The 144,179-nt window shown below is 40.6% G+C and overlaps 1 protein-coding gene and 1 long non-coding RNA gene across 10 annotated transcripts; both read left to right on the plus strand.

Annotated features, from left to right (window-relative positions):
* The first annotated feature begins 5,498 nt into the window (after positions 1-5,498).
* FAM110B (family with sequence similarity 110 member B) lies at positions 5,499-107,595 on the plus strand. 8 transcript variants are annotated; one of them, XM_042870256.1, is made up of 4 exons: positions 5,499-5,581; positions 32,028-32,157; positions 94,095-94,161; positions 105,782-107,595. In XM_042870256.1, the coding sequence occupies exon 4, from the start codon at positions 106,069-106,071 to the stop codon at positions 107,179-107,181; it is 1,113 nt and encodes a 370-aa protein (XP_042726190.1). In that variant the 5' UTR covers positions 5,499-5,581; positions 32,028-32,157; positions 94,095-94,161; positions 105,782-106,068; the 3' UTR covers positions 107,182-107,595. The 8 variants fall into 8 exon arrangements, with proteins under 8 accessions (XP_042726190.1, XP_042726197.1, XP_042726196.1 ...); XM_042870263.1 differs by lacking the exon at positions 94,095-94,161; XM_042870262.1 differs by lacking the exon at positions 32,028-32,157 and having other exon boundaries at positions 5,559-5,581.
* Positions 107,596-123,425: 15,830 nt separating this feature from the next.
* LOC122179181 lies at positions 123,426-136,054 on the plus strand. Of its 2 annotated transcripts, XR_006178563.1 has the most exons (5): positions 123,426-123,585; positions 127,080-127,594; positions 130,999-131,090; positions 134,763-135,260; positions 135,478-136,054. It is a non-coding gene; the product is annotated as an uncharacterized LOC122179181 (long non-coding RNA). The 2 variants fall into 2 exon arrangements; XR_006178564.1 differs by lacking the exon at positions 130,999-131,090.
* The last annotated feature ends 8,125 nt before the right edge of the window (positions 136,055-144,179 follow it).

Consider the following 144,179-nt stretch of genomic DNA (forward strand, 5'->3'; position numbering starts at 1 on the left):
CAGTGTAGCAAAATACCCTTTGACAGTGCAAAGCAGTGACAGGCACACATATAGAAATCCTTCAGGAATGATGTTCAGAGATGTTGATTAGAGTTTCATACTTTCCATAATAGGTTTACCTTAGGTTTTACCTTATTACTAAAATAAGTATATAATCACTTCCTCTGAGGTTATGTGATCCTTGTTTAATGGAGTAATCAAAGCAAACACTCTTGGAGTGCTAGGTTGGAATGTTTGTAAACCAGATAATGAGCAGGCTTCTCAGCAAGGGTCTATATGAGGCATGGGTGGATTCAAGCCATAGCTCCCAAGGTGCCTGCTTCTTGGCAATGACAGGGATATGTGGGTAACATTCCTCTGCCAGCATATTAAATAAGCCACAAGACACATAGCGAATGGATGTAATTTGCAAATGTGTATGGAGAATGGGTCCTGACAGTTTTATTTACAAAGGCAAGCAGCTATTTGCTGAGTACAGATATGACATGCTATTCATCTTGCTGCTGCTATGCCAGAAGGATTGTGCTTATGATAACAAACTGTTAGATTTGATTGTTAGAATACTTATGCAATGTTAGTAATAAAGGGTGTTTAAAATCATATCTCATTTGTTCTTGGGCAATCGTATGGTATTTCTTATAACATTTTTCCTGGGGCATTGCAAGGGACAAGCCTAATTAAAGAACTGATATCTGTCTGGCTCAGCTTTAATGGCCCTGTATATGCAGGGAAAAGGAGCAGCCACGTCTTTATTTCCCTGCTTGCATGGGTTGAGGCAATGTGTCAAGTGATGTAGTCATGTCCTCACACCTTCTGGCTCCTCCATTTTGGCTGGGTTTACCTCCACACACCTCTCGAAACTGAAGAGTAAACACAGCTGTAACAGCATTGTAGGTAATGCCCAAGGTGAGTGCAGAGAAAATTGAGAACAGAATGAATGCCTTGTAGTGGATCCTAAATATAGCTATGTTCAAGTTGATGGGGAGAATGCAGTGGCTGAGACAAGACAACAGTGTGTTGTCCTGTGTAGTGCTGGGCTTCAGGGAGCTGGGAAGGGCTTTTGGCCTTGCTTACTGCTTGGCACAATGGCTGTTGAGCACCAAGAGAATGGGTAAATGTGACACATATCTCTTCTTTACCATTTCTTCCATTTCAAATAAGGCCCCAGTAGCATGGTGATCATGGAACGTAAAATTTTTCTACAGTTTATTGAAGGAAAAAACTATTCCCCACTGCTCAAATACAGGACTACAGGGTCTTATGCCACCTTGTTAGTGTGAGCAGTTGTGTGTTTTGGGGATCAGACATAGGGAATTCAGTCTTGTTTTATGAAACACTGGTCAGTGGGATTTAAAATCATAGAATCATTTGAGTTGGAAGGGACCTTTAAAGGCCGTCTAGTCCAACTCTCCTGCAGTGAACAGGGACATCTGCAGCTACATCAGGTTGCTCAGAGCCTGGTTCAATCTGATCTTGAATGTCTCCAGGGACAGTGTATCCACACTTGTCTGTGCAACCCATTCCAGTGCCTCAATACCTTTATTGTAAAAATAACTTTTTCCTTATTACCAATTTGAATCTCTTCTCATTTTAGTTTGAAACCGTTTCTCTTTGTCCTATCACAATGGACCCTGCTAAGGATTCTGTCCCCCTCCTTCTTGCAGTCCCCTGCTAGCAAAAGAAAGGCTGGTATCAGGTCTCCAGAATCTTCTCTTCTCCAGGCTGAACAGCCCCAGCTCTCTCAGCCTCTCCTCATAGGAGAGGTGTTCCATCCCTTGGATCATTTTTGTGACTCTCCTCTGGATGTGCTCCAACAAGTCCATGCCCCTCCTGTATTGAAGATTCTGCATTTGGATCTAGTACTCCAAGTAAGGTCTCATCAGCGCAGAGTAGAGGGGCAGGATCACCTCCATCATTCTGCTGGCCACGCTTGTTTGGATGCAGCCGAAGACACAGTTGTTGAATGTGCATGTACAGCTCAGGGATGTGCAAGCTGTGATTTTCTCAGCCATCCAGACTCCACCTCAGCAGGTGTAGCTGAGGGAACTGCATGGACAGAGGAGGTGGACCAGGCTGGGATCAGACAGCATGTACGTGCTTCACTCATGGATTTAACCCAGGAGAAGTACACTAAAAAACATGTTGGTGCAGCTGCTGTAGGATGCTTCTGATTTCAGATCGCCCCTCCTTGTCTGTGGTCTGAAGTAATACAGAGTGAATGCATCCTACAGGCACAAGTGGCAGAGAGGAGAGCTGCGTTGTGCAGTACTTAAACTGCCAGGGCTAATTGCGGCAGTAATCCAGGCAGCAATCTGCATGTTCAAATGTATTTTGATCATTATGCTTGTGTTAACACAAGCAGACCAGATCCAAAATCCAAACATGCCGCAGTCAGACCCAGAGAACTAACCAGAGGGAAATGAGCTCATTTAACCCTGGCTGCCCCTACAGCAGGTGACTGCTTCCTCCCTCTGCTCGCTGCTTTGCAGACAGCATATGTAAGCCAAAGTGCAACCAAAATTCCTTTTGAACACAAGCAGGCTGAAAGTTCAGAAGCAGCAGTGAAATGCAGACTTGCTGTTGATGGCAGGTTGAAGGAACACGAATAAAAGCAACCCATTGTTTGGGTGGACAGAGCTTGTCTGCACTGTGGGTTGCGCTGTTACAACATGACCTTGAGAACCTGTGTTAATTAACACAATTTTATTTTAAGCAGTGTCAGCTGCTTCCAAGTAAACCTGCTGATCAGACTGACAAATGCTTTATTCTTGGTCTTATAAGAATTTGGGCCTAGGTAGACAGTTATAATCAGTAGCTGGATTTTTAAAACCCTGTATCTCAAAACCTTTTGTAAGTTATGAAGCGTTTTAATGGACCAACAAGATGAATTCATTTTGTAATCATCTGTTCTTACGTATGTGTGAAGAAATAAGTCTGGAACTGGATAATTTTCTGTCCACCTCCAAAGATTCCCAACTTAGTTCCAGACAACTCAGTCTCTTATGCATGTTTTATTTTAGCCTTACGGAATTAGATGAGTTTAATCAGGTACATGCACACTCATAGAATTAGTCTTTGCCTCGGATACCACTTGTACACGGAGGCTATGGCATCCTGAAATACAAATCTCTGTGTGCAAGGATAATCATTTATGGTGCCCTCAAATGTCATCCTGGGTTCAGAGTGCTGGTTTCATTAAAATGACTTGGAACGTGACGATGTCCCTGGGTGCTCATGATTAACTTGAGTCTACGGCTTGCCTTGCAGGTGGGGAACTTCAGGCAGTGCTTTTATGGGATGGTCATCTGTCTGAGACAGAGGCTGTTACCAATCTTGATGGTGAGAATGAATATTTTAATAGCTATATTAAAATTAAAGGGTGAGATATTAATTGTATTATTCCATACTTCTTCCCAGAGGCATCAGCTGCAGTGTGGCATAATTTAATAAGGCTATCCATCATGTGATGAATTGGTGTGAAAACGTTACTGGTCAGTACTGTAAGAAAGAGCTCTGTAGCTTTTGTTTCATCAGGAAGGGTGCACACAACAGAAGTGCTGTTTGACAAATGTTTGTGTGTTGTCCTGAAAATAAAGTACTGGTAGGCCTCTTTTTTGACTAGGAATTGCATGTCAAAGTGGCTGGTCGGTGCTAAACAACCTGAACAGCTTAGAATCAAAAACCTTGTGCTCCATGATCTTTGCACTGAGCTGAAGCAGAGGCCACTGTGCTCTGAGTGTCTGCACTCATCAAGAGCTTCCAGGTGAAAACGTGGAACTGCTGGAGCTCTAGGGGGTTACTAATGAACACTGGGGAAAGCAGGTTTTAAGGAAGGCTGCCAAAGGTTCCCCCGGGTCCTAACAACTTGGTATAGTTCTAGTTTGTCAGCAGTTCACTGAAAGGTCACTTTATAGGTGGTCCTGTGTAGGTTGAACCACTTCAGTCCAACTGACTGAAGTCTAAGTGCTCTTTGGAGAAGACTTCATGCAAGAGTTCCTAAGCCCCTTCTAAGTGAGACACAGGAAGATCCCCTTCTAAGTGAGACACAGGAAGATCCTTCCCTTTCAACTATTTTAACTGATGTGAAGGGACAGCCTGTGTTGTCCTGAGAACTCAAACTGATGACCTGAAATCAGGAGTGGTGTTACAGAACAAGAAATGGACAGGTGTGAAAGGTTTGCTTTCACAAGGTGCTCAGAATTCAGTCAGCAACTAGACATGTGCATCAATGTGCAAATCACAGAACCATGGAACATCCCAACTGGGAAGGGCCCCCAAAGATCATTGATTACAAATCCTGCCTCCACACAAGATCACCATTAATACAAATCCTATGTCTGAGAATGTTGTCCAAACTTACCTCGAGCTCCAGCAGCTTGTGGCCAGGACCACTGCCCTGGGCAGCCTGTTCCACACCGACCACCCTCTGGTGAAAAACCTTTTCCTGATATCCAACCTGCCCCTCCCCTGACACAGCTCCATGCCTTTCCTTTGGGCCCTGTCGCTGTCACAGAAAGCAGAGCTCAGCGCTGCCTCTCTGCTCCCCTTTAGGAGCTACAGCCACCATGAGGCCTCCCCTCAGCTCCTCTGCTCTGGGCTGAGGGACCTCAGCCACTCCTCACACATACTGCCCTTCAGGTCCTCCTTTGGATGCTTTCCTTGTCCTCTCTTCAGCCCAAACTTGCACCCAGTGCTCAAAGTGAGGCCACAGCAAAGAGCAGAATAATCCCTTCCTGGTGACTGTTCGAGTGTCAATTTTTGAAAGAAAAGCAATGCACACAGACAACGGGATAAAGGTGCAACTGAAATCTGTTTTGTAGTTCTTGATAGCTACCAGGAACAGAATACTAAGAAAACAGTCTTTATGGCTTCTTTTATCCTTTGCAATTATTAAAGAAAAAAAAAAAAAAAAGGGAAAAAAAAAAAAAAAAAAAAAAAAAAGAAAGAAAGAGAGAAAGAGAGAGAGTGAGAAAGACAGAAGGGAAAAACCCCACAAGTTAATTTAACAGAGCAGTCGCCAGTCAGCTCCCCAGGCATAAACAGGCAGCCGAGGCGCTGTGCGTGGGCTGACTTCAACGCTGGATGCCGAGCAGCGCTTGGCACAGGTGAGCGGGGCTTTCATCGCAGTCCCAAATTAACATCGCTAATGCCGTGCCGTCCGCGGCCGAAGGAGCAGCCCCGGGCGGGGCTCAGGGCTCGGCGCCCGGCCCGCCGCCCCCACGCCCGGCCACGCCCCGACCGAACAAAGGCGGCGGTGGCGGCGGGGCCGCTCCGCGCAGCGCGACCACTGCGAGGGCGAGCCCGCACCGACCCGGGCCCGGCCGCGTTGGGAGGGCCCCGCACCCCGGCCCCCACGCTCGGCCTGGCCCCGCTCGGCGGCGTGTCGGGAGGAAGCGCCGGCTGCGCGGCCGCCGGCCCCTCGGCTCGCCCGCCCCCCGTCTCCTCCCCTTCACGGCCGATCCTCCGCCCCCTCCTCCTCCTGCTGGCGGCGGCGGCGGCTTTCTCGGCCCGGCTCTCCGCTCTTCCCCGCGGCTTCGCCTCGCTCTTCAGCGGGAGGCTCCGCGCCGCGCCGGCGAAGACGGTAAGGGCGGCGGGGCGCGGCGCCGGGCCGAGCCGCGATTCGGGGTTCGGCGGGCGCGGTGGGGCCCTGGACTGAACGCCGCGCCGCCGCTCCGCAACCGCTCCCCCTCTCGCTGCGGACCCCCCGCGGCGGAGGGAGGGCGGGCGGGGAGCGGGCGGGGGTTCATCCCACCGGGCGCTGCGGTGCGTTGCGAGCCGCCCTGCCCGGTGGGGAGGGGGCGGACGGACCCGTCGGGTGGGCGCCTAGAGGAAGCGGAGCCGGTTCTGTGCCCGCTCCCTCGGGATCCGGCGGCGGAGCGGGCGAAGCGGTTTGAAATTCCTCGCTAATATCAAGGGACAACATATGGCTCGGGAGAAAGCAGCTGGGAGGACTGGCCGGTTAGCTGCTCCGAGTTATTTTTCCCGGGTCGGTGCGGAGCGTGAACTTCCTCCCCTGGACTCCCTTGCGCGGGGATGGGGCCGAGCACATGGTGTTGCTCTGCCTCTGACACCGCGCTGCCCGAGCGGGACGGCTGGCGGCTCCCGGTGCTGAGCTGAGCCGCGGGGAAGGCTTGTCCGGAGGTAACTGGCTTGTACGGCCCGTACTCCTCCTGCGCTTACCCAGTGGTGCATCTTTCCCAGGGCAAGGAGCGAAGCTGTTTCCTATGGTCCAACGCGTATGACAACGTATATAATAGAGGAGGTTAAAACTTTCAAAAATCTTGCGTGGGCACATCTACGTCTTCCGTGCCATCACGGTGTTAATTCACTTAGACCCGAGTTGGGGGGATTTGTATGCTGATCCGTGCTTGTGTTTCAAATCTACAGTTATTGTGTTCAGATACTTACGGGTGGAACATCCTTTATGCTTAAAATGACAATGCTATTGTGTTTTTAAGCAGGAGGATGACTTTTATCTGTAGGGTGGAACTTTTATCTTTAGTGTATACCTCTTATCACATGGCTGTAGTGCTCTGTTTTTTAAATCTACTGATCTGCTGAGTGGCTTTGCAGAGGTCACTTTGCAATTTGACTTCACTCCCCTGTGAAATGTGTCTCTTGATTAAATATGGTTCTGGGTTAGAGCTAGTGCTTTCATTTCACATCCATATTTATGTACCATAGGAGCCATACTTTATAGGGCAGCTTGTTGTTGGCTCTGCCCATAGAGCCTGCTGGTTCTTTGGTGCATGGCATGCTGTGGGCGTACAGTGTGCCTTGTGTCTCACGTTGTGTCCTACTTGTTTTAAAAAGTTTGGAGCTCTGAAAAGGTCAGTGTAATCCATACCACCCCAGCACGCAACTGGCTTAGAATTAACAAAACCTTTCTGAGCACTTCTGGAGCAAAAAAACGGCACCCTATTCACTGGGGTGGGATGAAGAGGTTTTTGAAAACTGTGCTTCTCTGTTGTGAGAGTGGGCAAGTGCTCGGGTTTTGCAAAGCTTCAGTGTGAGCTGGTGAGACCATTTCTGGTGATGCAGGCTGAGAGAGATGAAGGATCGCTGGTAGTCTCTGTGGGGATGATGGCAGTTGTTTGCCATGGTGTGCTTTGGTCAGAGCTGTATGCTGGCTTCGACAGGCATCCCATTGTAAAGGATCGTAATCATTTGATATTTCATGATGCAGTATTGAATCTGTGGGTACAACCTCTGTGGGCAGGAAGTAACAAGCAGGTGTCCGTGCTCTCTTTACAGCTCTGTAGTGTAAGTATACCAGGAATGTACTTTTTGGGTGATTTATTGCCTTGATGGAGCTGATAGCCCTGAGCTGCCCTTGTGCCAGGACATTTCTGCAGATAATGAGAGAAATCGTGTCATGAGTCAAAGCTAAGAGGGGAATGGTGTTTTCCAGGCACATACAGAACTCATCTGCTGTCACTTTGCTGGAGTGGCTCTTACCATATCCTGCTGCAGCTCATCTGAGCGCTCTCTCCCTGCACCTTGGGGCTGATGGCATTTCAGGTAGTTCCTGGAGGGGCTCTGTACAAGTGTGGTTTTACAGTGGGCGTGATGTTGCTTTCTACTTTACTTTATAGTTTACATTATACTCCAAAACCAGGAGGAGTGAATTTCATTTAATGAGGCAAAAGTGCGTGAAGTTATGAAACATGGCTCTATAATTATGTTTTGGTTGCTCAGAGCTACAGAACCTATTTGAGATATGGTGCTAACATGAAAAAGCGTAGTGTACAAAAGTCTTCCTTTTTGAAGTATGCTTCTAAAAGTGGTCATGTATTTCAGCATACTGATTGATATTCAGTCTAATTACCATGGGATATCTTTTGCCCATTAACTGTAGAGGAATGGGCAGTGAACTTATATATATACCCTTATATATACACCCTGTCCAGAGCTGGATGTCATGTCTTTGAGCTTTTGTTCTGGAATGTTTCTGGTCTACCCATGGCTGACACTGGATCTGGCTTTCCATCACTAGATTATAGCTCTGTTCCACAAGGTGCATGTGTTGATTAGCCACAAATTAATCATTGTGAATTAAAATGAGGGATTAATGTGTCAGCTGCAAACTGCTTTTATTTCAGAAGGTCAAGTTCTGAGAAGTTAGAGAAACTAGTTTGTGAAGTCCACTAAGCTAAAGACCTACAGGTCTACAGATTTGGAGGGGAAAAAAATATGTTGGATTGCATTAAATGAAGGGTACAACATCTGCTCAGAACCTGCATTTTAAGCAGAAGGAAAAGTTTTCCAAGGAGTCTGCGGACCTTGCTGCAAGACTAAGTGTCCTGAAAAAGATACCACAGGCTACCAGAAAACTTCTAAGAACTGAAGTGAAAGAGGAGACTTACTGTCAGTGGGCTGAAACTGCAGGAGTAACATGTATTTCTGAATGCCAGATTGTGAAGAAATTTAACATGAACAGAGATTTTTTTTTTTTTTTTTTAAAGGTGGGGGGAAGAGAAGTTGGGTTTGATACTGTGAGGACCAGTTTGTAGTTAAGGATGTGACTTTAACAACTCCAAAATTAGGCATTTATGGTCAGTTTCTATAGAAATGAGGATTTGAATATGGGAGAAAGACAGCATGACAAATAAATAAAAATAAATGCTGTCAAGCAAAGGAAAGCAAAGAGTCTTTGCTGTAGGACTCTGAAAGGGTTGGCATAGAATGTTGGAGCCAGGTAAAAAAAGCTTGTTGTCTGTCAAATTGGATGTAGTGATTGTGATAGCAGTAAAGCAAAATAATTACACTTGTGTTAATTTTCTAAGGAAAGAAGAATGAGATCTATTCACACTTCTTGCTCTGGTCTTGATAATATTCAGGGATTTAGAACAAATTTAGAATGGAAAAAGTAATTAAATACACAAAGATAAGTGGAAAACAGGATAAGATGCATCGTGGATTTGCTACAATTAGGTCATGGGAGACTAAAGATGTATTATTACTGGATGAATACTGAATGTTGTAGACAAAAGGAGCAGAAGACTTCAGTGGTGCTACAGTGAAAATAGCTAGATTGAAAATACGAGGACTGGTTAAAAAAGTGGTTAAGTTTAAGGAGACACCAAAAAAGAAATTGTGACTCTGGCTGCATGAATGGAGTTGCTGGTTTGGGGTAGGTATTGCTGGGGAGCTGGTCGTCTTTCCTTCATATCAGCTAAGATTAATCTGTGCAAAGGGTGATTGCTGATGAGGTGAAGTCAGGGAGCACAGTCAGCATTGAGGAAGGTTGGATTGTTGCACAGGGAGTCTTGAATGTCCATGATGACCGAAGTGGTATGGATGAGAGAAGTTAAATAGCTCTGAAAGTGAGATTATCTGCTGAGTGATTATTAGCAGCGCATCTGCTATCAGCTGGGAGGTCATCCTTTAAAATAGGTCTGCAGGGGAAGGCCTACATGCTGTACTCAAACAGGGATGACTGATGCTGGACACAAAAGGAAATGCAGTGGTCACCAAGATCTCTTCAGCAGAGATAGGCAAGTTATTATACAAGGCATTGGGAGATTTCATGTCAAATGTTGCACACAGTTCTGGTTACTTGTGTACAGAGAATATAAAATTCCAGTAGAACGTCTAGAGGATCATCCAGGCTACAAAGATGGTGGGTGCAAACAGTCTGGATTTAGATGGAGACTAAAACTGAAGCTGTGTTGGCTTTTATCTCTTAGTTAGGGCAGACAGGAAGGTAGCAGCTGCTAAGAAATTCCCTGGGGCAGATTCTTAGGGAAGAGGAAAGGTCATAAACTGAAGTTCATCTGTAATTGTTGATTAAAAGCTTGTTGTACAGGAGGATGACTGGATGTCTTGTTGAATGAATGTTAGAAAATATGTATGTTGAAAATTGAAATGAGTATCCAGACTCTGATGGCTGGGAAAATCTCCCGCCTGTTGGTCTATTAAATCAGTTTATGTTTGAAGTTTGCGTGTGACTGCTGAGGAACCTGCTTGAGTAACTCAAGATACCTTAAGTTTGTTGCTTCAATCCTTGATGTAAATCAACAGAAATAGAAAATGCTTCCATGAAGGAACATCATGAGCAGATAATTTTTTTTTTTTAATTTTTTGAGGATGACTGTAGTCCAGTCACATGATGGCGAATGGAATTTTTAGCAAGTAAAATTCTTGTCAATGCCATTAGTAGCTGCTGCTTTTTTTTTTTTTTTAGTGCATAATGGAATCAAGTATAAATCATAAAATATTAAAGATGACCACAAATTAATATGCATGGGATAGAAAACAGAAGAGCAGTCTGGAGGTCAGGATGGCTGATGAACACATAAGTAAGGACCACGCTGTCCTGTTGAGTGGGTGTTTACATCCATCCTCTGTGCTGAGCCACACAGAGCCCAAGGAGGCCCGGTCACTTCACTTCACCCTGAAGCATGAGGCATGGCAGCTCACACACTTTGTTCAGGGTTTCCCTTCAGCTGAAGGCTTGTCTGGTAAGAACAGAGGGCGTGTGCCTCATGGAAAGCTTAATGATGGCGTATGTGATTTGATGGCCCCACTGTGTTGACTTTGATCTCCTCTATAGCATTGGGGCCTGCCCATTTGTATGCTCTTCTCTGGCTGGGCTTTGTAGACACAATCTGGCTTCTGGAAGCTTCAAGAGGACTCTTTATACAGGAGGAAGAATGTATGTCATTGGTGCGGATGCATCTTTAGAAGAAGCATTTTAAAAAAGCAAGATGCTTTGAGAATGTTTGTACATCAAAGCAAGATCAGTGTCTTGATACTGTTTTATGTCTGTTTGTTTTGAATTTATAAGGCAGGTGTCTAGCTTCCTTAGAAATAATACAGCTGCAAACTCCTTTCCACTGTAGTTGTGGAAAATTTAATAGTTCAAATTTTCAATGTTTGCTTTAAATACATGTGTTTTTTCCTTTTTTTTTTTTCCCCCCTCTTCTCAAGTGGAGCTGTGTAATGAGCTCAATGTGTTGGCATCCCCCATAGGAAATAAACGTGAAAAGATTGTACTGAGCCATCAAAAGAATAATTTAACAATCCCAGGGAAAATTGAATTTATTGTCTTGGTAGCTTTTAGCATGTATTATGCTATTCACTTATTGTGATTTTTTTTTTTTTTTTTTCCACTTGCTGCTGTTGCTTTTATATGAGTGATGAGTATATCATTAAAAAAGATGAGACCAGGTCTATGCTTTGCGTTTGTGTGGCATCTTTTATTTGACAACTTTCAAGTTCCAAATGCTAATGCGTGAGGTGGATAAGTTATTTCAGGTTTATAAAGGAGAGATTCAACCTGAACTTGAACAGCCTCCAGCAAATCAGCTGAGCACACATCTTCTGGTGCTTTGTTGAGTTCTTTAAAACACCAATAATTTTTTGTTACAAATTTGAGGTCTTGGAAAAGTCTGCATTAAGAAATGGGAGGAAATGTTTGAAGACTTTATTGGTCAGGGAAGCTAACAGCCACATCCAGTATCATCTGCAACTCTAGCAAGTGAAAGGAGCATCCTTGTTGCTACTGTGTTGATGGCAAGCATGGTCAGTCTGGGAAGCAGAGAAATGGATTGGAGCAAGAGGGGAGTGGTTTAAAGAGATGGAGGTAAAACCTGGAGTATGCACAAGTGGGAGAATACGAGAGAGATGTGATTGACAAAATAAGAGTTAGGGAAAGACTCTGAATGAGCAAACCAGTGAAAAGGGAGATGACAGAATTGCTTGTGATACACTTCAACTCGGCATGCGTATTAATGCGTGTTCGAATTAAATTGGAAAGCTCATGTTTTATTCATCACTGTGATGTGACTGTGGGAGAGCTATTAGCTGGCTGGGGTTGCGCTATTTAGAGGAACATGTCTGAATGAAGGGAGGGTACAGTGGGGAAGGAACAAAGCAGAACCTTGCAGCAAACTGCTGGGAGAACCTCTTAGGTGTGAGCATCTGCCAATTACGTGGCGTTTTGTGTACTTCACAAACAAAGCAAAGGAAAGGAGAAGAATTGTGGGAGGAAGAAAGGGGGAAGAATGGTTGTTCTGCAGCCTTCCAGTGCTCACTGGCAACTTTCTTTCAGATTTCCACCTGGTGTTTTTCTTATCCTTGTGCAAGTAGGAGCTGAAGAAGCATCCTTTCATTGTGAAAGGTAGCAGCACTGGTAGCAGCATTGTTCTTTCTCCAGTACCTCTACATAGCATTAGGCAAGTCAGTCATAAATAACTACACAAATTCATGAATGGACTTAGACCTTTGGATTCAGAATGACCTTTGTATGTTGTTGTCCTTTTCTGTTTGACAGCTTAAACAGTGTGTGCTACCCAGGGAGGTCAGTGGGCCATTGGAAGTGAAACTGTTTCTCTTGTGTGTACTGGTGCGTGTATGTAGATATGAGTAGTTAAAATGTGATGGATTTCACTTCTATGTTCAATTTAATTGCAAGATTCCTATTATCTATGTTGTTTTGCCATTCCGAGCTGTGATATTGCTGAAGTGTATTGCTGAGCTCTTCCAGTGAATTACTTTTCTGTGTTAAGCGACAACTGCAGTGAGTGACAATGCCAAATTAATTTAAGTGGTAGGCAGTGTGAATGGGAGTTTATGGAATGCTTTCACTCAATTTGGACACGTGTTATTTTTAACTAATATCTACTAGTAAGAAACTGGAGTCCCAGTTCTGTAACACATGACATTTGTGCAGTGTGTTTGTGTAAATGCATGGGGAACATCTGCAGATGTGAAGGTCTTGCTTAGATTTTTTTTCTTGCAAGACCACAACACAAGCTTTGCTGAAGGCTTTTCTGATACTTTCATTAGTTCTTCTTTTATTTATTGTTACTGTTGTCCTGATCTTGTAATGTTTGCTGTGCAAGTTCAGGGGATTATTCCCACTATAGTATTGAGCCCTAATTGAGCAAATGAAATAATGTATATTAGGTTAAGCTTCAGCAGTTGTAGCTGAAGTGAATCCCACAAATCTTTGTATATTTAAAACCACACATTTCAGCCTTTTTTTTTTTCCTCCTTTCTTCCTATTTGGTAGACTGTAAGGGAAAGAAACTGACTCTAATGAAGCAGAGCAAATAGGAATGCGTAGTGTAAGCAGTTGAATTTGGAGAGAAAATGTTTTCCTCTGATCTTTGCCATAGTGGTTTGAGGTATTCACTGGTGATTGTGTTAAGCAAGATGTGTATATTTAGAAACAAATCTTAATTTGATTTTTTTTAATAAACTCCTTATTATAGAAAGCTTGTGCTATCAAAGTTTCTATTTTTGGAATGAGGTCTGCTTTTTTCTGTTTAATTGGAAGATGATCAGTGTCATTTCTCTCTTCCTTCCCTCTCTGTCCTTTCCCCTTAAAACAAAACTTGCAGTCTTTAGACAAAAGTGTCTTTGTTTTTACATTTGTTTTATGAAATCACTTAAATCCTTTGGGAAAATCTTTCCTCTCACAGGAAGAGGGGGGGAAGAATTCTCTTATAGCCAAAAACAGCAAGCCTGCTACCAGACATAACAGTGTTTTGCTATCTGAGTAGTAACAGATTGCATACAATAATCTATTTTTTGTCTTAAAATGAATGAATAAGTGCAATTGCAGAAATGCACACAAATAGGCATGTATCTTTTACTCAGCAATTGTAAAATTAGGAGGACGTGGGGTGAAAATTGCTGTGGGACTTTCTTGGAGCTTCTTTGGTCTGTTGCTAGTGGTGGAGGGGGGGAGATGAGGCTGAGGGATTGATGACTTTAAAAGTGATATTTCAAAGCTCCACAAGATTTAAAAAAAAGAAAAGCTCTCTTCTGGACTTTTTGATGTTTGGAACTCACTTTATCCTAAAATCCTCCTGGTTCGACATCTTCAGGCTGTTCTGATGCTTGGCTGGGGTTGTGAAGCCATCCATCCTAATTTTCAAAAGACAGCTGCTACAGTAGGCAGATGTGCAAATTACCCTTTACTGATCTAGGAGCCTGGCAACTGACAGGAAGCATTAGCATGTGAGAGAATGAACCATAAAGACCAAAAACTATGTGAAATATCACCGTGCTAATTTGCCTGCATAGGCTTTATTCCGAAAATATGCTAAAGAACAGGAATGCTGATGAGATGGAACAAGATTATTGCAGCATGCCTTCCCCTACATGTAATAAAAATGCAAAATTCTGCCAGTGGCTTACTGTTTTCAGCCACCTGTCTTTTTACAGGAGTCTGAGGGGATCCAAGATAAAGGGAAGTAGTGTGAATAGGTTCTGAATGTGAATGAAAAATTAAGGAGGTCTCACTTGAGGCGAGGCGGTAATAGTTTATTTTCTGTAAAGGAAGAAATCAGATACTGGACTGAAACTATGATATAATACTGACCTAGGCACCTTTGTAAGTGTATGGAGAATGTGGAGTGTGGTGGCTTCTGAGGCATTCCTCACCTGGCATCTCCTTGCATCTTGGACAGTTCACAGGTGTCTTGTATGTAGCGTGATGGTGAAGGCACATGCTGCTTATTTTCATGTCCTGGCCCTGCAGGTACCCCTGCTCATCTTTCTGGTGCCCAGTGAGGGAACTGTGAGACCTTGGGTCATTTTGGAGTAGTATCCATGCCACTTGTGAAGAGGCATATGCAGAGAATGCTCACCTAGTATTTGGTCCCTTTCTAAGCGCTCTTCCTAAAGACTAGACTAGAGAATCAGAGGCTCTGGGGACATAGCAGCTGAATTAACTCCTGCTTAGCTGGCTAAACAGTAGTATCAATGCTTGGCCTAATCTGTGAGCGGCCAGATGCACCAGGAGAAGCCCTGTACCCCATCAACTGAGTTTAATAAGAGTTTTTTTTTTTTTTTTCTTCTGAGCTTTCATTATCTGTAAGCTGCTATGAAGGTGTCAAATGATGCTTTTCCAACTGTTGGAATCAACTTGGTTGTTTTCCATGTTACTTCTGTGTTGCTGTTACTGAAAGGGCTTGGTATAAGGCACCCAGCCTGCGATTGAAATCAGATGTGTGTGCTCCACCTGCAGTGTACATTTCATTGCATCCTCTATCATTGTGATTCTTACTAACCAAGTGCTACTAATGGCATTATCTGACTTTGCAGCCAGATATCATAGTGTAATTCTGTAGTGGCATTGCAAGGCTGTGAGACAGCTATGTGGTGCCCACTGCTGTGCTCTGAATGCAAGGAGCTGCTGTCCAGGTGAGACAGGAGGGCAGGGAGACAAACTGCATGTTGATGTTAATTCTGTCTGTTTTGAATTGTCTGTCTGATGTTTTCTATTGGTATTCACGTGATTGAAGTGTATAAATACACCATTCTATTAATTTCGGAGGTATTTAGCAAATGCAGTAACTGTAGAAGGGCATTCTTAAGTGAGGAATACTAGTGTAATGGCAGTAGGGATAGAGATCCTGTCTAATGCAGCACTAGCTGCTGTAAGGTTTCAGACTTTCTGCTACCTCTTTCTCATGCTTCAAACTTCTTCTACTTTAAAGTTGAATTTCTAATGAGAAGCAAAACCTGTTCCTTAATCAGTGAGACTTGCTTTTATGGAATACTTCATTCAACTTGGTGCAAATTGAAAACTGCCTATTATTTGAAAATAAAGCCCACTGTTTTCAGTGTTGAACCAGACTGAATGGTGCCCAGTGAAGTCTTCCTTCAATTAAATACAACTTGGTACCATAGTATACTTAACTGGAGGAAATAATAAAATAGTTTTATCCTTTGTTGTAAATAGTCCTTTTTACATTACAGTTTTTGATGAACACGCTGTTACAACCATTTTCATAACACCCTTTCAAAACAGACAGTGGAACAGGTGGAAGATGTATCTTGTTCTTTAGTGGAGCGGTCACTTATATATAACATCTTTCCTTCATGTGAAGTTGTTTTGTAGAGTTGTGCATAGTTGCACAGTTCTTGCTTGGCTGGGGGCTTTTCTGAAATCAATGTCAGGACTCTTTCATACTTTTAAATGTTGTGGTATCTGATAGTGAGATGATATACCTCACTTTAGTTCTGTTTATCTTGCTTCTTGTGTCAAACAGCTCTTAAAATTGTTGTGATCTGTTTTTCTGTCATGAGGAAAAACAAAAGTATAAATGAGAACATAAGAAACAAAATTCACTGGGACTTGCAGTGAGCGTTCTCCAGGAGTGGGTTGGTAAGTCCTTGAAGGAGGCAATTATGGTGCTGGAGTATGGCTGGGTTCCTTCTGGCTGCTGGGCTTTGTACCACTGAAAGCTCCTGAGAAAGCAGGGAGTGTGCCCCTAGGTTGCAGTCCAGCGTCTGTCTCTTTTCTTTTTGACATTATAATGTCTTTGATCACAGCTTTGCAGCCTTTGGCAGCTTGAATTGTAGAAGAACTTCTTTCCACTGTTGAGAAATTACAGAACTTAAATATCTAATTGTTTTCAGTTGCATGATAATTTGTTTTAACTAATTCTGTTCTGACTTGGGAAGAAGACAGATGTGTTCTTTCTGGAAAAAAAAAGGATGTGTTCTGCGTGGAAAACTCCGTACAGCTTTTTTCAGGGAATCAAAAGCACGCTTCAGAACAGATTTGAATTATCTTGAGTTATGTAGTTATTCTTCAACCTAAATATATATGAAATGCAAAGTGACATAAAATGAAGATGCCTAGTTCAGTCTGTTGTCTTCTTGTAAAACACAACTGATTTCTCACAAGGAAAAGTCTTGGGAAAAGATTCCAATTATACGCAGTCTCTGTTTTTGGTTATTACTTTTCAGTTTTCTTGTTTTTTTTTTTTTGTTTTTTTTTTTTGCTTAGGCAATTTTTTTTTCTCTTAGCAGTCTCTAGGATGAGTATTTAAACTGGTCATTAATGTTTCATTTTTGATGTCTGCAGTACTTCTACCTTTATGCTAATGTATGTAGATGTACAGGTCAGGACTTGACCTATATAGTAAAATGCCTTAACTTACTCCTATGTACATTCCTGGGTGAAAGTATTTAAATAAGAAAAAAGGTGAGCTGTTGCTTGATGCTGTAATTTTAGTTGGAGACTGACATGTATGAAATGAAAATTAGGCCCAAGAAACCGAGTTTTTGCAACTACATTCCATTGCTGCTGTAAATGCAGCTTACAGAGCACTTTCATGTCACAGTCAAGATTTTCTTTTGCAGGTAAGAGAAATTAGTAATGGCTTCACATGAAACACAAGGAGAATGGCCAAAACAACATTCCCACAAATATGTGCATACATGAGGCAGGGAAAGGGAGTTGACCAGAAAACTCTGACTCTCACTTCTGGCACTGGGACCAGCAGCACACATCAGTATCCACAGAATTATAGAATGGTTTGGGTTGGAAGAGACCCATAAGATCATCTCATTCCAAGCCCCCTGCTGTAGGTAGGGACATCTCCCTCTAGATCATGTTGCTCAAAGCCCCAATGAACGTTGTGTGTGGATGTCTTCAGGTAGGCTTGTGTCATCCTGGAGAAAAAAGGCTGAATCCTTCTTTCTATCCATTTGTATTTCTGCCATAACACAATGTTGTCCATATGTGTGTGCACACAAGTAATACTCTTCATTCAAAAGCCCTGTAGGGACTTGATCCAGTTTCCTAGATGACCTTTTCCTTTCTGCAGCTGATTTGGGCTGGATCTGGAAAAACAGTTACGGTACCTGGTCTGCATCCAGCAGTGAAGTGTTGCTCTTCTGAGGACTGTTAGCTGCAGTAGGAATGTAGTCCTTTGTGGTGGGGCTGGCTCAAACTCATCTGCCCTGGGCACTGAGGATATGGCACATGGCCCTCTGCTAAGGCCTTGTTCCCCTGATGGCTTCTGGTGGTATTGAGCAGGCTGGTGGCAAGGCAGTAGTACATGGTGAACATCCAGTGAATGAATTCCCCAGGCCCTTTTCTTAGGTGTCTTCAAAAATACCTCAAATGCTTTTAATTTTCACTTGATTTCTGTACTCAGTGTTGCTTTGTTTGGAAGTTGTTACAGCTTGTAGAAATTCTCACTGGTGGTGTAAGATAACTTGGCAGTGTCTATGAGAAAATGGTTATATAGGGAAGAGGCTATTTTGAGATTATTTTTTGTCATATCTGGAGAATTACCAAAAGCAGGGAAGTGCAAAATAGTGTTGTTTTTTTTTTTTCCCCTGAAATTTCACACTGCTTTTCAAAATAAATGCTTCAGCCTTTAAGTGGGTGAGTGCTTGCTTGAAAGTGGTGACTCCCAAATGTTCACGTTTGAGCCAAGAATAAAATCTTTTTAAATGCAATCCTGCCTTTGAGAAGAACTTAGTCTAATTCTTTTAGAGGCTTTATTCTCCTTATGGAATGTAATGATTTTGTTTGCTTTTCAAAGAAAGAACTGAGGATTGCACTGAAGATGCTCATTGCATTTTTGGCAGGATTTTTATTCAGAATAAAACTGTTAAGCATTTAACACTGTAAACTGTTTAAAAAGGATAAGTTATATAATTATGAACTTTCAGATAAGCATTAGTATTAATACCTGGTTGTCAGCAATAAGACGCTATAATATTGAAAAATTAGCAGATATAAATAAGTCTGAGCCTTTCCTCCTGCTGAGCTGAAAGCGTGGCTTTATAAGTAGGAAAACAGATGTAGATGCAGTTTGTACCTGAACTGTTAAGGACTTTTAGTTATTCTTTAAAGAGGCTTTGCAGTTAAGAGGAAACAGAAAAGAGTATCTTAATTATGTGCAAATCTTCAGTTTGGAAGCTGATGTGCTATTACATTTCTCCACTATTTTAGTATTCGTGCAGTGAGGACCAGGTTTAGGGACTTACCTTGGTTAACTTGCCTTGTTCATTGCTCAAATATGGCAGCTGATGTCTGTTTTAATAGTAATCTAAAAATAAGAAATTAAACACCATGAATTATTTATATGCTTAATAACTTGGACATACAGATGCTGATGTCGCTTCAGAATAAACATGCACATGGCATATATTCACAAATAAGAAAGTAATTCCTCAACTTGTGATATCTGCTTGTGGACTGCAGTTGGCTCTCTGGGCAAGGAGCATGCATGCTGGTAAAATATGGAGAGGTATTAAAGCAGTCCAGATGACAATCAGCTTGCATTGCGCGTTGGAAAAGAAGGGTGAGAAAATAACTGGCAAATTTTTCCAATTCCTGGTGCTGAATTGTGATTTTATTGTCAGTGTTGGCTGCAGTTGAAACCAGTGTATAGGTAAGTCTTGTGAAGTGAAATGTTACTGTGCGTTTAAAGAAGCAATACCAAAAGTAAGCAGAAGACCCGCTGCTTCACTATTGAAACTTTCATGGCAGGATGGCATAGGACTGAAGTACTGTTTTCCACCAATAGAAACTGATGGCTTCTGGAAGCTGCGGTGCTGAAAGTATTTTTTTTCTGTGTTTTTTTAAAATTATTATTAGTTTTTTTTTTTAAATCCAGTCTATGTTCAAGCAGTAGTCACAGGGTATAGATTTACCCCTCATTCCCCCAATGCACTTCATGACAGTGATCCCCGTGCCAGTTCTGTAAAACAGGCAGTCTGTATTCATTTGGTATAGGTGTGACAGAAAATCCCCCATTTGGGGACAGCAGTAATTTCTGAAGTCTGAAACCTGGCTGGCTGTTTCCTGCACTTTCTCTTCTTATTATAGTATAAAAATACTAGAAATGATTGCATGTGGCTGTAGGAGGTAGTACTTAATGATAAACCTTTTTCTTTTCTCCTCTTTTGCTAGGCATTTTGCAACATCAGATAAACAATACTATATTTCAACATTATTTTATTGTTACAGGAATTCTGTTGTTCCATTGTTTGTGAAGTGGTTTAACAACTGCTAAGACTTCATCAGTTAACTAAGGATCTTGCTGAAAAGTAAATGTAAAATTGATGCAGTGATGTGATATTGCCAACTTGAGTTGTTTTGTGGGTACCCAAGCACAGTGTTTCTGGTTTATCATGCTTTGTTTTCTCACCATCAGGACCATTCCCACAAGTTGTGGGCTTGAGTGTACATCTGGCCAGTGCAGGTATCCTTCTTGCAAAATTGCTGAGAAGGCTTGAAGCATGTGGTTTTGGTTTGTTTTTGAGGAAGGCAGATACTTCACTTTTTAAGCCAAAAGGAAACTTGTCAGATGAAGCTTGATCTTTTCGTAAGCATTTTGAATCCTGCCTGGGTATTGCAGGTGCAGAGCCTGTACCACGTGCTGGCTGCTGATCGCTCCCTCTGTGGACAGGAGGATTAGAGCAGAGTTTCAGCCCTAATCCTGGGTTTCCTGTGTAGATTTGGTTTAGTCTTACTCCAGTTCAGCTGCCTGTGTGTGGAAGAACGTGCTTTTCATATACTTCCTCTCAGAACACAAATAAACTCAGTAAATTTGAATGGGATTGTGTGAAGTTTAAATGGTAGTTTGATGTTTCTTGTATTGATGAGCTATTTTAAGCTTTATGCCTCCTTTCCCCCCATGAAACATGCACACACTCCTCACTGACTAATAACTAGGCATGTGCTTTGAACAGTCATGCATTTTAATTAAAACAAAATGATAGCAATTTTGGATTTAGGTTATTTCTAACTATCTGGAATCTCTCTTTTGTTTTTTTCTTCAATAAATACTTGTTTAGTCTACTTGTTACATTTTAATTCACTGCTAAATATGTGGGGTTCCTTTATGAAAATAATGATATTCTATGATTAAGAACACAATAGTAGGCACTACAGAAATCCATTGTAACTTACACAGGAAAAATGTATGGACTTGGAGTATAGTTAAAAGGCTGCTTGGCAAAAAAATTGGATGTTGACAGCTTCACTGACATACTTCTCAAAACCACTGCCACTGTTTCCCTCATTCTCACCATTGAAAGGGGTGCTTGAGTTAAAATGAAGCTGGTCTGGAAGCAGTGCTAATTAGCTTCTATGTCTCACATTGAGGGAACTGTGAGCTGCCCCTGCTTGGAGGAGGGAAAAGTCTCTGGTCCATCGGTGTGTAATCTGCTACTGTTAATATTCAGAGACCTAAAAATGTACTGGATTTTGCTTCAGAAAGGAGCTTGAATGCACGTTATTGCACGAGCTGTGTCGAAGCCACCTTATTCAAGAAAATAGTTGTATAAAAATACCTACATGACTGACGAGTTGTTCATTGGCATGCACTGAAGACAAATTAATTTGTTTTCCACACAAGTGAATACTGCTTTTTTTCTTTCAATTCTCACAGAAGCTCAGTGATAAGCCTTGAACACAGAATCAATGCTTTATTCTGTGCGATTTGTATGTATTTGGCTTCTAAATCTATTTAACAAAGTAGTGCAGCAAATTTGGGATTAGTGACATGCTAGTTGCTTTGCTGAAGGAGGCTGGTACAGAAAATTGGGGGAATTCACATTTTTTTGCATTAGGTATTAGCTGGCACAAAGATTTAGCTGTATTACATATTTCTTTTTATACCTGACCTCACAGTTATGAGGAAGTCGTGATCCAGCTGTAGCAGTATCAATTTGACAGAGAAAATAATCATGGGTTTTGTGCGGATCTTTAATATTGGCAGTAAAATATTCTAAGCTTTCCAGCTTTCCTTTCACTTCTCAAATTTAAAAACAATGTTGATTTAGTGCTGAGTATCTGTTGTTATACCTGCTGGTTTGTGTTTTAGTGCTCTTTATTGCTTTTAGAATTTTTTTTTTGTTTTAGTTTCACCCCTCCCCCTGGGTTCAGTCTCTCACAATACTGAGGGCTGTTAATACTTCAATCAGATATTGCTCACAAAAGTTTCTGATAAACTATGAAATGAGCTTTGAATTTTGGTAATATAAAGCCTGGACTGTAAGATCTTGCTTTGAATCTGGGCTTATTTGGTTAGGCACATTAAACCCATTATTAAAAATAGTGGAGCTTTTTTGTTTTTATTATTTTCATTTGAGATCAGACCTCTTTGAACCACAGAGACGTGCACCTGTGCTCATTTTAATTCCTGTGTAGTTTTCATCAATTATCACAGCAGGCAAGAAGAAGTCAAATTGTGAAATGCTTTTGAAGAGTAAATACATTCAACCTGGGGTTCAAGTTTCTATTTTAATCAAATATCATATCATCTGTATTCATGTTTGTATGCAAAGCTGAGTTAAGGCTGTGTGTGTGAAAGAGAGAGAGAAAAGCCTTTTTTGTTTTCATTGTCAAGTATCTGTTTTGAAGTGCTTTGGTGTAAGACAAGTATAGTATGTTGATGTTTGTAGTGGAAGGCTCTGTGTGTGTGTATACACAGATTTTATTTATTTATTTAAGCTAGGAGAAAATCTAGGTCAGGAGATTTCGTTCTTATTAATAAGTTAAGGCTCTGTTCAACAAAAATCATCCTCTATGGCTAGGAAGCTTCCTGACTTGAGAAGCAATGGTGGGGGAGGAATTGCTGCTCAAGAAGACCAGTGGGAAGCCTTTCATATCATCACTGTTTTAAGATGTTCACCTCCCCGTGATGCATTTTTAATAGTCACTGTGAAAGCTCACCAGATACATGTTTCTCCCTTCTGCTCTAGAGCTGATGTTAGATGGCTTTCCTCCATTCTTGGCCTGTTTTGGCACCCATCTATAAAGATGGCAGGGCTGGAAACCACCAGCTTGTCTACATGTGGCATGATATCAAGGAGCACAATTTTAAGAGAGGAAATGCCATTGTAAGTTAGGAAGTTGGTGCACAGAACTCTTGTTGCACTGTCCTGTTGTCCTTTTTATTTTTTCCCAAGATGGTGTAGATGTGGGAGGAGGCCAGGGAGTCTGTCCATCTGCTTCCTCAGGAGCTGTCAGTGATATGTTTGAGCCCCTTAATACTTGGTTTTGTGCAGACAAAAGTCAAGAAGCATATCCATCAGTTTTGGGAGATTTTCAAATCTTCAAATGCGTGGAGTTGTGGATCCATACTTCCCAAAATGAGATGCACGTGAGCCTTAGATGTAACAGACAGCCCATATGACTAATAAAATTGCCTCGTCTTGAATAACTGCTGTAGATGCGAACTAAACTTTGAAGCAAGCCAGTTGACACCCACACAGGACTAAATTATAACATCCCAAATAAATTGCTATGCAGTTTAAGTGCTGAAGTAGCATCAGTACAAGGAAAGTTTGTTCCCAACAATTATTCATATGTTGAATATTGCGTGAAAATTCTTGGTTTAAAATGTTAATTTTGCACGGTGTTTTTTTTAATGTAGGATGAACAAACTTCAAGTTTGTTAAAACTGGAAACATAGGAGAGAAAAAAATGTATTTTAAGTATTTATCAAATTCTGCTCATGTTGTATATTTTACTGTAACTTTTATAGTTAGTAACCAAATGATTACTTTTGGTGTACTATTCTTTTAAAGCTTTAAAAGAAAAAAACACTATTTAGTGGTAAGCTCTGTCTTGAATTACGTGCAAAACCCTTCTAGAAGATCTAAGGAGGCACACATCTAAAAACTTACCCCTTTTATTCCTGGTGTACAAACATAATTAGATTTTTAAATGCATCATCTTTACAACATGGAAATGTAGCAGTAGAAATGATAACATTGTAGTAAATGATCAAGGTAGAACTCTCCTTAGGTGATGTTTTGTTGGTTTTTTTTGTTTTGTTTTTTTGTTGTTTGCTAAACAAAAGGTGGTTCTTCTTTTAGTGTTTTTGATACTAATTCAGTATTCTGTGAAAACTCCTTAGTTATATTTGAGTTTGAAATTCAGAATGTTCAAATCCAGTGTTTAGGGTTGAATGCTTACTTGCTTGCCTGTCTTTGTATTGAAGTTACAAATAATTTTCTGCAGTACCGTCTGTATATCCATCATAGTCAATGTTATTGAGCTTTATGGGGAGAATGCCATACTGACGTTTTGTTAGTCTCGTGAAATCATCAAAATATGTATTGTCAGCTTAAAGTCATCAGTCTCCAGCTGTTCCTGTTGTTAGGAGTTGTTGTCTCTGTCAAAAAAAATACATATTTTACTGTACAAAAATGTTGTGTGCGTTTTTGGAGATCTTTTTATATCCGGAATGACCAGCATTATTTTCTCAGCCATATAATCATTTGAAATAAGGTTAACCAGCACAGCTGTCACTGGAGTGGACCTTCGTAGTTCATCTTTATTATTTAAAAAGGAGTGACTGGGTAATTGCTGAATGAATGACAGTGTAGGATGAGCTCTCAGTAGCCCTTTCTCTTGATGGCAAGAGAGACCTCACCTTATGGGCTATTGCACAGTGTCTTCCCATACATTTTTCTTCCTCTTCTGTGTCTGCTATTGTGAAGTCTCTGAGCAGAGGTCTTGTGAACTATTGCATCTATAGTGGTTTTACTTCTTAGTGATTGATGAATTCAGTTCTATTTTAAACACTTGTAAAAAAAAATATTGCATGCTCTTTCATTCATTCGTAACCCCAGCGCTGTTAAATTTTGTTAAGAGTTGTCAGTGGGAAACGATGTATGTGGCACCCCATTGGAAAGCCCAATGGGCCATCTGTGGCTTTTTCACACTGCATCTGGTGGTATGACAGGACAGTGGAGGAAAATGATTGATACTTCAGTTTATAAGGTATAAAATGTGTCAGAAGCTTACGCTAATGAGTTACCAAATTGTGTGACAATAGAAGTCTCTTATGCTTCATTCTTGATTTGACACTTGACAAAAAAAGTGGCCCAAAGCCAAGGTCAAGTGGAAGTATCGTGCTGTTGTTGCCTCCTCTGTGTCTTTCTGTAGTGATCTGATGGAAGGCTGATAAATCGTTATAAAAGAAGCAGTTAGGGCTTAAGACCTTTGAAAGGAATTGTAAAGCCTGATTGAGTATGTTGATTTATACCGCTCCGAGCATGAGTGGTTGGTTTGGCTGCTTGCCCCTGGCCCGTATTTGCCAACTTCCCGTTGCTTAGAGCAGAGCAGTTGCTTGAATCTATTTCCTCTCACGTGTGGAAGTACTATACTAATGCACTGAATTTTTGGGTAGCAACAACTTGTATTTTAATTAAAATACCTTTTAACCAGCAACCAGATTTTGATCGCTAATTTTAAAGAAAGCAATCATGAGATCCTGCATATTTTTTACTTGTAGAAACATCAGTGTCTCTAATGGCTCATTTCTAAGCTAGAATTGTATCTATATATCAAGTTGTTTCCTACTCTGCTTTTGAAAACAGTGCATCATAAAAAGACTGCTATGCAATGCCTCTGAAGAAGTTTAACTGCAGAGCTGACAGCTTGTGTTTAAGTCCTGCCTGCATGGACATCTATTAGATTTTCCTAAGGATGGGGCCCACAGCCTGGGGCTGATCTCTGTTCCTGAGACCCACTGAGAAGGGCTCTTGGTAAGATGTCACAAGGAAATGGGTTGCTAGGCATGGTACAGGGATTGCTTGGCCCTGTGGCCTGACCCAAAGTCAAAACTTTGCATGTCCTTGTTCCTGACAAGGTGGAGTGTGGGTTTTTTTTGAAGCCCAGCTGTAGGATTAGTGTGTTCTATCATGGTCAGTATAACTGCTTTGTGTCTTCTAGTTTTCTAACATTTTGTTGGTTAGCTTGCATGATGTCCAAACCACAATTCATCTGTCTGTATCCTCTCCTCCAACTGTGAACCATCCAACCAAGGAAAACTACAGTTGATTAACCAGGCTTAAAGCTTTTCTGGGCTTTACTGGGTTGTGATGTACTGCAAGGGAGATAGGTAGTTTTGGTGTAATGCATGGTAAGTAAGTGGCTGTCCTCAAGGGCATATGTATTAAACTATGTTCTTGCCTCTCTTGAGTTTTAACAGGTTGCTGATGAAAATTCTTTAACTGGAAGTGTTGAGTGTTACATCTATGAACTGCAGAGTCTGCCAGGCCAGAAGAAAATTTGCTTTTGTTGGCTAGAACATCTATCTAAATTTCAGTCATGCTTAATGAAAAAATGAATTGATAACCAACTCCCTCACCAGTTTTCTTATTTATTCTGAAATGCATAAGTTCTGGGTTTTTGTCCATGGTGTTTGCGTATGTCTCATTAGTAATTCCTTTTACTTGTGATATGAGCTTGAACTAGAGTAAATCCAATTCTTGTGTTAGACATTAAGCAAGTAAAGGATTGAAACTGCTTCAAAACGTGTGGGTAGCTCACTCTGAAATGCCTCTATCGCTCTTGCATGCTTACTGCCTTCCTGTAATTGGGACCAAGGTGCCGTACTGTCTTCAGTCATTCTGGTACGTTGGAGAACCACTCTGGAAGCTTCCTGCCTTCCTTCCCTAGCAGAGTTGTTGGGGAAGTTTTGTATCTGTATCCAACACCATCCAGAAAGCCTGAGAGCTGTATTGATCTAATTGTTAATGGTATTACATGTTGCTTCTGCTTCTTTGAATGTGAGTTGTTGTTCCTCTGTTACACACAAAACACATTTTGTGCAGTGGTTCAGTATGATAGAATACAGTGGTATGGTATGATAGCAAGCATAAGTCTCATGTCACCTGCATGGCCTATCTTACATGGGTATAGCAAAGTGGGAAAGACTTATTTTGGATTTGCTTAAAAATCCCGCTGCCCCAAGTATGGTTGGGTTTGCAACAAGCATTGTCATGAGTCCAAATCTGTTGAAGGCTCTAGGTGGCATTTAATGGACTTTGTTATAGCAAAGACTTCTGAAAGCGTCCGTGCATTCCAGAGTATTTGCTTTAACATCATAGTGGTGACTACAGAAAGCTTGAGAGGAGTGTCATGGTGTAAGGTCTAAAGATCTTTCTCAAGCATAGATCGTGCTTTTAGTTGTGTGCTTCTCTTTTGCTTAGCAGAGTTCCAGCTTTACTTGTTAAGTGCTACAAATTCTTGAAAAGTTTCTTGTGAGAATGCAGACAGTAGTGTAATATACCTGATTCCCTCTTCAGCTTCATGTAATTGCTCTCATGTCTATTTTCGGGAATGTCTTAAGATTTCTCCCAAGTAACAAGCAAAGATGGTGATGGCATATGGCTGCTTCTGTTTGTCCTAAAGTCAAACCAATTACTTTGCTTGCATCTCATGAGCTGTACAGTGGCTTTGCTTTCATAGGGACTATCAAAAATGAATTAAGTTAAATTGCAAGCCTAAAAAGAAAAGGAGGAAAAAAATGCTTCACAAAGGAATGTATGCCATGCACTGCTAAACATCCAGCAAAATCAGTGAAATATAGCTCACCTTTCCCATTCTCCTACTTGCGTAAAATTTAAAACAGTTCAGAATTTGGTTTATTTCAGGTGTTATAGCCAGACTATAATTCAGAAACTTCTGTATTTTGGACCTTTCTCTTTAAGATGATGGGTGTTCCCAGAGCCCTCAATAGACTCAGAGGGTACACTGTTTCTTAAAAATGGAAATTGTGGTGGCTGCGTCCAAATCTCAAGCCATTTTCAAGACCCCTCAAATCAGGAATCTCATTGGCATGCATGTCAGGATCTGTGAGTGAGTCACTCTTAATTACATTGTTGCATCTGTCTTACCCTTTTTAGGAGACTATAGCTAAAACTACGGAGAAATCGGTAGAGACTCTGTATTTATAGAGTCGTCTTTTGCCTTAATTTCAACTTCTGTTTTTTGTATTTTATGGTTCTCAGTAATATTTAAAGTAATAAGGCAGTGCAGTGTTTTTGTTTCCTTTCACAAGGAAGGAGTAAGATATCAATTGTTATGAATAAATTTCCTGGTATTTGGTGTTCAAGTCCACTACCTAAGACTGTCTTCTCTTGTCACTTGAAGCGTCATTATACTTGTTCCACATTTAATTTTATATATATATACATATATATACACACACACACACACACACATACATATTAAAAGTGCACTTAATATACACTTACATTTCTTCACACCCTTCCTTTGTGCTTCTGGCTCACCTATCATCACCAAACCCAGATGCATTCACAAATATGCACGCTTTGTGCTTGTGAGCCTCTTGACTAGAGATGAATATTCAAATTGAAAAGAGCCCTGCAGCCCAGTCCTCTGCATGGATGCTTGGCTTCAGTGTTGTATCCTCCCTGTGGGTAATGTTCTCTGCCATGTTCTTCCAATGCCATCCAAAGCAATTTCTTCCACAAAGGATATCGCATCTCTTTTTACACATTTAGGGGTCCTGTTTTACTTGGCTGCCCACTGATAATTAAGAACCCTAATTACTACTTTTATAATGTCTGTACTTATTTTCTTTTGTTTTTTAATTCCAGGTGGGAAAAATCCCCACCCAGTGGAGATGGGTAATGCATTGGTCAGCAAATCTTGTTTTTTGTTTTTTTTTAATATGCATTTCTCTTCTATTAGATTTTCATGACTGTGATTCATTCCAGGAAAATGCTAGACTTTCATTAAAAGGTTCTTAGAATAAATGTGTATTTTATCCTTTTATTTTATAAGAAGTTAACTTTAAAAGAAGTAAGGAGAGGAAGTCTGGAAGGTCAGAAGCTGTAATTTTGTAAGCAGTCATATGATTGTATTAAGGACTCTGTTCTGATTCCTTTCTTGATAAATGGTGCGTGTCATAAAATGACAGCTTGTCTGCACCTGATGCATTTCCATGGACACAGAATGCTTAATCTGTAACTTCAAGTCCTAAATGAAACCCTCTTGGAAACTAGGAAAGAGAATATCTGAGAATGTGGGTTGGAAATTAACACGGTTTAAACTAAACTCTGTTTATTTGCTTCATCTGTGCTTATGTATGATTAAAAAAAATATAAATGCAGGCCATCAAACAAAATATTAGTGTGCTGGACTTGGTAAACTGCTTCTCACTTAAGCTTTCTGACATTTGTAATTAACATTTGGGAAATTAATGTAGTTTTTGCTTCTATAAGTATATTGTAACTTTCCCTGATAGTATGCTGTGGCTGTGTAGCTGCACTCATTTGGAGCCTTGTGATGAAGTGCTTGCAGCTACCAGCATATTGATAGTGAAGCTCTTCAGGCTTTTGAAGAAGTTGCTGCCTTCCAGTTGATGCAATTCTTGTTCCAAAGCATTAGGAATATTTTCATTAGACTTCATATGGAGAATAAGGCTCATAGATTCTTACAGGTGTCTTTCTTTGGGATGAAACTCAATGTTCGTGGGCGTCAATGAGGGAGATTGTTTCCAGCTCCGTATAAAGTCAGAAAATACAAAAGTCAAGGTTCTCAGCTCAGAAGCAAAAGCTTCTATGTTTAAGACAGTTCTGTGTGTGTTCAGCACAGTTAGTATAAAGTAATAATATAGTACTATGTGAAATAAGAACGTGTTAACATCACTTGTGGGAAGTATGACTTCTGATTGTTTTGGGTTTCTTTAATTTGATTCCGTCATCTTCTCAGTAGTTTAATGCCAAATAGGTGAGTGAATTAATTTTGTTTTATTGTGTTTTCATTAAAAAAAACCCACACACACGTTTTAGAAACTGCCAGAATTAATGGATATGGCCATTTCCTAGCTAAACTCCACTAACTAATGCTTCTGAAAATTATGTTCTCTAAATTGACTCCAACTCCTAAATTATGTCTGAGCTTTTTTTCCCTAAACCTCTAGAGATATAAAGAATAGTGACTCAGCTCTCCTGCCTGTGAAAATTTGGGTATATTTTAAACAGACTAAATTTTTTTGGCATAATGCCCACTGGCAAATATTTCCTCCTTTCTAGCTACATGTGTGGCTGAGGTTTCCTTTACCTTGTCCACATTGTTAAATAACGTTATTCTCTCAAGGATCTGTGTTCTGTTTGGGTGCAGAAAGCACTTGTATCTCTTTCTGTGTATGAAGTGAATCCTATTCATCTAAGCAGCGAGATCCTTAGAGCCATCTAGTTTTGTTTCCTGACTTCAGTTTCTCCCCAGTGACAGCGATTAAGGTAACGCCTAATCAAAACATCAAGTTATCAAATGTTTAATCACCTCCTGCTGAGTTCCCAGATCAGCTTATTTCTTTGTCAAGAAAGCCTACATTTTTAAAGACTTTACTTTGGATTATAGAAACCTCAGGGTAGACTCAAGTGAGGTTTGAAGGTTTAAGTAGGTGCCTTTGGGATTGTTAAAATAAGAAGTCCATTCATTCATGAATCCTTCTGATTTAAGTTTGGCTTCCCTTTCTTGAGACGTGTATTTTTGTAAGTACTGAAACTTTGATTTCACACACTTAACAGGAGAATGAAAGAAGACGGGAACATAAATGAGGACAAAAACTCTTTTTCAAAAGGAAGTCCGAAGACTTGTTTATATTGGACAGTGAAGCAGGAAACAGCATGTGTCATAAAAGGCTCCAGCTTGTTGGCTAAAGGCTGAAACTTGAGATGTAGTCTATATATATATATATATATATGTAGTCATATATATATATATATAAAACATAAATATTCATAAAAATATTTCTAAGTGAAATTCTGAGTATCTCAGAAACTGGTGACTGATGATTGCACAGATACTTTATATGTATTTGTTTATGCATGTACACTCTCATACCATGCTTTCTTCTTTAAAAATGAATGTATTAAGCTCAGATATGTATTTCCTGTAGGATACTGTAGCCTTGCTAGCACTAGATGCACACTTGGGAGCTAAAACCCATGTTTCTCGCAGACTTGTAACGCAGTGACTTATTCTTGCCAGAGAAGCAGAAAACAAGGAACTCTGATTTCAGCAGAGCAGAAATGGGGGAATTCTTCTGTGAAGCTGAATGTTTTCAAAACAAGGCAGAATTTTTTCCTTTAGAATTTCGTCACTGTTGTATTTTAAGCAGTGATTTCTAGGGATTTTGGAGGTGTCTTATGTCCTGCCAAGACCAATTGATAAGTCTAATAACTGTTACTCAACTTCAAGACAAAAATGTGTATAAGATCTTGCTTGAGGCATTGGTCAAGGAATGTGGCTGGAACAGATCTGCTATGTACGTATTTGTAAGCACTTACAGGAAGGTGCCCATCTGTCCCTGAATCCCCTCTGTTTCTGCTTGGTTCTGTTGTATCACTGTTTCAATGGCAGCAAATATTCAAGGCAAGCTGTTGTTGGTCCTATCCACCTGCCCACCACAGATGTATTTGCAAGCAAATGATCTTCTTATCTTAGGTTTAAGAGCATTGAAACGCAGACTCAGGAGATTTCTCTGAAGGTTGGCCTTTGGAAACCTTTGATACTTGGCAAGTATTGTTGCTTCTCCTGTGTATTGACTATGTTAGGCAACTGTTTCCTTCAATTTATGCTTCAATAGTTCTGAGATTTTTAGGGAGGGAATTCTGTGTTTCACAGTGTCTGTAGCCTGTTTCTTGAATTAGTAACAATGGTTGGAAAACTAATATCATTTGAAGTTGCTCGGAAATGCTTGATTAAAAGGAGGTTTTGTGTGCCAGCAGGAGTCCCTCTGAGCATGTATCTGAAGTACAACCAAACCCCAGAAAACTCAGATGCTTTGGGATTTCTCTTTTATTTATTTATTTATTCTCATTATGGTTAGAGCGGAGCTCACCTCAAGTAACATGTTGAGAGAAAAAAAAACATTAACTTAAACAGAGATTAAGAACATATTTCTGTAAATTGTGTATGGCTATTTTGCACGTAAGAAACAGCTTTTAGTAGATGTTCATCTGAAGAAGCCAGTCTTTTTGCTACCCTTACCTGCTTATGGTGGAGTTGGAGGACTTTGTCATTTTAACTTCTTTCTAAGTGAAATAGAGTGCAGCATATGTTTAATAAGGGCTGTTCAGCTGAGAGAAGACCCTGGTCAAGGAAGTAACATGGGAGCTGGGCTGGATTTTTTTTGTCTGCTCTGACACTGTACTCAGTGCCTGCCTTGAAGATGTCTCTCTGCTTGGGCCTGTTGCTTATATGCTGAAGCATTCCTGAAGCATGTCGCTGAGCAGTTTCGGTGGAGAAAAATGATGGCTTGAGAGACCAAGGATTTATAACTGTAGGTTGCCTGTTAAATTGCAGGGCTTCAAGACTCTGCTCTTGGGACTCATAAATGATACAGGACAACTCCGGCTGACTGAATGCTCATCCAGTATCACTAGTCACCTCTTTTCAGGGCCTGCAAGATGACTTTGATGACACATGGCATAACACATGATCACGAAGCTAAATGCCTTCCCTGTTGCTATGTCTCCAGGCAGTGCTGCAAGGAGCCTCTGGGAGTTCCAGGGGGAAGAGACCAGCCTCCTTTGGAGACCTTTGCTACAGGTGAAGACCTTCAAACAAGTCAAGCAGATATATCAGGAGCTCAGAAGTTTTACGTCAAGGTAAAGAGATTATTTTTATAGCAAACTGAAGTGGCTGGTATGATTTGCAAGATAAGAATTTCCATTCTCTTCCCCCTGCCCAATGATTCTCTGAGTGTTTTCATTTGATTGCAGAAACAACATAGTGCATTGCAGGTTAGAGCCAGAAGTAATTCCTTGTGATATTGGTAGAAATGTGTGTCTGTGGTTCTTTGTTGACAAGAAAGCAAACTTTGAGAGTTCAACAGTGTGCTGTGTTTTTAGAAGCAAGTTTCCTTTTAATTTCTGCATTTGGAACTTGGAGTGGCCCCAAGTTATGGAAGCACTTTTGGATGTCTGCAGTAACAAGAGGAGAGTGAGGTTTGTGTATGCTGGATTTCTGTTTACCAGCACTAAAGTTCTCTTCATTTGATCATCCAGAACTCATTCATGCACGTAAGGGACAAACACTGGTGGATGAAGACAAAAAAGACCCCAAGAACTTTGTTAAACTTGTCAGTGCTACTTTGGGCTTTTGAATATACTATGATTTTATTAGAAAGACAAGATTTTGAATGCGGTGATGATGTGTGCCCTCTGAGTCCTTTATACTGACAAGATTGATAGAACTTTGTGTAGATGGTTGATTTGGGGAAAAAAATGGTAGCAATGGAAACAGTATTTTTCACAATTTAAGATTAAACTTAGGTCCTTCTAAAGGTCTTCCAACTTCTGCAATTTTAAAATAGCTTTTGCAAGGTGTTAACTTTAAAAATTGAAGGTTCTGTAAGTAAATTTTCCTTAATTTGTCTAATAGCAGATTTTTCTTGTTAATCCCCCATTGATCTTTCTCTGAAAGCAGGGTTCTGAACTAGACCAAAGTTCATCATTTAACATTAGTGGAGAAAAACTCAAACTGATTTCAATTTTACCATTTTTACATTCAGTATTTCACCCCATATATCTGTTATATGTGCTTGGAAGTAAGACCACCAAGCAAGGGGAGGCCCACAGAGCACCCTCTGTATGCCATTCCCTTTCTCTCTGCTTCTCACGTCATTAAATTCACTGTTTCTTCTGTCTGCCAGCAAGGCCATCTTGAACAACTGAGGATACTGTATTGAAACCTTGGCAGAGCAGAAAAACTGACAACTGCATAATGACTTTGAATGGGAGGGCAAAAATCCTGAAATACTTATCTGTTCAACGTTTCCTTTTGTTACATTTACCTTGGGACTGCATGAAACAATACAAGCTGTGGTAACCACGAAAAAAAAAAAAGTATTTCTTTCACATGTTATATAAGAAGTACAGTTGTATGCAGTGAGAGTGTAAGGACCTCATAGGAGCTTTTTGCATAATCTTTAGTGTGCACTGATGCCCTTAAATGGGGTGGTGGTGGTGATTCATGTATGGAAGTGCAAGGTGCCCTGAGCTTTTGGTGGTGCACAATGCATGGATTGAAATGCAGCCTTGAATGCTGTTACTACTTCTAGTAAATCAGTTTGTTCTGCATCTTTCTGCCTCTTTCTTCCCCTTTGTTGGAGGGCTGTTCTGCTAACCAGAAACATATGATAGGAAGCAGCCAAATGTTCTGGTGAAAATCAAGGGCACTTTCTAGCTGTGAAAGTTTTCTATTTGCCCTAGATTTTTTTCATTGATGCAGCTGTAACAATTGGTGTCAATGATATGAATAATTGATCAAGGAGTTCCTGTTGCCTCAAGTAATATTCTGCTTATTGCTTCTCAGAGCTGTTGCTGTTTGTTATACTACAGCATTGCTGGTTTTTCCTTCGTTCTTTGCTCCTACCACTTTGTTCTCTGCCTCTCCTGTAGGGGCATGTTGTTTTTCCTTCAGTGTATTCCATGTGTTACTGGGAAACGGGTTCTCCCTTTTAATCAACAACAACATATTTCAAAATAATCCATGGTCCTGGGAACTGTGCAGTATACACATCTGGTTTCCCATAAGCATGAATTGCTGGCTTTACAAACGCGAAACATGTAGTCCTGGCCACGGAGTTAGCTCAAGTGTTCCGTAACTTGAGCCTGTATTCGAAATAAAAACAAAATTGTATAGCTTCTTTACCATGCTAATGGAAAGCATTTAATTTGCTTCTTGAAGCCAACCAGAGGGATGACGCAATGCTGTTCAAGCAGATTTATGGGGCCTTTTCTTCTGCAGAAATCAATATGGCTTGGAGGTGCTGTACTGGGAGCTGGCAAGCTGACTGTGATCCAGCTGCGTTCAACTATAAACTTCTGCACCACAAACCCAAGCTGATGATTTTGATTTATCCAGGCATTGCTATATCTGAGATATTATGGTGTTGGGTTTTATTCATAGCTTTTTCTCTACTTTACTGCCGTTAATACTAGATTGAAGTTTCAAAATAGAAATCTGCTTATGATTTTTTTAAGTTGTTTGGAGGTTTTTTTTTTTTTTTGAATTTCCTGAGTTAAAGTACAGCTCTGTCTACATGCTACACATGACTTTTAGTGGGATCTTTTTCCTCAAAAACAAAACAAAAAACAGCCTTCCATTCAAACTAAGCGTTAAGGGCTAGCATAACTTTCTGCAGAAGAAGCTTTAATCGTTGAATGCCCCTTTTTTTTTTTTTTTTCCTTTTTTGTTTGTACTTATTACTGCTAGAACAAACAGAATGAGAGTGTTGCTTTTGCTCAGTCTAAAAACGTTCTTACAATATAATTATTTTTTTCCTTAAGATGTGAAACAGAGTGAAGTTTCGTAGTAACCAACTTTTATGCCTTTATTTCCTTTCCCATTCCTCTCTGCTCCCAGTAAGTCTGCTTTGGCTATTGAAACCCTGTAGGAAAGAAACATCAGCAGCCTCTTATTTTCCTCCATAATGGAGTCTTCCTTAAACATTTTATTTCTGGCAAGAATTCTCTTCTAAAATAGCTCTTACAAAACGGTTTCTGATGCTGCTTTCTCCAAGTGATGTCTGTATTACCTATGGAAGTTCCTTGGTGGTGGTTCATATGATTATGTTGATTGCCTGAAGAACTAGATCATCAGAACTAGATAATTGCTTTCTAACCTTTTTTTTTCCTTATTTCTGATCACATTTCTGTAGTAACTTTGATCCAGATTTCTTTCATCTCTAACCATTTTTCTCTTCCATATGCCTAACAATTTCATCATGAGTAAGTGGCATGAGATGTTGCAAAGAACTCGAAACTGGTTGTTGTGTAGACCTTCCTTAGAGCAGCCAAAGATGACAGGTAGGCTTGAGGTCCTTCTTGTTGGGTACGTGCTAGCAAAGAGGAAGATGAAGATGTGAGTTGTATGAGAGTCTTAGGTTGGAGTTGTTTGGATTTTTCTTTTTTATTAAGATGGAGAAGATGATGATAAATGCACTTAAGATGGGCTGTAATGTTGCTGATTGTTTTTTTTCTTTGAAAAGGCTACCATTTGAGATCTGATATAGAAGTATATGGATCCAAATAATTTCTAATGATTTTACTTATCCAGATGAATGTATCAGATCCACAGTCCTGAATTTGAATACAATTTGAAGTAATATTTAAAAAAATCTACCTATTTTTTGGGGGGAAAGGTAATTCTAATATAGATACTGAATTTTTAAGGTGTGTTAAATGTATCTTTTGCTGTGACAATGCTTTTTTGGTAGTAGTGTGGATGAGTGTGCTGAGACAGTGTGATTATTATGTTTTGAGTAAACGTAAGGACAGTTTACATCTAGTATCTGCTTGTGTAGACATAATAAATAGATTTTTGGATATCAAGTATTACCGAAAAAATTTGAACAGCCTAAGTTCTTTTCTGAAATGCTTCCATTAGGTAAACAAAATGTTTCAATATGAGCTTCATTTGATCTCAGTGGCAGAGTTGGGTCTTTGGTGTTTGTACAGTCATGAACTTATTTGACATCTTTGTGCGTGTTTTGTCTCCTGTTAAAGAATACCAAATCATCAGAGGTGCTGCCTACTGCTACTCTCTAAAAGACAGAGCTATAAGGAGCAATACATGAATCTTTAGAAGGATGAGGCATAATTCCAACAAGCCATCCTGCCCTTTTGCTTAAAGGGGCCAGATTTTCCTGATATTCAATCATTTCTACTCAGTTGTTTTCTATCTGGAACTGAAATGCGGTTGGCTTCAGAAAGCACGTTGACATGCTATGGAGAAAACGTACTGCCAATGGGTTCTGGTCTGACCATTCTAAAATTCTTGTTGACATGAAAGGTCTGTCACTGGCAGTCTGGGCTGAAATATGCCATAATACTTTGAAAGCTACACTTTATTCAAAGTTTACATTTACTGCAGCATATTTGCTTTGCTTGTATTCCCATATAAACACTAAAATGAAGTTGTTAAGAAGAACAGAAATGCTTGCAGCGTTTGCACTAAAGTTCATGGAGCATGAGATTAGCTCTATTTAGGACTTTCCTACTTTGAAGGGATTAAAAAGCCTTCTCAGAAATGGATAAATACAAAAAACATTCTCAGACTAGCGAAGTAGTATGTAAGTGTTGAGAAGAAAGGCATTTAATTATTATGTAGAGAATAATCTGAATTGAAATGCCATGTGGAAGCCACTTTATAATCTTACCTTCCTACATATGAACTGAAAAGCAGGCAAAAGTACAAGGCATGACCTAAAAATGGTAGTCTGTAAGCTGCTTTGAATATGTTGGCTTATTTTTATCTAGCCTGAAATTTTATTTTTCTTCAAGTGAAACCTGATTCTACCATTCTGCCTACTGATGTTCTCATGCTTCTAACTCTGCCAAGCGTAGCTATTGCTGCTTCATTTAAAGAGTGGAGTCTGAGTCCTACTGGAAACAGAACACTGTCTGGAGGATGCAGACTTGCTAAGAAACTTAAATAAGATAAGGCTAATCCTATTGTATGCTTCCACTTTAGGAGTTAGTATGGAAACTTGCCTTTCCTTATTATGGCCCCGTACTACTGGCTAGATGCCTTATTGGATTTCTCCCCAGGTTTTTTTTTTTTTTCTGAAATGTTGCCTTGGTAGACATTCGTATTAATAATATTTCATGTGTTTGTGAATTATTCCTGTTGTGCCAATTTCCAGACTTATAGGGGAAAGAAAGGCTCTTTGGTTTTTATGGGTCATAGAAGGTAATGATGTGTCCACCTAGTCTTTTGGTAATGGCAAACTTAGTTTCGTTGATGAGGCATGTTTCATTTTGAAATGTTTTATATAAGTAGAAATAAAGCAAGGATTAGTATGCTAAGTACTTATGGTATTTTGCTCAGCTCATTTGTAGCTTCAGAAGAATTACTGTGCTTTGAGTAGACTTTGTTTGAAATGTAGGTTTGAAAGTTTGGATGGAGACTGAATCAAACTTTATAATCTTGTCTCCTGGAAGACTTATTGTCAAGTATTTCAGAAACAAATGTAAGAGTTTTCTCTCAGGTGTGGAAAGATAATCTAATATTTACCTTGATCGTCTCCATTTTGAGTTTAAACTTCAGTCAATTTAATCTGTTCTGTAATCTTTTGTGTATAATGTAACTGCTGTATGAAAATCTAATTTTTTGAATTGTGCCAAAATCTTGGTTTTACCAACTTCCTGTTGCACAGATTTCCACGGTTAGTTTGTAGGTTGCTTTAAAGCACGTTCATGCAGATTTAAATGCAAATATGTATGTTTAATAACTGAATACAGCTTTTTGCCTTGTCCCTTCCATTTTCAGACTCTTGTCATGTTATCTGCATGCCTTAATAATTTTAAGTGCTTTCTAGAAGCCTCATTTGGTTTAGACAGGAAAACTATTGCGGTGCTCTACCCAGAATGTTTTTCAAAATAAGATGCAAGAGGAGAATTTCTGACTTCAGAATGAAGTTATTTGAGTTCTCTAAACCAGCCTTAGCTTTCTTAAAACATGCAGCTTAATAGAAGATTTGTAGAGAATTAGGTTATTAGAAACATGCTTTTCTAGCTCCCCTAAAATTGATTAACTTCTGTAAATAAATCCTAAGCAATGATTGTGTGCATCAAAGTAAGTGACTAATATTTGGTCTCTTTCCTTTTCTTCTAAGGAATCTGAAACCTTGGTAAGTCTATATAATTATCAGAAGGTTTTGACTCAATTGGAAAAGAAGCATTCCTGGGTACTTGAAGTCTAGATTAAGAGAAGAAACTTTTTGTTCTTAGCTCAGCAACTAACTTGCTTCATGGCCTTGGGCATGTCCTCTTGGCTTCCTTGCACCAGTTCCCCATTGTATCCACTGCTGCCACCACCACCATAAACTCCTTTGCGAGCTTTGGACATAACTGTCAAAGCTGTTCATTATTCAGAGCAAACTCTGCTTCATTTGCTATGCAGTTACTTAAACTGCAGTGGAAATACACAATTGAGACTATAAAAAACTCCAACCAATGGAATAAAATCAGCTTGTGCAATGTGCTTTTCAGTAATGTGGATTTGATTTAAAGTAGTTAAATTTTAGAGCTGTCAGTTTCTAGAAAGACTGGTGGAAATAAAACTGGTTAAGAACAAGAGTACTGTGACCAAAATAGTTAAAATAGGAAGGGAAGAGAAGTTCCATCCTAAAATGAATACGTGGCAGTCTTATTGTGCCTGAGTTTTAGCACTAATGTTCTCTGCCAAGTAAATTAAATTTACGAAGAAAAGCTGGACTGCAAGTGTTGGACTGCTAGTATTTTTTCAGGAGGTTAATGTAATGAAGGAGAACAATGATAAAAGGAAGCTTAATGTTTAAGAGTGGACCTGTGAGAGATCTTTGTGTCTGTGTGTAATGTGAAGACTGAGTGTCTTGTTAAATTTACTGTTGTATGTTTTCTACTTAGTTTTTCCATGTGTGCCAGAATGTACTCAGGGAAGAGCCGTGAACTCTTTCCCTTTTTTCCTTCACGAATGCATTTATTTCCTGTCTAACATTGGAAAAGAGGAGCAACAAAGGAGAGGTTTTGTTAAATACGGTGAAATCTAATTTCAGCCTGATTTAAAGCTACATTTACACAATGGCTGAGGGGTGAGTTCACTTCCATAAAAACAAACTCGTTGGCTTCCTACTGTGCATTGGGGAGTGTGAGGATGCGTGTCCTGGAGAGCAGCTGCCTCCCTCTGCTGGCACAAGCTTTTCTTGCGCTGTGCTGAAGCTGTACTGCATGATACAAAAAATAGGAATACTCCTATTCAGAAGAATATTGGAGCATCACTTTATTGGTATGCACTCATTTTGCTTGCCTATAACTGCAGTATAACCAGTAATGTTGTTTTACCTGTGTGATTGAGTCTGGCTGGATGTCTGTCTTCTATGAGCAGAAAGAATCTTGTTCCTCAGAATGGATGGTTGTTTGCTTGAGTCTGTGTTTTGAATGGTTATATCTCTAATGATTGAAAGGGGAGCTGCTGGTGAATAAACCACATTTTCCTTGTCGATATTCATTCAGTGTGCACCTCTGAAAGGTGCAAGCTGTCATATTGGTTCTCTGCTCAAGTATCTCCATGGGTAATATTGGAGTAGTTGGCTTAAAATTTTTGATGATTTCTATTTTCAGCTGTTCCCAGTTCAAGTGTCTTGCTGTTCTTTTAACTCTATTTCTGAGAAGAAGGGAGGAAAAAAGGTTGCATATCTCCAGCTTAACAAAAGTTGATGGCTTATATTCTTTTTCTCCTGGAATAGCCTTTGCCCAAGACCTCCATGACAGATGGTATCGTAACTGCAGTTTTACAGTCATCTGAGACTGACATGTGCGTGCTTTTTATCCTTTCATGTTTCCAGCTGGTGAATACCATTTTTAGCAGAGTTTTTGATGACTATTGTGAAAGTAAGTGCCTGACATTGCACTTCATGCTGCTGCGATTGCTTCCATTCTGCCTCTGTAACTCACAAATTCACCTGGTTCTTTTGGTGTGACACTTCAGTTCTCCTCCACCTTCTTGATTTCTTGGAGCTTGGTGCCAACAAAGTCTCATCAGTGCACTCTCCTAACTTACAGCAAGGCCTCTTATCTTTTGATGTAAGACTTCAAAATAATTTCTCGACCTCTCCTATCCAGCAATATTTTTGGTTGTGTTTGTGAATTTCTGTTGCTCTTTCTGCTACTTTTGTTGGCATCATTTCTATCTGAAGTGATAATTTCCCATGTGGTATCCTATGAAATGTTTTACTAGTATAGAGGTAAACATACTGCACTGCCATTACCCACAAAAATTAGTGCTAAGGAAAGACTATGAGCAAGTCATGACCAATGCATTTTTTGCAAGTGTATGTTGTAGTTCATCGTTGCAGTTTTTGATGTATTCTTTTTTATCTTTGTTCTGAGTTTAAGATTGCTGAGCCATGTTTGAAAGCTGCCTTGGAATAAAGGCATTTGAGTGAGTGGCAGTCTGGGGCATGTCAGTCAGTTGGTGCCTCAGGGCAAGGGGAGCATTGGTAGAGAAGAAACAGGCAGGGGCAGAAGGGGAGTGAGTAGAGGGCAGCATGAGTCAGTGGTGTCATGGGAAGGAAGGAGGGATGCCAGAGCATGCTCAGGAGAAAGCATTGCAGGGAGTGATGGGGAGACAAAACTAGAGAAGGGCAGAATGTAGAAGTTGAGCATTTGAAAGAGAGAGGATATACTGAGTTGTGCTGAGGCTCTGCTGCGTGGTTAGTATTGCAGAAGGAAGGGCAATAAGGCTATAGAGGGCATGTGAGAGAGGAACTTGAGGAATCAGAGCCCGACTGGATGTTCCTGATAGGTAAAGAATGAGAAAAATTGGCTGACCTTTCTGGCAGTATGTGGGCCAGCATACAAAGACATAGAAGGTCACAAAAAGCAGAAAGAAGGGAGGAATGTTATGAGATTAATCTTTCTGTTACAGCTAGAGTGATCTTGTTCAGCTCTTTGTTTCTTTATTGTCTGCCTGTTTACCCTTGGAGGATTTCAGACCCATAGATGTTGTGATGATACGGATCAATTCTAAGATGGCCTGAGACTTACAATGATAAGAGTGTAAAGCTCACTGTGATCATAGAATCATAGAGTGGTTTGGATTGGCATGGAACTCAAGGATCACTAAGGATCCAAACCCCCTGCCACAGGCAGGGCCACCGACCTCCATATCTAATACTAGACCAGGCTGACCAGGGTCCCATCCAGCCTGGCCTTGAACACCTCCAGGGATGGGGCATACTGAGAAAGATCAGCAAATAGTAGGAAGACATAGAATGGCTACGTAGCTGTTATATCATCAGAGTTCTAAAACTGCAAGAAGTGCTGTTAAGTTATAATCAGGGAACTCTGTACAGCTTAAGTCCATTCATATTGCATAACATCAATCCATTATTTCCTGTTTCTTTAAGATATTTTTGGGCTTTGGTTAGGTTCCTGCTGGAGTTCCTGTATTCAGTGCTTCTTGTTTTCTCAGAGAAGTTGGGATGTGAAGATCACAGAGTGCAAAAAGAAAAAGCCTTCATTTTCTAGCAGTGTTTTGCCTGCGCTGTACGTGGCCTTCAAACCTTAAGGTGTCTGGTGGTGCTAGGAGAATCAGTTTGTGCTTTTAGCCTTTTCTACCTGGTCATGTTAGAGCCCTGACCTAGTTAGGGAAGGAGATAGAAAGTAGAGAGAAAAAGAAAAGTCATGTCCCACCCTTCACTAGTCCTCTGAGGTGTGTGGGTTGCCTCTTCTTGATTGGTTTTCATGAATTGAACTCTTCATAAGAACTAAGATAAAATCAGTAGTCGGATAGACACCCATCTGCTAGTCAGTGTCAGTATGGGGAAATGACTCAGGATGAACTATAACTACTTTTTTATTGTTATTTCCCCTCCTCAGCTTTAGTGTTGTAAAATTTATTGTTCCAGGAAAGGCAGTGATTTTCTACAACTTTCCCTAGTAAATGAACAAACAAGAAATTCCTGCTGTTTCCTTAGTGGATACATTTTCAAAGATGCTGAACTTGTCAGCTACACTAATTGCAAAAATACACTATTAAACTACTAGGTATATAATTTTATTACTTCTCTAAAAGAGCCATAAAGAAAATCAAATTCTGAACTCTGTGAAATTTTTGAAAGGAGGACCAACTTAAAATTGTGAACAAGGATTCAGTTGCACAAAGGACATGACATAAAAATAAATAATAAAGTAACAATGGGGCCAGTAGGTCACGTTAATCAAGTGACTGCTAATCTGAAGCATTAAATGCCTGCCATGGATTTTACACTTAGCCTTGGTTAGTATTGACCTGTAGCAACATGGGCTGTTGAGCCATTCGGAGAGCTGTGGTTCTTTGCTCTCTAGCCTGAAGAGCTCCTCATGATGGAAGAAAATTCCCCTTATGTGTCATGTGAGCCTGAACTTCTAAGGCAGTTGCTCAGTTTGCTAAAAGTAGTATTGTTCCACCAAGCAGCCTTTTTGAGATAGGCTTTATCCTTCCATACGGGTGCTGATGTCATGGTGTTAATCATGGTAAGTCATCCAGAATTACCTGTTGCAAGATAAAATGAAATATTTCCACTCAGGACTGTTGAAATAATTTGCTTCATCTCAGTTTGTTTATGTGGAAATTTTTGAGTTGCTCAGAGCATTGAATGAAAAGAATCTCTGATTATTTTTTCTGATTATTTTCCCAAGATATTTGCTGGGCTCTCTGATTTGTGTGAATTCTGAGGTATGCAAAGAATAGAACTTTTTTTTTTTTTCATTGAACTCATTGGTAGTTGACTTTATTTTACACCATCGTCCCTGAGTTAAAAGAGCTTGTTATCACAGCAGTTAATAAACTCCTTAATAACAGGGTTCCTAATGGATTTAGAAAGCATGAATGCTTATGCTAAATAAATTCACAATCTAATGCCTAAATCAGCCTTCCCTAGTTTGTATATGCCAACATCTTGAAAATTATTTTCTGATCTATTAAGTATTTCCATGGAAGAGGCACATTTATATATAGATCTGTTTAATAGTATTTAAAAATAATAATAAAAAAAGGCTCTTAATGCTGTTGCCTGCTGCAGCTACACTTTCTAAATTAGATTAGGTGCTGTAAGCTTTCAAAGGAGTGAAAGTATTTCCTCATGTGTCACACAAACACTATGTGATAAGAAGTGCTCTGTGGTGAGCTGTTTAAGCAGACAGCAAGCCTTAGGTATGTGACCTCAGCCAAAAACTATTCAGTCACATCAGTGTGATTTAAGTTATCTCTACCCAGAAGTGCTTGGCATTGAAACTTAATTATTCTGATAGCTACCATATATTTGCATCAGTTCTAGATGAAGTTTTGTTACATGTGGAGTATTCCGGTAGGATTTTGTCCTCTGCAGAGCTTTCTAATATATGAGTTACCTTTTTCCTCTTTGTGTGCTATATTAGTAAAAATAGATAGTTTTGAATAAATGTATATACACCACGCTTACTTTGTGACTCTTTCAGTTACATCTTGATAGCACTTCTATTACACGTTCTTCTGCAGTGCTCATTCACTTGAGCTTTTGCTGTGATAGGCATCCTGTAATGAATATATTGACTCATCCAAATAAAATTTTTTCTTTATTTTGTAAGACAGATTGTGAGATAGTTTAAAATTACAAGTGTTAGATCACATTTTTCTTGAATGATTGCTTATGATTCTTGCCAAGTTAGTGCTCTTACTCACCTATTTTAGTCATTGGCCAGCTTTTAAATTTCACTGTTAAGGGAAGCAGAAAAAAGTGTTTATGGAGTGTCCTGAATGATGATTGCTTCACATCTCTTTAGCTTAATGTTTTGATGGTACTCCCTGTGTTAAAGAACTGTGTATAAAGAACAAAATGAATTCATCTTGTAACATAAAATATGGGTAATCTTGGGAAGCATTATTGTCTGTAAGGTGAGGGCTGGATGTGCATATGATGTTGTCTTCCATTCATAGATAGATTGTGCACCCTTTAATTTTCAAATGCTTTAATTCCAGTGCAAGTAATCGAATGACTCACCAGTTATCTAAAGCATCAGGTAACTATACCTATATTTAGCTTTGTTCTAGCTTCTTATCCTTGTTTCTATCTTCATTTTCTCAGTTGAAAGCTACAGTGAGTTTCGTTAATGTTTAGAAAAACAAAAACCCCAAACAACCTGGGAAGCATTCCTAAGTGTTCTCTTGAGTATAGCCTCTGCAGACTCTTCAAAGGCTCTTTCTGTTTCTGCTGATAGTCAAGGGATGTAGAGAATAGGTCTTCAAGCTTCTTTCACAATACCTTCTAACGCAAAATACTTCGTCTACTATCAGGTAACACTTTTTAAGTTGGATGTATATCTCTATTAGAGAGAGGTATCTTCCCTCTGCCAAGGCCTGTGTCCTGTTAGCAGCGTCCCTGATACGGACCAGCTCCAGCAGTGCCTTTGTTTTGCTAGTAGGTTATTGCTGAGGCATGAGATGATGGTCCCATGTTTGAATTGCGCTCTGTGAGCCTTAAGAAATGCACAGTGACATAAGTGAAGCTCACAGAGAAGATGGGAACCAGTTAATTTAATAACATGGCTTTAGTCTGTAAAGTAGAGATCAGAAATTTTGAAACTGCTTTTTTCCTTTGCTGTGGAGATGTTGTGAGCTACAGACAACAGTGCTTAACCATGGGCTGGGGTGATTGCCTTTTTAACTTACTAGATGGAAGTGCTGGCTGGCTCAGACAAGAAATCAATACTAATTTTCCATCTGGCTGCCCTGAAGACTATGCAAATTAAAATTGTTTATCTGTGTAAGGAAGAGAAAGCAAAATAAATAAATAAAATACATCTACAGTGCTAGAAGTACAGTTAGTAAATACGAGCTGGTGCTTGTGCTGCATCTGGGAGGGATCTTGTATGGATAATTGTGTTGGTAAAGTAGTTATGGGTAAGTTCTCCTGAGAGCTGTAATAGCAAACATGCAAATAATGTATTTTGTTTTTCCTCACAAGTTCTGCAGATCTGCTTCCAGCAGGCTTTACAAGCTGATGAGGTGAGTGAAGAGGCACTGCCAGCTAGAAGGCATGCTTTGTTTTCTGTGGCTCTGTCTCCTGATACTTCTTAGGTGTGGATTTAGTTGCCCCCTTCTAGGTGTATGCTTTTATCATTTTCCTTTTGTTTTGTTGTTGTGGGCTTTTCAGACACAACAGACTTCTCAAGTGCATCCATGCATCTCTTTCACCACCAGCAGTTTCTACAGATCTTAGGCTTTTTTTTTTTTCTTTTTTTAAACACAGCTCATCTTGGGTATCCCCGCTTAGCAGGTTTTGATACTTTTGCTCTTGTGTTTTATTTATTTGACAAGAGATACTCTAGCATATGATATCATTGGGAAGACTTGAAGATGTCTCTGATCTTTAGGAATTGAAGTGTGTATACAGAGCCAAAAAAATCTCATTCCTGCTAAAGGTGAAAGATAATCTTAAGGCCTCCCCTTCATGCATGCTCAGATCTGTAAAAGTTAATTTAAATCACACAGTCTGAATGAGAAGAGAGGTATCTGAATCCAGGTGGTTTTTTACTCTAAATTGTGAAGTAGATTCAAAAATACTTTTTATTCATAGGTCTAATGTGCTTGTTTCATCACATTGTATATGAGATACATATTCATATCTATTTATGAGATACAAAGCAGTAGTAGAAACTACTATTTGCTGAAGTAATTCACTAATTTACCTCAGGAGATGACTCTGTTCTAACTACCCAAAGAGAAGTGAGCTGTCTAAATTTTTCTCAGCATCAATATTTCAGAGCTATTTCAATTCTGTATCTGCTTCATTAAAAACGAATTATATAAATAGTATGGTGTAAGTACTGAGAAACTTGAATACTTTAAAGGAGACAAATGGTTAAGATTTTGCACTATAACATGTGCTGAGCTGATCAGTGTGAAAACTCAGTCCTTTGAGACTTATTTACATTTGCTTCCCTTTGGTTCTTCCAACCATGAGTATTTATGCTAGTGTATGGGATATGTGGGGGACTGCATGTGGCAATGCAGCTGAGTGTACAAATTATGGGTTTCTTTTTGTCATGCATCAGTTCCTGTTATAAAGTATGAATATCATGTACACTGAAGTAAATGTTAAACACTTATGCAACTTTGAAATTTCCTAATGTTTCCCTTCTCTGGCAGCCCTTTTACTGTGGTTATGTTGCTTATGTTTTGACTACAGACAGCTGGAATTTGCTTTGAAAATATCAATGTCTGTTTAATTTGCTGATTAGCTTTGAAGCAGTTTCTTTCTTAGACCCTGATTAAAAGGGATGTTTGGAGAGCAAGGAGAGACTTTCTTGTTTATATATAGCAGAAGACTGCTGTAGCAAGAGATGCATATTTGAGAATGACTGAAAACTCTGGTTCTCACTTCACTTAATTTTTACTGCTTGCCTTCTTGCCTAACTTTCTGATGGCTTTGTACCATACTTCTACAGGGATTATGTAAAAAAAAAAAAAAAGTTATTAATAACATAAAATCACTGAAGGTGGAAAAGACTTCCAAGATCATCCAGTCCAACCATCCACCTATCACCAGTATTTCTTATTATTATAGAATTATTGACTTTTCTCTCCATCTCTGGCATGTTTGGGACCTTTAAATTCAACACTGAGATATCATCCGCTTGAGGATGCAGGAAAAAACCATCAAGCTAAAACAATGTAATCCTTCACAATGTATAGTAGTGGAAAAGATGTGACATACTTGTTTCATGAAAATTAGGTTCAGACCTGTATTAGACTGCATTATTCCTGGTCTTATGTTGACAGAAATTCAATGCCCATTAAAACAATGTGGAGTCATCACTGCTAAATTACAGTGCCAGTGGCACAAGGATTATCTGCTGGCATGGTGTTTTTGTTGTGCTGTTCTTACTTTGTTAAATGTAAAACTGAAGGTCATGTGCCCACATTTTAGAAACCTATCATGGAAGCAGTGGGGTTTTGCAGCTGAAATAGAGAGATCAAAGGAGCCATCTAGCTGAGATTCCCCAGGTCAGGATGAGTCTCAGGATGGTCACCTGAAGAAGTCCTAGTTATTGACAGCAGTAGTATTACAGCTGGTCATTTTGTTCCATATTGATGTATATATTGCAAGGAAACTGAGTGACAGTTTTTTTTTCCCCAGGCCTAGGAGAGGAAGGTGAAGAAAAGGCCTGCTGTTCTGGCCAGAAAGAATTGGAGAAGGATGGCCAGTAAGCGTTTTGCCCTTGAGACGTGGCAGATGTGCATTTGCCATCACTTTAAGAGCACTCCCTAGCTCCCCTGTTAGTTGTAGTAGGGGAATCACTTCCCTCTTGTTTTAGGAGAAACACTGAAGGATGGGGAGTGTCGGTTCAAATGGTCAGGGAGAGGAGAAAACAATGGGTGTGAGTCTCTAGACTTTAGGGTTAGGAACTAATCTGTATGCATTTACACTAATTTTACATGACCCTGGCTATGTAAAGTCATTGCTCATTTTATATTAGAGCATTGGCTAAAAGCCACAAGCTGTCCTGGATGCAGGGTCTGGTATCTTATCTGGCCCACAAATGTCAGCTGCCAGGTCTACAAGCTGCCCGAGGTGTAAGTACACTCTTGTTAGGAAATAAGTCCTGAAGAGTTATTCATACAAGGGCTTTTGGCTTGCTCCATTAAATAATTAAGCCTCTCTTTCTGGAGAAGCATTTCATCCATGCCAACAAAATGCTTTTGGTTTATTGTAAGAAGATTGTGAGACTGGGTTCTGGTACAGCAAGTCATAGTTGCTGGCTGTATGTGAATACAATTTCTGGTCATGAAATTACCAATATTTCTAAGATTCAAATCTAAATTTATTTTACATTTAAGTAAAAAGTCTTGAAGTTTAATAATCTCTCTTCAACCTCGTTACCTTTGAGATGATAACCGAAGTCATTGCAATACAAAGCAAGTTTTCTTCTGGGATTAATTGTTCTGAGTGTCTTTAGCCCTTGTGTACAGTAATGAGATCTGAAAGTTGCTCTGAAGCTCAGGATTATGGGTGTGGGCTGGAGACTTAAAGTCTCCAAGCTTTGCCATTTCTGGGCGGTTTTCAAGTGAGTGCCTGCATGTGTTAGCATCTGCAAAGAACCACTTCATGTTCTGACATTTGCACCTTGACTTGCTTTCTAATTGTGTCTTGCAGCTTGACATAAACACCTTCTCATGTAAAGAGATGTGAGAGAGTGGAAAACATTCTTTGAAGAATAAAACAAATTTAATGAAAAGGGCTTTAGAGAGCCTACTAGGTCTTCATTGTCATCAGAGAAGATCAAAGAAAGCCACAGAGCTGCACTTTCTAACCAGAATTGGAAGCAACATTCTTAATTACAGAAGTGAGCAAGTCTGGCAGTTTTTCCTTCAAAGGAAGGAGTGCTGCATCTCGTTCTTCAGCTGTTGCACTGTTTGCAGCACAGCATTTTTGAAAAATTACGCCTGTCCTCTAATGGAAGGCTTGCATTTAAAGTCCTGTGCCAATATAGATGTCTTGGTTAGATATGAGCAGCATAAGGTTTTATCACAGATTGCAGTAAGGTGGTCATCGGGGAAAAAGACAGTAAGTAGAAAAGGAGAAGAAAGTGCCAGCAGTAGTGATGAAGATTAATGATGTGAAGGTACTGGAAGTGTACTTGCCATGCTGTAGGTTGTTTTTTGTTTGTGTTTTTTTTGTTGTTGTTCTTTTGCTTCTGCTCTTCCACTGAGGAAAATTCAGGAACAGGTCTGTGCTTGTCTGTCAGCTTTCTGACTTTAGTGATGCTCTTGGGATCCCTATTTTCCACTACATCAAGTACAAAAAATGTATCTCCACTTACGAAGCCCTCTTGTGGCCTGTTCCGATGTATATTTAACTTCCCATGTCCTTGTGAGCAGTTGACTTTTGCTATCCTTATACCTCATGTTATGGCTTGAGAATCTTCTGTCATTCAAATTTGTTTATTTATTTTTAAACCTGCTTGTTATGGTATGCAAATGTATCTTCCTCACTTGACTGTTAAAAGAAGCAACCTCTGCTTTCGCTAATACGTTTTTACCAGCTTTGACTCACTGAGGTCTTGATCACTGGGTCACAATCATTGGTTTATGTAAGTCATGCATATACTGTACATAGCCCAGAACCTGAATCCACTGTTTAGGGCTATTTTCTTGCTTACCGTGTTACTGTTGAGCAGTGTGGTCCTTTTCAGTGGTTCATCATCCTCATGGACATTTAGTTGACTACCCAGAAGTCATGAAGTGGTGTCAGGGAGGCACACATGATCGTCTTGTTAGTGTGTACTCACAAATGTGTTGTATTTCAGACTGAGCTGCTGGTTCAGTAACTATTGTTGGGGTCAGAGAAGAGGGGGTGGAAATACAGGGATGTTAAGAATATTTGTGTAGTTTGCTATTGTTGCTGAAATAGGATATGGAGGGAGAAGAAAACATTACAGTGAAGGAAGAGTGAAAGGAATGTGGGTAGAAGTGGAAGTTTTGATATTGGGATGGAGCTGTCAGAATGGTATGTGTGACAGAAAATGTATTTTGAGGTGATATGAAGTCTTTAACATAACCTGTCCTTTAAATTTGAGATGGCTCTGATCTTAAGGATGCAACCAGAATAATACTAACATCTGTGCCATATCTGGTTTTGTGGGCAAAGTATAAGTACTCAGAGAAGTAAATCTCCAGCAGGCTTCAGATCCTTCTTCACTGTGTTTACTGGAAGGATCCATCGTGGGTGGGATGAAACGTGCCTTACTGGCAGCTTGGCTGCTCCTCCCCTGGTTCTCAGAGGTGGTAGTGGCAGATTGATGTCTTAATTTTGATCACTTGGCTTTTCAGTAAAGAGTCTGCCAGTGTGTATGACTGCAAAAGCAAGCGATGACGATGGATGTGGGGATTTCTTGTTTGATTTTCTTAAAATGGAGGGAAAGAAAATAAAATACGAATGCTATTTGATAACGAAAATAAAGTTTGGGCATAGATCAGTCTTAGTGGTGTCCTGCCGGAGATTCTCTGGCTTTATTATTGGGACTTCTCTGCCTGTTAAGTACCAGGAGGAGCAGTATCTGGGTGTAATTAGCATATTTTAAATGAGTCCTACAGTTGAATGTTACTTTTTTTTTGAAATGTAATCAGTAGCATTCATACATATACGGACATAGATGCACATATGTACAGGTAACTGCTTTCTTAGCAGACTCAAACTAGCATCACTTTGAGAAATGCCCATGCTCCATAAAATGGATATGTTTTGTTTTTTTAAATTTTTATTATGCGTAGTGCCAATCTTGAAGCCTGGCATTTGTGACTTCCTGAGAAGGTTTGCTTGGCAAACACTAACGAGTGTGTTTTATTTCTCTCCATGAATGATGGGCTTGTGTTACATTTACCACCAATTTACAGACTTCCAAGACTTCACCAAGCACTTGCTGGGCAGGCAGAGAGCACACCAAATAACTGCTGTGAAGTCAAAGGCAGTTTTCACAAGGAAATGAAAATAGCACTAGATAAATCTTTGGGGGAAGTAAAATTGGAATATAGAAAAAATTATGAAAAATTGCCCCTTCGTATTTAATCTGTGTAAATGTAGAAAGTACCATACATACATAAATCTCAAGTTGTTTTTTTCTTTTCCTGTTATGTATACGAAACCATGGGATAGTTTATCTTGCTTTCTTCTGAAAGTCAAATGAATGCGTTGAGCCAAGTAAAATATTCATTAGAGTAATTGGTTCAGTTTAACCTTTTAGGACTACAGCTTGGAAATATATGTGCTATTGCCTTTAGAAAAGCAGCATGCTGCTTCAACAACCCTTTTATTCAACTCACTTTCTTCCCATATGTTTTCTGTATTTTGCAAAACCTATTTAAGTAAAAGCTGTAACAGTTTCCAAACAATATTTGATGTTTCTTTAAGTCAAACATTAACTGCTAGCCAGTGTGAAACCTGCTTAGTTGTAAGACACATCAGGAGTCTACTGGTTTTAAATATTTTTTAATTAAAACCATAGGATATGTAAGTACTTATAAAAGTAACATAGGAAAAAGTTATCTGTTCCTCAAATAACCATCTGTCTGTTAACTCATTTAGATGTGCTTAAATGAAGTGTAAAACTTATTAATATGATAGCTAGGCAATTTTCAGAGTAGGATTTGTTTTCAGTTTCACATGAAGTCGTCGTACCCATAGGTTTTTCCTCCCCTCTGTGATGGACATCTGCCTCGAACCATATGGTTGTGGAAAATGTTGGTTGAAACAATTCTGTCAAGATCATGGCTAGAAGAAAAGCCTAACTTACTTTTCACTTCTAAAAACGTCATAAAGCCCTTCTGCTTTCATGTGGAGGAACAGGAACTCGAAGTTCAGCCCAGATGGATCCCCTGTGCCAGGGACAGGCTTATGCTTTCTATGAAAGTCTGCGGAGTATTGGCCAACTCGCCTACCTTTCACAACTTGTTCACTTCCAGCAGAGATGTGCACAGGCTGAGAAGCTCCTCTATCCTCAGGAAACCTTTCCCAGCCTCTGTTCCTGGCATGTGTAGATGCAGCCATATCCTTTCCCAGGTCCTGTGCCTGATCCAGACGATTGTGTGCAGTCATTACGGGCCGAGAGGAGGCTGGCAAAGCCCTGCCTTGTGCCCAGCTGGGATTTTAGCAGATTGCCTTGCAAGCTGCTACCAGCTCCAAATGTCAGACCCAGGGTGCTATTCTCCACAGCTTCCTTTCCCTTCAGGCTATCTAAAGATCAGGAGTGTTGTCAGAACCGATACAGAAACTGAGGCTGTTAGAACTGACTCATTAAGCTAACTACAGTTGTTTAATGAGTGTTGATTATTTTGCAGAGGGAAAAAAAAAATGGTATCTCTTGAAATGCCAGTTTTGCAATTGTCAAACAGGAATCATTGTAATGGAGGTTGTTGGCAACTATGTCATGTTGGTAGACCCCACCTCCAGCCAAACGTGGGTTACCTTAGAGAAGAACGTGGGTTGTGCTTTCCTCTGGAGCCAGCAGCTCATGAGAAGGAGGCAGGAGGATGGATGCATGATGAAGGGAGCTTAGAGGGCTTGCAGCTGTTGGGCAAATCCCAAGAGGGGGACCTCTAGGCTTAGCAGCCTGAGATTTTCAAAACTGGGAATCCTGTAGCAGCTGACACTTACTTCTGTTTTCTTGATCTCTTTGTCACCTGTCATTGGTGTCTTGGAGATTTGTGAATGTGGATTACCTTAGAAGAATGACTTAGTCTTGGTGTCTGTCTCTGCTTACCAAACATGAGTATCCCCAACAGCTGGATTAGAGCTCTTGGGTCAAGATTATCAGCTTTATTCATGTCACTACCTTCAGCAAAATGTTGGTAAAAAGTATTCATGAGTCTGATCATCAAAGAAATGAGAATCTTCTTCACCAGGATTTGCTTTTTTCAGATCTTTCTGTTAAGTTTTTAACCTGTGTGTAAGCATCCCCACTCTCATTTATGAAATACATAGCTTTCTAGATTCAAGTCACGCTGCTGAGAAACTTGGAATATTCTAGAGTTTTAAAGAAGTGGTTTGTAAAAATTGATGAGCTCTTTAGATAACGTAATCTGAAAGTAAGACTTAATAAAATAACCCCCATAGTTGATTGCAGTACAAAACTTAATGCCAACTGGAAGTTGACTCAAGGAGCAAAATGTCACTCTTCCTGCATTTCATTTTTATTTCTATCCCATATACTGCTTTGAGAATGTTTTTCTTACAGAAATGAAGTCTGCTTCTAGCAGAGTGACTTTTTATGAGCAATTTCCACTGACAGATTAAGTAAGCTATTTGCATATTATCAATAAATGTGGCCTTGCGCTGTTAGTACATGGAAGCCTTATTCCATTGGTAACATTTTATGTAGTAGCAAACATAATTTTAGTACTGAAGTAAATATGATAGATAAATGTTTATGAACAACCTATAATATCATGTATTTAGACAGTGCGTGATGCTGTATGGTGCTGGTGATAAGAGGAAAGAAGTGGAAGAAATGCTAGCATGAGCACAGAAACTATGTTTATGGGTATGTGTAACATTGTGGAGCATCTTAACAATGTGTTGTAAAGTTACATATACCTAATTCTGTACTATGATGACACTGAGGCAGTGTCAGTCCTGAACAAACTGCTTTATCTCATGAGGGGCATCTAGCCAGCTACCTGGCACTTCTGAAAAACAGGCTCTGTATTTCCATCTTGCCAGTCACTTTTGGAATCCATATGGCTGCTGTGGAATAAATGAATATGTGAACAGTATGGCAATAGGAGGCTTCAAAATTCTGTTTTGTGCTAATTGGAGAGAAGATTCATTGACATATAAGTGTTCAGGAATAATAAATTCCAGTGCTTGGTTTTTTTCATTATTATTTAGATGATACTCTGTAGGAGTTCTCAGCATCTTTCTAGTATACCATGGTCTCTTAGATCACAGTGTCCCTTAGTTTTGTGCACTCAGACCTTACAGAGATATTTATAAAATGAAAGTAAGCTCCCCATACTTCTAAGGAGCGTTTGCTCATGGGAAGTATTTTCCAAATGAGTCCAGTTGTTTTGCCTAACAGCAAAAATGTCCTTGGCATTTCCACCACCACCTTGTGAAAGCTTAGAATGTGATGTGCCAGTGCTTACAGAAGCTCTCAGGTTAGCTGAGTGTCTGCACAAGTGAAGGTGTGCAGGATAAAGGTGGTTCTGTCGACGTCTGTGGGAGCTGCTGTGTGCTGAACACGTGCACTGAGTGCCTCAGAGGTCTGCGTTGTGAGTTGTGAACTACTGTAAGTAAATCTGTCAGAGGACTGCAGTGATTGCGCTGCTAATGTGTACATCTGAAACAAGGATGACTGACAAAGTAAACTGCTAGGTTTTGTTGTCTCACTCATGGATCCAGCAGCCGACAAGTGGTCAGCTCTGCAAGCACTCTCCTAAATACATCCTTGAGCCTTAGTCTCCCACTCCTCAGAGGCAGATCATTTTCCTGGAGCCGAAGCAGCAAAACAGGGGCTTTTTTCCTCTCCGCACCCAGGCCGCTCTCAGCCCCAGGTACCGATCCTTTGGCCGGGAGGTGTGACGTGCCTATGGCTGGGTGCTCCGGCAGGCAGCTATAATTAGCTGAGCAGCCGCTAAGCAGCGGTGACAGGGTGGGAGCTGCAGCGAGCATGTGCCGGATCCTGCATGTGCCTGGCTCTTATTGGCAGGCTGGGCTGCTGCCTGCCGGTTTGATAGGTTTCCCCAGTAATCTGCGTGCTGCATTACAGACATAGATACAGAGGTACTGCGCGCACACAGCGCTGGAGGTGCTCAGCTCGTAGCATGAGAGCCCGCAGATGAAAGGCATTGCTCTTTGTTACCAAACATCAGTACTCGAGGACTGCTAGCCACCAGCAGAGAGGTCGCTGGAGGAGTTTTACTTCGTGGTAATTACTTTCAGGTCTTTATCTTTCCGGTAAAACACAGCCGTGCATGAAATGAGTACTGTTAATCATGTCATCTATTTAATTTGATCTTACTTTCGTTAATACTGTGTGTTCTCTGGTGGGAGAGCCGTCAGATTACCAAACGTGTCATTAGAGTGGATTTAGTAGAAAAATAGGGTGTGTTTATGCAGGAATATTTCTTTCGTTTGAAATCTCCAGCCTGTGCATGCGAGTAATTTTCCTGTAGCCTTTTGTAATGCTAATAGAAATATTGCTTTTATTGGAATGCGTTGTGCAAGCAATTGAATTAGAGCATTTGTGACCATTGGTACACGAAGAGAAATCTCCTAACAGTGATTAGTTTAAAGGGTAATTTTGCAAAGTGTTCTTTAATTTGATCAGAGTAATGACTATCCTGGTGTTCCTCTCATGGAAAGAGAGAGAGATGAGGAGTATATGCTATTGTTCTTGCAACAGAGATGCTGTCTGGGTGGATTCTTTGTTTCATCCACGGGTTTTATTTTCAGTAGCTTTCAAAATGAAACTAAAGGTACCCTGCCTGATAGATTGCAGTATATCCATTCCTTGCAAACACACACACAGATATATTTGTCTGTATTGTTCTCAAAGGCTGAATTTTGGCCCAGAGCCTTGTTAATCATCAGAACTGCCTTCAGCAGTAGAATGAAACAAGATGGATATGCCAGTTTTTCCCCTGTGATTTCAAGACTTTCACAGTATTTACCAGTGCACTCATTTGAGTTCTCATTGTTCTTGACCTGCGCATCAGTTGATGACAACTTTTCCTATAAAAAGCATGCATATTTGATGGACAGGTTTTACAGCTAAAGCTGTTCAGACGATGGGGAAGCAAGCATGAAGTATTTAAAAAAAAAAAAAAAAGTCTCTTAATGTAGTCATTCTTCATGTGATGACTTTGGAATATCGAAGCTGACTGTTGAGAGTTGGAAGTTGGTGCCCTTGTCTGTGTCAGACTCCAGAGCCCAGATAAACTTGTGCATGAAGTCACCAGCCCTCTGGCTGGCTGCCACCATGCGTCGGAGGGACGAGGTTGTCTCAGCAGTGTCAGGAAGGTGTTGAGAACAGGAGCTATTTTGGTGTTAGCTTTCACTCTTCCCTCCGTGCCTCCCTACAAGGATGCTTTTCCTACTGCCCAGACCAACATAAAATCAAGTTGTTCTTTAATAATCTGGTGCGAAACTACATTAACCCCCAGAGTAGATACCCTTAAAACCTGCGTATTTATGCATTTAGTAACTTTATATGGCTGTAAGCACGGTAGTTATGCATGCTTTGTTATTTGTAACGGCATATTCAAAAGGGAAAGTATTTGGGATGTTTTAATCACAGCTGGCACGTACGAGTTTCTTTGAATGTTTGCTACTGACTAGAATAGTACTTTGTGAACATTCACCAGGGTTTTGTTTCTGAAGCTGTTTTTTCTGATGTAGATGCAAAAAAAGACATTTCCCCACAGTTAGGTTTGGACTGGGAGGACCTGGCTGTGAAGGTGGGTTGTTCAGGGTGCCATATATTTCTCCTTGCTTCAGAGGACCAACCAGAAGCATCTTAAAGAGGTGTTCAGTTAATTTATGCCTTCTGCCTTCTTAAAGAGGCTTTCATGAAGTAATTATCTCTATCTTCATGACCTCTGTGACATGAGGGAGTAAGTAATGGTTAGCTATAGCTGAAGAAATGTAGAAATTCCCCAGCTGAATAACATATTTGCTATAGGGAGGCAGCTCACTTATTTTCTGTTTCAGGTGTTTAGTTATCATTATTTGTAAGCAACATTAGACATAACAGGAAAAAGATGTTGTGACAGTATATCTTTGGTGGCGAATATATTACCTGCTCCCATAGAAACTGAAATACTGCACCCCATAGCTATTAAGGTGTGCATCTCCTTACCTTCTAAAAGAGCTGTGATGATCTGTACAAACATCTCCGGAAAAAAGACAGTCATGAAGCTAAAGCTGGTAATAGTTCAATTTAAACTTAAAACGCTTTAACAAAAAGGAATAAGCTACTTTGTTGTTGCTTCTGTCTTTGTGTTTTTTTTTTTTTGTTTTTTTTTTTTTAACCATCTCCTCTTTCTCTTCGGTAAACAAAGAAAACAAATAGAAGCAACAGTTATTGAGTGCTGTCTAAAAAAGTTCTCATCCTTCTTGCTATAAACATTTTAACGGTAACGTGCTAATTGCTGCAGGAAATCTAGCACACTTCAGATTATTCTTCTTGAGGCTTTGTATTCACATTTGCTGGAAATTTTCTTGGCTTCAAAGTTTGTAGTTGCTGTTTGAGAGGAGATGCCTGCATAGTGCATTTGCTCCGTGCCTTGTCTCTGCTGCATTGCTCTGTAGTTAAATCTCTACATCATTCATTAAGTAAAGGAGAAACTTTTCCTTTCCAATCAAGAATTATGGTCTGATAGTGATAGAACAAGAGAGAATGGTTTGAAAATAAAAGAGGGCAGATGTAGTTTAGATGATAAGAGGGCGCTTTTCACTTAAAGTGGTGAGGCGATGGCACAGCTGCCCAGAGAAGCTGAGGTGCCCCATCCCTGAAGGTGTTCAAGGCTGGATTGGTTGGGGCTCTGGGCAGCCTGAGCTGGTGGGGGGCAGCCCTGCCCATGGCAGAGGATTGGAACAGAGTGGGCATTGAGGTCCCTTCCAACCAAAGCTGTTTTGTGATTGTAGAGTGCAGTGGGTGTATGGGATGGTAAGAACAAAAAAGTATGTTACAAAAATCAGTGTCTCATCTGCTAGAGTGTTTCATATGTATGTAGCTGTCAAAGAGTGATTTCAATCATGTATGCCTAAGATATGTTTGTGTAGAAATGAATACGTTGTTAATGCTTTCAGTGTGGTACCCTGATCTCATTATAGGCTAATGGAAATATTTATATTCCTTGAAGAGTAGTGCTTTCAGAAGCACTGGCTTTGACTGTCAGCTGAGGATGGATATATGCAGTAATCTGAGTGCCAGTTATAAACAGTGTTAGACCAGCTCTGATTTATTAAGATATTAAGTCTTTTTTACCATTACATGTGTAAGTGCATATCACATTAGGTAAAACCATACCAAATCTAAAAGAAAGATGGTGCTTGAAGTTAATGTTTTTTTTTTTTGTTTTTTTTGTTTTTTTTTTTTTTGGTAGTCTGTTAGCAATGAAAGAGAAACTCCAGAAAAAGTGAGTTTATTTTGCAGGATTTGTAGTTACAGGCCTTGCTGTTTTTGAAGTTGAGTAGCAGTAAGTGATATATATGTAAAGGTTTACATTAAAATGGGAAAAGTGACTTTGTGCCCTAAAGTATCTTTCACCTTCTTATTTGTTTTTGGAGCCAACTCCAATTATTACGTTGATGGAACGTCAGTCTTTTTAAATGGTTCAGTAGGGTATCTGTAGTTGCTGCTCATTGCACATTGTTCATGGGAGATCACTGGCCTATTCCCTTTGGTTTTCTTGGAGAGTGAAAGTCTCTTACATCCTTCAAATCCCCAAACTTTGAAATTGGGCTGAGTGAGACGAGCCTGGCTGAGGAGGTGAGGGATGTTCTGAAAATAAAGAAGGACTCACTGCCTTAGCAGAATAGCAAAGTATGATCGGAATCATGACATCCTTCCCCATACTGAGATGGCTGGGCAGGATGGGTGTTGGGAAGAAGAATCCCCTCATTGCCAAGTAGCTGATGGGATGGGACAGTGGCTACTGGCTACTGTAGGGCTGCTGTTCCTGTCCCATCACTTTCACTCATTTGCTGTGATTTGTTATGTGGGCTGTGTGGAGCTGTGCAGGAGACTTGAAGAGAGGAGGAAATATGCATAGCTCTAGGCACCTATCTGTCAAATGCTTGCAGTACACAGAGGAAGAACGTGTTTTATTGAACAGGGTGACAGAAACAGCAATATCTTCTCCTTTTGGTTCTTGCAGCTGCAGTATTTTGCCTTAGTTGTGTACTTGGGGAATGGAGGTTGAAAATATAATGGAATTTTTTTTTTTTCACATTTAATCCCTTGTTACAATTCATTTTAATTATTCTTAGATTTATTACCTGAGTTTTTAAGTGTGACCTGATGGATCAGTACAGAATGCAACTGACAAACCATGATCCTGGATGCTGCTGTCTGGGGAATCCTAGTAACAGGATTACTGTCTGTGTTTCTTATTGTCTCTCATGGATGTACTTCAGCCACCTATGGGTACCAGTGCTTGCTGCAGTCTGTTCAGAGAACAGTGGAAGTTTTCAACCCAGATCCTCACTTCATAAATAAATGTGTTTTTTTTTTTTTTTTTTTAATAAACATGAATAATCAATTCCTATCCATAACAAACATTTCTTATTGTGCCTGATAGTTCTGAGGTATATTGGCTTATTAATTGAATGTTGTTTGTGCTCCTGATGATTATATGGCCATCTATTTTATTGGCTGTTTATCTGCTGGGTTTTGTAGAGTGGTTTTGTTGTATCCATTCCTAGTATCAGTGTGGATACTACAAAATCTCTATTACTGAAAAATAATGATATCTGAAGGAAAGGCAGTAATTTAATGTGCTTAACCTTTTGGAAATTGCTAGACTAGCCAAAGAGCAGACTGATCTGCTCCCTGGTTAGGAAGTCTGTACGAACACATTCACTATCCACACTGTGCAGCTTGTGGTACAACTTGTATGGGTTGGTAGGGCCATTTAAACTGAGAGAAATTTGAGCATTCAGGTCTGTGTGGGTACACACTTTTTCAGAAGTTTGGGAATACTTGGCTTTTGCTTCTGTTTCAGATCCATGGTTATAATGAGCTCTTCTGAGATCTGGATCCTGTTTTTATAGGTAGTGATAATGGAGAGTTATTGATATGGGGAGGCATGTGTTTGCATTATCACCCAACAGTATGATACAGCCTCTGTCCCAAAGCATTGCCTGCCTGTATTATCTGAACAGAAAAAGGCTAGAGAGGTAGGGAAAAAAAAAAAGAAAAAAAAAAAAAACCACAAAGATTGTAGCATCTTTTATGTCACCACAGGCTGTGAGCTGAAGAGTCTATGTTTTATGGTCATAAATCATCATTCCTTATATCCTTAAATCCTTAAAAAGGGCAAAAAAAAAAAAAAAAAAAATCAGTGTAACTGCTCCTGCCCATGTGAGCACTAACAATGCAAACTTCCCAGGGTAGGGACAATTTTCTTCTGTCTCAGTGTCATAATTGGCACTGGGTATTTTGGGCATTGCAGTCATCCAGAACTGACTGTTCAGCTTTGTGTTTCTCTCTGTGACATTCCAAAAACAGTCCAACCAGAAGATGTATGAGATACTGAAAAATTGCATCCTGTTCTCTTCCATCACCACTCTATCAAACCTTTTGCAATCCCGGCTTTCCCCACCTCATATCTCTTTGACATCCTGTGGAATGCAGGTTGCTGCTTTGGCCCTTGTGCCCCAGGGCTGGGTAAAGCCCAGCACACGCAGAGTGCTTGCCCTGCTTGCTGTTAGTTGTAGTGGAAAGCAGAGCATGGCAGCTGGAACAGAACAGGACCTTGAAGTAATAGATGGTCTCCTTGTCTTTCAGTGTTTTGGTGTATCATTTCTCTTTTCCGCACAGTTGTTCTTCCCTTGCTGCCACCTCAGTTCTAAATTTGTCTGTCCCATTTTCCCATTCAGACCTATCTTCTTTCTGTTACTCACTTTCTCCAGTCAAGCTTTCTCTGCCTTTCAACTTCTGCCTGCCATTCAGCCCTCTGTGCTCTGGCATCTTTGCAGCCACCACTCCTTTTTCAGTGGTGAATGTCCAAAAATAACTTGGAAGTAGAGGTGGCCAGGGATGGCATGCAGGTGAAGAATTTAAGTTCTCTTATCAAAGAGGCTTTTTTTGTTGTTTTGTTATGACTTTTTATGACTTTTACTGATGTAAGGTGTCCTTGGTTTCTACGTAGAAAGCTCATTTTGATAAACACAAATCTTACCCCTGACCTTTCCAAATCTGACATCCCTGCTTTTCTTCTCTTACCTCTTTACTGAAAGCAAGCATTCCTCTTCATCTTCCTGTCATCCTCCTGTCATCTCTACCTCAGGGCTTTCCAAAGTGATTCATGAGCTTTGCTGGCTGCTTTTTGAAAACAAGACCCCTTTTAATTGTGTCTGTACTCAAGTGCTCCACATCAGCTGTGCTGTAGGGTGGCAAACTGAGGGGCTGCTCTTACCAACCCTCTGTTCTTTGCAGGTGTTCCAGCCAGCGGTGGCATGATGCTGAACCAAATAATGACAGCTTTTCTGCTGCCTACAGGGATGTGAACTGTGTGGGTGCTTGCTGGCTTGGAGTTGTGTTGATTTGCTCCTTTGTGCTGGCTACTTGATGAATTTACTGCTAAAGGGGACCCGGCACTTTCATGGTTGCCTTAGTTAAATCTTCACAGACTGACAGCCAAAACAGATGGTGCGACCATCTCATAGAATCATAGAATGTCCTCGGTTGAAAAGGACCACAGTGATCATCTAGTTTCAATCCCCCCATGGTGCATGGTCTCCAACCACTCATGCTAAAGTATGTAGGGTTTGGGTTCTTTGTCTTGATAAGGAATTCTTCCTGCAGCACACAAAAGCTGGGGTACTTCTTTACTACCAGCTGCACTGTTTACCTCCTCAAGAGCCAGTTTCTGCAAGTATTTCCTCTTTCCTCCTTCTACAAAGCAATTTATGGTTTTTTATTTTACTTCAGCATGACTCTGAAGACATGCATCAATAGCATGTCTGCAACTAAGTCTTAAACCCATTCTTAGAAGAGTTCTACAAATACTGAATCCATTTGGTGTTGAATTAGTATTGATTTTTTTTTTTTCCTGCAAACTTGCTGAAACTTGATTGATACTTCTCTCATATCCAAGAAGTAGATACATCTGCAGCTCTTCCAGCTTTGTGGAACATCCTACTGAGGCAGTAGGATCCTACACAGAGCTTTTTTTTTTCTTCTGCTTGCCAAAAATCATGCAGTAAATTAGCAATGTATATAAATAACTCTTGGTGAGGAATAAAGGAAAATGGAGCCAGTCTTTTTTCATTTGATGTCCTGTGACAGCACAAGAGGCAATGGGCACAAGCTAAAACACAGGAATTCCGATGTAAGCATATGATTTATTATTTTTTTTTTAACTGTGAAAATGACCAGATGTTGGCATGAGTTTCCCAGAGGTGTCATGGAGTCTTAAATTCTGGAGACCTTCAGCAGCTGCCTGAACATGGGCCTGAGTGACCTGTTTGGGCAGTGATTGGGCCTTTTTCTGTATTAACTATGCTATCCAAAATTACTTTGGGTTTCTACACATGTACACACCCATACATAATAGGTGGAGATCTGTATTCATCTACCTATTGCTAGTTTGTATATAAACATAATGGAGATCAGGACAAGCTGGAAAAAATAAATGGAAAAGAGTTGCTTAAGGAAATAATTTTTTTAAAAAACTGTTTCATGCAGGCCACACTTTCTATGCTTTATGTAGACATTGTAAATCTTAGATAATTTACTTTCTACAATGATATTATCTCATTGCGTTCAAAAACATTATATAAAATTACTTCAGAGAGGGCTTTAACTTTCTTAGATGGTTTCTGTTGGGCACCACTTACACAGAATTACGTCTTTGTTAAGGACCATGTTAAACTTAAGTGGGCAGAAAGTGCACAGAAGGAAATCTGCATGAGAGAAAGGAGAATAAAAGGCTGTGGGCCAGAAGAAGGAGGTGGCCCCTCAGCTGGACTCCCCTCCAGCATGATACAGCTCTGAATTAGGCAGCAAACATAGAGAAACTGGCCTGCTTTGAGAACACACTACAGGCATTGCGTTGTTATGCAAATACTTTCTGGAGTCCTAAGTACAGGTAATTAAGGCTGTGCTTGTACTCAGCCTGGTTTCTGCAGTCCATTTGTGGGTCTGACATCACTGCTGAGAACTAGAAGACTGGACAAAACTGGCTACTAAAACTGTTTTTAGTCCTTAGGTGTGTATAAGTAGCATCTGTCCTCGAGGCAGTGCTGGAGGAAGCTGTTAGGGCGTCCTTTTTAGTATTAGTTGGGTGACTGGAGAAAGAAAAGGGATCTGGCAGAGCTCTTCATCCTTCAGTCATGACTTTTGCCTTATAATATTAATAAGGTTCCTTTCTCCTTTTCAGCCCCCACTAAAACAGTTTTCTCCTTGTTTCAGTGGTCACCATGGTTAGTATTACATTGTTTGGGGTTGAGAGGTGGTCTTTTGTTTACATCTTGGCCAAGACAAGTGGCAAAGAGTACAGATCTGAGGTTTTATATTTGAAGTAGCAGAAACTTTATCTTTGTTTTCAATTTTTTGGATTTTTACTGTTTCAATACACACATTTTCTGTTTTGATGTTCTGCGTTAGAATATGTTGTGGGATTTATTTTTTCCTGCTTATTTACAGGTTCTGACATAACATCTTAGAAGTTGTACATAGACATTTCTTACAGTGGAAGCACTTGAAAAAAAAAAAAAAAAATCTGTTCTGAAGATGAAAGAAACCAATCTCTATTTATGAGAGCTTCCTTAGCTCCTTGCTTAATACATCAACTTCAATCACAGCCAGAAAGAAATATTAAATTTTATTTTTTGTTGAATTTTCAAAAACTAATCAGATAAATCCTTTTAATCTTTATAAACTGTACAGTTTTTGTTTGTTTTTCCCATTTGTTTCTTTTTAGTTTAGCTTTTAGGCCTTTTACACATGATGAGGTTATTTTCCTTGGTCCCTACAGCTGTCTTTTGAAAATCCTTTGGAGGTAATCTGTAATAGTGAGGAAGTTGTACCTTGTTGGATGTTATAGGCATGCATGAAAAAGCAATGAGTTTGTCCTAGCAGGTTGAATCTTCTTTCCCTGCTCTTAATTCCCTTTACCATGCATACATTTTAGAACCATTCCTTTGTCTCTGCCTTCCAGCCCCTTCCCAAATTCACACATTCTGTGAATTTTGCTTTCAAGGACTGTTTGGCTGTCTGGAACTAGAAGAAAATGTCCTGTTCAATTTTGTAGACGAAAAAACTTGCTTCTCATTCCCTATATATCATGCAGCTAAAGAAGTTGCAAATATTTTATATGAAATCCTTCAATAAAGTGGGATCTGCCCTTAAATAAGGCTGCCATGCAAGTCAGTAACAGCCCCCCGGTATTGGCAACAAGAACAGGGTTATCACCACTGTGACCATTGCCTTCGTGCCTGCTTCTGCCCTTCCCAGCTCTGCAGGGCAGAGGTGACAGCCATGGCAGAAAGGGTTTAGTTGCTTGGGGAGTTCTGTGTAAATAAGGCAGGGAAGGATTTGTTAGAACTGGGGATTTGATTCTCATCTCTTCACAGGGGTTGTAGCAGTTTGTTACTTTACTTCTGGCAGTGATGTGCAGCAGTGTGAGAAATGCCTTCTTTTCTTTACAGCTGGAAAGGAGTTACCATTAAGCACAAGGATGCTGTATCAGAGCTTTTTTTTTTATGAATTCTTTCTTCCTCAAGCCTGCCAGTTACAGACCCCAAACTGCCAACCACGAGTACATTTAAAACAAAGATAATGACAAATTGCACAAAGGCAGAACCTCATCAGACACTCTTGGGAAGGACTCTCAGAGATCTGACTAATTGAGAGTATTACCATAGCTTGAGATTATTGCAGTGGTTGGTTTCTTTTGGTCAGAAATACCAGCGAAAGCACAGCTTCTCACCTTGCACTGTGCCATCAGGCCTTTTACTCTGGCATGGAAAAGTTTGGAAGTTCAGGGTATTTTTCAGAGGACAGAAATCCAGGGACAGTGAGTCTTAGGGGATCCTCATTTCTTTTTGCTTCAAAACAGAATTGCATGTGTTGCATTAAGAAAATAAGCCACTAATACTGAAGAACAAGCTGGGGCTTATTTTTACAATTGATTGATTCTGGTTTTATAGTTGTGGGAGAAATCAGATGGCCTGGTTACAAATGCAGAACTGATGCATTGTTTTACATTGTTTAAAAAAAAGTGGATTTTTTCCTTGCAAAGAGCAGAACTGAGCTAGGTGTAATTCTGTTTTCAGTTCCTGTTATATTTAGCACAATTGCAGCATAGCCTTCAAGTCTGGAAGACTAACATCCCTAATTCACGCGAGCTGTCATCTGAGGTGGGCTGCATTTCTTTGAAAGCACAAAGTCCTTAAATAATTTGCATTAGTTCTGAATGGTTGAGTTGCCTCCAATACGGTTTGATTACAATCTTTATTACTGTGTAGGTGTCATTTTTGTCTGTATATGTTGTAAATATATAAAAGCAGAGTTAATATTAAATAATCTCTTCTACATTATTCTCTGCTCAGCTGATATCTCAAATTTCTTTGTAGGGTTTTTTGAACCCCTCAAGTGTCCTAATATTTCTTATCAATAAGGTCACATTCTTAGGTAGTAGATGCAATTGCTATCAAGTTAAGGCATAAGGCTCTCAGTAGATCAAGGAAGTCCTTATGATGAACTTTTCATGCGAAGTGAGCTCTTAAATTGGCTTCTGAAATTTCTCCTTAAGGTAAAAATCCTGCAGTCCATGTGAATCAGAAAGTATATTTCTCTTTCTGCCTTATTAATTTTTTAGCATAGTAATGAAAAATGAATTTATAAAAAAGCAGTTGTTATTAGTGGAGCAAAACCTGGTCAGTACATCTTAGCTCTGCTTTGTTCCTCTCAAGGATCTTGCAGCCAGGTGCAGTCTGTATCTTGAAGTTTTCCTGGTGCTGCATGCCCAAGATGCAGCATTTCCCTGTTTGCCCATCCATATGTCTCATCTTACTACAGAAGTAGCTCACCACCACTTTTCTAGCCTGCATGAAAGCAGTCTTGTGCCATTTACATCAATCTTGAATATTGCATGAAGGGAGCATTTCTGAAGCCTGTGCACTTTGATTATATCATTCCTCTTTACATCATCTTGCTGGTTCATTCTTTGTAGACAGTGCTAAAACTCTCTACATGATATCCTTGCATTAGCTATCGTCTCTCATTTGTTATCTGAATGCTGGTTTTCTGTCTCCATAGTGCCATCTTAAGTCGCCTTGCTGTTATGCTTTCCAACCATTGTGTTTTTGCTTTGTCTCGCATCCTTTCAACCTGGGAAGAGTTAATTGTTAAATCAATTCAGTGTGCTCTAGGATAGTGGTCTTTAATTTACCTTATATCATCAAGCAGTCTCACAAAATGGGTATCAACTTTTCAGTTAAGACATAGAAAAAGGTTTTCTTGTACTTGTAGCAACACATCTCAAGAATCCTGTCTGCTGGAAAGGCTTTTCTATGCCGATGTTAGGCAAAATCTCATAACACAATGGAAACTTGAAGTGTCTTCACTGATTAGAAAGAACAAGTCTGGTCTAGTTGTATTTCTAGATGAGTGCATTTGCATGCCATGAGAATTATCATCAGTTAGAAAAGCAAATTGTCCTAAGAAGGAAAATGAAGAATAAAGTCAATGAGACTACAAGAGACAGCTTGAAGAATGATGAAAAAACATACAACTTTGGATGGTTCTGTTTGCCAATGAAGGTCTGAAACTCAGTATGTATTTTCTGGTGCTTTCTAAAATAATTTCTGCAGGTACCTATATTTAGACTGTGGGAGCAGAGGTAACAGTGTCATTTTGGCAGACTTGAAGCACTGCTTCATGGCCTAATAAGAGAGGAAGATGCCTTGCTTTGGGAACCAGAAATTGCAATAATAATGGTGCTTCTGTTCTACTGACTAAGTGCTTTTCTTCATGTACAAAATGGGAATGACTAGTCCAACCCACAGAGTGGCTCCAAGCATTAATTAACTCTGTTCAATGCTGTTCTGGAAAGCAAAGGATTTTAGTTGTTGTCCTTGGTGTTTTGTGTTGATTTTAATGGATGCCCAAAAGTCTGAAGTATAGTTTTGTTTGCCAGATTATTCAAAACTGTGCTACATTCACGAGCTCCCAGAGAAGGAAGTTGACAATGCTACTGTGTGGTCATGGCATTTAAAAGAAATCAATAAAATAATTGTCTTATTTATTGGGACCTCTACCTGTATTTTCAGTGTTCACACAAAACCATGTCAGAGTGCACAGAATCTTTAAAACTGATTAAAAAATTGCCAAATGTTAACTGCCATTACATATTTAACAGTTAAACAATGGATTTCTTGCTTAAGGCAGGCATTTCTTTTCAGTAAATTAGGAGTGCAGCAGGTCTCATTGAGGTCCTGAGATGGAGATGTTTCTAAGACACTGTTACAGAGCTTTGCTTACTTCCACAATACTGTCATAAATAACACTGTGGTGATGGCTGGGAGCAGAAAACTTGTTCTGAAAAAGTACCTGGTACTAATTCATGGGGAGAGAAGAAGAATAAAATTAAGGGATTTCCTGTACTAAAAGTGGAATTAAGCATAGGAAACAAATGCACTTCAAGATTCAAATACAACTCTGGCATGTGATTCTGTTTCCTAGAAAAGTGGCATATTTTTTTGGGGCTTCCAGTTGGGATGGCATTTGTTTTTCTTATTTATTTTTTAACTATAAAAGGCGCATGTGAGGGAAATGCAAATGGAACAGCCTGAGAAAGTATAAGGGCTGGGCTGATTCCCAGCTGTGGGTGTTCTTTCTGTATGGACTCTTCTGTAGGGTTGAAGCATCTATAGAAGAAAGGACTCACGTTCAAATATGGCTTCCTTATATAATCTCTTGAAGTTTATATAAATTATGGATACTGGAAGTTTACAGAAGAGCCTAGAATAGTATTTATTCCTTGTAAAAAATTTAAACATACATGTGGGTATCAGGTTTTGAAAGTCTGAAAACAGTAGCCAAAGGTGGTATGAGGTCATTGTGCAATTTTGCCATCACTTCCCACTGATACTGATAACAGGCGTGAGAATTGCATGTGATGGTCACTGCTATGCTTTGCATGGCTCAGAAAAACAAGCAGCCTTCTGTGCCTTTAGAAATCATATCTACCACAGAAGGGCCGGGGGCAGCTTCTCAGTCTTAATTGCTTCTTCAAGCACTACTTCAGCAGTGGTGCTTTGGTAACCAAGGGAAGGGTGGAGCCAGTCAGTGCACAATTAAAATTTATCTCACTAGCAGCGGGTGGGTTGTTCTGCCTCACTTTGGATCTGAGTTTTGGGGTAGGAGATCAAGTGGCAAGTTGGGAGGGTGAAGAGATGCACGCTGGCATTGGTGTCTGGGGACTCCAGGTTGAGACATCCAAAAAGGTGATTACACCTCTTGTGTCTATGGTTTTAGAGATGTATGTTTCAGGTTCATACTAAAACACTTCAGAATTATATTCTCTGTCTTACCCTGGGACTGTCCTTGGGCAGGAGGAGCTGGGGCTGCCCATCAGTCAGGCATCAGTCATTTTTCCAAGTGTCACTTCCAAGGTGATGGAATGTTGCCTTGACTTTCTCAGTAAAGCTACCCTCATAAATCCAAAACTCACTTACACTGTCACAGCAATTCCATTTTTTTAATGCACATGAGTATTATCCTTGAAAGAGAGGACACTATTTTAAACGCTCCTCTGATGTATAGTGAAATTCTACAGTAAAAACTTTTCTATCCTAGGACAAGCAATCCAATATGTAGCAAAGGGACACAAAATGAGAACTTTGCTACCACTGCCCAGTTCCCATCCCTTGCTGGCGGAAGAGCGTGCTTCTGAGGATCATCAAACGGACATAACCATTTTTATACCATCCCAGCAGTTTGCATAGTATAAAAGCAGCCAGATTGTGAACCATTTTAGCTGTCAGTACACTGGCTATTAAGATATAAATTCTATGTCAGTATTTCAAATTATTTCCCATAAATAATGATTTACATATAAGTATTCAGATTGTTGCAGCTTAAAATCGGTTGATGTCGCATGAATCGTTATCATTGAATTGCAATGCCCTTGTTGGCAGTAATTTAGTTTTGGTGTTTGATTTATTTTCCAGCGCTTTAGTTTTGCAACTTGTATATTGTATGACAGAAATGCAGCTATGTGGGACTCTGTAATTCAAAGCCGTTAGTTTTCATCTACAACTGTTGGTTCTCTTATGTTTTTCCTGCTAGTTAATATGCGGATGTTCAGATTTCCAGAAGATGGTTGTTTGTTTGTTTGTTTTTTTTAACCTTATGATATGATTAGGATAATCCAGAAGTAAGGATGTGACCTTCAAAACAGTCAGGTTGGCAGCAGGCTGTGGTAGCTCAAGGTTTAATTGGAATTTCATCAGAGTGTGTTTTTTCTCACAGTATACATTAATGATCGGATGTTTTTGTTTTGTTTTGTAAATTGCATAGAACCAACAACTCAGAGAAGATTATGATTAAGTACTTTGTAATGTACTTAAGAGGATGCATTTGATAATGTGTTTGAACTTAGTTTTTCTGTGACTTATCAAGTGTCCGTAAGTGCAGGACTTCTTTCTTGTTACTGGAAGGGTAAATTTGCACAGTTTTGAATTCTTTGCTCAGTTAGATGATCACTGCCATGTATAAAAATCCCTGAGCCACCAATTTTTTTTTCTTTTGTTTTCTGGAAACAGCAACAAGATGGAATGATAGCCACAGGTGAAAATCACTGCTAAAACAGCCATTTAAAGTCAAGAGGTCGTTCGGTCTATAGATGGTCAGCACTAGATTCGAGCTTTATGTGTAATTTCGCTATGGTGTTCCATTCATGCAGATGCTTTTTTGAGATTAGGAAGAACTTTTCTTCCTCACCCCCAACATAATCACAAAAACAGTGCAGCAAAAGGTCGCTAATACTAAATAAGTGCATTCAAATTGGAAACTATAGTTGCATAAGTTTGTGTATGTCTCATGCTTCAACTGATATTGTCCCAGGTGAGAAATCTAGTGATAAGGGGAGCAGTTGTTTCTTTATATTCTCCGGATGTGATTTTTTTGGAAAGCAGGGGGTGGAGAGAATTAAGAATCCCCAGTTCTGGCTCAGTTGCTACAACTTGATGTGGTAAAGGAAGGCGATGAACAATCCTGTGCTTATGTAAGTCTTTTGGGAAGGGTTTGCATAGTGTTTTTGGATACTGTTTCTTCTTTTCCCTCCAGCTTTCTGGAAGGAATATAAATTATAGCGAATTATTTCAACAAATTAATCTAAAATGCTTTGGCATTAACTCTCAACTGTAAATGATCGCATCATCTAAAATAATAAAAACCAGTCAGGTCAAAATTGGAGAAGCTGGAATATTTCACATATTCTTCCAGTGATAAAAATGAATTCATAGTAACTTCCTTTTTAAAAAATATCTCTAATTTCACAAATCATTGAATTCAGCACCAGACTTACTATACTTGCTCTACTGGCAAGCAATATTACAAGCCAATACATCTGGCTCTTGTTGACACAACCGTAAACTGGTGACATTTTCCCCTTAAATTTCAATGCAGCGTGAGTCAGAAAAAGTTCATGTGTATAGTCTCAATAATATTAAGAGATTTCTTATGAACAGTGAGTCCACAGCAATACCCTGGGGAGGTTGTTACAGCAGGCTTATGACAAAAAAATATTTATATACAATGAGATGCTATCTCTTAAAAATATATGTATGTACATCCAAATATAAGTCTTCAAGGTTTTGACTGCAAATACTCGATACCATTTGAATAAAGCCAATTGTGAAAAAACTTCCTGGGTTGGACAAGGCTCCTTGTCCTCGTAGGATCCTGCAGTAGCCACTACATGAAGGTGCTGAGGCTGTCTGGGGAGGGTTGACCGTAGCAAGGATGTTTCCCATCGGGGCAATGATTTTTTTTTTTTCAGGGATATGAAGAAACACATTTTTTTTCTAATCGGTGTGAATGTAGGACAGATTCTCTGGGCTGTGTGGATGTGATGGCTGTGAAGATGATGTCTTTTGAACATTGAACTTTATATGAGACTGTTTTTAACTTGAATACTCTCAGCTTGAATATTGTCTGATCAAGGATGGCAGGTTGACTTTTAGGGCATCTAGTGCCATTTAACATGCCACAGGGTACATGAGGCAGCATGACAGGAAGGATCCTGAAGTGTAAGAAGCTCTGTGACTGAGGTCTCGGTGTGTTTTGCATAGAAAAGGGGAAGATAAGGAAAGGGTGTCATCTGCTTGTGACAAAAAAACAACTAGATGTGGAGCATTAAAGCTTTCTGTGTCTGTTAAAGCTTTCTGTGTCTGTTAAGTGGAACTCGGGAAACTTAAGAGCAAGTCATGCTTTTTGTTGCAGTGGTGATTTTTTTTTTTTTTCTGGATCTATTCTTGCCTAAGAAACAAAGCAATTTCTTTGTATTTTTAGTAATATTTTCTTTAAAGCTGTAGGAGTAGTTTTAAAAAAAAAAACAAACTCAACTGGAAAGGCAGGAATTTTTATAACTTTCTTGGTTACTAACTTGATTATAGTGGATGTAAAAAGTGGTCCATTTTAGTAGTGCATTATGTTACTATGGTAACATAGACTTACTAATTTAGAAACCCTTCAGGCTAGTTTTGAGAACACTAACATTGCACTAGTGTACCAAAACATGAAAGGACTTCTTGTTGAGGTAGCTGCTAAATGTTTAGGATGAACCCTGCAGATAATTCTGGATTTTTTTCCCTCTCAGTTTCCATCAGTATGCCAGGTAATTATTATATATATACTATATATTAAATATTATATATTATATATTAAAAAAAAACAACTGTGACCAGAATACAGTTATTATTCATTTACCTTAATGGCTGCCACGTTTTGCTTATTAATTTGTTTCCTTCTTGGAGTCAGATCTTTGGGCCTCCATTGTGAAGCTGCTATAACAAATACACGCTTTATGCTCCCAATAAGCAGATGGTGTTTTAAGGGCAATTTGACTCATTCTGGGACCTCTGTGGAAGTAGTGTATATTTTGTTTGTCAGTGACTGTATATCGTTCTCCAAGTCCTATCAACAAATTCTGCATCATTCTGTTAGCATATGATTGCAAATTCTTTCTAACGGTACTGATTTTTCCCAGCTGTGCATATACTGGGGGGAGTCCTACTACCAATTCTATTCTGTGTATTTGAAATGTATTTGAAATTGACATGTACTATTCAAATGCTGTGCAGCCAGTAATCTACTTTTTTTTTTTTTTTTTTGCTTTATTATATTCATTGAGAATTAGAATCCCCTTCAGTAGAGAGGAAGAAATGCTACTATTCACTGAGAACACCAATTCGTGCTTCATGAGGTCTGTCTGCATCACTTCTTTTTTGCTTCATCTATCCTTTCCATTATTTTACTGAAAGAGATGAGCAGTTAGGCTCTTTGCTGTAGGTAACTTCCTATGCAGTGCCTGTTCCTGTAACAAACAGCCAGTGAAGCTGCTACAAGCCCTGGGTTCTTGCTGAAGTCAGTAAGAACTGTGTCTTGTGGAACTGGCCTGGGTTTAGAGTGTAATTTTGTCAACAGCAACTCAGGCAAAATTAAGATTCTAGATTCTGAGCTTTTACTGAAGGGAAAAAAGAAAATAGGCATATCTGGTTCTTCTGTTTGTAAGAATGACTGAAACCTGCTGGAGCTGCCAAGGAGCTCAAGGATGTTGGTACTGGCTGCAGAGAACATTTGCTTTCAAGCAGGATGGCTGCAGCCCATGTCTGAAGGTTGTTAGGTATAATCAGCACTTTAAGCAACATATGCAGGAGGCAGATAGCTGTGTTGAATAAAACAGTTCAAACCAATAAATCTTTGCTAAATTGACCAAACCTACGAGAAGAGAATCCAAGTTTCATACAGAAAAACACAGCCAGGATTGAGCGGGCTACAACTGGCACAGGGGACTGCTTTCATGACACACTGCTGAGGTTTCCCAGCTGTGCTTCAATTGATCCCTCCCTCCACCTACTACTTCCTTCCCCCTGGAAAGTAAGGAATATTTAAAACTTGAATTACTTTATTTAACAAGAACAATTCTGTATTTCCACATACTGTGATCCTCACAGTAACAGCAAGACAGGCATTCTTACATTATTTAGAGCTATAAAAAAAAAAAAAAAAATGTAACAATTGTCTTTACCAGCATGAAATGCATTGTGATTTAAAGGCATAAAGAAAACGCCAAGGCCTGTCTCTGAGCTGTCGGGCAGCATACAAATACAGAGGCTAATTTTGTTCTTTCCAACCTTAAACCAGGCTGTGACCACCTGTAGCCCTTCTGCCTCTACCTGCTTCTGGACAGACTGTGAAGTGCAGGCAGGAGCAGCTCTGCCCTCACCTATCCCCATCCCGTTGCCTTCCAGGAAGACTTTGATGCTCAGTTCACTACTCTTCAGTTGTGATTGTTCCCCACTAGCCTCTCCATCCCTTTATTAAAGAACATATGAAGCATCACATTTGACTGAACAAACAGACCCTCTCCCTCAAACAGCTTTCTCCCTCCAGGAAAGCCTTCCTTTTTTCCAGCAAGCTCGTTCTTGCCCTACTAGCTGTTGATACACAGCCAGACCACTTCACAGCTGTACTGCAGGTAATTCAGAAGGAAGAGTCAAGTCATTTATTGCTGGAGCACAAAGTTCCCTTCCTGCATCAGCAACACTGAGGTGCTGGGGACTGTCCCTTCCCACAAAGCAGCAGGGCCTTTACGTAGGGCCTTATGGTGCTGTCCAGATGAGCGTGCCAAAGGTTTAATCCTGAGCACTGGTACTGGCCAGGGTGGTTGGGTTTTTAATCAAAATGTCCCATGCTCCTTTGACAAGCATGTTATTTGGGTAGTTTTTTAGTTGTATGTTGTTTTGCAAAGGCAGTGTGCATCCACTTTGTGCTAGAGTATTTTTCTTTCTGGTTTCTCCTCTACCATGTAAGTTATTGTGGTACCTTATCTACCAGCCATTCTCATTAGAAGAGATGCTTTGCAGAGATGCTCAGTCAGAAATTTTGTTCCTTATGTCACGTGCTTCTATATACCCATGTGTTAATAGTCAGCATGCCTGATGAAACTCGAGTCCTGTGAGTTTACTTTCATGGCGGTGACACAAGTTGCAAGTTTTCTCACAGTCTAGCAAAGGAATAGACAGAAAGCAGAGCTGTTGTCAGTGCTAGAATTAACATACCATATGCTGTCTACATCACCTTTGTCTTGTAGAATTGTTTACTTTGGAAAAATCATCAGAAACAGTCCTTTTTTTTTTTTTTTTTCTTTCAAACTCTGACCTTAAGCGCAAATAGTTTCTGTTTGCTTCCTCGGGTTCCTCCTGTGTGTATGTACAGGAGCAGTCTTGTTCTTAAGCTAGCAAATAAAAAAAAAGCCCTAATTCTTCAGGTGCTAAAGCTAATCTAACTGCAGTTCTTTCTGAAGAATTTTTTTTTTTGCTACTTCTCACATGTAGAGAAAATAATCACTGACCCATGGATCTGTTACTTATGTTTTCTCTTGTTTCTCCTTAGTTTGCCATTTCCAGTTGCTTTAGTAAAGAAATCAGTCTTATATGATTCCTTTTTTTTTTTCCTGCAAAATGTTTTATTTCATTTGTGGCAATATTTTAGGATTTAAAGACAAAATTGCTTCAATGTAAGTAGTCTAATGGGGAATGATATAAAACAAGATTTCATTCTTGCATCTTTTCCAGAGTTTTGTTCAGCTTCACCTCTCTGAAAGATTTTAGCTGTCCTCTCTAACCTGAGAAGCACAAATATAAGAAATAGAATTGAGGGCGATGTAGGAAGACAGAAGAAACTGTCTGCACAGATGATAAAACAAGAATCAAGTGTTAACATTGAAAAACATAGGGTTCCTTAATGCTTACACTGCAGGTGCGTGAACCCAGGGAATGACCTCTAAGAGAAATAGGGAAAAGGCTTTAGTACTTGTCTAAGTCATTAGCTAAAAGACAGTAGAAAATAATCTTCAGTTGGCAGGGTAATGAGCCAGGAAAGGATCAACTCTTCACATCTGTAATTCCCAATTGCTTAGCCTTTTGTATCCCGCAAGTCTCTCATCAGAGAAAAAAAAAGAAGCTGTCCCGTAAATCAACTTTGTTTCTCCCAAAAGCTATTTAGTTACTATTATGACAGATCTGTTTTCTGTTGTCGAGATGTAGAGATATTGGGTTTTCTTCTGTTTACAACTTCATTCTCATCTCATGTAACCCGTCTCCATTTACATGAAGTTATTTTCTTTCACTTTTTCTTCCCCCCCTGAAGTTGGATTTATTTTGTTGCATCTCCTTCCTTTCTTTTCTAAAACTGAAATCCTCTGGGTTAAATTATTTATTCATCTGTGGATTTATCTAAAACTCCTTAAAACAAAGTTTCTTGTCGTGCTGTGACCTATTCACACTGTTTTTCTCCTTTGTGATTCATTTGTAATGCCCCCTGACATTGAGTTACTGTTCTCGTAGTGAACATTCAGTAGGTGCACCTTCTCTTGGTGATTCCTCTGTTCATCTTTTACAGTCAAGAATTAAGAAGCAAGCTATAATGCCTTGTGTCATTCCCTATTAAGTCTCAGTTCCTGTGTGGTTGAACAGCACAGGTGTGTAGGAACACCTGCAAAAATGTTAGTTGATGTGTTGCTTGGAGCGGATGATGCTAATTTTTTTCTTTTTTCAAAGAGCCGTAATGAAGGAGGAAATCCAAAGGTTAAGTCCAACAACTGTAAGTGGTTGGAGTAGGTGCAGATGTGGAGGAGCTGCCAGAGCTCGTGCTTCTGCACTGCTCTGCGGTGGCTTCACCAGCTTGGTGAGAAGCGGGGTGCTGTAGAGCACTCAGATGGACCAGGTCTTTGGCAGTGCCAACCCACTGAGAGTCTTGGTTTCCCTGCTTCCGAATGCAACTGGCTGCTGTTATGACGCATTTGAACACCATGAATATCTCTATTGGGCCTGACCGTGGCTTGGCAGCCTGTGCATTTGTCAGGCTGAGCTGTGGTCCTGGTCAGGCTACTAAAGAGTCTTTATAACATGTGATGCTGGCACAGCTCTTCTCTTCCTCGAGTGGTGATGATGTCCACCTGCCATCAAATCAGTCTTTGTGTCCCAATCATACAGGCAGCATCTTAATCAAAGGATGTGCATTCCCATAGCTTTAATGTTTGCTTGGCCTCTGGCAAATGCAGCCCACAGCTCCAACAGTAACAGCAAAGCTGGGGAAAGTTAATTCGTGGTTGTCTTGGCCCTTTCCCAAAATCTTTAGCATTAAGCATTTTCTGTGCTGATTTTGCTCTTCAGTGGTCTCATTTGATAGGCAGGTTGGCAGGAAAACAGCCAAGTGTGGTTGCTGGTGACTGGAGTGACACTGAAAGAGGTGACCTAAATTTGCAACGTTGTGAACACTGTGGTTGACCTGGCATTCCTGGGCTGCTGCCTGGCTGTGCAGTTCAAGAGTCAGAAATGTGTCTATGCAGGAGCAGTTCTGTGTCAGATTAATTTAACTGGTATTTGTAAATTGGGAACAAAATGGAGGGAGCTGAAGAAAGCCAGGGAAAGAAATGTAGAAAAATGTAAGTAATATTTGAAAAGCCTGAACAAAACACAATAGCTTGCATTTTGATCATTCACCAGAGTCTGTTTCAGCAGTTCAAGTTGTTCACTCCTAGAACAAGCGTGAAATTGCTGTATTTGTGTACATGGATGATAGGTTACAAAAACAACACAGAAGCTTTTCTAGGTGGGAGGAGCAACAAGGACCTGTCTGAAAGCAAAGCGTTTCTAATTTTTCTTTTCTGTTGTTAGATAGAGTTATTTTTTCTTGTTGTTGTATTTTGTTGTTGCACACTGCTGCAGGAGGGCGCTTCGGCCATCTGCATTCTATCATTCCAGCATGAGATTGGTGGTGCTAAGCCCTTCACTGCGTTTCGGCTGCCACAGTTTGCCACTGATTTTTTATGCATGCATGAACACGGGCAGACACGTGCAAGGTGTAGGAGGGTGAGGTTTGGGAGCATTTGACAACAGCCCCCGCACATGCCGATCGTGCTGCCTGCTAGCAGAAAAACGTAGCAGAAAGTGCCAAACGGGTTTTCTGAAGGCACAGTAAGGTGCAGCTCATAGAAGCGTTTGTTATTTTACTTTTGCTGATAAAAGCAGATTTGACAGATAAGCAGACTGCTTTGTTTTGCTTTACTTCCAGGCCATGAAATCTTCCCTACTTCCTCTTTTTCTGCACCACTGATGTCACTGGTGTCCCACAAAATGGATGCTGTAATTATCTGTTGAACAAGAGACAAACCTGGGGTCAGTGGTTCAGGAATATTTTTTGCAAGCTCCATTTTGCCAAGAAGAAAAATGTCTTGGTCTTTCTGGTTTAGCACAAAAGAAGTGAGGATTTGGAGTACTTATTTTTGTCTTTAATTATCAGAAGTTTCTTGGTGATGACGCTGGCTAAACAATAAGGAAATAAAAAGCAGTATTCTCTCAAGGGCTTGGAAGAACTTACACAGGGTTTTGCTGACCTGTGTTTTTGTATCAGAGATGGGAAAACGTTCTGATGAATCCAGTCTGTCTGCTTAGGAATAGGAAATGTCATTTCCATAGGCATCCAGTCTTGCAGCGGATTTATTAAGTTCAGTTTCTTACTTTAGCTCATCTCTGCTTCTGCATTCCACTGAAGTGTATCAGAAATACCCTTAAAAGAGAAGCAGAGAAGGTAGTTGGAGGGGAAATTTTGATTTCTTAGAAAAAACACTGAAAAGTTTAATCAAATTTGTTTAAATTCAGTATCCTCAAATTTGAGGCAGTCTAGAATTGTTTTGTTCTGAATTCCTCGAGCCCTAAGCATTGGTGGGGATGTTAATCCTTTATTAGTTTTATTCTTTCTATCTTAAACCAAGGAATGAAATAACTGTATTCATTAATTACCTGAATTTAGTCTCCATCTCGTGCAGTATTTCAGGCACTTCTAATTTATTCTCATCTTCCTCTGCCCATCTGGTGAATTGTGTTTAATCTCCGTACAATATCCTGCATCATAAACAATTACTTAGGATCTCCCTTGCAAGAAGTGGAAGGTATGCTGGAAAGGAAAGGAGTGATTTTTTTTCTGGAGTTCACTGTAAAATATATATATAAATACCATAAACACATCATGTATGTATTTGTAAGTAACATTAAAAAAAAAGTTTATATTTCCTACAATCTGTTTCCAAGTTCTAAGTTTTCTCAAGCAACACTGAAGTTAATGGCAATATTTTGCATCTCAGTTATTGATTTTCTAGTATAGGTACTGATGATGAATGAAAGAAGATAAATTCAAGTGTAAAAAGAAGTGTTATTTTCTAAGAACTAGTAAGATATTATTATTTAAAAAAAAAAAAAAAAAAAAAAAAAAAAAACTCTTACAGAAATTTTGTCTCATGGGCTCACATATTTATCCTTCAGTTCAGTGCAGGTATCCCACCAAGGAGGTGAAATATGCTTCCTTAATGACAGTTGGCCCTTCTCTGCAAAACGTAGTGCTTGCAGGTTTATTTAGCAGTCCCCCCCAAGTTAATTTGCTTTTATCGATTTAAACTGAAATGTGCGTATTTGGGTAAAGCACACTTAAAATTAGGAGTTTCTTCAGAAAGTACCTGTAGCTGTTTTGTCTTCATGCACCATAAAAAAACAGGTAGAAATTCAGACTTGTTAGGTATTATTTTGATCCACTGAGGAAAAAAAATGAACAGATTTACTCAAAGGCGATGCCCCAAAACAAGAATACAATGTGTTTTTGCTGAAATCCTCTAGGGAATGCAGAGATCTAAGAGTACTAGGAAGAAGGAATAAAAAAAAGTAAACAGTTGCGTAAAAGATGTAAACAGAACTTTCAGATTTCATATCCTTGCTGCCTATGTATGTGTCATTGTCAGATTTCTCCTTCTGTCTCTTGCCTCCGGTGTGTTTCAAAATATGAAACTTTTAAACATTGATTTTTTTTTAATGTATCTGCACCTTTTTTTTTTATCTCATCCCTTCAGTTTTTATCTACTTATTGCAGTCCAGAATTTGTAATGATTGTACAGAATCATAGAATGGCCTGGGCTGAAGAGGACCACAGTGATCATCTAGCTCCAACCCCCCTGCTCTGTGCAGAATCCTGCACAGGCTGCAGGACCAGGCTGCCCAGAGCCACATCCAGCCTGACTTTGAATGCTGCCAGGAATTCGGGAGGGGGGGGGGGGGGGGGTTGTCCACACCCTCTTTGGGCAACCTGTTCAGTACGTTACCATCCTCTGAGTGAAAAACTTCCTCCTAGTATCTAACCTAAACCTCCCCTGTCTCAGTTTAAAACCATTCCCCCTTGTCCTATCACAATCCACCCTCATAAACAGCTGTTCCCCCTCCTGTTTATATGCTCCCTTCAAGTATTGGAATATTCCAGCTTCTTGAAAGTTCACAAAGTCAGTGATTTAGTGATTGGTTTTTGCTTCTGATTTCATAGTAATAGCTGTAAATAACTGAGTCGGTCTTTACAGCACAAGGGCAGATAGTTGTTGTGATAACTATTTTCAGTATAAGAGATTACAGGCAGAAAATAGAGGATGTACTAAATTTCATAATTCACTGAAGTTTGATGCTTAAAGTTTGTGTTATAACAGTATTTCACAGGCTATAGCTAGGGTTGTTTCATTTTCTGATGTCAATCTGGCTTGATAAGGCTTGAATGTTCTGAAAGCTACTGCAAATCATTCCAGGACTGAATATGTGAAATAAAAAAATATATTTTTTAGTATATTGTAATGCTCCTGGCATTTTGTCATCTTAGATTCTGGTTGGTTTTTGTTTGTTGGTTTTTGTTTTGTTTTACCAAAATTTGATTGTTCTCTTTTGGAATAAATCCTAAAACTTACCTTGTTGTTGGAGGGGACAAGCCAGTAATACAAGCTTATATCTGCACAGTAAAATTTAATGCTTCAGCAAGTGTTACAGTGCTGGAGGAAAAGATGTAAATATCAGATGCACTTCATTTCATGCTGAATGACTTTGTTGTTGTTGTTACCAAGTTGAAGCAGGAGCCTCCCCATCAGCTACAGAGGATAAAATGTAAAGTCACTAAAAGTTAACTTTTCTGAAGGCTGCCACTCTGCACTGCAAGTCTTCACTTAAACAGGCTTGAGAGGAGCAGGACAGGAATACCTTCCTTGTCTGACCTGAAATGTTGAATTTTTACATTGTTTTTATGTTGCTTAAGTATCATTTGAAGTGTTCATTGGCTTGAGAGCATGAGCTGCAAATGCTAACAGTTACGGAGTGTGATTAGGCACATTTTGATTACATGTAAGTGGCTGTGAGTAACACTACAAGTTAACCATTAGTCATTGTGTGGTGCTGTGTCGTTTAATTGATTTTGATGCAAGAATATGAAGGGTTGTCATAACTGGCTTTCTCAGAAACTGTGTACCCTGCAATTTGTGGTAGTGATGCAGGACCAATTAAAAACTTGAGCTCCAAAACACAGTATTACAATCATCTCCGTTCCCGTATTGCTTCCCTTTGTAATTTACACTGGTCTTGTTCCTTGTTAGAAGAGCACTTTCTGGTTCAGTTGTCTAATCTGAGAGTCCCAAGATGTAGCATCAAGCTGCCAGCCAGCCTGCCTGTGACTTGGAGTCAGGGCTTGAATGAGAGAAGAAGGAAGCTTAAGAACGGTAAACATAAGGTTAGGATGGACCTCAAAGCTGAGGACCTACAAGTTTCTCTCTACAATATTCCTTCCCACACAGGCTTTGAAGATAACGTCACTTTCCCTAGTCATGGATAATATGCAGTTAACTAGTTTCTGTGAGATGGCTGTCATTACCAGACTGGATTCCTGAGCATCTCTATTTCTGATCTGGGAGGGTGCACTACAGGGTTGCTGTTGGGCAGAGAACAGAAGCAGTCAAGCTGCTAACACTGCCCATTGCTTGTGCCATGCCACAGGGAGCAGCAGCACTTCAAAAGCCTGAAGGGCATGCAGCATTTTGGGCAGCAGCACAGTGGTACATAGGTTGCTCCTAAGCAGTAATAAAGACATTTCCTCTTGCTTTGGTCCCTGGTAAGGTGGGTAACTGCTGCCTCTTTTTCATGTCATGTTGTTCATCTGTATTGTGTAGTGTGAGCTTAAAACTACTGAGCAGCCAGGGAACTTGTTTCTCCAGCTTAAGAGTATGAAGAGGTACTGAAGGGAAACAGATGTTCCCACAGGAAGCCAGCCAAGTACCTGGGCTCAAGGTGCACATACCCAAGCTCCTTCTAGAGAAAGGAGTACGAGTGCTCTCTTGACCTCAGTTATGTGTTATGATCCCTCTTTGAACTGCTGTCATCCTTTATCAGGTGGGGCAGTTCAAGTGCCCAGTGTGGAGAGTATGCCAAGAACTTTTTATAATGACAGCACCTGGTATGAGTAAATGCAGTTGCATGGTAGAGGTAGGAAGTTTTGTTTTAGGAAGCATGAAGTGACATCCCTGTGCAGCTCTGGTGCGATGACAACTGTTGATGGGTGTTAGTAATAAGAAGCATGTGCTCACTTCAGTTGTTCAGTATTTTCTTTTATGGTGCGCTTTGACTGATTTCTGTTCCTGGTGGTGGTTTCATTATAGAGCACAAATGCGAAGAAGTCTGAATGCAGAGCAATTGTTGGCTTCTTTTTAACACACATTGGTATCGGCACTGCGTGATGAGCTGGCTGCACAGCAAGTCCTATGGTAACAGCAATTATCAGGGTAGTGGGAATCCCCTGTGCCTCAGCTGCAAGTCTTCTGGATATCTCCCACTCTGAATGTGATGCACTAACTGGGGTATGCTGCTATGTAAGGCGAGAAAACATGAGTGCCTTTTTTTTGAAATTGTTTTTTCCTTGAGGAACAAGGTTCCTGTTTGAGGGGGAGGAGGGAAACCCTAAAATTCACTGTGTCACTGTTGTGATGCTCAGCCTGCAGGCACCATTTCTGCATCTGTTCTGGAGGTCACCAAATAAAGGCAGGTTTAGGCACACACATTTTTAGTGACGTAACTCTCTGAGGGTGGCTTTGTGTACTTTCTACTAACAGTAGTGGTTCTCTTAAGCATTCTGCTTCGTATTTATTCAGGGAGTAGCAGTACAGCAAGGAGGATTGGTGTTGTATTGTGTAGAAAGTGAGTTCTTCCTTGGAGATTTGATTAATTTTACTTGTGTGTGTGGACTTAACTGAAGAACATGTGTTCACACAGTTGTTCTATTTAAATTAATGTGGAGTGACTCAGTGTGTATTCACTGCTGTCATCCTGCAATGACTAGGACAGAACGTTTTATTGTCTGAAGACAATGCTGATAATGGTAGCATTAAAACAACATTATAATTTCACACAGCAATTCTCAGTGCCGAGAACTGGGAAGTGACTAAGAAACATGCCACTGTCAGGACTGAGAGCAGGAGCTGACCCTTGGCCTGCCTTTGCCCCCACAGCTCAAACAGCTTTTGGTGTGGAGTGAGCACATTTGCAAAGCCAGTGCTCAGCTGCACCAAGAGCTGTGGTAACATTGTCCTGTCCTGAGGTGAGCCTATCTGAAGCTGCTCTCATCTAGCAGGTAAGCCCAGCACCAGCATTGTGTGCCTGCTGTCCTATTCTGAGGGTAGAAACCATCTGGCCACCCCTTACCATGGTTGTGGTGCTGTCAGGTTGCTGGAAGAGACCCCAGTAGTTAGTAGTTTGCTATTCACGTGTTGTGGATGCTGTACCATTCCTGTAACTTACAAAGCAGAGGTTCAGAAGCAGAGAGTTTTGCAAGGCTTTGTTTCTACAGTAGATGTTGGTGGGGGATTGTCTACAGTGGTGACTAATAGGCGGTAGCTGTACTGTCTTTGCAACTGAAATATAACTTATAAATGCAAATAATTTGTCAGTACAAAATTAATAAACATTGCACAGATGTTATTAATTCTTAGCATCAGCTCTTGTTGTGCAAACGTAAGTGATAACTTCCTTATCAAAAGACTTAGAACCTGCAAACAAAGATGCAGTGATGTGAACCGCATACATTTATTCTTTCTTAGGAAATACTAATGTAGAACAGTCACATTCAAAAATATTCCTTTCCAGTGGATTCATCGTATACTGTTGTAATAACTACATTGGGTTATTCTGGTATAGGGACGATAAAACTGAATAAGAAATTGTTAGTGCAGAGACACTGTTTAGAAATCTCACCAACCTTAAATGGTGCCTGTAATAGCATGCAGTGCAGAAAGTAATCCTAGCATAAAGCTATTTGGAGGGTTGTTAATGAGCATTGCAAAGTTTGTTTCATATCCATTAGTAATTAGCATGGAATATAACTGTGAGTCCAGACTCTAGAATTTTGCACTGAGCATCTTCAAGACACCTAGCTGTTCAGCAGGCTCTGTTTCTGTAATGACTGCCTCTTTCCTGCAGTGTTCAGTAGGAGCTGCCTGACAGAGTAACAAGGCTCCTGCTTTGATTTCAGCAGCTTCATTATTAAGCAGTGCTCATGTCTTAAGATGGATGTTTTTAAAATGTAGCTTGCTTTTGATTGGGATGCTAAAGAAAAAAAAGAGCTTACTTAAGCAAATAAAATGAGGGAAGAGAGTTGCATGTTTTGCAGTCTTGAGATTCCAGACATCCATGCTGTGAAAAATGGACTTTATTTAATTAGCAGATTTCTGTGTGCTTTTGTTTGTTCTCTGTCAGTTTCTCATAGTGCTATTATTTATTTCCACTAAATAGAAAAAATTAGTTTGGTGATTTCTTTTGCTCAAAGTCTGCTAGGGGTACTGCCTCAGAGTTGTACTGCTGTAAATATTTGTATGTTCCTAACTGTGCTGTGGGCACAAACACTGGGGAAGAGCTGAACAGTCAGACTAACTAAAGGTTGTCTGCATATCTGCTGTCTTCTTCTGGCAGAATCGTTGCATGCTTCTGCCTAAATATGATCTGCCATGAACAAAGGAGCAGATCACGTCACTACCATTAGATCGGCTAGTTCAGTAGATGTGACACATACTGCAGAACTTTTCATAGGATTCTCAGTAATTTCCCTACCTGGCACTTGTTTCATGGCATCAGAAAAATCTCCTTTGACGGTTTCTAAATAGCAAGATTTTTATGCCCACCACTTAGGTTTTTCCCAACATATCCTGCATATCTGTATCACTGGTATTTGGGGTAATTGTACCGTATTGAATGTTACAGTATGACCACAGCTTGCTGTAACACCAACTTCAGCAGCTTTGCATCCCTCTCAGTCCTCTCCTGAGCTCAGGAGCAGTAGAATAAAATGATTATTTACGGTGATGAATTTTAACATGTACAGTGTAATATTTTTTTTTTACCATGTCACTCATGTTTGGGTCACTTGCTGTTGAGGATGAGACATAGTGTCACTCACTGGCTGTTGTGACTGAAAGAGATAATCACAGAATCACAGAATAGCCTGGGTTGCAAGGGACCTCAAGGATCAACAATCTCCAACCTCCCTGTCACATGCAGGACCACCAAACTCCACATTTAATACAGACCAGGCTGCCCAGGACCCCATCCAGCCTGGCCAAGAACACCTCCAGGCACAGGGCACCCACAGCCTATCTGGGCAGCCTGTTCTAGCACTTTACCACTGAACTTCCCCCTGACATCCAGCTGAAATCTTCCCTCCTTAAAAAAGAGATAATGAGATGAGGTAAGAGGCACTGTGTAGGTTAGAAGGTGCTTCTGGAGGTACCTGCTGGGCTGAGGCAGGTCTCGTAGAATCAGGTTGCTCTGGGAGGCATCAAGGACAGTTCTAAGGATCCCCAAGGATGGAGGTCCCACAGTCTATCTCGTCTGTTGTTCCAGTGTTTGATCTCCCCTGGGATAAAGAGATTTTTTTTTCTATGTACAGAGCCAGAATTTCCCACACACCTTGGGCCCTCGTCTTGTTAGGTACCCACAGACCATGATCAGGGCCCCCTTTCTTAACAGGGCTAAAGAATTGCAGTGCCCTCTGCCTCCCCTTCGACTGTCTGTGCTCCAGCCCCCTAACTATCCAGGTGTTGGTCTGGCACTGGGCAGCCAGCATCGTTCCAAGCAGTGTGTCCAAAGTATTTTTCCTTTGTTGTGTGCATGATGTATTCCAGAGAATAGTTCCCTTTTTCATCTGGCCCTAATCTCTTCCTTTTTTCTAACTTTTTTGTGCAGCATCTCCGATTAAAGCAAAAAGTATAAAAAGAACTGAAAGCTCTTGTCAGACAATTACACATAACACGCTGAGGCACCAAATGTTATATACAATAATAGAAAAAGATGAGTTCTTTGTTTCTTTAACGGACTCCATTCTTACAGCTATCCTTATTCATTGAGCCTTGATCCTGATTTCTTTTCTTGAAGAGCTTAACACGTGCTGGCTAATATGAAATTAAAAACACTGCATCTGCCAAAGCAAACATCCAAGAGAAAAAGAGAAGTGCATGCTACTGCAGATCCAGGATTTGAGTGTAAATCTTATGCCCTTAATGTCTGAAGTGGAAAAAAGGATCTTAAACAGTGTCTGCTGCTTCCAGATTTTGTTCAGATTAGATTGCCTATGGTATTTCAAGAGCTTTTATGCAGATTTTGTATGCTCTTGCAGCAAATCCAAACACGGTTTAGCAGGGCACAGCGCAGTTGGAGACTGGCTTAGCGCCCAGAGTTTGCTTTTAACCTCTGCAAAGGTCCTTCTCTTTCTCAGCAGTTCTGAATGTGGTGTGGATGGGGGAATAGCCAAAATTTTCAAATCAAGAGAGGAAAAAAGAAAAAAAAATAAAAAGTGAAGATAGAATCTTTCTGAACCTTAGTGAAACCTGTGTAAGAGTACTAATCTGAAAGTAGTAAGTCAGAAAAGACCCTAAGAAACAGGATCAGGCGTATTGTAAACATCCAGCGTAATGACCCAAGAGCTGGGATACCTGATTAATTCAGATTTGATTTTCTAAGTTACACGTTCTCATCTAGCCCAAAATTCATATGCAATTATTCTGTGTGTATAATTCCAGAAGTATTATTGTTTTCAAAGTGCATCACGTGAAGCAGTAGCTTGCAAGTTTTTTTGGTGTGCAGACTGTGTTGTTGTCTAATGCATGTATGAATTCTATAGGAAGAATTTAGACTGTGGACAATACATTTTCTTCTTATAGATATTCTTGAGAATTCATCTGGAATAATTCACAGATTTGTCAAGAAACTGTCTACCATGGGCTAAAACAAGTAATTTATCAAGAGGGTGGCAATTGAAAATCCCAGATGCTACTCTCTCTCTCTGAAATACGATAATATACAGTATTGATCATTTCCTGAAGGGTTGTGGCTCATATCGTGAGCATGATGCTCCTTTTGGAGTTTCAGGTTATGAATAAACCATTAGAAAGGTGGTGTTTGTGACCTAGTCAGGAGTTATGTGTGTGATCTTTCCTCCCTTGCTGAGCAGAGGAAATAACTCAAGGGGGGCTGTGGATGTTTTTACCCATGGCAAACCTTGCCTTAATATTTGGTTTGGTGTCCTTTAATGAAAGGGGTGTGTGCTCTTACGATTTTGTACTAAACTTAAAACAGGACATCGGAAAGTTTAAAAACACAGAGGGAAATTTAACTAGGTAACTGCATGAAAATCAAGAGGTGTGTTCTTGGTTTTTATTTTTTATTTTGGTCACAGAGGAAGGAAAAATCCCCTTTTGGTACTACAGCACACATGAGCTGATTCCTATTTTAATCTCCACCTCTTCATCATGAGGTGTTAGTAACAGATGTGTATGATCTGCTGTCAAGGATGATGATGGACCAGGGATTAGGAGGAATGTATTTCTTAACATTTTACAAGGTGCTTTCTTTGGGTAGCAACAGTACAGCAGGTCTCATTTTCTTATAGGTAGTCTTTACATTTGTACACTCTAGTTTGAACTGCTGCATTTGACTTCGAGACACCAAGCTCCAGATTCTCTGCAATCACAGCTCAACTTGCAGATGTTAAGTGCCTCATGGAAGAGTGCACGAATTCTTTGACTTAAGGCTCGATTAACCATTTCCATGAAACATATGGGTCCAACTTTTCAGTACCCAAGTTCACATTTTGTAAAAATAATTATGCAAAAATGTGTCTGTTTCTAAAAGTTTTTTATATTTACTATGTGAAGTAACTATTGGGAAAGGTAACGTACTTCAAATGCACTGTTCCAGCTATGTTAATTCATTTCAAAAATTCATTTTCTTTTTGTGGTGGATTAAGCAAAACAGAATACAATTAGATGTGCTAGAACACCTGTTCAGTGTTAATTCTGAGAATGAAAGGCTACCTGCAGTTGTTTGTTAATCATAGTTATTGCAAGACTTTTATTTTTTAATGATGCATGTAGACAAATGGGGGATTCAATCATGAGAACACACCAAGTGTATCTTTTGAGTGAGATAAGAGCATGACGCATCCAGATGTGAATATTTCACATAAACCATCACGTATTTTATGTCTCCTATGCCAGTAGTATCCAAATCAGCCAAAATTACCCCATTATTTGTGGAGGCAAAAAGTTCATTCTTTTAACACTTTTCATTTATCTTTTGTGGCTCTGTTTGTTTGCCTGTTCATTTTCCTCTGTTACAGCATTTGCACAATTTCCAATTTTTGCTTTCAGTCATGACAAAGTTACGTTGTAAGTTGTTATATGTCACCTAACTTGTGCCTGCTATACCAAAAGTGCGGTGTGCTCCTTTGTAGAGCATGGGCTGCAGATTCGAGTATCTGCTTTGTTCATTTACATCTTGGCCAACTTGGGAGCTCAGTGCCCAGTGCTTGCTCTCGGTTACTCATTGGTGTTCAGGTAAGATTTGTTGCTATCCCAGTCATTGAAATAAAGTTGCATTTATGGTTTTAACTTGTCCTGTTGTGGCAGTTCTGTGGTTTTGCTGATCAGGATTGAGGTGCTAAACCTGGAAGGCAAAGAGCTATGGCAAGTATATTTATGTATAAATATTTTAGCATTGCACAAAGGGAGCAGACTATAAACACTAAGTTGATTTTCCTTTTTTATACTTTACTATTTGCTGTATTGCAAGTTTGTTATGTATTTTGTTTCATTTTTCTTCAATAAGGGGAAACAGTCTTTAAGGAAAAGAAAAAAATGCTCAGAGTGTAGATATCTGTAGAAAAATCTGTAGAAAAAAGTTTGGTTTCAGCAAGTATAAATAGGAAGAGTTTGATACGTTCTCTGAATCCTGTTAGTGATGATTTGTATACTTACTCCAGGCGTGGGGCTAACCGTGCTCTTTGGTTACGAGCTACTGAAGAAAATGTAACCTTACCGGTATCTTTCAGAACTGGTTATGACCTATGTCCCTCTGCTCGTAATATCCAGATGTTTTTTCATTCTTCAGTTGTATCTCAAATAAGAAATCCAGATACTAGGCTCACTTCTTTACTCTATTTAAAATCCACACTGGGATCTTCCTTTTGTGGCAGACAACTGACCATTCTTTCAGATCTTGAAATTTCAAGTACACAATATCCGACACAATGATCGCTAATCTGGGACCCTCTGTATTTCTGCATATAGTGTAGGGTTTTTGGCACTTAAAGGTATACTAAGTTTGTGACAATACTAGACTGGGAGGAGCTGTTGAACCCTTTGAGGTTACTAAGGCCTTCCTGAAAGATCTTGATAATTGGAGGACTGGGCTATCATCAGTCACATGAAGTTTTAGTGCCCAAGTGCTGCATTATGCACCTGGCATGGACAAGGCAGCCATGGATGCACAGTACAGACTGGAGGACGAGAGGCTGGAGAGCAGCCCCACAGAAAGGGACCTGGGGTTTCTGGTAGATGGCAAGTTGAACGTGAACCAGCAGTGTGCCCTGGCAGCCCAAAGGGGCAACTGTAGCCCAGGGCTACCACTGGTGGAGGGAAGGGGCTGTCCTCTCTGCTTTGCATTGGTGTGGTCTTGCCTCCAGCACTGGGTTGCTGTTTGGGTGCCACAATATAAGAAGGACATGAAACTATAAAGAGGTTGTCCAGAGGTGTGAATTTTCTCAAATCAGTCATTCTCAAAAAGGAACAGCATTCCTTCCTTAACAATTAGTGTATTATTTTGTTTGTTAAATGATTTAAAGAGAAATCTGAAAATAGTAGAAACATCCAGAATTTGTTTAGCTATAAATAAAGTTCTAAAATCCCCAGGTAGTTGTTAATGTTTTTCACTTGACCTTGATTTTACCAGTAGATGTGAGGGACTGTTAAAATTAGGATAACAAGCAATTGCATTATGCCAGCTGCCTGGCCGTTGTGGTGTGTTTTTTCTAGGCATTCCAGAAGGATTTTTTTTTTTTTTTTTTTTTTTTTTTTGTTTTAGAGAGAAAGGTGTATGAGGCTGTGGGATTCTAGACAAAAAAAAGCACAATAGATAAACATGAGTTCAGTGGAGAATGACAGTTCAAACCGATATGAATTGTTGACTTGAAAAATACTTTAGAGATTAACATTGCCTAGTGTGGTTCTAGTCCAGTTTTTTTGTCTGGTGCTTCCTGCCTAGGTGTATTTTCTCCCTTTACAAATGATGTCAAACCTTCCAGTTAATTTTTGTGTTTTCAGAAGTCTGACATCACTTTCCCTGCGTGGTTTTGATCTGACATGTCTTAATTTTTTTTTTTTTTTTTCATTCTTTCTCTTTTTTATTCTTAAAAACATGAGATTTGGAAAGATGAGGATTGTTGCTTTAATGATTTACCTTGAGGCCAGCGTTAAACTATATTCCATGCACCCATCTAGTATCTCATGATCAATTGGTTCTTTGCACGGACCTCAGCTACCATGTCTTTAGCACAGTAACAGCCTATTTGTTACTGATTTTGAAGAGGAGTAATGTAGCATCACTGCCTGTTTCTAAAAGTAAGTATTGTAGACGCCAGTCTTTTCTGCAGAGATAATATGAATCTGCTATCATTGATCTTGTTAGATTACTTAACCAGAAAAAAATCGAAATGAGCAATATGTGGAGGGGTAAACTTGCAAAACTGGCAGTGCTTGCTATTGCAGTCTTGCTGAGTGCAAGTGCTCTGATGCACCCTGTCTGCAGGGACAGGTTTGTGCACCACCAAAAAGAAGCATTGAACTCTCAATGTTTATACATGCTAGCAAATATTATAACACTGTATTGTGTGTCCAGTGTAAAAACTGCATGGCAGCTTGCCTAGATATATCTTTATCTGAATCGTATGTCTGTAAGGGAAATGAAATCCTGCACCTCCAGGTCCAAGAATAAATCCAAGCAAGAATTAAAGAGAATGAAAGAATCAGTGATGTTAGTTGTCAGCAGTAATAAGCTCTGTACTTTTTTAGAGGCCAGTCATTTGGTAATGCTTTAGTCACAAGTACGTGATTTCTTCTGAGCCAAGGCCAGCTGCATATTGTACTGTTGATTTTCCAGCAGGTGTGGAACATCTTCTTGGCCCTTCTTCCACCTCATAGAAAAGGCAGGCATTGGTTGTTCAGTGGTCTTTACACACAGAATCACAGAATCACCCGGGTTGGAAGGGACCCCAAGGATCATGTAGTTCCAACCCCCCTGCCTAGCAGGGCCACCAAACATACACATTCAGATCAGGTTGCCCAGGACCCCGTCCAACCTGGCCTTAAACACGTCCAAGGACGGGGCATCCACAACCTCCCTGGGCAGCCCGTTCCAGGGCCTAACCACTCTCCTAGTAAAGAACTTCCCCCTAACATCCAACCTAAATCTTCCCTCCCTCAACTTGGATCCATTTCCCCTAGTCCTGCTGTTATCAGCCCTTTTGAAGAGTTTACTCCCCTCCTGGGTGTAGGTTCCCTTCAGGTATTGATAGGCTGCAATGAGGTCACCCCGCAGCCTTCTCTTCTCCGGGCTGAACAAGCCCAACTCCCTCAGCCTGTCCTCATAGGGGAGGTGCTCCAGCCCCCTGATCATCTTAGTCGCCCTCCTCTGGACCCTTTCCAAAATCTCAATGTCTTTCTTGTACTGAGGGCTCCACACCTGGACACAGTACTCCAGATGGGGCCTCACAAGAGCCGAGTAGAGAGGGACAATCACCTCCCTGTCCCTGCTGGCCACCCCTCTCCTGATGGAGCCCAGGATCCCATTTGCCTTTCGAGCTGCCAGAGCGCACTGCTGGCTCATGTTCAGTCTCTCGTCCATCAGGACCCCCAGGTCCTTCTCTGCCGAGCTGCTCTCAAGGACCACTCCTCCCAGCCTGTACAGGTGCCTGGGGTTCTTCCGGCCCAAATGCAAAACCTTGCACTTTGCCGTGTTGAACCTCATCAGGTTCACCCGAGCCCAGCCCTCCAGCCTGTCGAGGTCCCTCTGAATGGCATCCCTTCCTTGCACCGTATCAACCGCACCACTCAGCTTGGTGTCGTCAGCAAACTTGCTGAGGGTGCACTCAATTCCCTCATCGATGTCATTAATAAAGATGTTAAAGAGCACCGGTCCCAAGACAGACCCTTGGGGGGCACCACTTGTTACCGGCCTAACCGGTCTTTCTGAGTTGCTCTGCACTGGGGCTGGGCTGTGCAGCTAGGCAGGGGAACAAAAAGTTTGCAAGAAGAATCTAACAGTGCATATGGGAAGGGATGAGATTTTCTAAAGATATCACAATTATATTGCACTGTGTTGGACTGAAAGAGTGCTGGAGGATATCTGGCAGTTCATCCACTTACAGCAGCAAATTCAAGGTATAGTTCTGCCTTGAGCTGTTCATTCTTACACCTACAAAATCCCCTGGCACTTTCCTGCCTGCAGTTTGCTCTCCTACCAGGTACAGAAGCAGATAGGTACGTGCCCCCAGGCTTCACCAGATGTTTGCGCATTATAGAGCCTCGTGGTTGGTCCCCTTTGAGGATGGCATGTGTAGATTGAGGAATACTGTGCTGTCCTGGTGTTTGAAGAACTTGCATAATATTTAGACTTGTATGTGGAAATACGCTTTTTGACTGGGAATGGCACAAAGAGCCTTTGTGGCAATGCAGTGCAATTGTTTGCATGGTTTAGTGCTGATAATGTATGTAATGTGTGTGTATAAGCCACCAGAAACATGCTTTGTGTAAACCACTTTCTTGAATTTTGTGCCTTTTGTCTGTTTTGTAAACCAGTCTGACTCATTATTTCTCTACTTATTAACAATTTTTTCACTGTTTTTAGTTGTGTTTTTTGTTTTTGTTTTTTGTTTTTTTTGTGTGTGTGTGTCTGCTCAACTGAGTTGTTGTTTTTGTTCCATATCTCAGTTGGATGTTAGGGGGAAGTTCTTTACTAGGAGAGTGGTTAGGCCCTGGAACGGGCTGCCCAGGGAGGTTGTGGATGCCCCGTCCTTGGACGTGTTCAAGGCCAGGTTGGACGGGGTCCTGGGCAACCTGATCTGAATGTGTATGTTTGGCGGCCCTGCTAGGCAGGGGGGTTGGAACTACATGATCCTTGAGGTCCCTTCCAACCCGGGTGATTCTGGGATTCTGTGATATCAGTTGATGTCAATTGATACCAATGATATACACTAATACCAGTAATGTGCCTAAAAGCTCCACAGAATGTGAATCTGTTTGCTTTTTGTTTGTACATCTATCTCTTTCATTGTTACCCTGGGTCAGATCCAAGTTCAGTGAAGCTTGTGTGGTGTATCCCTTCCGGGTAATTTCACAGTTTAATGTGTGTCCTCTCAAGAAAACCCTTGAGACGTGGAGGAGGATGTTTATTGTGGAAGCAGGGAATTGTGACAATCCTCTGTACAAGAGCTTCTCAGTATTAATATTGACACTTTTTATTATCATGACCTCTTTCTAGTGCTTAGGAAATGCAGTAAGCCACACGTTTTTGAAATTGTATATACTATATACACTAGTGTTCACTAAATATATCCTACTGCGTAGCTCACACTGTCATTCCCATCATAAATGTGTTGATCCTTGTTGCTGTTTGAAATAACAATCTTAAATAAGCATTATATTTTCTGAGGAAATGATAGAGCGTGTTCTATTCTTGCCAATATTTTGAAGGGCTTTATTTTTGTTTGTAGGTATTATCTCTCAAATAGTTTTCAAGTCAGTTTGTATTGCCGGTACTAGAGTAAGCCATGTATTTGTGAATGCTTGTGTCTGTATATTTGTGTCAATAACTTAAAAAAAAAAATAAATAAAATAAAAAAACATTCAATATGTTGATGTGGGAAACAGGGAACTCTTTGCTGCTTGCCCTTAGAGCATGTCTGTTTTATTGCATGCTCAGGTCTGGCAAGTTATTGCAAATCCAACTAAACTCAAACCAGAATCTTTCTGCCAGGGAGAAAGGCTGTGTTGTGCTGCAGAGCTGCTTCCCTGTCAAAATCAATATACAGATTTATTTCTCCCTAAATGGTTGTTTATAAAAGTAATCACAGAAATAGAATCTCAAAATGTTTAATTATGTCATTTTGTATCTGCTCAATATATTCTGAATGTATTTACACATGTTTAGCAAGTGATGCAAAATACAAAGGTTTGAATTTTTTTTTCCTTGTATGTTTTAGTAACTGAGATAAATTCAAAATGGTATGTATTAATGTTGGAGAGAAAAAGAAGATGGTCAGTAGGAAGAGAAACGTGTGTGAACTAGCTAGACCAGGAGGAATGTTTTGCAAAATTGCTACTGCCCCAAATCCTCACAAGATACCAAAAAGGCTAATGTATATATTTTTAATTAAAAAATAGAATAGTATTCTCTTGCATTAACAGAAATTTCTACTTTTCCATGATCTTGTGTCACCATTTGAAAGTCATAGTTCTTCCATGAATAATTACTTCATGTAAGTGTTGGAAAGAAATGACCAGTTTCTAATAGCTGTGTAAAAACTTAGTTGTCTTTAATTGGAGTTGGTGATTTGGAAGATATCCTGTCAGCTATCTCTGTTTCCCAGCAGGGAGATGTGCGGGTGTTCTTAAGCATACAAAGTTTTACTCTTTGAGCTGTGAATATTGGAGGTCACCTAAAAATAAGTCATTACTGTGGATTTCATATTTCTGAAATTTCATGTTTTTAAGTCAGAATCAACAAGCAGATTCCAGAAAGTAGCATTAGCATTTACATATTGATATTTTTCCTCAAATGAATATCCCCAGGGTAGCTGACACTGATTCTACACCCTGCTAAAGCTATTGCACAGAAGTGCTATTTTTGGTTTTCTGCTCTTTATAATGTTATATTCTCTCTTCTTCATCTGGAAATCAGAAAAAGCAAACCAAAAGTCTTTGTTTCTCTAGAATAGGAACCTAAAATACAAAATTCAATGTTAGCCTTAATCTGTGCATTACAAATTTCGTTTTGAAATTTGGTCCTGTTTGCTTTTTATCCACAGCATGGCTGAATCTCAGTCTTGGACCTCAGAACTGTGGCAAATGAGAGCTTATGATCTGAGACATCCCAAATGTCTTTTTAATTAGTTTTTATTACACAGCTCATAGCTTTTCCAGTGTGCAACCACGTTGATTTCATCACGTCTTTAGTCTTTCATGGTTGCTCTGGTGCTGTGTAGCTGTCTTCCTTTCTAGTAAGTGGACCAGCTTTGATGCTTTGTTTCCACATCCTCCAAGTGATGTATACAAGGCTGCCATACTTCTGCCTTTTTTTTTTTCTTTCCCCATTTTTTTTTAAATTGCTTTTTTTCATATTATTTTTTCTTTCTTTCAGCCTCCACTGGAACTTTGCAGTCTGCCATTCAAAGCCTGAACAAGAGCTCGACACTGTGCTTTTTCAGGTATGCTTCTTTAAATACACTTTCTCATGGAGGGGAGGGGTGTTAATGGAAGGAGAGCATCTCCAGAGGATCTTTTCCTCGTTCTCATAGCGAATCTTTTTTTTTTTTTTTTTTTTTTTTAATCCTTTCTAATTGATTGGGTTGGGAGATTCATTTGTACAGTTTAAGAAAGATTGAGGCTTGCTTTTGCTGCCCTCGGTCACACTGCATTACGCATGTCAACATGGCAAAATAATTTGAGTAGTTCCTGGTGTTTTTTCCTTCTTTATTCCAGACGTACACTTCGGTTACAGTCTTCCAATTCAGTAGATGCTGATATTTTCTGACTTCCAGCATGAGTGCACAATTCTAACCCTATCTGATTATTATTACTGATGTGCTCAAAAACAGAGGGAAGCTTAAACATCCAAGAGTCCATTCACAGTGCTCTGAGCCTGATTTCAAAGTTGGAGCAGGAGATGGACTTTAAAGCTTAGAATCTTTTACTTGTCTTTAGAGCTTCTGAGCAAAAGAAAGGAAATCCAGTATCAAGAAAAATTGAGAGCGTGTCTTATATTGAGTAGTTTTGTTCTCAGTTAGTACAAAGAAATCACTTGAAACCCAGGGAATCGGAAGTTGTATGAGTATGGCAGTTTGTACCAGTGATCATAAAATTCTCTAAGAGTTACTAAAGCACTTGCAGCATTTATTTGAAGCAAGGAAAAAATCGATAATCAATATCTGATGCATCATTTGTCAAATCAGCAACATGCTTCACTAATACATGGTTTTAATTCCACTCTAGAAGGCATTTTGCATTTGTCTGTTTCTTATCACCAGATTCAGCTTTAGAATGTAAATATGCATTGTTTGGGGTCTTAAATTAACGGTTATCACTGCTCTTTTTATTTGAAACAAAAATATTAAGTCTAAGAGTACACGTGGCAAGTTCAGGGGTAAGATGTTGAAATAAACTCAAAACCAGTTTATGTTAGTTGAGGAGATTCAGGTATGTTCAAGATAGGTTGTGGTCTGAAATTGAAAGACATCAAAGCTGTACTGCAAAGTACAGCTAATTCCACAATCACATTTTATGTACTTACCTTGCTAGTGGCATTTCATATGGGATTTGTTTCCATCTTCTTAGAGAATAAACTTAATGTTTGGTGTTTGTGCAGATGCTCCAGGAAGTCTGCAGTTGTCTGGGAGACACACTGTGTATCCTACAAGTATGAAAGATGGAGTCCATGATTTATGATAATGGCAACATTCAGCCTTGGATGTAGTGACACAGTCAGCCCTCCTAAATGTTGTCTTTTTAGAGGATGTGTGGAGACCAGAGCCGATCAGAATCATAGAATGACTGAGGTGGAAGGCTCTGGAGGCCTTCTGGTTGCTCAGATCAGTGACAAGCTGGTGCTAGCAACTGAGGGGGTGTCCCCTTCATTGTAGAGGCTTGGCTCCCTGACAGCAATGGGGATGGTAGGCTGACCAGAAGAGGTTACCTTTACATGCCAAGCATGTGGGCACATGAAAGAGCCGACACCACATCTCCTCACCTGAGGCTCAGAGCTTTGTTTGTAGCATCTCATGATTCTTCTGTCTTACAGAGCTTGGTTTTGTGATTTTTGGAATTTCTCTAGATCCACTTTCTCAAAAAGTGCTCTAATACTCATTTCTAAATACGTAATAATTCATGAGGGTCAAGCCATAGCTTTGAGCTCAGGAGACTTGTATCCAATTTCTAGACTGGAATAAAATTTATTTTATTTACTGGTGAGAGGTGAGCTACTAACATTGCTGTGTATCGTGTATGAGAGGAGGATGGATATCTAGGTAGTGGTAAAATAATCTGGGGGGTATATGTGCAGAGAAATAAGCGAGTCTATTTAAACAGTCTAAGGCACTTCTTAGGAGAGGGTCAGCAGTGATCCTAGCTACAGAACTCTCCCAGGGCAAGCCTGTTGCAGGTATTGGTGCTGCAGCAGCTGATGGCATGTGAAGGGCAGCCAAAAGGAAGAACTGGCTTTGGAGAATCTACAGCAGCAAACCTCTGCGTTTTGTTCATAACTGGCAGGTGTTTTTGATTGACTGGGTTTCCTCCACTGTTTGTATTCCTCTTGAAAATGAGAGCCTCAAAGGCTGATTTCCTTCTGCAGACTTCTGCCAATCCCCTGGGGCCAGTTCCTCCTTGCCAGCCCACCAGGGCTCCATGGGCAAGCTGTCCAAAGCATGGAAGCTGCAGAAATGGGGAGAGGCATGTGGGGCGTAAGAGTTGTGATAGAGGCGATGAGGAAAAGCACTTGAAGTATCTTCCTTTTTCCTTTAATCCCATGCTATCCTTGAAATCTTTCTCTGCTTCCCAGCCCACTGTTTGCTGCCACCATCTCTATTCCCATCACTTCACTGCTTTTTTCCGAGTAACTGCATTTCTCCTCAGACCTTCTATGTCTTGCAGTTTGCCTGTCCCCATACTCCTAGTTACTGGTGGTTGTTTGTTTGTTGGTTTTTATTGGAGCTGTGATTCCTCCCTCTGCTGCTTCCATCTCCACTTGATTAAACGCACCAATGCAGTGGTCATGACTCAACGCAGCTTTTCTTTTCTTTAAGGCACTGGGATTTTTATGGTGTTGCTAAAGATGTGGCCAGGAAGAATTTTTGTCATAACTTCATTAGGGTCCTCGGATACACAGAAAGCCATTTAGTAAGAAGAATCTGAGCAATTCTGACTTTACAAGTGCAGCTTTTTAAAGACACTTGTAGTGAAGTGTCATTACGTTAAATGTCACTAATAGGAAACAGGCTCAATGTATTTTAACAGCTAACATTTCAACAACTGTAGTAAATACATCCACACAAATGTGCAATCCCAGTGAACATACAGCATAGAATTTGGGTTATACAGCTTTACTGTATTGATAGCAACAATACTGGTATTTCTGACCACATACTTCAAGAAATCTTAAATATACAGATGCAGTGGTATGCATTCCTCTAACTTTCTTTCTTGACTTCCAGCAGCATGTATCTTTAGAATGGAGGCTGGAGGAAAGAGGAATGAAATATTCTGTGGTATGGGAAAATGTTCTCTTATCTAGAGAAAAACATAGCTGTACCAGTCTAAATTAAAAGAGATGATTAAAAAAAAAAAAAAGGGGGGGGGGGGGGAAACCACTTGATTTGTTTATACACCATCAAAAGATTTTAGCTTTGTAGCTTGTTTTGGAAAAAATAAATGTTCGCTGTTTCATGTGTTTGAAGTTTGACTGTTTATAAATGGTTAGCCCAGAACAATTCTGGTGCAGAAATTAAGTAGCCATGCAGACTTTACTGCAACATTATGTCATGTTATAGAAGAGGATATTTAGAGCAGAGACTTGACAAACAACACCCCACAGCTAATCAGAAGAATGACTGAAAGTCTTCCGTTGTCAGAATGGGGCCATGCTCTTGTATTCCACAAGGTGAACATTGCCATTTTTCTCATGTTATTGCTTTCAGCCATAACCAGTTTGTAATTGTGCCTACCTTATTACCTTTCTGTGTATTTGTAGTATCAGTAAAACATGTTCACTTGCTGTGTTTTAATATTAGAGTGAAACAGTTTTTTGTTTGTGAATGTAGTTTATTAAAAAAAAAAAAAAAGAATTTTCCATATAAGAAGATACCAGCAAGCTGTTAAACTTGAGAAGGCTAAAAACAGTGTAATCAATATAACTTTATGTCCTTATTTGTAAAAAATGTGCATTACAAGAACCACTCCGTATACTTACGCACTATTTCTTTCAAATGTACTTTCATAGACTGTAAGAAACTTCAGAAGGATGCTAGTTCTGAAACTTTGAGAATAAATGTTTTAAAAGCTTTCCTTACCAATTGAATCTCTGATTACTACAGGAAAGGAATTTTTAAATCTGAAATATTTTCTCCATTTATAGTAGCTTTTCATGGTCTCTTGTTTTTTTCACAGTATAAATTGTTGGGGTTGTTTCTCTTCCGGGCTGTATTTGTTGACTCTGGATCTTCGTGTGCTTTTACATTACTGGAGTTTTGCAGGCTTACGAAGTGCAAGGGAATGTCTAACTGCAGCTATTTTCATTGTGGGATTATGGCTTTTTAAATAAAAGCCGTTTATAGCTGTGATATGATCTTCCTTCAATATATTTTGCATTGCAAACAGTTTCAGAAAACATTCTCAATAAAACATAGTCTAAACATGGCAACTTCAGATTTCAGAGGGTTTGACCTTATATGACAGAGTCTGGTGAACTTTTTCCACCCCACAAAAATGAGTTGGCAGTAGCAGCTGCTGTCCGTTCGCATACATGAGATCAGAAGTACCTCATCCTCTGAGAAATGGGAGACTGCACCAATTGCCCAGCCTCCGAACTGGGGCAAGTTTCCACCTCCCAGAGAAGATAACTGGGTATTCTTGGGTGGCTCTTCCTGTTTCAACTAGAAGCCGTCCTACCTCCTAGAAATTAATTATGCTGGAGCAGTGTTAACTAACCTGGTTTTCACATCAAGAGCCCTATATGAGATTTCTTACTCTTCCTGTAATTTAAAGAAAGCTTGCAAATTTTAGTGGAAAATTTTTAAAAGAAGTGCTGGAGAAGAATCAGTCTTTACATGCAATTTAGAGGAGTTTAAGCACTTGCTGTGGAGGTCATCTTGCAGTTGGCATTCCAAATGAAGCAGAGGCAGAAGCGTTTTCTGTGATATCCTTGTTAGCCCCCACTGCATTTTGGGGGCCTGCAGCATGCTCAGAGGACTCATGCTGGGTTAAGCAGTGTTAATGAACAAAGACAGGCAGGAAAATCCATGGTTCATCTAGAGCTTGGGAATTGGCCATCAGGCTTAGTTAGCCATGTGCGTGCCCATTCATGTCAGTAACAGGACTGTTCCCATGCTGAGCGGCAGCTGTTTGCAGGACATGTCTTGAGCATCTCTCTACTCATGCCTGTTTCTTCTAGCTTCTCCCAGCTCCTTTCCATGGGAGTTAACTGTGGGAGATGGGGACGGTGCCTAGGTTTTAGTATGTTTGGTGTTTAGAGTGTAGTCAGGAGAGCTCCAAACTGTTGGTATGAGCAGAAATTGCTGTCAAAGCAGCAAGTGCTCCACTAACGAGGATCAGGTTTGGGGGAAGGGATACTTAAGAAGTTCCTGGGCTGTTTCCTGGCTGCCCAATTGCTGGTTGGGTGACCGTTGCATGGATCCTGCCTGTGAGATGTGTGCCTGTGTGAGCGTTGGACTGAGGATGCTCTGGGTGTATCTTATGCATTTTTGCAGATAGAGGATTTTGATTTTTCTTCTTCACTAACGCATGTGGTTTGTACTGAACCAATTATGTATGGAAACCACAAAGGTTTGGGTAGCTTCAAATATGGCTTACTCTTAAAATGAGCTGGTTAGGAATTTCCACAGATCTCAGGTGCAAATTAATCTGAAGTGTTCTCTTTAAAATGTTGTTTTTTTTTTTTTTTTTTTTTCCCAACATCTTAATTAAAACTGTTTTGTTGTTCAGCCTCCCTCTGTTTTCTCCCAGTGTGCAGTGATGGCACGCAAGGCCAATTAATTAATTTTGCTACACATTGAAAATGTGGCCTCTTGGAAAGTAAATGGTTTACCAGGATGCCAAATCCAAGCAGGGCTGGAAAGGCAGCAGCAAACAGGGGCAAGGAGACTCAAGATGCTGGCTTTTCCTACTGGTAGAGGGGAAGAGAGAAGAAGAGCAATAGATAGCACTTGATGATCTCTAGAGGTCTGTTCCAGCCCTAAAAGTTCTGTGATTCTGATGAGCACTGAAGTGTTGTTACAGAACACTGGGGCCAAGTGTCTTCTGCTGAAGAAGACATTTTATTTGATTTCTGAAAGTGCAGGGAATCTTAGGGAAACTGTAGGGGCAGAAGACCAGAATGAAGGGCTGTGTGGAGCTTGTGGAGTATACTTTTAAGTGTAGTGCCCATGGAGAGAGACAGAATAAGAAGTGCTTTGAACTCTGGATCATTGGGACTGGCTGAGGAGCGAATGACTGGATTGCAACCCAAGGTCTACCTAAAGTTTTGCAAAGTGTTTTAAAGAAATATTCAGGCAAAATATACATTAAAATAGAAGTATTCACAAAAAGCCAGAGCTACAAATATAATGAGAAGTTACATCACATTGCTTTATACTTTATAGGTCTTCTCTTGAAGTATTTTTAAATGAGAGGCTGAAATTATTCAGAAGAGTGCAGTATGTTGCAAGTAACATAGGGATTAGAGAAAGCAGCATTGATTTCCATTACTGCTTTTACAAACACAGTACGTAGTTTCTCTCTAATTAAGACAGCAACTTGTATTTTTTTGGTACTCTCTTCATGGAAGAAAGGGAAACTTAATTCCTGAGGTTTCTTGTGTATTTGCACAGCTGCCTGCGTCTTTTACAGCAATCACACTTTTCATGTTTGGGCAGTATTTACCCAGAAGCAAGTATCGCTAATAGTGGAGTGTGCCTGCTGGGTAAAACCTCTAACAGCATCAGTTTTCAGAACTGAAAAGAAACAAAATAATTTCTGATGGCTTTTCTTTCAGAGAGGATTCTCTTTGCAGCTTGCACTGAGCATGCAGTACCGAGGCAGAATGCAAGTACAGCCATGGAGGTGCATCCCCAACATTTGTACCTCCGTGGATTTTCCAAATGCTATTTCCCCATAACAGTGTAAGCGTTTCTGGTTACATCAACATCCTCGTTTAAACCTCATTTTAACTGCAAAGTGAAATAGAAACTGTCAAGTAATGGTGGCATTCTTGATAGAGTTTTATCTTTCAAGGTTTTCTTGTGCAAACTTGTCAACTTACTGCACTTCAGGCAGATATTTAACATCAGTGGGTGTTGTTGAGTGTAATGCCAGAGCAAATCAGAATTGGCTTAAATATATAATACACAGTGCAAAGCAGCTGCCTTGATCACCAGCTTTCCCCATTGGTGGAAATTTCCCACCTCTACATCCCTGTGCCACTCCTGGTTTTAGGTCACTGCATACCGAGTTTTATGACCTTTTGGGGGCTCCACCTCCTCCCTGAGCAGATACTGCCCTTCATTTATTTGTCACTGTTTCATGTTCCCAAAGGGCATCACTTTGATTTGATTTTGGTTCATGGTAGATCTGGAAGATGATTCCATCTCCTCACGCTTTATGTCTTAACAGCTAATGTAATATGAGGCCAAGTTTGCACCCGTCTGTGTTTATCTAAAATTGGTTTCACAAATGTCATACTGCTGCCATTCTGGAGGTGGATTGTTCAATGCCAATTTAATCCTTATTTGTTTTTGTTCATATTTTTAAACTTATTAATATAAACTACATGCAAGGTTTATGCTGATGGTTCTCCTAAGAACTGGTATGGGCTTGAGGCGTACATGATACTATATCCTAGTGCACAGCCTTGTAGCAAGTTACTCTCACTGAAGTCCTCATTCATTGGCTTTATAGGCTCTTAATGTGCACCTCGCCATTCGCTGAACCTATGATTTTTCATCTGTATGCTATGGCCCTGTGCAAAATTTGTTTTGTGATTTCTCTGAGCTCTATTGAGATCATTTGTACTTGAATTTATGATGCTTGTGGTGCATCTTGAGGCTGCGTAGTTATACTTTACCATCAGGAAAATATAATTGACACAGGCCTTTAAATACCAAGGAAAGCAGAGGAAAGGCTGTTAGGCTTTGTTATATGTACCCACTGTGCTTCATTCTGTCCTCCGTACCTCCTGTCCATCCCTCATTCTCTGTCCCAGAGGAGTGAAGTAAGAGCATGAGCTCTGCAGTTCAGCACAGTGTTGGTGGGTGAAGATGCATCCTCACTGAAAGAGTAAAAATTCCCATGTTATCATGTATGCCATAATTTCACTGTTGTTTTTTGCTGCTGTGCTGCAACTTGAATATTGCTAAAATATGTAGTGGTTTCAGAGTAGACGTTCAGGCAAAGGCTGATTGAAACTTGATCAAGGTATAGGAGCTACAAGGCAAGACAGAAATTTGTTGAGATTGAGAAATTGAGAATTTGTTTCTAGTTACTGTTAGTTGTATAGCTATTGCTGCTGCACCATGTTGTCCCAAATCATGCAGCAGGTAAGCCTGTTGCTTAATTGTGAATATCTAACAAATGTATGGCAGGTCTAAGGGCAATGAGAGCATGATGCCTAGGATGAGTAAGTGCTTTGGGTCACTCCCTCTGCCACAAAGGAATCTTGAATCAAAGTGCCTGGTTGAAAATAGAGCTTTAAAAACCTAAGCCCCTCTATTCCTTTGTGTGTTTTGTATTCTGCTCAGTAGTTCTGCAACAGGCACTGATTTTAGAAGAGCTCAGTGGTACAAACTTCAAGAAAGCTTTTATCAGTGTATGTGTATTATTAAAATGAAGCATGCTTGAATGTGTGCATAAGTTTGCAGTTTTGATTCTTTTTAAATGATCTCTTAAGCCTAGTGATCTTTTTCTAAGGAAGTGAAATAATGGGAGTCTGGAGCGAATCCTGAAAAACATAATCCCATCCTTGGGAAGAATTGCATTTACAGAATAGACATCTGGATGTGAACTCTTGTAAAATGTTTCTTAGGCCCCTAAGTATATTTCATTTCCTGGGAGTGGAAGTGTTGCCTCTGAATTTCTACAGTATAAAGCCAGTACTGGAGCCATCCACAACAGGCAATTCCAATGGCTAAGCTTGAACTTTCTTCATTTTAGGCCAACAGAAAGCCATTTCCACCCTTGTTGCTGCAATTATGGTTTTCACAACTGGAAACAAAGTGGCACAGTTTCGTCTTCCCATGACTATGCTGTGCTGCTGCTGCTCAGCCTTTTTTGTTAGTGCTGAAATTAGTAAGTGACTCTCCTAGCATCATGGCCGTGTTTCAAGTGCCTGTGAACAACAGAGGCACTGATAGGAATTGCACTGGGTGTCCCAGCTCACAGCAGAATTAGGCTGCAGTCATCAGAGCACAGGCAGGAGAGGTTGTTTCAGTAGTACCTACATCCACCTGTCTTCCACCATGCTTTCTGTTCTAGTGCAGTCTGATTAACAATTTCTAGCTCTCTGAGGTGCGAGTACTGAGTAAACTTCCCCGTGATGTTTAAACACAGTACCTCAGGAATGCAACATGCTTTCTACTACTAGCTGAGTCTACCCTCAGTTTTTACCAGCAGCACAAGGACAGAGCTCCCTGTCTGGCCACGTAACCACCTGGCCCATGCTGTCTCCAGACAGCATCTCTGCCCTGGCTCCCCCCAGCCCTTTGCTTTTCTTTGAAGGCATGCCTGGAGCTCATTGCCAGTCACAGTGTATTTCCATTGACTTCAGGGCATTTAGCCCCGTGTGTGCTTGCAAACAAGCACTCTCGTTCCCTTGGGTGAACATGCATGCACAGTGGGAATTTTTTTCTTCTTTCTTCCTTTGAAGAAAGCCTTCTAAGCAGTGCTTGCTGGCATCAAGCAGGGCTGTCCTGAGTGAGGGAGTTACTAAATGCTGAGGAAAGACTTCCAAAAGCCTTGGTTCCCACAGCCCCAGAAATCTGCGGTGTGCTCAGAGCAGCTCTCTGGGAGCAGAGTGGAGCTGGCAGGAGTTCCTCTGGGCAGAACCATGGCCTTCAGTGACAGTGGCTGAGGAGAATTGCAGAGCTGTGCTCTTGCTTATTCAAGTGCTAGTAACTGGGTTGGGTGACAGTGTTGGTTTAGTACATAGAATCGAAGGGTTGGCTTTTGGAGTGAATTTTTTTCTTTTCATTTTTCTTTTCTCATGACAAGGCCCTTGTCCTTGCATATATTCAATTTCTGCATGTAAGCACTAAATACGGCAATCAGGAATTTCTACAAGCTCTGTGCTGGCAGTGCGGGTTTGATTTGTGTATATGGAACAGAAATGTGTATGTGCAGATGCCTGCTAAAATTGCCTTCAGCACATTTGGAAAGTCAATGCTTAATTTTTAAAATAGTCCCAATAAATATGTTGATTCAAATGAGGAAAAAAAGAGCTTTTTCTCTTTCAGGAAGACTTAGTTAAAATTCAGGAAGTCACTAGGATTTATAAAACAACACTGAAAGGAAAGCTTAATTAACATTTCACTACCCTTTCAATTGCACTGAATGCATGTCTGGTTTATCACCCACCTAAATATGTTAGTTTGTATTTGAAGAATGCTTGTGACAGTGAGCCTTCAGGAGAAAGCTCAGCTTTTTCCTATAATCTCATTATAGCATTTATACATTTGGTTTCCTTGCTTTGACCTTGAGTGGTTTAGAGAAAATATTCATTGTATGTATCGTGTACTTCTGGGAATAAATACTTGAGGCTGCTTTCTTTGTTTCTTAAGGTATATTTAGCTGGAATTACGGGTTTTTCTGTGGGATTTAGAGGAGTTTGGTTTTTTTTGTTGTTGTTGTTGGTCCAAACAACATACTGATAGTTAAATACACTAGGGTTAGTAAGTTGGGTAACAATAGATGAGCATGGCAATAGAGGCAAAAGCAGGTCATCGCTGGGAAGGATGCTGCTTTGAGCACCTCGGGATGAGTAAAGAAGCAGCAGCAGCTTTTCCTGCTCTCCCTGAAGAACACGATGATAGCAGAAATGGGATATTAAAAAGGACAGTGTAGATTAATGGGGGCAGTAATAAAACAAATGAGGCCCATTAGCTAAATCGCTGCTTTAAAACTAGGTTCTTTGGTAAGTGCTCTTCAGTGCCTCATGCGGGAGAAATTGCTACAGCATTTGCCATGTTATCTGCAGTGTTGCATTTTAGGTTGTGTGTGGTGTTGTGGCAGTCTGAAGTGACAGAATCTTAAAACAATTTAAATAAAGGTAAATGTTGTTTTGGACGTTGTGCTCCTAGAAAGCTGGAACAATTGTATCTAAATGCAAAGACAAGTTCTCTTTTTTCAAGTCAGGTCGGAATGTTTTACATGCTTCCAAAATCCATCATTAAAAGAATAAAATATTTGTTTATTCTCATTAGGTTTAGGGTTATCCTGTTATAGTTAATTTGCCCTTCCTTAAGAACTTGGAAATCCTTGTTTTGCTGTGGGGACTCGTGTTCAAACAGCCTTGAAGCTGCAGTATGGGGTTTCAGCAGTATCTCTGGTTGGTTGCTTGTTTTTCTGTTAGCTTAATGATGAAGCGTATGCCTTGCAATTAAAACACTACATATCTCTGTTTTCTCCTTGAGTTTTAGACTGGCTTGTTTTCCGGAGCATTTAATAAAATAGGAAAATACTCTGCCTTTGTTAGAATTATATGTTGCCTCTAAGGAGAAAAACTTTGGGGGTTTAGAGATAAAGTATGTTGAGAAATCAACTAGACAAAGCCACAGGCAGTGTTTGAAAGTGCACTTTCGTTCATCATCTGGAGGTATGTGGGTCTAACCCAGTGGCCCAGCCCATTTGGCATCACTGTCCCTTACCTGCCCCCAGACACGTGTGGCTGCATCCCAGCAGGGGCCTCGTGTGCTTCCCCTTTCCTTTTGCCATAATCCCACTGGGTGGTGGTGGGGCACCCAGCGCTGCCTCCCCGCGCTGCCACAGGAGAGGAGAGGAGGGTTGGGCTGCTGTTGCTATCGCTCTGATGTCAGGCGCTGCCACTAACATGTGGTTGGCTCTTCTGCCTTTCAGATCGCACAAAGGAAGCAAGGAGACTCCCACATCTTTCAGCGAGAAGAAAGGAGGCAGTGGAGCAGACTAATACAGACTTGTGTCTGGTGGCCTTGCAGTACAAAGGCTGCCTTTAAAAGAGAAGCACAGCGTTATTTAATGAGCTGTGAGATGAGGCGCTGCTGCTAACGCTCAGATCCCTGGATTCATCGGCTATTCATTGTGCTTAATGTACATGTTTCTACACCGTGCGTTTAGGAGATCCCAGAGAAGAATCCAAAACGGCTGCGGGGGAAAGACCACCAAACATGCCTACAGAAACACTACCGACAGGTAGCATGGTGAAGCCGGTCAGCCCTGCTGTGACTTTCACATCCGCCGTCCCTCTCCGCATCCTGAACAAAGGACCTGACTATTTTCGCAGGCAGGCGGAGCCTAACCCCAAAAGACTGAGCGCGGTGGAGAGGCTGGAAGCCGACAAGGCGAAATACGTCAAAAGCCAGGAGGTCATCAATGCCAAGCAGGAGCCTGTGAAGCCAGCAGTGCTGGCGAAGCCGCCGGTCTGTCCTGCGGCCAAGCGGGCACTGGGCAGCCCCACCTTGAAGGTCTTCAGCAACAATGCAAAGACCGAGAGCGGTGTCCAGAGAGAAAATCTGAAGCTAGAGATTCTGAAGAACATCATCAATAGCTCTGAAGGCTCCAGCTCGGGTTCGGGGCACAAGCATGGTCCCCGAAACTGGCCACCCCACAGAGCCGATTCGACGGAACTGAACCGACATTCATTCGCTGAGTCCTTGAAGGTCTATCCCACACAGGGCCGTAGCAGCCCCCAGGAGAGCAGCTCCAATGTCAGTAGAAGGCTCCTAGACCAGTCTGCAGAGACTTTCTTGCATGTCTCTCACAGCTCCTCAGACATTAGGAAAGTAACTAGCACAAAGCCCTTAAAAGCAATACCTTGCAGTAGTTCAGCCCCACCTCTGCCTCCAAAACCCAAAATTGCTGCCATTGCCACCCTGAAGTCCCCAGAGATTGAGGCAGTTGAGTCTGGATGCGGAGTTAGTAGAAGACCCTCCCTACAGCGATCAAAATCAGACTTAAGCGACAGATACTTTCGTGTCGACGCAGATGTTGAACGATTCTTTAACTACTGTGGACTGGATCCTGAAGAGCTTGAAAACCTTGGGATGGAAAATTTTGCAAGGGCTAACTCTGATATTATATCCCTCAACTTTCGCAGTGCAAGCATGATTAGCTCAGACTGTGAACAGTCTCAGGACAGCAACAGTGACCTTAGAAATGATGACAGTGCCAATGACCGTGTGCCATACGGCATTTCTGCTATTGAAAGGAATGCCAGAATCATCAAGTGGTTGTATAGCATCAAGCAAGCTAGAGAGTCACAGAAAGTGTCCCATGTGTGAGAAAATCCACAGGAGAAAAAGCAAGGACTGTATCTTTGTCTGTGAATATTCAGTTGTGAAGGGTTGTGAAGTCTACTTGAAGTCTTGTACACTTCTCAAATCTCTTTGTGTTGCTTGTTGTGCAATGTTTCCAAGTTGCATGCCTGTCAACATGTGAACTGACCTGGCTTCCACTTGAACAATAACCAACTGCAGAGCCTGGCTGAGCATACACATTATCTGCCAAAAGTTTAAGACAAGAATCTAATTAGGGCTTTAGTATAATCAAAGTGTTTACATGGAAAGGTTATATGACTTCTTTGGTATTTATGTGGTTCCTTGTGGGTTTTATATGTCACTTTTTGTCTTAATACTGATATCTTCAACTGACGTTTCTAGGTTCTAAGTTGAAATGGAATCCCATTCAGGGGGAGAGTGGGGGGGGGGGGGGCCCGCGGGGAAAAATTGGCCACTGTAAGAGGTTTAGACATGCAGCAGTAGGCAAAGCAACCTTATCTCTTGTAGAAGGTGGATTATTGGCAGCTGCAAAGCTGTTTCTGAAAGGCAAGGAATGCGCTGTTCTTTGCTAAAATATGTATCCCTACCTGTAGTAAGGGACTGTTTAGGTTTCTGTTTCTAGATAAGCACCCTCAGTCTCACAGCTGAGGTGGTCTAATGAATCTGCTTGACCACTCATAAACTGAGTATTGCATTTGCTTTGGTGTAAGCATTTTAATGATTTTGTATTACCCTGTTGGAAAAGCTTAAAGAAGGTTAGAGTCAACACACAAAAGCATCATAGGTGCAGGATTTTGTGGGTTTCGTTTTTACTCTTAAGATTCCTGGTCTTAAACTTTTGACAGGAATGATTAGATCCTATAGCTGATATTGAATGCCTTTATTAGTCAAACACATCATGACTACAAAGTCCATGCTGTCTTTTAATTTGTTTTGTAGACCTATTTGAACAGTTAATGAACAAAAATGGAAACACACAGCCATATCAATGTAACTCCTCCTATTCCGAAGTAAATACACTCAGTAGCTGAACTATATCTGAAAAATTGTGATTATGTTGTCTTGCATATGTTATATCTAAGGCTGTGAAAGTTTGTTACAGCTCTAGAAAGTGTAGAAACATGACAGTATGTAGCTTTATTTTCTTTCCTCCTTTGATGGTTAGTGCTGCAGGTTGAACCTGTTACGACTCTTTCGACAATCTGTATCTTCCCAGTGGTTTAACTAACTGTCATTTCAACTGACAGTTGTGGTGTGCTAGCAGAGGAGTTGAAAGTACAGTGGCCTGCTTCATTATTCTTGTATACATGCTTTGAAATAAATTGCAGCACTACCTTATACTTCATCAGCTAATAGGAAACTTTTTTATTGTGTAAATGCTGTAAGACTTTGTATATACTTCAGTTGTTACGAAATCTTTAAAAGGAAGAGTGTTATGCTAATAAATAGCTCCTGGTGCAGGTATGGTGGGTTTTGTTCATTTTTTTTTTTTTAACTCCTCCCATTCTTACACTGTATTGGGAACTGTGTTTTAGTTCCATTGAAGGTCTACATTAACTAATGGTGCCAATGAAAGGTTTCTTCCCAAAAGTGCTTTTCAGAACACAGTTTCTTAGAAAGTAACAGTAGCAGCATGATCCATATGCAGAACTAGAAGAAATTTTCAGGACTAAAAATAGCTTCCTTGCTCCTTACCTAGCAATGTTCCTGTTCCCCTTTATAACATCTATTTGTAATGAATCACCACGGTCTTCTGTGTTATTCTTCAGCAGTGATTATTTATATATTTCAAAATTCAAGTTGCTTTGCACAATTGGGATCTATATTTTCTTTAAGAAGCCTGCAGCCCCTGTTCTGACCCATAGCCATAGGTAGTTAATGGAGGCAAAACTAAAAGCAGAGCAGAACGGTCATTTGGTGCCTATGGTACAGCAGTGAGGCAGTGGCACAGCTGCTCAGAGAAGCTGTGGTGCCCCATCTCTCAAGGCCAGGTTGGTTGGGGCCCTGGGCAGCCTGAGCTGGTGGACAGCCCTGCCCATGGAACGGTGTTGAGTTGGAACTGGATGGTGTTTGAGGACCTTTCCAACATTAAGGCATTCCAGGAATTATCCTACATTGTTTTATACAATTGTTTCTCAAACAGTTGTTCACTGAGAGGAAGGCAAGGCACATATTCAATTGCAGGAAGCTACTCCATGCTTTCTGCAGTTGGCTTCACTACCTAAGACTACAGCATTCCTAGTGAGGAGATACATATTCCAGCTACAGGCACATTTGTGACAGTTTAAGCCTCATGGATTTTGGTTGGCACTGACATCACACTGGTTTTTCAAGCATATTCTTCCAGTAGTAAGTTCTACTCAGATCAGTGACTACTTTGCCAAGGAAAATAATGCTTAAGGGATTAAAGCCAAGTGTAATGCAGCTGTACAGCAATGAAAGAAGTTAAAACTGGAATAAAAATACACTCACATTGTTCTCTCTTAGCATGTTTATCATCATTCCTAAAACACTTATCTCAACTGTTGTCAGCCAAAAACATTAATAAAGAAGCCTTTGTAACTAGAAAATGGATCGAAGCATATGCTGATATTCTAAACTTGTTTCCCAAGGCTTGTTCTGAAGCTACATGCTCTTGAGAAACCAAATTCATTTCCTTTCAATAGCATGAGGGATTTAGGCTTGTGAGCTGTCAGTAAGAGCATTTCCTCACCCAGGTGCTTAAGAAGAACCTTTGACATAGCGCTGTGGGGATCCAACACCAGTGTCTCCGCTCTTAAGAATAGGAGCAGAATTATACAGGAGCAAAGCTTTCAGAGTGAGGCTGCAGCACTAGAAATCACGAGAGAAGATCTGTGAAAAGTCCACAAGACTTTGAACAAACTGGTAAGAATTGCCTTTCTTTGACGCTTTGTTAGAGTTTATGCAGAGAGGATTTACTTACAGCCTTGCTTGTATAAAAGCTACATCAGTGCTCTCTGAGCTGCTTCTGTTTTCAGAGGGGAACAACTACTTTTGCAGGCTACTAATTCAGATGTTGCTAGAGTGTCCCTTGTTTTGTGTCTGTCTTGGGAGATTCCCGAGTGCCAAGCAGTGAGTTTACAGATGGTTGTAACCAGCTCAAACACCTCACCTGTGACCCATTCTGGTCATGTTCCCATTGCCTTCAGTAGGCATTCACTCAGGTGCAAAATGCACAGCAAGCAGCAGTGGCTATGCAGCAGCTCCTGCAGCAAGAGCAGCTCATAAGGAGATGCAGCTGCGTGGTGTCCTGTGAAAGTGGCAGCCCTGGCTTCAGAGGGGAGAAAAAGCATTGTGTGTTTCCAGTGCTTAGTGTAAATCCGTGCGTGTGTGTGCACACAGCACAACGGCACAGAGGCTTAGAGTGGTTCCGTTATCTTGATTCACAATGAGGGGAAGAGGAAAACAATGTGACGAAGTATACTTTGGAATCTTTATGGTTTCACATGAAGATAAACCTTTTATCTGAGGGAAAAAGCGGCATCGTAAAATTGCTCTTTTAATTACTTCATGTTGTAACAAGGCTTTGAAAGATCTGAGATGCAGGATCTGTGCTGCAAAATTACAATCCATAAATCTGAGTTCTGAGATGCTCCTTTTGATGAATTTGGTTTCTGCAGGAGAGAAGGCTGAGCTGCAAACGCGTGCAGCATCTGAGTGAGTGAGGGCTTCTGAAGGGTAAACACAGAAGGATGATGCTTTGGCAGAAAGTCAAAAATCAAAAGATACATTCAGACAACAGGGCCAATCAGTGCTGCTGTCTTCTCTCTTTCTGCAGCAGTTTATCCATCCACGGAGGCTGTATGCATTTGAGGCATTCAATGAAAAACAAAGTGCTTAATGGAGCTCTGTGGTAAAGAGCTGAATGATTTCCTTATGCAGGAGAGAGGGAGAGGAGCTAAACCCAAACACATCCCGTCTGATACCTACTGACAGGGAGAGGTAACATTTAGTATGTTATATTCACAGCTCACTTGTTCGTGCAGAACATTTTATTAGACCAAGTATTATGAATAAATGTGGAAGGTGACAGTTTTCCAAGGCTATATAGCTCATATTCTCCATGATTAATGGTGCCATACCAGTAGCTGAGCACATTAGGCTTAGAATGTAGGAGGGTCTGGAGCTTTGTTCCCCTGAATAGTAAGGGTCCGTTGATGAATATAAATGCAGATGTATTGCGGGGTCCCTTTGTGCTGGACAGAGAATAAATTGGACAAGGTGTCTTGTCCTGAATTGTAATATTACTCCAAGTTAAAATCTTTTTTTTTACCAAGGCATAGACATTTAGTGATATTCAGAGTTCATCTGACATTTCTTGCTGACAGCAGAAAGACTCCAATAACCTGCCCTTGAAAATGTATCACCCATAGCTTAATGGGAAGCACATCTAAACTGTCTGTTTGGCGCAAGGACTTTTTATCTCCTGATAAAAGGAGATATGTTAAGTTCTAAATAAGCAAATTTCAGTATTAACCCTTGAGCACCTTTTATTTATTCCCTGGGAGCCAAGTGGCAATGGATAGCTCCATTTCAGAGTTTGCTGTGGTTGTAAATGGCTGCTGAAGTGCTCAGTCCATCTGCAGGGCAGCATGACCCAAAGTGGAGCTGCCTACTCTGGGCCGTCTGCCTTGCCCTGCTGCATAAGAACAGCCTCCAAGCACGCTTTGTATTCGATCATTTCAGAATTTGAGTATGGCTGCCTGTCGAAATTTAGTAATGTTCTGTGGTGAGCTTTTTTTTTTTTTTTCTCTTTTCCATGAAAAACAATCATTTATATAACAAAAACTGTAATCTCTTAAATGTCATTCTTCTAAATTTAAAGTAATTTTCATGATGGTCTTAAGAGAAGAGTAAGAGGGAGCTGGTGTCTGTGCTATTATTGTTTCCTGCTTTTGGCACTGCAAGTTTTCTCCACCTTCTTGGCGTTTCGCCTTTTCAGAGTTCCCAGCTCACGTTCTCCCTTTCTGCACCTTCCTTCATTGCCCTGTCTGGCTTTTCACTGAACCACAGAATCACAGGGGCTGGAAGGGATCTCAAGAGATCATCGAGTCCAACCTCGAAGCTAAAGCAGGGACCCTACAACAGGTCACACAGGATGACCACAGAAGGAAACTCCACAACCTCTCTGGGCAGCCTGTTCCACTGCTCCGTCACCCATACTGTAGAGGTGTTCTTCTGCATGTTAGTACAGAACTTCTGTTCAAGTTTTAGGCCATTACTCCTTGTCTTATCTCTGCACACCACTAAGAAGAGCCTGCCTCATCCACTTGCCTCGCACCTCCCTCTAGATATTTATAAACCTTTATCAGATCTCCTCTCACTCTTTTCCCCAGGCTGAACAGACCCAGGTTACTCTGCCTTTCCTTATACAGGAGATGCTGTATGAGCACAGTATTCTCTGTGGCTCTCCAAAGGACTCCTTCCAGGAGATCCTTGTCTTTTTTGAACTGGGGAGCCCAGAACTGGACACAATAGTCCAAATGTGGCCTCACCAGGGCGGAGTAGAGGGGGAAGATCACAGCCCTTAACCTGCTGGCCACACTCTTTTCTCCTTCTGTTCTCTGCAGTGCATGACCCCCTTCTCACTTAGCTTCCTTTCTTAGCCAGCCTCATCTCTCTGTTCAGTTCACACTCCCAGCTCCTACAGACAACCTTTCCACCGCATCTCCTGTCTTTTTACAACCCCAAATTCATGACAGCCCATGTTTCCAAGCTGTTATGTCCTAACAGGTAGTTTGTTATATGAATAGTGACTGAGAGCTCTCAGGAAGAACAGGATGCCAAATACATCTTGAAATACCAGCCTATTGGCTTCAAATTGGCTGTATTTCCCTCTGCTGTATCTCACCGTAAGTTGTCACTGCTTCTTTAGCTCCATACAAAATGCTGCCTTAAGCATTGTGGTGTTCAAAAGAAGCACAGCCTCCTGCAATAGTTACTGGTTTACCTCCTGCCATCTAGTAACATGGAATCTTTGTGTTACACCAGTGACATGTACAACGCTTGCACTCTGTTCCTAGGCTGCATCTGAAAAGCGCTGCTGTAAAGTGAGATGAGGGTGGAGGAGAGGGTTTGCAAGCTAAAATCCTTGGTCTGCAGTGGAATGTAGTGTAATGCAGTGTAATGCAGTACTGGGCTGATGCTCTGGTGCCTTGACTCCACATCCAGGACAAGGATCCAGGATTGGCACATCCTCATGGGCACAATCACATCAGTGCATAGAAGCAGAGGCAGCTGGTGACGTGGTGTCAAGAAATGCTTCTTACTGATATCCTCAAAATGAGGAGAAAGGGGGAAAACTGTGAAATATTGGAGTTGAAGTATATGAAATACTTAAAGAAGAGATGCACAGGTGAGCAGATGATTTTGCTTTTTAAGAAATGATGCTTTTAAAAGGTCTTTTAATAAATGACCTGCTTTTCAAATATATTAAGCTTTTATGAAATTACTCTTACCATTCTGAACTGTAAAAGCTTTGCTACTCTCAGCACTGTGCATTTTGAAATACTCTGGCAGTGTTTTGGAGTGGCTTTAGCAATGGGATAAAGGAGTGCTTTAGCTGAACTTATGAAGAAGATTGGGAGGATGTGGGTTTTGTTCCTTATAGATCTTTTTTGGGTGGGGAAAGAGAAAATCAACATCATCTTATTTATTGACTTGCAAACAAGGCTTGGGAACGCAGATTTAGCTGAGGTGTATGAATGCATGAAAATGATGGCATTAGGTTTTGGCAAAAGCTTGATTTTTCTGTTCGTGTCTTGCATATCTTGGAGGATATCAGCTTAAACATATCTGGCACAAAACTAATGCATCCCCCTGAAAACACACTGTTGGTTTATGGATTTGAGTCCCACTGCTGAGGTTTTTTCTATGCTGGAGGGCTCAGAACAAGCAGCTGTCACTGCACCGTGCATTTCCCAGGGTTTTGTCTGTAGTGTGTTCAACAAATGAGGCCTTTCAAACCCTGTGTTACAGACTGAGTAAAAACAGGAGCTTTATGTCAGTATATGCTCCACTACTGAATTCTGGAGGCAGAGAGCAGGCAAGAACCATAAAATGATATATATATATTGCTGTTATTGTTTCCTAATGGTATTGCAAGGTTGACTTCTTTTCCCCAAATGCTCTAGAGTTAAAAAGAGGTTAAAAAGTTAAAATCCTTGCAGGGTTTCCTTGCAGTTGCATGAGGAAACATAAAAATATGGCTGTGTGCTGAGAAAAGCATGAAAAAACAGAATTCTGGTCTCATTGAAGTCCATGGGAATTTTATTACTGGTGGTCCTAAGTGATGCAGGCAGGTTTTCAACCACTGTCAGAGCTTAATATTTTACCCTATTTGGGAATGTTTTATTTTTCCTTACTGCAAATCTTGTGCATTGTTTTCCTTCTGCTTCTTCACCCATTCAAGTGCATGGACCTTAAGAGAATGGTGTGCAGTGGAACTGGTCACCAAAAGAGGCCACTGCAGACCACTGGGACATGGCTGGAAAGGGTGCAGTTGGCACAGCCTTCGTTCCACAGTAGGAAGCAACTACAAGGTCACTGTCTCATCCTGTGCCATGGAAGAAGAAGACCCCCAGGTCTAACTAGAAGTGGTGGAACTCCCCATATAAAGTTCCTTCTGCTCAGTGTACCAAGAAAGTTGCTGCTATGCTATGTTCCTCTGCAGTGGCACCACTCAGACCTCTGATGATGGGCCATGTGGGCTGCCTGACAGTGCCATAGAAGTGCTCCTCATACATGTAGCTGCATGTGTCACACCAGGACTATTGCAATTACCTTTGCTGTATTTTCATCCTGAATAATTTTATAATGTTCTGCACTGAATAATCTTAATGAAAAATATTATTTCTACAGGATGTAGACCTGTGAGGTGAGGTGCAATTTAGGAAGGTATTAGCAGTAGCGTCAGGAGCAATCAGGAGCTACCTGCCCAGCACACAGTGTTTCTCCTTACATAAATGAAGATAGCAAATGAATTGTTCTCTCAGTTTTCACTGGACTGCAAATGACTGTCTTATAGAAACACTGAGGACAAATGAATCATCATGAATATTCATGTCAAGCCTGAGGGATGCCCCTTTTGCTCATCTCTGAACACCAATGTGTGTTTCAAGAGCAATGCATGACTCGGTACTATTTTCAAACAAATTCAACTTACAAGGAATCACATTTAAGTAATAATTTGCAAAGAGTCAGCTATGATATCAAAAGCCTTTCTGGGAGGTTATTGAGGCTCATCTCTGAACGTGAAGCACTGGAACAGGTCGCCCAGAGAGGCAGTAGATGCCCTGTCCCTAGAGACACTCATGGCCAGGCCAGACAGGGCTCTGAGCAACCTGCTGTAGGTGTTACTGTTCAGTGCAGGGGAGTTGTACCAGATGGCTTTTAAGGGTCCCTTCCAACTCAAACAATTCTAAGATTCTCTGATTCTGCAGTCTCTGATTACGGCAGACAGTGCTCCTTGGAGCTCACTGTTCAAGTGTGTTCTCTGCTCTGCAGTCATGTTCCTTCCAGCCCAACACTGTGAGGCCCCATCCTGGCAAATTCCCACCTCTGCTGCAGCACACAAAAGCCTGTGCCGCCAGGGCTTGGGGGTGTGTAGGAATTAATGTACACACGCACTTGTGGTGAGCAACTAGAGATTTTCCTGACAGGTTCATTGCCACACAAGCGCCACAGAGATCTGATGCTCAGGGAGATGCTGGGTTTGCAGGGGGCTGCTGTGTGGACTCGTGTGATGCCATGAAATTGTGGAATGTGTTGAAAGCCTATGGAAACAGTTTTCCTGAAGATGTGTTTTGATGTTATTCTAAGCCAGAGAAATAGCTCATGAGGGATATGTGGCAGATATTGAGACAGCATATTTATGCTCTGCAGTATAGCGGCGGAGGTGAGGCTGCATCCTTTAATGTTCTGGGCAGGACTTACTGGCCTCTGTGAGAGAGACACTGATCCCAGGCTCCTTCAGAGCTCCTGGTGAAAACGAATCACCACTCTTTTTCAGGTCTACTCTATGTGGCACCTCAAACACCATCAGTGAGCAGCATGTCTACAGCAGTGTGGTGGGCGTTGGGGGAAATGGCTCACTCAGGGGCTTGATAACTGAGCTGTTTCCTCCTGTGTCCCTTCCTGCTTCTGCAGAGCGGTGCTTCTTGCTGTGTATTTACTCTGTGTTTCATCACTGATATTTTTTTCCCAGAGCCATTTCATATCCACTCTGCAGGAGTCGAAGACCCCTTCTCCCAGACCTCGTCATTCTGATGATGGTTGCTGAAAACAGAAACTGGAACTGCAGCCGTTTGCCAGTTTAGCTTGTACTTCAAATCCTTCTGACAGCAGCTTCGGTCTCCACTCTCTTTATGGCCAGCTATATGAAATACTTTCATGAAGCATATCACTAAAATTTGAGTTTTCTTGTTGCTTCTACTACTTTAAGCTGAGGCCGTTTGTGTTTATTCCTTGAAACATCAAGTCTTTCACTTTCCTTAGGCTGAATTACTTATTTCTTCAGGCATCCGTTTCTACATACTTTGAAAGTCCATTATTTGTTAACATTATGGCACACGTAACTACTGAACTATATGCACGTAGTTTGTCTGCTGGATAAATATGCACTAATGACCAGAATGAAGGAATAGTAAATATATGGGAAAATTTAGAACTAAGTGTTTGAGAAGCAGTTTGGAGCAGTTCCATGCTATCTGAGTGCTGCAGATGTGATGCGGGCTGCCCGCATTTGCAATGCACGGTAAAAATTATCAGAAGACTCTGATTAGCAAATGGAATGTGTAATGTGCTCCCAACAGACCGTTTTCCCATGAGAAACAACTCATTTTGAACACTGTTTATTTTCTAAAAGTGCATAACAGACACTGAGAAAAATTTCTGTGGAATGAGTTAGAAGAACCCAAATCAAATGATTCAGTTGAAATATTTCTGTTTTATTTCTAGCAAAGAATTTGATTGACAAGAAAATTGAGAAAATGCGCTTCACAATTGCCCCACTTCCCAACGTTGAGTCTCCTTCAAAAACGATGCACAACAGCTCCAGCCATGTGCGGTTACATCCTGTTGTCTTCAGGAGTGCCTTTCAGTCTGCCTCAGCAGCTCTTGCTCCACCGCTAATAGCTCACGTGGTCTGTAGGAGCAGCCCTTCACAAAGGGTGAAGGTGTTTTCTCACAATACGGTGGACAATGAAACAGCTGATAGTCCTTGAGGGACCAGTCTGCATCCAGCTTGGAAGAAGTGGACTGTGCCTAAATGGGTGGATCTTTGGAGCCTGGAAATTCATGGATCAAAGCCAACCTGTCACCTGTCAGGTTGCCCTGGTAGACTGTGCTCCAAGGCCGTGCTCTTCAGCTGCCACTCAAGGGTTCATAGGCCGACTCCAAGTTGGACCCCTGAGGCCCACAGCTCTGTGGCAGCTCTCGAGAGAGGTGCTTCATCCCAATGTAGGCATCTTTGACTCCAAGGGACCTTTCAAAACTCTGAAAACTGACTTTTGAGACCTCAGCCTCTCTGGGGAGGACTTCCCTGAGCACAGGGTTGCTTTTTGCAGCACAGCCACCAGTTGTTGTTTCGGGTTCATCTGTAAACCCGAGCAGACATTTACAGCAGTTGTAGCCCCTCTTTTTTTATATAATTCTGTCCAAGAAAAATCTACAAAACATGTTCTCTGTAGCAAAATGTAGGAAAATAATGAGGAAAGGTAGCTACTTGCCCTCTCCTCTTCTTTGACTCTCCAGGAATGCTCATGCTACTGAATATGTGTCTGCTCATACCAGATATTGTAAAATATGTACATTTTTGTCACTTCAAAACCACTGAAACTCTAAATAAAGGCAGAATTTTCTTTTTACAGACCAGTTTTTGGATGGAAAGGTAGTTGACTTCTGAAGCTGCACGTCAGCAGCCTTGAGGACTGGGATTGCCTGATTGGCTTCTCAAACAAAAGGCCACCTTGAAACGTGACAGAGAGCATCAAAATGCTGCATTACAACGTGGCGGTCAGCCTGGCCAGCATTTGAACACGAGATTCTTTTGGGATACCGAGACACCAGGTGAAATGTCTCTGACAATTCAGTACGTGCACTGAGATTGTGTTTTCAGAGTGCCAAAGTGCAGCAATATGGATTTGGGTTGCTGAGGTCCCAGTATTTTTCTGACCATTTCTGCACAGTGAACAAACTGTAACCTTTCTACAAAAAAATGATATCATTCCTTTGCTTTGGAATGCTTATTTGTTGTCTCTTTCACTTAATCTATTATCTTTCATTGTATTAAAATCTCCTCCTATTCCATTACATTGGTACTCTCTGGCCTTGCAGCAGTGATTTCTGCCATGTGCTTTCTACGTTCATTTTGATGTCGAGACCTTCTCAGTGACAGGCTATAGAAAAAAACACCAAATCATTATTTCTAAGAAACCCTCTGCAGCTGAAAATCATCAGCGGCAATTCTCTATTCATCTAATCCCTGACTTCAAGATATCATCAGATCAAAGCCAACCACTCAGCCACATCATACTGGGTATTTTCATTTCCAAAGGAAATACCGCGACTTGCAGAGCAGAAAATCCCCTGTATCTTTCTGTAAAGTACCGCAGATTGAGACACAATTATGGCTGTGAAAGGAGGGGAAAGAAGATAAACTTCCAACCCGCTGCAGAAATGGGACTCCTGCCTTCTATGCTCTTGCCATAGAGCCTCTGCTTTCTTCCAGGAATTATAATAAAAACTTGCTTTAAAAAGCAGTTTGACTCTTTAAACAGTGTTTTTGATAAAGGCAGCATTATCATCCCAGGTACAAATTTCTATTGGTGGAAAGTTAAACGCCATTGTCAGATGTGAACTACAGAAATTTGTTTCAACTGAGCAAGTTTTGTTACGCTTTTTTGTTTTCTATGTGTAAATAGACACATTGATTTTCAAGCCACATGAGATCACCGTAATTGTTTTTTTCTGACTCTCTGTAACACCGATTATAACCAGGCATGAATTAATTCCTCTTTGAATTACAGGCTATATTTCAGTTGAGAGAGCCTATTTTGATTTAAACAAAGCCAGTGATGGAGAATGCACGACCGCATTTACTAAATCATTTCAGTAGTTAATAAACCCTGCTTAGAAAAATTATAATCTCCTTTCTTCCCTGAATTTGAACAGCCTCCCCAGGACGCCGTTATACCTTTGTTTTTCTAGGTTGAAGAGCCCATTACCTGGGTTTTGTTCCCTGTGTGGGTGGCAGGCCATGATGATACCTGCCCTTTTCCTGGGCAGACTGAACAGACCTTGTATGAACAGGTTTTCATTTCACCTGCTCCAGGGAGCCCTAGCAGAACTGAGTAGCACTGTTCAAGAGAAAGTCCATTATCCATGCATAAACCACTGATGCAGTCCTAATGGCTTTTTCTTTGTGCAGCTATTGCATGTACTTAAGCAATGGTCAGGCTTTACAGGCCATGTGAAATAAATTACTCCTTGCATCCCAACCACAGCTTCTTGCTCCTTACTGCCATTTAGGCATGTCTGACACCACTAACCTATGTCCTCTCCTTAACGTATGTCAGTCACAATAATGTAGGTCAAAAAACCAACCCACAGAACAACAGTTAAAAAACAACAACACAACAACATACTGTACAGAGTGTTAAAGGCTAACCTAGGTGATGGTGACGGAATAGGGACAGAGAGTGATGATGTGAGCAGTTTTACTGGGTCAGTTGCAGTCAGCGTTTGAGCTCAGCCAAAACTTCTCCTCACAGTGTTGTGCACTGAGTATGTTTCCCTTTAGCAGCCCTCATTAGCCACCATTTTTTCTCTCAGTATTTATAGCTGACATATTCTTTGGATTGGTTGACAACAAACCTCACCAGGTTTCTGCCCACACACTTGTGTTGGAACCCATGGCTTTCACTGTGCTTTTTGGTCTCCCCGGAGGAACCAAAATCATTTTGCTTCATCTTCAGATTTTTTTAATTCTTTTATCCATTAATTAAGAAAAACACAAAAAAGCACCACCACATGATTCTTTGATGTTCTTAGGCTATCACCATTCTTAAAATTGATCATCTATTTGTAATATTCTTTTACAACTTTCTCCTTCAGTGAACTATTTTATAAATCCTTGTCAAATTTTGTGGGGGTTCCCAGTGGTCCATCCATGGAAAGTATTGAGATCTGTAACCCTTGATGCTGCCAGTCCAGGAGATGGCAGGGCTTGCTGAGAAAGCTTTAAAATACGTATAAGTTGTGCCAGGGGATATTCAAGTCAGACATCAGGAAATACTTCTCTGAGAGAGTGGTCACGTACTGGAATGGGCTGCCCAGGGATGTGGTGCAGGCAATGTCTCTGAAGGTGTTCAAGAAACCTGTAGATGTTGTACTGAGGAACCTACTGGTTTAGTAGGAACTATTGGTGATAGTTGGATGTTTGGACTGGATGATCTTAGAGGTCTTTTCCAACTTTGGTGACTCCATGCTGCCTTCAGAGGTCATTTAAATCAAGGCATGGTGTTCATCAGTCTCCTTTCAGCAAATGGGATGGTTACTTTCATCTTGTAGCTCCTTTTTCTTTTCAGTTTCTTCAGAACTGGAGCCCTAATGTCATGGTTCAGAGCATAAGCTTTTAGGAGAGGTTATAAAGAACTCTTAGAAAGACCCATGTCATGTGTTACCATACCAGAACTGTTAATACAGTGTCTTCACCATCCTTTTGCCATCACATGAAATATAGAGAGAATTAACTGGAAAGAATGACATTCTATTTTTGTTGTTTTTTTTTTAATTATTAGTTTGTCACTTACCCAGCTAGCACACAGGTCTGTCAACAGCTGCTGGCTTTGCCAAACAACTCTTGATCTCCAAGTTCTTTGGGATTTACCTGCGCATTCATCACAAGCTCTCAAACTTTGAGTCTGCTCAGGATTTCTCACTCCAACAAAGTACAAGAGTAATATCAACATTGCCCATTTAAGTCAACAAGATGGCTTCTGGATTGTGCTTACAGATCTTAAGCCAAACATAAATGCTTTTGGAAACCTCAGGAATGCAGATGTGAGTTTAGAGCTGGAAAAGATTAGAAACTTCACCTGTTATAGGTGCTACTGCACTTTCAGTGTCTTATAAAAACAAATTAACCTTTGGTTTGACTTAGTAGGCTTTGTTATGAAATGTGATGTGACTGCTTTTGTGTCTAAATTTACTACACTTTAAGCCAGCAATTGGTTTGTGTCTGTAATTGCTAATCTTTCAGGCAACATTTATTAGAAACAAATTAAGTTATTCCAAACTCTGGTGATTTTATGATCATATAGATCAATATAAATCACAGTTAATTAAGCTCTTTGTCACTTAGGTTTTCAATATGAACTGCACTGCAGCATTGCAATAAGTAATAACCATAGCTCTTTGTACAAATTATCATATCTAAACAGAATTCGGGTTACAACAACAGAGGATGAAAACTAGACTTTATTTAAGTTGCCCGCCACACAGGGATGATGATAAAATGGTGTAAGCTGATAATGTTTAACTACACAAAAAAAAAAAACCAAACCAAAACAATTAGAAATACGAACAGGGTTTGAAAAAAAGAAAAAACTACATGCTGCACCACCCTCCCCCAAATATCCAAATGAAAGCTACTTTTGAATCTTTGTTTCCTTTCCAATTGCTATCAGAGTTTTTACAGGGTATAATTCTGGCTGCACTAAGCAAAATCCCTCGGCCGGTGAAGACTGCAAGTATTGCTCAAGATGGCCAAGCCAAAATGTGCAAAAAACATATTGTCTGGGACACTTGTTTTCTTTCAGATAAGAATTGTCCATTAATACATTTCTCCTTAATTGGCACTAACACTCCTCTTAAAGATTTCAATATTGAAACAAGATAGAATTTACCAATATGCAATTTCCAGTGACCCTCTCAATCACTGTCTGCTTCTCTTGCTATAGGCAGCTAGCACTATCCAGCAATACTTCTAAATGGCAATAAAGGTGATGTAATGCATATGTAGAGATCTTTCAGGCTTGGCCAGCCTGAACTCAGATGGATGCCTTCTGTATGTATCCCAGCATACATACTGGCTTGTCTGGAGTCAGTGAAATTCTACTAATGATTTCAGAGGAACTGGAATTCTATCTGTCAAATTTCTTTAGACTCTGTGCGTTGTAGAGCACACTGGCATCTTCATGCAGAAAGTGTCTGTTGAGAGTAATACAGGGAAGTGCAGGGAAAACTATTTCTTTATGTTATTTATTGTCATAACACAGTATGTTATCTCTTTGCTTCTTACCTTCTCTGTAACATGTAAGGGAAGAGTAAATATTACTAAATCATGTGACACAGCAGGAGAAAAGCTTTATGATGCACAATCCCCTTGTGATGTCTGGCAAAAAGGTAAATCTTGATGTTGAGCCAGCAGTGTGCCCTCACTGCCCAGAAAGCCAACCGTATTCTGAGCTGCATCAAAAGAAGCGTGGCCAGCAGGGCGATGGAGGTGATCCTGCCCTTCTGCTCTGTGCAGGTGAGATCTCACTTGGAGGAACGCATCCAGATGTGGAGTCCTCAGTACAGGAGGGGCGTGGACCTGTTGGGGAACATCCAGAGGAGGGCCACAGAACACCTCCAATGTGAGAACAGGCTCACATTGAGAGAGCTAGGGCTGTTCAGCCTGGAGAAGAGAAGGCTGCGAGGTGACCTGATAGCAGCCTTTCAGTATATAAAGGGAGGCTATAAGAAAGAAGGGTACAGATTCTTTAGCAGGGTCTGTAGTGATAGGACAAAGGGAAATGTTTTTTTCAACCTAAAAGAGGGGAAAATTAGATTGGATGTAGATAGAAAAAGGTTGTTACAATCAGGGTGGTGAAGCACATGCACAGGTTGCCCAGGGAAGTGCTGGATGCCCCATCCATGGAGACATTCAAGGTCAGACTGGACTGGGCTCTGAGCAATGTAACCCAGCTGTAGATGTTCCTGTTGGGACAGGAGGGGCGTTGGACCAGGTGGCCTTTAAAGGTCCCCTCAACTCAAACGATTCTAGGTTCAGTGTTGGTCTGCATCCCAGCCCCTAACCAGTACCCGCTGCTCTATCCTCTCTAGGGCCCTGAATAAATACCTCATCCTGGGCTGTGTAGCTCCATTAATCATTTATGAGGCTGGATTGGCCTGTGAAGAAGTGTTTCTAGGCTGCTGAGTTCAAGCAATAGTGCAACGCACAGGGTACAGTGTAATCATTCTACAGTGCCAACCATCACTGCTTTATGTAACACATGGCTGGGAACATCGCTCCTGTTGGTTTAATTGACTCACTGGAGAAGAAACAGGCAAACACAAGCTGATAACATGAACCACATCTACATCGGTGGTGGCGCATGCAGGGTAAGATTTCAGCATCTCACAAATGTTGTTTTACTCCTTTTCTTTTAAATGGAGTTGGAATAAACCTGAAGTTTAGTTTTCTTTCCCCTCACTTCTCTTATTTTTATTACATGTAAGGTTTTTCCTTTATTATCTGTAGCACATATTCCTTTTATTTCTACTTTTAGACATTACATTTGGAATTTTTCCTTCCTGCTTTCCACAAGCAATGGTTCGTCAGGCTCAGACCGGTAACATTTGCACATGCACCCCACTCTGTATTTGAGATGGGAATTTATCTTAACAATGATTTCTAAACAGTCAGTGGATTATTCCAATGAAAGGAAAGTAGAATGGTAGAGACCCATCAAAAATCCAGAAACATTTCTGTTTCTGCTGTGGCCATTTCTGGAACAGAATTCCCACTAAATCATCATGGCACTTAAAGAAGTGAAAACTGCCTGATATGTTCCCCTGAAACATTGCTGTTGAATGACACTGCCCCGAGGGACTGGAAAAATTGAGAGACATCCTGACATTAAGAGCTCTTGCTGGGGATGATGGCTTTGGTAAAATTTGCTTGATAGCTGATTGCTAGCTGCTGCTCTCTGACATTACAGTTTGTATCAATACGTGGCATACAGCATTTGTTTATATGGAAGCTTTAGAAAACAGCAACTTCTGATGCAATCTCGAGCTGATTCCAGAAGCAAAGCCCAAGAAATTATACTGTTTCGGGACCACCAGCTGTTTGCAGCCTTGGACACACTGAGATACTTTATGGGCCGTCATTTCTGTGGTAGTAATGAACTCATAGGATTTTAAAATACATCATTTTATTATTCAAAAAAAAAAACCCCAACAATTTAATCAAATTTTATCCTCTTGTTTTTCTCCTATGGACGCTGTCCCACAGGCTCACAGTGTACACAGCAGCAGCCCACCTCTTGCTGTGGTATGCTGGTAATTAAAGAATATTCATAAACTGATTACAAGGCATGCTTTCTTGATATCCATCAACTCAACAGCCTTTCTTCTTGCCTTGAGAAACAGGCTTCATAAAATAATAAAGTGGGTGCTGGGACCAGTTCAGAAAAGAGAAAGATGTTTTGAAATCCTTTATTTCAAATGTGATTTTAGCAGGTGGGAGTACCACACTGACACTGTTCAAAAAAGCTGACAAAGATCACTAAAGAGGAAAAAAAAACTAAACAGCCTTTCCTCAGATGTTACAAAAATGTCACATTTCATAGGAACGCTTTCAAAGTGGAAGATGTGTCCTGTCCTGATGCATCAGTTGCATAATATTGTGACATTTACATTCTAATGATAACTAAACTTTGATCTTTGGGAAATTATAGAGCAAATCATTTGCTGCGATTTTGCCACCTCCCTGCAGGAACTTGATGCAGCCTGCAAGCCTCACAAGGGTTATGCAAACAGAAAAAAAGAAGGTAAAATATTGGGAAAGGTGGCTGTTTGTATTGTGTGTGCACAGAGAAGTTATGGGGATTAGCCAGGTTGAACGCTGGGGTTTGAGAGACGATAGCTGCACAAAACCAGTGCAAACACTTTCCTCTGCTTAGGAGGAGACGGAGCTGAAGATGTAAAATTAAATCTCTCTGTCTGCTACTAACAGTGGCTCTTGGGAAATTTGGAGGCTTAAGGAACTGATGAAATTTGGCTTTTTTTCCACAAAACCCCACCGCAGAAATAGCAGTCGGCAGCACTACCACTACACTACCACAGGAAGGAAAGCTTGGGAACACCTCCTTATAGTAAATGGCATAACTCTGACTATGGCTTAGTGCAGTATTGCCAGTGCTGTCCTCTGAGCAAGGTGGAGACTGTGGGGTTTACATACTAATGCAGGGTGTGCTCTCATTTGTCCTAATACACCCAGTTCAATGATTCATCAGGCGCAGAAGTATTTGCCTTGCTGGTGAAGCATTCGGATGCTGCTTGAAAGCAAATTCCCATTGTGCAGTGGAGCCATTGTTCATTTTCTCTCCCATAAAGCCAAGAAGAAAACACTTTTCCTTCACAGATTTTGCTCCAAAAAGCCTAGCAGCTACTCAGTTTTAAGGGATTATAGTATTTGCTCTGGAGCATTGGGAAATGGCTGCACTTAGTGCAGTAGGAAAGAGAAATCGTACCTGGGCTGGCACTTAAGTGGCTTAGTGGCTGATCCTGGTGGCAAACCCTGTGGCTCAATGCTATGTTAGTAAGCAGGCTCCATACAAAAGGGGACATTAGGGTAAGGTAACAGCTGGAGCACAACAGCATATAGCCAAAGGATTTTTTGGCCATGGTAATTGTCTGCACCATAACTAGTGCGTGCATTGTTGTGCTTCTCTGATCCGAAGAAGCTTTTGGGTAAACTAAGGTCTCCCAGAGGCAAAGACCTTCTGCCCCAAAAGAGATTTCACCAGCAGTCCTTCAAAATGCCATGTGGGACAGAAGTAACTAACTTCCATGGATTCAAATCTGAGCAACATTTAATAAAGTCAGCTATTCCCTGGAAGTTTCACTGTAGGAAAGCATCTTACTGGTGCCAGGGCACTTGAGAGAGATAGTCTTTGGTATAATTTTCCAGGCCCAGATTATCAAGTGATATATATGGTGTGTATTCCAGTAATTCAATAATGCTGTTCATGTACATCTTTCCAATGGTACTGATGTGGAGAAAAATATCTGCAGTGAAGGAAACGTGGTTTTTACTGGTAGAATTCTCTCATAAGCTATTCAAACAGTAATTCTACGCAATAATACAATATTACAATACATAGAAGAATGCAAGTCTCAGGTCTGGAACTGAAACATGCTTCCTGTGATTGGCTCGGAGTTCTTGATTAAAGGTTAGAAGACAGTGTTTTTGTACAAAGGCAGATTTCCATAAGACTAAATGCAAACTGTATAAATTATTGTTGGTTTGCTTTATTTAAATAACATTCAGTCAATTAGTGTTTTATATTTAATTACAGTAAATAGCAATTCATTATTTCAAATAGGTTTAAAGCCTAATAGGCATCTCCAGAGCAAATACCCTTCTTTTGTGCACAAAACTGCTTTCAGTTTCTCAACCTTTTGTAATGTAAGCACAGGAAAAAGAATGAAAACATGTATAGAAAGGCAGATACACCAGAACATTTTGTCTATTCATTTTGTACTGGATAGTCAATATGACAAGAAAAATTAAAGTGGGATTTAGAGACACTTTTTTTTTTACCTTGTAGAATGAAGAGCTTTCAGGATTTTACTTTAATTACCTTCTTGTTCAGTTTTTCCTTTGTTGTCTAAAATCATCAATGAGACTTTTGTCTTCTATTTTCTATTGCTATAAATCTCTTGAGCAAAATTGCTGCTTTAGTGTATGAGCAGAATAGAACTGGAGACAAAAGCACAGAAATGTTGAGGCAACAGATCCCATTAAGAAGAGAGTGGGAGAGAAAGAGAAAGAAAGTACATCTGGCTGAAGAAACATTTCTAAATATTTCCATTTCTTTCTCCCATAGAAACTCCCTGACCTCTTCCAGGAAGGCTTCCCAGATCTGCTGTGAAGATAGTAGGGTGGCAGATGCAGGGAGAGGCTATGGGCCTCTGCTCCACTCCCCTGCTTATCTGTGACACAGGATGATGCCACAGCTCCAGCCTCTTCCCATTCCCTTAACCACCTCCCACTCCTAACCTATCCCTAAAGAAACTTCTGAGCTCTCCACAAGAAAAGATCTACAGGAAAAAGGACACTGGGGAGATCTGCTACCAGATTGCTGGAAAACACTGCTGGGATTGCTAGGATAAATCTCTCACTGCAGAAATGCTGTGGCAGACCTCTGAACCTGCTTGAAAAGCTTTGCACAGATCCCAGAACTCTGCTGTGAAAAGATTCAGTTTTTAAGAGACAGGATTTCTCATCTGGTCAAAGGTCTTCATAAAAAGCTTCTGATCAGTTGTGGAAAAGAAAATACTCATTAAGAGAAATTATAAGTTAGTCAACACCTAACAAAGATATGTGGAAAAGAAATGCAAGGTGAGGTCTTTTTAATCTCCTAGTTATGTTTTTAAATTGCGTTTCTAATACGGGGTGGGGGGAGCAAGATCTGTGAAGTTTCTCTGGTATGTAAAAACCCCAAGAATCTGACACACCTTGATGATTTTTAATATGAATGCAAATAGCATTCCTCTGGTCCAAGTTGTTCGTTTTCTAAGTTTTTAATGGGTTTGGCCTCTGGGTCCTTTATTCTGGAGCAACTCTAGTGCAGAGAATAATAGGCTTCCCTCCAGTTCCACTGAGCCCCAGGAGATTATTTTCACCTGCTACAGCAGCCCCTGCCATGCCTGTGAGCAGCCCTAGCTGATGCTCTGTGCTCAGTGGCATGCACCCAACAGCAGCCACAGCTCTCAGGCATTATTATGCTCATCCACTGTGTTTGCCCAGGAAGAGATTTTTATCTGGAATGCCATTGATTCAGGTTCAAACAGTAGATGCAACAGAGAATTTTAGACTTGTAATTTGTTGTCTCTGTGCTTTATGTGGAAAGAGCCATTGGGTCTGGGCTCTGAGACACCTGATGTAGCTGTAAGTGAACTTTAAGCTCCCCTTCCTATTCAGATGATTCTATGATTCTATGTTTTTACTTGCTGGTTCTATGGTTGTTGGTTGGTTGTACGTTGGTTGTACTAACTATGGCTGTACTAATCTGCTGAGGTGTTCAGAAGATGATAGGACTGGATCCATCCATAAAAGATTTAGTAGAGTGCTGTCAGTTTCTATGTAATGTCTAAGAGAATTTCTGTTGGTAGAACTTGAGTTGGGGCTTTAAAAGTGTTGGACCATGGTGTTTCTCTGCAGGCTCAGAAGAGCAGGTCTCAGGCTTCAAGGTGTAAGTAGGCCTTTCAGCTTCCCATGCTTACTAGCTGTCTGCCTCTGGCTGGCAGAAGTGCATTACAGAACACTTTTGCCTAGAAAAAAAAAAAAAAAAAAGCCTCTGCAGAAGACAAGATTTAAACAGGCCAATTCTTATCAGAAGGCTGCAATTGAATTTCGAGGTGAAATTTAATAGCAGCTGCCTTAGCCCAATATATGGCTTGTAAAGTGAAAGTCAGCCAGACAAATATCCACTCATTTCTCTGTCTGTCTATCTGGTATTTATTCCACTTTATGGCCCAATCAAGAGAGGAAACCATAAATACAACGGCGTCTGTGAACTACCTTTCCAGAGAAATCTGGTGCAGGCTGAGCGCTGCCTCTCCATTAAGGCCAGCAACCTTTAGAACTGACAGTTTTCTCTCCTCCGGCATGTACCTTACAAGAGATCCCAGACATGAGGAAACCAAGGGCTGCCATGACCTTGGCCAGCCTGGCTGAGTGTTGATGTGTGTGAAGCCTCGAGAGCAGGTCTGGGGACAAGCTGGTGGGGAAGCCATTGGCACCATGGCTTGCTGTCATTCTATATGAGGTAACAACCAGGAAAGAGGAAATCGGGGAGCCACACCTGGAATATTAACAGCAGGCAATATTGTTCAGAGAGGCCTAGGATATGAGCTGGGCCTAAGGTTGGTTCTTCCATGGCCCATGGTTCTGCCTTCAGAAAGGTGGTGAAGAGCTACTGGGTTGCTAAGCCACTTCCAAGGAGGAACAACGGCTTCTGAAGCAAAACCAGTGAACCAGAAAAGTTATGCAGTGATCTGAAAGGCTTTGTCTCACTTGTGTATTATATCACATCTTCCCTGTAAATATGTGATGCTGTAATGGTAGCTCTGGTACCATGGTTATGTTAATCATGTACCGATAAGTCCCTCAGTGTGCTGTGTGCTCAGGTAAATTGTGCTGATTAGCCCTTCTAGAGGGACTAATGAAAATCACATTAACAGTGTTTAACAAAAAGGTAAATAAGGAAATCTTTTGGAAGTGGGCAAATATTTATCATCAGCCATGTACTGCTGTGAACAAACCTTCTTAGAGCAGCTGCTGATGCCGCTGTCTACAAAAAGCCATACACACAGGTGAGGAGTAAAGCTTGATGCTGATAAAATAGGTAATGTCCGTATTTTGTTTTGTCACTGATGAACTTGCAGTAATTAAACTCCAGGATTAACTTAAGAGAACGAAGTCATTATAAGGACAGTGAATTAAGACCAAATGATTTTGTAAAGCCAGATAACTTCTAATTCAAAGGCACTGGTCAAGTATTTTCATCATTAATATTGCAACTGTAATGCCTTCACCTACTAAAAAGAAAAGTAGTAGGTTGAAGGGAATGAATGAACATGATTGTCTACAATACATTTATATTGGCATTCACCGTAATAGCCTTTGCAAGATTAAGAGAGGATTGGTAATCTGCTTGCATTCACTGATGTTGTGATAACAGAAAGCGACATTACTTCCTTTGAAAACCTATGCAGTGCTTTTTCTTTTAGAATAACTGCAGAATAATTCTGCAAGGAGTTTTGGAGTTGTTTCATGATGGAAGTTACTGAGGAGCGGTACACTCGTAGCTGGAGACGATTCTCCTTATAACTACATGGCTACATCCCACAGACAACTTGCCAACATTAAGGAATCATTTGTCAGAAATGCATGGAAGCATCAGCCTAGAATGGTGTACAAGCAAATTTAAAAAACGTTTTATAACACAACCTTTTACAAGATGTACAGACTTTAATTTAAAAATATGTAGCTTATTATCAGTAATAGCAGTGTCTGATGTTTCTTGAGAGTACTATAGCACTAACTTCTCCTTTTCTATAAGATGAATTTTTGAAATTGATTACAACATCTGTTGACCTGCACAGTGGCAACTTCATTTTTTAAGCTGCTCTTTTCCAAGATCAGAAGAAAATCTCCCTTTCCCCATCTACACTACTGCACTGCTGGCGTAGAGCATCAGTGACAGGTAGCTTTTCCCATTTCCCTCAGACATGAATCCCAGTCATTACCAAATGCAGTAGTCCTGATTGGATGGTGGAGGGTAGGATAGGAAGCTTGTTTGATCCACCATAGCAAATCCTCTGTTTAAATTGGGAATCTTCCAAATTCCCATCATCTGTGTCTCAATACCGTTCCTGTATACTCCCAGATGAAGGAAAACATATCGCATCTTTGCATGTTTAGCTAAGAAAAATCAGTTAAGTCACCAGAGAGATAAAGTTGTTGATATAGATAGCAATTTTGCATTATAATTTGAATACTGGACTCAGAAAAGAGGATTCAAAACAGTAGGTTTTTATCTGCTATCTTGGGATGCTGTAGGAGGGCAGCAGAAACCAAACAGCTGGAGTATGTGGGTTTTCTCTTCACTTGAAAATCCCTTTATTGAAGAGGGAGGAAAATCTGCGTATCTGATGAAAAGTATGTTTGTGTCTAATCTTGAAATAAATGAAAAACAATCCATTGCTTTGGTAAAAGTTTTCTTCTGTACCTCTGCCAAGGTCGCTGAATGCATTCATCCAGAGAGAGAACAGACCTTGAAAGGGAGCAGTTCTGCTGTTGCACCATAGCAGCTCTCATAGGACTCAAAAGGGTGAGAGAGTTTTCTTATAATTACCAAAGCATTAAATAAAACTAAAACTGTTTTCAAATACTTGGCAGTTCAAGGTCTCACCAACCTAGAAGGGGTCTGGCAGTACCTGAGAGATTATTGCAGACAATGAGTCAGCATACCCGTGCTCATTTCCCAAGATCCCAGGTCACCTAATTTCAGAGATCCCACTGTGAGCTTTCTGTGTTGCAGTCTTTCTACAACTGGGCTTGTTGTCAAGCTGTTTCAATTCAGGTCAGTCTGTTCTCTATTTTTCTCAATTTCTGCCTTAGAGAGAGGTGCCATTGAACAATTCAGAGTGCATGCATGGGTTAAGTACTTCAAACGTATTCCTCTTTGCAGCCAGCACCCTTCACCTGAAGTAACCCATACTATTTCAGGAGTTTTGTTGGGATATATAAACAGCAGGGTTTCAAAACATAAAAGCTTTGCTAAAAAATAGTTCTGTTTCAACGCATCCAGGCTGTTTCCTACAGGCAACTGCCAGAGTGCCTGCCAGCACATCTGCCTACCTGCCATAGTCCTCCAAACACCAGACAGACATATAGAGATGAGAGCTGTAGTCTCAAAGCAGTGTCCTAGGTCTGTGGTGGGCAGCATGAGGACCCCGAGTACTTCAGCCGCTTATCTATGGGCTACTTGGAAGTCCTGGTGTTGCTGCACTGGTGAAGCTCTCAGGTTGATTGGTTGTGGAGAAACTGAAGGTAATTCAGATCAGGCTCATTCGATCAATGAAGAGGAGGCCAAGGGGCAATCTAATAGCAGCCTACTTCTTCTCAGAAGGCACTTACAAAGACAGTGGGGTAAAATTTTTGATAGTGACCCTTTGACAACAGGAAATGGCCACAGACTCTGGTTTGGGAGGTAGAGAATGGACATTAGGATAAAAGGCTTTACTAGGGTGATAGTGCAGTACCAAAGCATGTCGTCCAGCACGGTTGTAGAAACTCCATCCTTGGAGGTTTTTGATATTTGACTGGGCAAAGCCATGGATAACTTAATTTTGTGTTGGTGATAATCCTAAAAACCTCTTAGTAGGAGGTTGAATACCTCTAGAGGGTGTCTTCTCACCAACACTTCTGTAATTCTGGGGTGATCTGAATGCTTGTAGGAGTCCCAGTCTACAGACAAAAAGGATCACAGGCACAAACAACTTATTATTTTCCAGAAAAATATGATTCATTCCAACTTCTTCTCCCAGGACAGCCATGTTATGTTATTCTCTCCTTCCTTAAGCGGCACACTTATTGACTTCCCTCTCTGTGAGAATTTATGAGGTTTGTTTTGGCTTGCAACAGAAAGCATTTGACATATGCAGGCTTCCTGTGGAATGGCATGAAAGGTGTTGGTCAGCCTCAGTAAATCACTGCAACAGCCAGGCAAGCAGTGAAGACATGCAGGTAGGGAGCAGGAGCACTGTGACTGCCAACACAAGCCCTGCTGTTTGTGGCTGCACTGTTTCAGCAGACAGGCAGCATTTCTAGGCTTTTCTCCCTTCAGTCACTTTAGATGCTCAGGGTGGAATTGCTCTTACCTTTCTTGTTCTAGGAGGGAAGTTGGAGAACCAGTCTTGCTATTCTCTTGTTTTTTTTTTTTGCTGCAGAATCACATAGGGTTGTCCTCCAAGAATCAAGAGGTTAAGAGTATTTGCAACAGTCTCTGCCAGAAAGCCTTGCTGCTGCCTACACTTTACTTCAAACAAATTAAAGGCTTGCCTTTGATTTTTTATTTTTTTTTTAACCACTCAGCAGCAGCAGCAGCACAATTTGAGCATGTAAAACAGCTCCACTGAGCACACCAGCTGAGTCACTGCTTTTTACCACAAACCTCTCACAGCAGAAGCTGGAGAAATCAATAACGCCGTGCAGCTTAGTAAAACTGCTGAAGCTGTTCAGGGCTCTTATATAGAAACACACCAAGCGTTCATAGTGGGAAAAGCAGCTCACCTCATTAACACTTGAAAAAAGCCTTTAAGTTTATAATCTGCCAGATGCACTGAGGTGCAGTCACTGCGATGAGGGGACAGGTGAAGAAAGATAGGAAGCAAGTGGATGTGCTGGTGCCACAAAGGGGAGAAAGATCAGCTTTAGGTATTTTCACTGAGTATTGGAAGCTGTTCATTGCAGTCTGTGTTGCATCGTGATTCTGAACACACAGCCTGCTTAAGTACACAAATCCTACACAGAGGTAAAAGAGTTCTTCTTACATTGTAATGCTTAGTGGTAAAAAGGCTGGAGTACCCATCCCCTTGCAACTCATGCCATAAAAACTGTTATTTCCATGAAATCATACTTCACTGTCCTGTATAGAAGCAATAATAGTGTGCCATAGCCACTGTGGATTTTGGAACCCAAGATATTCTCTCCACATACACAAAGACAAGAGTCTTACAGATTGCTCAGCCTATAACATTGCTAGCAGGTAGAGTCACGGCTTGGGATCCCAGAGTAGCAGGCTATAGCTGTCTGCAGAGCAACTTGAAGCAGTGAGTATCCTTCCAATTGGCCAGTGGAAGGCATCATGGCACCCTAATGCTGCTTATCTCTCTTTCTTTACTATTCAGATCACAGTTTAGCTGTTAATATCTGAGGAACATATGCAGCACATCCCATATCATACACAGGCCATAGTAGCACTGGTTTTGCTAGGGATGCGGTGACCTTTTAGATTTGACATTTTTGTATTAAAAGAAAATCATTCTATTTGCTTTATATGACATGCAGACATCCTAAAACGATTCCATTTCCCTACTGATTCATGGTATCAGTTCAGTGATCTGCAAGACATGACAATTCTCAGCTGTTAAGAATGAAGCTGTAAATGGTAAAGGATAATCTGATGGTACAATAAAGAGCCAAATAAAGCAGAAACACCCCCCAAACCCTCCTCATAGGCATCTAGATCTGAATAACTTTCCTTACTACCTGTTACTGATAACTTTATTATGTCCTCTCCAATAATTGTGTTACAAGAATCCCAAAATTTGGGGTAAGACCAAAATGAATGCAGCAAGGCAGGAAGAGTGCAGGCATTCTGGCTCATACATACGTATTTCTTTAAGAAAGATTTATCTTACTGCCTTTGTTTTGGGAGGCTAAAATAGCAAACAGAAAACAAAGACACATCTGTAGTTAGTGATAACATTCTCTTCTGTTTAGAGAGAAACAAAGAAAAAAACTCCCTGTGCAGGAGAGACAGGTGCACCAAGGAAAATTCCCAGCCTCTCTCCCTGTAGCCAGAGGGAGCACCAGGCACATCATCTCCAAGGTCTCCAAGCTGAAATTCTGCCCCAAGCAGAAAACATTTTTAAAGAAAGATTTTAGACTTGCTTCCTGCAAATAATGGAGCAACTTGCAGACACTGAGATGGGTTGCCTTCAGCAGCTCTATCACCATGTTCACACCACAGGACCCAGCCAAGAAACTTCCATGAGGCCACCATGCCCACACAGCATGGTGTCCCTTGATAGGGCGCACTGCATCCAATTTCTTTATGCTAGAACCATCTTACAGATAAGAAAAGCAAACTCACAGGTACAAAGGAGGTGGGTTTTTCTATTTTTTATTTTTTATTTGTTTGTTTGTCTCAATGTATGGGCAAGACACCTGATGGCCCAGTAGGCTTTCAAAGTGACTCAAATTTATGTTTTTTCAGACCCACATTTGTGAAGATTGACTGAGCAAAATTTCTTCTCTGTTATTGTGCATTTGCCTGTGAAAGACCATCTTCTGAAAGGTTCTACAGTCTCTCTCCAAACTTCTTTGTTGTACACCTGGAAATGCTTAGTGCATAACTTCTGGAAGCTCAGTGCCATCTGTAACTGATATACAAGCACCAAAGGCTTGTGATAAGGCTCTAGATCCATTTTGGCAGTCCATTTTGGCAGTCACTCTCAACTTATGGTATCAAGACTGGCTGCAGACTGAAGAGATACCACAAGTGCGTAAGACATAATGCACAGTTCAGGATACCTGTGAAATGAGCACAATTATTTTGAAGGCACCCTCATCAGCCACCTAGTGCACAGGATCAATGCTTCAGTGAACTCCCTCAACTCTACCTTCCTACTGCCAGAACATCCCAGGATTTGGAATTGGAATGATTTTCACTAGCTTGCCTAGCAAAGACCAGATCACAGTCATTTGCACCATGGTGAGTACTTAAGGATCAAAAGTTTCTGATTGAACGGTGGAGATGTCCCTGAATAGAGAGGAACTGCAGCACTGGTTGTGGCCAAAAGCAGAGTGTGGATGTTATTTGCACATTTGTCCTGGCTAATTCTTTCACTAAATGAGATTCTTCAGCTATTAACCCACCCTTTTTTTTTAATGTATTCATAGAATATTATCTATTGAATTTTGTTTTACAGCGAATCTGATCTTCAGGTGCAGAGGTTCTTCATCATCAATGGCCTTCCTCTCAGATGAGATTGGTCCTGGTGAAAGGGTGGAGTGGAAGAGGAGATGACTCTTATATGTATATGTAACCAATGCAGGACTTCTCTGCTAAACCTGCTCAGAATGTGCACTCTCCCCAGCTGTGCACATCCTCTGCTAAAACCAAACCAATGGACCCATTTGCCACAGACCAAGTAATCCCTCTCATGAAACAATGATTTCAGCCTGTATCAAAATGATGCAGTTCAGAAACTTGGTAGGAAATGTTGCAGTTCAGTTATCAGACTCCAAACTGTTCTGTAATCAGGTGGATCATCGCTGAAGTCACAGATGGTATTTTGTATTCATATGTGTCAAATACTTGAAAACAGCTACTATATACGTTAGGCTCCCTGAACTGCATCTCTACCACTGAAATGAGAATGTGACCACAGATTTATCTAACAGTGCTGGATTGTCACTTGGAAATAAAACTGTAAAGGATTGATTTGCCTGAACAGAACTGAACCAAAACTGTGTTGGGAAAAGATAATTTCAGTAAAATCGAAAAGAGCTTTTTTGTTGTTGTTGTTGTTCATCAGTGAAATTAACTTTCATTTCAGATTGCATAAAATATTACATTCAAATAAAAAAAATTATGTATTGAGGAACAATTTAAACTTTTTCTGAATAGAATATTCACTAAGCCAAACATCGTCTCTGCAATAGTCACTTCGAAATGAAGTGTACAGAACTGCTCTTAGGAGCCCTTAAATTAAATGTGACTAGTACTTCTACAGGTCAGTGTCTCATTAGAGAAGAAAGCAAGCAAACAATAGTAACACAAAACTGCTCCGTCAAAGAGCAGAGACTTGGAGTCTTACTATCAGCTATTTTCTCATAAAATTGCCTAAAAAACAGAAAAATTCTGAAAAGTGAAAATGTATTCATTATGAAATGATTTTACATTAACTCGATAAACAATAAAAAAATGGTATGAAGATTTTCTGCCCTTTGAGAGATGCAATTTTATTGAATTTAAAATGATAATAAACCATTGAGAGCCTACTGAGCTAGGTAATGAATGTAACACAGCAATTTAAGAGTTCATTTCTGAGGCTCTATAATAGTTTTCCGAGTTTTGGTATCTTAGTGGGGTTTTTATGCTTGTGCAATTGCAGTAATTGAAGTAGATTATAAAAATGATTCTCATGCAGACCTTTCCGGCAGGAAAAAAAGAGATGGAATCTGAATGATATTTCACCTGGGAAAATACAGAAATCCAATTTTCCTGTAACATAACGGTTAGAAAGCCTCTGCCTGCAATCTCATTATTATAGTGAATATGCACAAAATTTAGATTAAATCTGATACGCTCTCCTGGTTCTCTTCCCATAACCAGTATGGGTAGCGTAGAGCGAGGTACATCTGACATGTCTGAGAGGAGACAGGGATTTGACGGACTCTCATCACCACAGATTCACCAGCAATACATTGTATTAATGTTTTCTTGTAGCAGTATTTGCCACAATTCACTTGACAGGAGAAGATGTGCTGTTGCCCACACCTCATCCAAGCTGTAGCCAAATCTAGCCTGGTCTTTGTAAGGTCTTTGTAAGGGGAATATACCATGGGAATACATAGAGATGCATAGGCACTTGCATTTTAAATGGTGAAGAAAGTGTGGAAGATTTTATGTCAATGCTAAAGACAGGAATTAAAATAATTATAATGCAGGGGCCTAAAGAGCCCTAACAGCAAATCTGCCCAGATGAAAAGATGACATTAGCAGGCTAAAGGAGGACAACACAGCTCTGGGAAGTGCACGATGCTTACATGCAACAGAGGTATTTCATAGAATCATAGAATGGCCTTGGTTGAAAAGGACCTCAAAAATCATTGAGTTTCAACCCCCCTGCTATAGGCAGGGTTGTCAACCACCAGACCAGGCTGCACAGAGCCATATCCAGCCTAGCCCTGAAAGCATCCAGGGATGGGGCATCCACAGTCTCCTTGGGAAACCTGTTCCAGTTTTCTAGGACCTAGTTTTCTAGGTTCTAAGATTGACTTAAGCAAGATGGCAACACCAAAAGCAGAAGGTGCATCTCTTGTTTCTAGCTCTGGCTGGAGATGTTGGATTTGGAAGGAAATGAGTGCTCAGAGACTGAGAGAGTGCATTTGTCAAGATGAGAAGAAAAATGGATTTTGGCAGAGTGTGTTGAGATACTGTGTCAAGCCATGATGATGTGCAGCAAGTGAGAGATGGCAGACTTAGCATCCTCACAGACACAAGAGGTGAGAATTACATGGAAAACTGGAATGCGATAGAAAAGAAGACATAAATAGTGTAAGAGCTTGAGGAAAAAGAAGCATCCAACTGGTGAAAGGTAGCTAGAATATTTAAGCCAGAAGAGCAGAAAGTGGGACTTGTACTTTGGTAATATCACCCACCTATAACAAAAAGGTAGAACAAGCCAGAAAGACAAGGATGCTGCATGTGAAAGAGCTGCAGGAGAATGGAAGGGAAAGGTGAAAAATTAAAAAACCCACACTTTTAACTTGTAGATTGGGTTAGAGGCTTGTAGCCCTTCTGCTTTTCAGCTGTGCTGGACAGGGAATAATATGCTGACGTGCCTTGGAAATGCATAGCGGTATTAATGAGAAAAGTCTGTGTGATCTCAAGTACTGTGTCCCATAAACATGCATCAGCCACATTCCCAGGCCAGCATCTTGGCAGTCTCTGAAACCGCACACAGAAAACACATAAAACCCAGAGAGGTTTCAGTGATGTGTAAACATTCACCACATTTCATTCTGTAAATAAAAATCACGTTTTCTGAGCAACAGTGACCTCTGCAACTGAGGAGCCAAGTCTGCTGATCCACTCGCACACATATGCACAAAGCAACCCTGGCTGTATACGCATTTCTCCCCAGGATAACAGGTTCTCCTGGCCCCACAGCGCACCAGGCACTGCGTGGAAAGGGAGCGGCCATCTGCACACTCCTGATTCTCATCATGATAATAAGCCCATTTTTCAGAACATACTTTGCATGTGAATGCACGTGCCTAGCATTTATATCAGCAGCATACATGGCGTTGTTTGAGCAGTGAGCTCATTAGCACGCCAATGCAATGTGCCACCTGAGCAGGAGGGAGCACACTGAGCAGAACCCAAAGCCTAACCCTAACCTGGTTGAGGGCAGGGTAAGGGTGGCAAACCAAAGCACTGTATCTAGCACCAGGGAGAGACAGACTTTGTATTTGTTATGCATTTTGATTGCTGGTTCTAATAAACTCGCATGGCAAGGCATACAAAGAACAGGTGTGATGAAACACGTGGCTTTCAGCAGAGCTCTGGGGAGCAGCCTGCAGCTGACTCGAGGCATTGGCTGCAAGCACAGAGCCTGGCCTAGGCTTGGTTGCATCCAAAAATCAGATCAAGGGAAGAACAGGAAAGAAGACAGCTGAATTCCTGAAACGGCCTTGACATTTACAAGTCAGTGGGAGAGGTACTGTAATTAAATGTTACTGTTATAGAATGATTATTAAAATATCCAAGAGAACTGACTGCATCTATCATATTAGCATTTGTGACTGAAAATCATGAAAGACTGGTATGAGTTTTGCTAAGCAGACTGAAGCTGTTGTCAGTCGAGGCAGAGAAGAGAGAAAGGAAAGTTTGAATCATGGAGAGGAAATAAGTGTAGAGGTTTGGATCCCCAACAGTTTTGAAGAAAAAGCAACAAAATCGGCAGTTGGCTGAAGTGTATTAGTTAATACCTACCCCTGGTCCAAGGAAAACAAATAATACCCATCAGTGAAAAGTTTGGACTGGTTGAACTCCATGAATGATCTCCTTAGTATTATGTGGCTCTTATTTGCACTAGAAAGACTGTTATCTAGAGAACCCTAGACTGTACCTACATCAGAATAAAAACCATAGCCTAAAAGAGACTGAATTCTTGCAGAGACTTGTTCTGTTTTGAGGGTCCTCAGCAGGGGGCTGAGGGTGATCTAAGTGCTTAGACGCATACACAAACCGCCACAGAAGCAGAAAAGTGCCAGGATTGCTGTTGGCTTCTGGAGCAGTGGGTTGTTTTTGCTAGGGAAACTTGGCCGGGTTTTGTCTGCTTTGAATTAGATATGAGAAGGGAAAACAAAAACAAAAACAAAAACAAAAACAAAAACAACTTCAAATCAATGAGACGCTATCCTACGTAGATCTGTGGGCAGTCAGGAAAACTGTTTCTGTCCCTGCACTTCTGCCTTACTACAAGACATGATTACAGTCTCTGCTGCAGCCAAGAAATGCAATTCAGCTGCATCTGAAACATTAAAAGAATCTTGTAAGCAAATCTTTTCCTCACCATGTACCTGTAATTCCCTGTTCTTCAGGGTAGCTCCTGTTCACAGGCAGCAACTTTTGATGGCTTTGTTTCTCACAAGACTACCTCTCCTTGGAAGAACCCTTTTCTTTCCATTAATATTGAGGTCTGGATGCATGTTTGTCCTCCATACTTTTCTCAAGAGCCTCCAGCCCACTGCCATTGCAGTCTCCCTGCTGGAGCATCTGGATTAGGCATGATTCATACTCATCTCAGGCTCCACAAACCTCCTAACCCACTGCTCTACCCTCAGTGGCAGAGCCCCACCTGCATCAAATGCAGCAGTTCTAATTGGTCTCAGAGCTAAATATACAGGATCTAGAGCAGAAGCAGGATCTAGAAGAAGGTGAACACACAGGTGAAATCTATCACCTCCTGGCCACTCTTTAGTTAATCTAGGAAACTAAACCAACACAAACTCTATAAGGATAATCAAGACAAGTCCACTTCTGCTACAAGCTACCATGTTGTATAGAATAATACAAGAGAGAACAATATATGTCATACAGTACACCACGTAAATCATACAATCTCATATCTCATTCTGAGAACAAAACTAACAGAAGAATAATAAACCTATATTTTGATGCACATATACATGGCAAGGGGACAGGAACAGCATTGCCAGAGAATGCTAGTGGAATTACAGTGCTTGCCTTGTGAAGATGCTAATCTTGAAGTTACAGGAAGCAAGAATAATGCAACATGGAAAAACATGGGTGATTATAAACTTAGCAGAGGTAAAACGAGTAGTGGAAGAGATGGCAATCCAAAGACAAGAAGGAATTAACAAAAAATCAGTCAGAACATTGAACTGTGACTACAACCACTGAAAGCTACCTGGCACCTGAGCATAATGTCACAAGCATAAGAGTGGCGTTGGCCAGTTTCTGCTCACTTGCATGTATACCTGAACACACAGAAGGAAGCTTTCTTCTTTATATTTCATTTTTCTGCATGTAGCTTTTCTGTATGATGATAGCAACACACCTAGGCTGTAATTCCAGCTCACAGGCAATCATCATAGTTGCTTGGTGAAATTTATGCACCTCTCTATACACACCCAAGTTGTCTTGCAATTGCACAGCTTATAGATCACCTCCCAGTTTCAAGCTGCCTTTGGAAATGTTGAAACTCATGAAGTCTGATCGAGTTTGGTATTGTTATTCTCTGTGCTGTATGGGTGGCGTATCACAGTAGCGCTGAATCTAAGTGCAATGTGGAAGTGAAAGTGCACCATACAATCTAGTCATCTTATATCCTACTGTGACTTATCTATTTTTTCCTTACTTCAGTTGTGAAATCTTTCTGTTTCATGTTTAGCTCTTTTTCCATAACATTTAATCAAATTTAATTTTATTTATCATTTTGTAGGTCTCATATGGGTGTCGTTGAAAGTGAAACTAATTAAGAAACATCTGCAGACAACAGAATGCTGTCAAGTGTGAACAATGAAATTTCTTCCAAGGGAAGAGAGAGAGCACAGCACACTCTCAACAAGTCCGAGAAAGCTTCATCCAAACAAAAGCCCCGTTTGTGTCTCCACTGTTGCTTCCATCATCTTGCAACCTGGCTCTGAAGAGCACTGTGAACCAAAGCAGAGCTGACCCAGCCTTTACAATCAACCATGCTAATTAAGTTCAGCCCACTGACAGCCTGGCTAAAACACACTGTACTTCAACATTATAGGATCATGAAGCAATGATTGCCTGCTTATGAAGAAGGTATTTTAGTTTAAACTGATTTTCTTATTTTATTTTATTTTATTCTCAGTATCTCACCAGAGAGCCTCATAAAGGTTATATGGAAACATTTTCCCTATCTCTAACCTAATTTCATTTCTTTTATGTTTCATTTCAAATCACTGGGATTGTCATGTTTCTTTATGGGACCATTACAATACTCCCATAAGGTTTTATTACCTTAATGTACTGGTATGTATTCTCAATCCTAACCCTCATTTACTACATATTTTTAAATAATTGATACGTAGTATAGGCAAGGATGTGGTGCAGGAGAGAAATCAGGCATCAGGAAGGTCTCTGAGGAAAACATAAACCCTGTCACCATTTCTGTCCTGCTCAGAGTGGCCAAAGATGAGTTAGACCTAAAGAAACGGGTAACACCAAATTCGCAGCTTAACACAGTTTTGTCAACTTGAAAGGGAAAACACATGTGAGATGAGGCTTAAAAATCAAAAGTTTGATGATGCAATTAAAAAAAAAGAGGATCCAAATTTCAATCCCAAATTCATCAGTGATGTGGATGAAGGGATAGAGTCCTCCCTCAGCAAGTTTGCTGATGATGCAAAAATGAGAGGAGTGGCTGACTCTCCAGAAAGCTGTGCTGCCATTCAGAGAGACCAAGACAGGCTGGAGGGTTGGGCAGAGAGGAAACTTATGAGGTTCAGCAAGAGCAAGTGTAGAGTCCTATACCTGGGGAGGAATAATCACATGGATGAGGTTAGGGGCAGACCTGCTGGAGAGGAGCTCTAGGACCTACAGTGCTGGCCCTCCTGAAGAGTGCTGAACATTGCAGTGTCTGTAGCTTCACAGCTAACCCTCCTCTTTCCCAAGCAGAGGTGAGAAAACTTCATTTTCCAAATACATTTCCCTTTTCTTTATCATGAACAGCAGATATGCTCTCCACAGGCTTCTTTTCCTTCAGATGGTGGGTCCCAACTGTATGGCCACAAAAGGAATCATTAATTGCAGTAGAAAACACCAACAATAGTAGCAATTATAGATAATGGCAGATGTAGCAAAACAACTATCACAGATGACACAACTACTTGGCATGGGTATCTCATTTACCTTGCCACACTTTCCAAGAGGAAAACAACCTTTACCACATGCTGATTTCCAAGGACATGATTGGTGTGAGGCAGAAGGCCTTGTTTTAGGAGCCTAAATTTTCAGGAGCACAAAATTCACCACTGAGACATTTGATTATTTTTCAGAGAAAGAAAATTCAAATCAGTCCAGTAAGAACTGTTTGCATAGCATATTTTTCATGTGGGGGCATCACAAAGAAATCACAAAATCTTCACAATACCACCAAGAAATGAGCTAAATGATGCTTATGAACTAAGTAAATGCTAATGGATAAAATTAATAACACAGTCCAGTTGTTAACTATTTTTCTATCTTCCCTCTTGCTTTTTGCCTTGTAGCTATGGGAAATGGCCATCCATAAGTGTTCATTTTAGTAAAAAATGTCTTCCTTGTCTGTTCTGACATATCTCCTTGTGTCTCTTCTGTTGCAATCTTGCCATCTCTGCAGCAAGCTCTTTCAAGAAGTTTCTAATTCTATCTTGAGCTGTGAAGTTTTTGAAGATTCTCTGTTTGAAAAAGGCTGTAAGAAAAAATAGTCTGAACTGAATAAATAGCTGTAGCATTTTGACGTCTCATAGGTATAAGAACTGATCAAAATGCAGGGGTAGGAAGATCTTCTGAAAAAATGATATGTGTATTAAATTTCCCGTTCTGTTTTCCTTCTGAAAAGGAAGGCTTTAGGTAGTGTAACCTTCTTAACCTAGGCCAGCTTTATTACAGGCATCTGATGAAGCCCTTGTGGTGCTTCAACCCAAGGAAGAAAAGAAATGGGGCAGGAGCAGGTGAGTAAGAGGGGACCCATCACGACCTTCTGCTCCATACATCTGGAGACACACAAGCATTGGAAATGCCAACAAAAGAATAAGTCATACATGTAGTGACAAGTCATGCCCTGCTTTGCTGTGAAAGCACTGAGGAAACAGTTCTACCTCTTGCCAGTGTATTTCTGTGTTTAGAACAACATGAGTAACACTTACCTGCATTTACAAAAACATGCTAAAAGGCTTGGATAGAAAGCACTACATGATACAGGGATGTTCTTCAATTTCTTAATGATGTATCCTGGATTATTGCCTAGTATTTACAATGCTTTATTAAAAATAAATTCAAATAAGCAGTTCTGCTCACCTACTTAGCTGAAGTGTCTTGAGATTGGGCTTGATACATTTATTTCATTTTTTTCTTAATTCCAGAGTTGCTCACTTAAAGGAAGCGCTGATTGCTGGAAAATAATTGGCACAGTGCAATATACTTAATGTGGGAAACAGCTAAATTGCAGTTTTTGTTCAGCTTGCCAGGCATCGTACTGAAGCTCTTGTGCTCCAAAAGATCCTGCAAACCTATCAAAGAAGATTACTACACTACTTCTGGTACAGCCTTAAACTATTTGGGGAAATAACTGTACAGTTAAATATCTATAAATAACTATAAGTTATTTACTTTTTTTCAAATCTGAAGCCTTTTTTCAAAGTT

The sequence above is a fragment of the Lagopus leucura genome, unplaced genomic scaffold (genome assembly GCF_019238085.1).
Source record: "Lagopus leucura isolate 7727_CA_CO unplaced genomic scaffold, USGS_WTPT01 Super-Scaffold_100002, whole genome shotgun sequence".
Taxonomy (NCBI): Eukaryota; Metazoa; Chordata; class Aves; order Galliformes; family Phasianidae; genus Lagopus; species Lagopus leucura.

Excerpts from the sequence above, each read along its gene's own strand:
- FAM110B (XM_042870256.1), top strand. The coding sequence starts at position 106,069 with ATGCCTACAGAAACACTACCGACAGGTAGCATGGTGAAGCCGGTCAGC.